This window comes from Neolamprologus multifasciatus, chromosome 20 (assembly GCF_963576455.1).
Source record: "Neolamprologus multifasciatus chromosome 20, fNeoMul1.2, whole genome shotgun sequence".
NCBI classification, from domain to species: Eukaryota; Metazoa; Chordata; class Actinopteri; order Cichliformes; family Cichlidae; genus Neolamprologus; species Neolamprologus multifasciatus.
This window is the reverse complement of record NC_140458.1, coordinates 20,915,769-21,058,867: the sequence shown is the minus strand read 5'-3', so window position 1 is coordinate 21,058,867 and position 143,099 is coordinate 20,915,769. Positions and strand designations below refer to the sequence as shown.

Genomic DNA, 143,099 nt, shown 5'->3' with positions numbered 1-143,099 from the left:
TTACAAATAAAAACATGTAATTGGCGGCAAATCAAAAATAAAAATAAAAAATTGAAAAATATCTCTTACTGCTCTGTTTATTTCCTTAAATGAACACTTGTACTCTTTGTCATAGAAGAATAAGAATATTAATATGAATATGAACACCAAGGCATTCCCAGGCCAGCCGAGAGATATAATCTCTCCAGCCTGTCTTGGGTCTGCCCCGGGGCCAAATGCCTGGTGGCACCCTTGCCTGCATGGGCACCTTAACTCATCACTTTTGGCGCAGAGAATGTATTTTATGAACTAATATTAGTAGGCTGAAGGCTTTTATTTCAGCTGTGATTGTTTTTGTTATTACTTGCAGTCCAGTGTTTTAACCGATGCATGAAGCTATACATTTTTAGACATAAGTTGTAACGGCCGCCGTTTTCTTTATCTTTATTACACGGCGTGCTGCGGAGAAAAGCCTGTTCTAACGTTTGAGTCTAAGGTTTATTTTTTAGCACCCGGCGGCTCTTTTTTGCTTCTCATCCCTAAAAAATCTGCATACTCTTTCACGTAATTCAGTTTATTTTGAAAAGGCTCAACAGGATCTTGAGCTTTATTGTGAAAGGCTTATGTGGAAAATAAACAAGCGGACACGCCATGTTGTTGCTAACAACAACATAAAAACAGTAGCCTATCCCTCCATAGTGTGGTAATATTAAATATAAGAGAAAGAGAGAACTTTAAGAAATTAATATAGCCACTACAGTGACCATCAAAACGATGAAAAAATATTGGCATAAACAGTTTATTTTGCGATAGCACGAAACAAACAATAGTGTAAAATGAAACAATAGATATTTTTATATCATCATCCAATATATATCATTATATCGAACAGCCCTAATATGAACTTATTTAGAATTTACCAGAATGAAAATGTCTGTAGCACAACAACAGATATCTGTGGATGGTAGAGAACTGGATATCAACTCATTTCACAGCTGCTATCCAGGCTAGATGCCTTCTTTTGGTAACAACCACTAAATAAGCTCCCTCACGTTGCTTTCAGGCTGGGAAAGAATAAAAAGAGAGCCAATTTTCAAGCTTATTCCCTTCCCGATCATGCGATCTAACATTAAAACCCACAACACAGCAAAGCGAACCATTGCTGATGCATTAGCTCCTTGAGCCCTTTGTTTGGCCAGCTAAAATGGCGCCCCGGCGGCCACGCCCCCTCCCGTGACATCACATTCCAAAGCCCTATAGACAATAACACCAAATTTTTAAAAAAAAAGAAGAAGAAAAAGAATGTTACTGTTACATTATGTTATGACATCATTATGATGTCATAATGATGTCATTATGACAGTGAATCCTTAAGTAGGGGTAAGAATCCCAAACTTTCAGTCAGTTTATTTGCAACACTCAAGATTGCAGCATTCAAAGGTAAACCTGAGAAACATTTTAAAACAGTTGAATCTTTAACACAGTCACTTCATCAACACTCTAACATGTCTCAGAGTAAACACGGCATAAGTCAACAAGCTTACGCTGGCTTTACTACAATGGACCTCCAAAATCCAGAGCCAAATTCTGAAGAAACACATTTCCAGCTTCCACTCAAGAGGAAGCGAGGCCCAGATTATGCTGCACAGAATTGCAGAAGTCCCGACAGCTGCTTTCCACCAAGGAAAAAGAGACGAATCTGTGAAGAAAAAACTGTGTTGAAAAGACGATACAGTCAGATTTCAAAAGGCAGCAAAAACAACTCTGAGAGCTACTCTCCAGAGAGAAAGAGGATGAGAATAGACACTGAGAAAAAAGAAACAGCAGTGACTCCGAGCATCCAAAAAGGTTCTTCTTCAAGGACTATCCAACTCCAAGTTCAGAAAAAGAACGATATGAACTTGAGTGATACCAAAACCTCTGAAAACACTCCAAAATACAACAAGAGGCCAGAACAAGCAGCAGTGACACAGAGCATCCAGAAAAGTTCTTCGTCAAGGACTATCCAACATGTAGTTGCGAAAATGGATGTTACGACCTCGAGTGATACCAAAACTTCTGAAAACACTCCAAAATACAACAAGAGGCCAGAACAAGCAGCAGTGACACAGAGCAGCCAAAAAAGTTGTTCGCCAAGGACTATCCGACTCCTAGTTAAGAAAATGAACAATATGACCTTGAGTGATACCAAAACCTCTGAAAACACACTGAAAGACAACAAGAGGCCAGAACAATCAGTAGTGACACAGAGCATCCAAAAATGTTTTCCGCCAAAGAATATCCAATACCTAGTTAAAACAATGAACGATATTACCTTGGGTGATACCAAAACCTGTGAAAACACACCAAAAGACAACAAGAGGCCAGAACAAGCAGTAGTGACACAGAGCATCCAAAAAAGTCCCTGGTCCAGGACTATCCAACTCCCAGGTCAGAAAACAAACAATACGGCCTTGAGCGATACCAACACCCGTGAAAACACACCGAAAAAGAAAGAGAGCCCAGAAGACCAGAGAGAAACAAACGTGTGGATCATTGGGTCCAGTTACATCAGACGAGCCAAGGGTGAAGCAAAAGAGATTTTTGGAGAAAATTTCGGACTTAATACCAAAGTCCAGTGGTTTGGCAAACGAGGAATGCGCTGGTCGGGAGTCCTTCCTTGTTTTTATAAGGAGCTATCCACACAGAGCCCACCTGACATACTGGTAATCCATGCTGGGGGCAATGATTTGGGACTCTTTTCTGCTTATGAACTTTCTTCTGTCATTGAGAAGGAATTGATGCAATTGCACACAGAGTTCCCCTCAATGACAATTGCATATTCATCCATCAACGAGCGTCAAGTGTGGATATATGGAAATCCAGGCGAAATCAATAAGGACAGGAAGACTGTGAATGCCAGCATTAGAAAGGCTGTCGACCGCTTCGATGGAGTGATTATTGAGCATCCGCACATCAGGTTTTTCGACAACTCGATTTTTTTACGCAACGGAGTTCGTTTCTCCAAGAAAGGAAATGAAGTGTTTCTGACAAGCATCCGCACGGCCATCCAGAAAAGTCTTCAGTCACGTCACTGAAAACTGACTTGAGACTTTTCTTTCACAGTCCAGAAAACCATACGTTGTTCATTTTAGGCAATGTGAGCAACATATAGCTAACATGTGCTCTCTTTTTTCTTTTCCTCTGCCTCTCACCCCCCAACCAGTCATGACAGATGGCTGCCCCTTTCTTAGCCTGGTTCTGTCAAAGGTTTCTCCCCTTTTATAAGGGAGTTTTTCCTTTCCACCGTTGCCCAGCGCTTGCTATTAAAGGAGATCATTCGATTGTTGGGGTTGATAGTTTAGAATCTAAACTAAACTAATAAACATAAAACATCAGGTGAGGGGTTCACATAGTAGGGAGCACTACAAAAATTACAAATAAAAACATGTAATTGGCGGCAAATCAAAAATAAAAATAAAAAATTGAAAAATATCTCTTACTGCTCTGTTTATTTCCTTAAATGAACACTTGTACTCTTTGTCATAGAAGAATAAGAATATTAATATGAATATGAACACCAAGGCATTCCCAGGCCAGCCGAGAGATATAATCTCTCCAGCCTGTCTTGGGTCTGCCCCGGGGCCAAATGCCTGGTGGCACCCTTGCCTGCATGGGCACCTTAACTCATCACTTTTGGCGCAGAGAATGTATTTTATGAACTAATATTAGTAGGCTGAAGGCTTTTATTTCAGCTGTGATTGTTTTTGTTATTACTTGCAGTCCAGTGTTTTAACCGATGCATGAAGCTATACATTTTTAGACATAAGTTGTAACGGCCGCCGTTTTCTTTATCTTTATTACACGGCGTGCTGCGGAGAAAAGCCTGTTCTAACGTTTGAGTCTAAGGTTTATTTTTTAGCACCCGGCGGCTCTTTTTTGCTTCTCATCCCTAAAAAATCTGCATACTCTTTCACGTAATTCAGTTTATTTTGAAAAGGCTCAACAGGATCTTGAGCTTTATTGTGAAAGGCTTATGTGGAAAATAAACAAGCGGACACGCCATGTTGTTGCTAACAACAACATAAAAACAGTAGCCTATCCCTCCATAGTGTGGTAATATTAAATATAAGAGAAAGAGAGAACTTTAAGAAATTAATATAGCCACTACAGTGACCATCAAAACGATGAAAAAATATTGGCATAAACAGTTTATTTTGCGATAGCACGAAACAAACAATAGTGTAAAATGAAACAATAGATATTTTTATATCATCATCCAATATATATCATTATATCGAACAGCCCTAATATGAACTTATTTAGAATTTACCAGAATGAAAATGTCTGTAGCACAACAACAGATATCTGTGGATGGTAGAGAACTGGATATCAACTCATTTCACAGCTGCTATCCAGGCTAGATGCCTTCTTTTGGTAACAACCACTAAATAAGCTCCCTCACGTTGCTTTCAGGCTGGGAAAGAATAAAAAGAGAGCCAATTTTCAAGCTTATTCCCTTCCCGATCATGCGATCTAACATTAAAACCCACAACACAGCAAAGCGAACCATTGCTGATGCATTAGCTCCTTGAGCCCTTTGTTTGGCCAGCTAAAATGGCGCCCCGGCGGCCACGCCCCCTCCCGTGACATCACATTCCAAAGCCCTATAGACAATAACACCAAATTTTTAAAAAAAAAGAAGAAGAAAAAGAATGTTACTGTTACATTATGTTATGACATCATTATGATGTCATAATGATGTCATTATGACAGTGAATCCTTAAGTAGGGGTAAGAATCCCAAACTTTCAGTCAGTTTATTTGCAACACTCAAGATTGCAGCATTCAAAGGTAAACCTGAGAAACATTTTAAAACAGTTGAATCTTTAACACAGTCACTTCATCAACACTCTAACATGTCTCAGAGTAAACACGGCATAAGTCAACAAGCTTACGCTGGCTTTACTACAATGGACCTCCAAAATCCAGAGCCAAATTCTGAAGAAACACATTTCCAGCTTCCACTCAAGAGGAAGCGAGGCCCAGATTATGCTGCACAGAATTGCAGAAGTCCCGACAGCTGCTTTCCACCAAGGAAAAAGAGACGAATCTGTGAAGAAAAAACTGTGTTGAAAAGACGATACAGTCAGATTTCAAAAGGCAGCAAAAACAACTCTGAGAGCTACTCTCCAGAGAGAAAGAGGATGAGAATAGACACTGAGAAAAAAGAAACAGCAGTGACTCCGAGCATCCAAAAAGGTTCTTCTTCAAGGACTATCCAACTCCAAGTTCAGAAAAAGAACGATATGAACTTGAGTGATACCAAAACCTCTGAAAACACTCCAAAATACAACAAGAGGCCAGAACAAGCAGCAGTGACACAGAGCATCCAGAAAAGTTCTTCGTCAAGGACTATCCAACATGTAGTTGCGAAAATGGATGTTACGACCTCGAGTGATACCAAAACCTCTGAAAACACTCCAAAATACAACAAGAGGCCAGAACAAGCAGCAGTGACACAGAGCAGCCAAAAAAGTTGTTCGCCAAGGACTATCCAACTCCTAGTTAAGAAAATGAACAATATGACCTTGAGTGATACCAAAACCTCTGAAAACACACTGAAAGACAACAAGAGGCCAGAACAATCAGTAGTGACACAGAGCATCCAAAAAAGTTTTCCGCCAAAGAATATCCAATACCTAGTTAAAACAATGAACGATATTACCTTGGGTGATACCAAAACCTGTGAAAACACACCAAAAGACAACAAGAGGCCAGAACAAGCAGTAGTGACACAGAGCATCCAAAAAAGTCCCTGGTCCAGGACTATCCAACTCCCAGGTCAGAAAACAAACAATACGGCCTTGAGCGATACCAACACCCGTGAAAACACACCGAAAAAGAAAGAGAGCCCAGAAGACCAGAGAGAAACAAACGTGTGGATCATTGGGTCCAGTTACATCAGACGAGCCAAGGGTGAAGCAAAAGAGATTTTTGGAGAAAATTTCGGACTTAATACCAAAGTCCAGTGGTTTGGCAAACGAGGAATGCGCTGGTCGGGAGTCCTTCCTTGTTTTTATAAGGAGCTATCCACACAGAGCCCACCTGACATACTGGTAATCCATGCTGGGGGCAATGATTTGGGACTCTTTTCTGCTTATGAACTTTCTTCTGTCATTGAGAAGGAATTGATGCAATTGCACACAGAGTTCCCCTCAATGACAATTGCATATTCATCCATCAACGAGCGTCAAGTGTGGATATATGGAAATCCAGGCGAAATCAATAAGGACAGGAAGACTGTGAATGCCAGCATTAGAAAGGCTGTCGACCGCTTCGATGGAGTGATTATTGAGCATCCGCACATCAGGTTTTTCGACAACTCGATTTTTTTACGCAACGGAGTTCGTTTCTCCAAGAAAGGAAATGAAGTGTTTCTGACAAGCATCCGCACAGCCATCCAGAAAAGTCTTCAGTCACGTCACTGAAAACTGACTTGAGACTTTTCTTTCACAGTCCAGAAAACCATACGTTGTTCATTTTAGGCAATGTGAGCAACATATAGCTAACATGTGCTCTCTTTTTTCTTTTCCTCTGCCTCTCACCCCCCAACCAGTCATGACAGATGGCTGCCCCTTTCTTAGCCTGGTTCTGTCAAAGGTTTCTCCCCTTTTATAAGGGAGTTTTTCCTTTCCACCGTTGCCCAGCGCTTGCTATTAAAGGAGATCATTCGATTGTTGGGGTTGATAGTTTAGAATCTAAACTAAACTAATAAACATAAAACATCAGGTGAGGGGTTCACATAGTAGGGAGCACTACAAAAATTACAAATAAAAACATGTAATTGGCGGCAAATCAAAAATAAAAATAAAAAATTGAAAAATATCTCTTACTGCTCTGTTTATTTCCTTAAATGAACACTTGTACTCTTTGTCATAGAAGAATAAGAATATTAATATGAATATGAACACCAAGGCATTCCCAGGCCAGCCGAGAGATATAATCTCTCCAGCCTGTCTTGGGTCTGCCCCGGGGCCAAATGCCTGGTGGCACCCTTGCCTGCATGGGCACCTTAACTCATCACTTTTGGCGCAGAGAATGTATTTTATGAACTAATATTAGTAGGCTGAAGGCTTTTATTTCAGCTGTGATTGTTTTTGTTATTAAGATACATATTAATATGCTTTTTTAAGGATCAAGATGTAGGTTTGTTTTTCCAGCTTCAATAACAGTTGTTTTTTCAGAGATCAGATGTCCCCACAGGACAACATATACAAAAATATGATTTTACAGAATATGATGCATTGGTGTGGATTAAACAGTGTAATATTTTGATATTTACCTTAAAGAGCAGTAACGTTAATCAATATTGCACAGATAGAGAAAATCAGCCAAATTATTGGCTTTAGTTTTGATATTTTGCCAGTAAAACAGTTTCATGTCTCCTGAGGTCTTTTCATTGTTTTATTGTTTCTTTTGCTAAAGAAAAAAATCCCTGCCATTCCTCATTGTTAGGTAATCATGAATCCATCACTGGATCACTCCCAATTGCCAGCACAATAATCATGTTTAAGGTTGTGAGCTGGTGTCTGATTTGTGTTTTCGTTAAATAAAAGACATCATCTGCACAAATGAACAACTTCATCAGAAAACAGAAAACTAAGTGTCTGATGCTAAAATACCACATATGTTCCCTCCTATAACAAAAATTAAAAACTAAGGATTATTTACAGTATTATATTTTTTATCAGATATGTTCTCATTAGTTTGTGTAAGGATTATTAAACTGCATAGTGACAACCAAAAGAACTGGTTCACTCACACCTTAGACCGATGTTGGACAACATGCCTTCCTAATGTTAAGTCAGTCTTTGCATTTTTTCCAGGTAACTCCCACAGGCATGACATGATGATTAAAGCTTGGATGTGTAATCTGTCGTGTGTATTATGTGGTCTCCAGCAAGATAAATTCATGTTTTTTATATAGTTTAACAAAACTGTTTGCAACACAGGATACAGAGGCCTGTTGATTCAAACTGGTTTGTTTAGATGCACCTTTTTGAGTGCATGTTTTGTATGATAAGTTTTAATCTAAATAAACAGTTTAATTAGTAGCTTTAAATAACAGTCATCATACCCTGCAGAATTAGAGACGGAGCAGCCGGGCTATGTAAAAAGCGTAAGGGGGCGTGTTCGCGGTCACGTCCAGAGGGTGTGTGGGCAGAGGCTGTGTCCCATTTCAGGGTCTGCACGCTTGAAGTACGCGCACTACGCGTACTACGTACGGTGCGTACTATAAGTACGAGCAGTGCGGAAGTGAGAGGCTTGTGAAATGGGACGGTATATGCTTCGTCGCGCTGTTCAGGTTGCCTAGCAACCATGATACTAACCGCGAGACACGTTACATACAGCTTTGTTTGACAGAAATGAAGGAGAAAATTGTTTTGTTGGTCATTCATTTTTGTCATGACATCACTTTGATTAGTTGAGTATCTGAGGCTGAGACCACAGGACTGTAAAACATGATTCAAGGGCTTCATTTCTGTACTGAACAGTTATTTAAGATTAGTTAGTAAATAATAATTAGTTAATGTTGTTCATGAGACTAAAGTCATCTCACTATGGTAATGTAAATATAATATGGCCAATACTATAGTATTGTCAGATTATTATTATGACATATATATATATATATATATATATATAATCTATATCACTGACTTTCAGCTTGTTGTGTTTGTGGATATATGACTGACTTTAATTATCCATAAAATCATCAGATTCTCTGTAAGATTAAGGTCGACAATATATATATTTAGAAGTAGAGGCTTTAAAACCAAGTTAATGCTGAAAGTACAAACATCACTAGTGTCACATAACTTTGCCGACATGTGGCCAACAGCAATGTTTTAATGTTCTTCATTATTAAACATTCGCACATGAATAAGTGACGTCATATTCAGTACTTACTTTTGACAGTTCACTTTTCGGCCGCTCCCTTCTGCCGTATTTTGCGGCAAAATTATCCACACCCACCGCCGTGCTATGAATTGTGGGATATATGGGACCACGAAGCGTGCACCGGACCACGCTTGATATTTGGGGAAATCGACGGCGCATTTGGAGTATGCATTTGAAGTACACTTCGAATTGGGACAGCCGTCGTCGCGTGGCGGTGACGTAACCGCACTTAAAATGCGTACTTCAAGCGTGCAGACCCTGAAATGGGACACAGCGAGAGACACTCCACCACGAGTTACTACTGAGCAGACTCTGGCTCCAAAAGTGGAACATGGCAGCGCCCACAAGCGGGATATTTTGGCTTCATTTTCGCACAATGGGAGGAAGTGCTGTCCCATCGTTCATCTTTTTATACAGTAATTGGTTAGGACCAATCAGCCAAACAGCAATCTTCTCCTTAGGAAATTTCAAAAATATACAAAACAATATATATAACTTCATAAGTTGACAAAAATAAAATACAGAAAAATCATGTCGCTTTTCAGATTCATGATTCTTTCGGTTGCATCATAAAGATGTTTCAAGTTCAAGTTTATACACTTAACCTTAAGTTGAGGTCTTTCATGTTTCTTTAACAAAAAAAATCCCTATTCAGAAATCTCTCTTGTATATGATGGTATGTGTGTGGAAATGTGTATGCGTGTCTGTGTGTGTACAACGGACCACACAGCAAGCATTAGTTTGGCCTGCTAATATGGCGCCTCGAGCAAAAATCCTGGCCACGCCCCATCCCTTAAGATCCCGGTCCAAAGTCCTGTTAATCTACGGAGCCTATTTCCAAAAGAAGTGGAGTGTGTTCCTTTAAGTACTATATTGTATATATTGTCAAAAACTAAAGTGTACACACACACACACACACACACACACACATACACACACATACCATCAAATGGAAGACAGATTTCTGAATGAGGATTTTGTTTTTGTTAAAGAGACATGAAAGACCCCAAGTGTACATAAACAGTTGTTGTATCTTGTTTATTGTATCACTGGCAGATAATTTCAAAGTAAAGTTAATGCTACATTATAGTGAGATATTTTGTAATGTGAAATACTGTAAGCAAATGAATAAACAACCTCATTCTTGCTAGACCTTTGACTCAGATGTACAAAGAACATTGTTATTTTTATTATTATTATTATTATTATTATTATTATTATTATTATTATTATTATTATTATTTCACTAAATATATTTTAAATAAATGATACTTTGATATACATTCTACTGTAAGGTTGTAAATGTATTTTCTTCACCCTAAAATATCTTTTGAAATGTATTTTGGTCTGAAACTAATAAAGATCACACTAAAGTGATGGTTCATCATAGAAAGGAAGGCCTTCTCTGAATGAGACAAACTCAGAATCCGTGTCTTTCTTTTCTGGTTTAGAGACTTCAGGAACTTATTTTTTTCCATATTTGATGATTATCATGATGAATGAATTATGATCACATGGAAAAGATACCGTTTGTATGTTTAATAACATGAAATATTATTTCACACAACTTCTTACTTCTATACGGTAAGTGTTTAAAGTCAGTGACAGGTACTCAGAGATATTGTGCTCTCTGCTGCCCTCTAGCCCCAACAGACTGTCAAAACAATTTATTTGTATCTAATTATCATGCAGTTATAAGCATAATCTATGTACTATGTAGAGTACAGATCAGAGTAACATGCAGTACTGTAAGTGAAAGGCACTCTTGAGTTAAGAACACAGTATGGTATTTATTCCTCCCTCAGCTCCTTCCTCTCAGCTTGGCACCTATTCAGACACTCCCTGCACAGGAAGCTTTCTTTGACTAAGTAAAAGCTCTCTGAAATACTGACTGGTTTCTCAGTGGGTATCTTCTCAGCAATAATTGGATTCCTGTCCATCTTGATACTCTCCAGCTATAAGTGGCAGCCGGGGAGGCGGCTGAATCTGTTATCAGAAAGGCCAATGTGGCGGAGCTCCTTAATATATCTTAAGTCTATATACTGCAGAAATATACTAACCCTAAAGCTATAAAAACTATTGTTGTATGTGAAAAAAAATGAAGATCCTTCAATCACTTCACTCTCTGGCTTAATTAGATAAACTCCCCCCCCTCTAGCGTATGTATTGTATGTTCTGGCTAATGCTTGTTTGTTTGTTTGTTTGTTTGTTTCTGGTACACAATTTCTGGAAGTACAAAACCTTTAATGCAATACTGTTTAATTTTACTTTGTATTGTACTAATCTTTAAATAAAGATCTTAAAAAACCTGCAGGAGATTAACGTTGCTTATAATAACGTTGTTTTTTGACATTTAGGTCCACACTCCACACCAGTTGGTGGCGGTAATGCACCATTTTGCTGTTTGCTAACCACCTATAAATAATATAAGGAAGAAGGAGTAGAAGCTCATCGTCGCCATGGCAAGCAGGAAAACTTCCCGGCCAAACCGAGACAGCGGGGACAAATACTCAGTACTATTACCCACCTACAACGAAAGAGAAAACCTGCCTTTAATAGTGTGGCTGCTTGTCAAGTATTTCGGGGAAAGGTGAGTTACTGGGAACTAGCAAAGGCTTTCCGCTTGTGCTAGCTAACGGTGGAAGTCAATGATGAGCTGTCACTAAACAAGTGTCAGCTGCTCGGCTTCAATGGGTCAGTGTAGGGTTTCAAGAATATAAGAGCTGTAAGGGTAATGTTAAGCTTACTTATTGCTGCCGTATTCTTATATTTCATTTGCCTTTTGTTTTTTGTTTTTTTGTCGTTTTTTACAGTGGTTTTAACTACGAGATTATTGTTATTGACGACGGAAGCCCAGATGGGACACTGGAGGTGGCAGAGCAGCTTCAGAAAGTCTATGGGGAGGACAAGATCGTAAGTATTAAAGCCGTAAAGATAGATATGTTACTTTAAGAAGTACCAACAGTACATCACGAAAGTTAGATACATTTATGAAATAAGAGCGCACTTTATATGTATGTTGTTTTGCTTGGGAACTATTTGCCATAGTCCATGCCAAAGGATTTACTTAAACTATTTTGTGTTTCAGCTGCTACGACCAAGAGCAAAAAAATTAGGCCTAGGTAAGTATTAAACTATATCAAAATGAGTGTGTAAGCTTTGTTATCTGCTCATAAGAATGCTTGTCTTGCTGCTTCCTTTCAAAGGCACTGCCTACATCCACGGCATGAAGCATGCTTCTGGGAACTTTATCATCATAATGGATGCAGATCTTTCCCATCATGTGAGTGGAGCATGTTTCAGTCATACTGTCTGTGTTCGTCTTTTAATTGCTTGACAACAGTAAGTGGTAAAATTCTACATGTGTAACTTACAGTCTCAATATCAACTCTTAAGGTTATCTTTCTGATTAAGAAGTTAATCGTATATCAGCAGTTACTTCTTTTAGATCGGCTGACAATTCGTTACTATTCCCTAAAGCAGGGGTCTCAAACTCGCAGCCCGGGAGCCACTTGCGTCCCACGTCACCCCTACTTGCGGCCCCATATATTGCAAGAAGAAATATAATGCCGTTTGGCCCTTGAAGTTACTGTTTGTTGTTGAGTGATAATATAATAAGTTTTTTAAAAAGCAAAAAACTATTGGGGCGATCGTGGTTCAAGAGTTGGGAGTTCGCCTTGTAAGGTTGCCGGTTCGAGTCCCGGCTTGGACAGTCTTGGTTGTTGTGTCCTTGGGCAAGACACTTCACTGTCAGTGCGCCCCAGGGTTGCTGTGGCTACAATGTAGCTTGCCATCACCAGTGTGTGAATGTGTGCGTGAATGGGTGGATGACTGGTTGTGTAAAGCTCTTTGGGACTAGTAAAGCGCTATACAAATACAGACCATTTACCATTTAATATGCAGACAACAAGAGCGAGTATAAACATGTTCAGGGATTGATTGACTGTGTTAGTTCAGTGAGAGAGTTATTTGTAAAGAAAACAGTTTTCACTAGCACTGAAGAATTAATGTGTGAACTTATGTCTGCTTATTTGGTAGGTCAATGTGTATTCACAATTGCAGTTTTGTCTTGTTACACAATATTTGAAATTTAAAAAACAAACAAACAAAACACTACATTTTCAGAAATATTTGTGGGTGTTTTCAGGTTTGTTTGTTATTGTACTACTTGAAGACTAAAGTGGCCTTCCAATGAAATGACCGTACCAGCAGTGGCCCACAGCTCATTTAAGTTTGAGACCTGCCCTAAACGTCAATTGTTCTCACCTACAACCAGCAAGATACCAGGTTACTGGTATACATTCTGCCATTTCTAATGTGCCTAAAATGTTATGTACAACATGTTCTCTGTCTGCTATTTCTTGTCAGCAATAATATTAATGTTTTTCTTTTCCATTTCAGCCCAAGTTTATCCCAGAGTTTATTCAGTAAGTGTCTCTGAATTCCCATTTCCTATATTTTTATTTCTGTAGAGCCAGACTTACCTGGCTGGATTTTAGGGACCAATGCCAGTGGTGATTTACAGGGAATAAAGAAAGAAAGAATCTACAGTTGGCAAACAGGGGGGGAAAGGCTGGGATATGGTGGACTGAAAATCAGTGGCGACAGAACTGCAAACACTGTGATGAAATATGAGGAAACTTGGAATTTTTTTTATTCTAATCATCATCAACATATGAGAAGTCAAGGTAGAGCTTGAGTGTCTACAGACACCGTTGAATCTGTGTGCATCGCTGCATGTTGTTGTTTTTTTTGTTTGTTTGTTTGTTTGTTTGTTTGTTTGTTTTTAGAATGCCAATGATTTTTAGGCTACATTTAAGGTGGTTACACCCAAATATTCACTTTTAAACTTTTCAGAATTGTGCAAATTATGTTTTGGCACAACTCCAATAGGCACCAACAACACAAGCATGATGGAGAGGTTCAGCTGAATAACTGAAATCATGTAGGTGTGATGTAGCAGTGAGCTGTGTGCTACAGCATTTTGAATTTCATCACAAAGCTGAAGTAACATGGGAGTCTGTGGTAACTGACTTGATCCTGAAGCCTCAGTGATTATTAGAGGAAGTGTAATGATTTGGCACTTCTGTATTCTGCTTTAGAGTAATGTGTGCTCTGCCTTTATGTGAAGCCAGTGCTCATCTACATTCTTTCTAATGGCCAGCAGGGGGCAGTTCTTTTGGATGCAAAAAGACTTGCTTTTGTACTGGGTCATAGGAAACCAAGCCACACTGTCTGCATGTTGTGTATGAAAAGAGTAAAGTGTTGGTTCAGGCAACATATGTTGATACATACAGCACAGTCACAGAATAGCAAACAAATGTTAATGTTAGACATAACCTGAGTAAATAAAAAATAAAAAAATTGTTTGATGATCTGACGGATGTAAAGAAAAAAACAAAAAGAAAAACTTTGCACAGCACTGTTTGTCTGTCATAGCTCAGTGTCAGCCAAATATTTCAGCTAACAAATACTAAATCAGCTCCAAGAGATTAATATTTGTTCAGTACCTCTGCCTCGGATGACAGTTTTTAGTGTCTTTCCTTTATTTCAAATACCTTTTTGTTTTTGTTATGTCAGGAAGCAGAAGGAAGGCAATTACGACCTAGTTTCTGGTACCCGATACCGAGGGAACGGAGGGGTTTACGGCTGGGACCTTCGCAGGAAACTCATCAGGTCACTACGGGTTAACACTTTGTAATCAGTTTCCACTCACCAAGTGGGCAGGAGGCTGAAGTTTTATATTTCTTCTTTTCTTTTTTTCTCCTCCCCTTCCTCCTCTTGTTCACAGTCGGGGGGCCAACTTTTTGGCTCAGGTGTTGTTGAGACCTGGTGCTTCAGATCTCACAGGCAGCTTCAGGTAATTGGTGTTACTGTTGTGATGATGTGAATTAAGTGCTACTGACTCTTACATTAGAGCTTTTTTTTTGTTTCACTACTGCTGTGTTTATTTTTTTTGTTATTGTTTATTTATTTATTTATTTTTTCCTCCACTGACTGACTTCAGACTATACAAGAAAAAGGTGCTGGAGAGTCTTGTTGAGCAGTGTGTGTCCAAAGGCTACGTCTTTCAGATGGAAATGATCATCCGAGCCAGACAACTCAACTACACAATCGGAGAGGTGAGGTTCTCTCTGTCTCTCTGTCTGTGTTTAATTTTCAGGTAGTTCAGTGTGAGAGAAATCATTTGTGTGTCATTTGTTCTCTTGATTTTTTTTTAAGTTGAGGATTAAAAATTGGGGATTAAAGAAAATGTGTTTTTTGTTTTGTTTTTTTTTGTCATTCATGTCTTTTGAGTGCTTTTTTTTTTCCTCTTGATTTTATGCTAATAGAAAAATGAAAAAGCAGGCCAAGAAAATAATTTGATTCTCAGGAGTAATAAGTATCTCTCTTTTTTTTTTTTTTTTTTTAAATGATTTACAGTTTTTGGCTTGCTATTAGGAGCTTTCAAACGGCATTCTGCTTCATTACTCACTTTTAGAAGTGCTGTAAAAAATTTAAAACCAGTTTTTAGGGCAATTTCACAGCTTTGTCTGTGTCCAGACCACATAGCTTCAAAACCAATATGCGTATATGGGTCATATACACACAGAAATAGACTTCATAGCATGTTTGAGACTTTTTTTTAAAATATAGGATAGAGGAGCAATTAAAAAAAAAAAACTGCATTAAATATCCTATTAGAGTAGGTGTAGCTTAAAAGCCACTACTCTTGCTAGAAGGTAAACAGTGACATTTACAGGTTAGTCAGATGACAGTCGCTCTTTTTCTCTGGCTCGATGATTGTGGTACTCATGCTGAAAACACTGTGTCCTCACTGAATTGTTTTACTTATAATATGCTTTAATTGTGATAGAAAGTCTCTCTTCATTTTATTTTTTTTAGTATGTGCTTTTGTTGTTAAGTACTTATGGCTATTTATTATTTCCCAAGGGATTTTCACAGTGGATAGAAGTTCATGAGTTCTACAGCAGAGGGGTATACTATGAAACAAGTTCAACACAGCCAGTTTTCATTGTGTTAACTAGTGTGAAAAAAATCTAAAACTGGTTTCAGCGTGCTCACATAAAACGAGGTGTTTGACACGTCATGTGACTCTTCTGCTTACAAAGATCCCTTTGAATAACATTATTAGACGATGATGATAAATTGGTAATTCAAAATCTATAAAGAACATAAAAGAGTGAAATGCAGCACTGTTGCAGATAATTAATGCTGTAGAAGTTATTAATCTTAGGATTTAGTGCACAGAGCAGTAAAATAAACATTTTAATTTAAGGGAATTATTTTAATGATGAGCGTGCCTTCGGTGTTGCTGTTTACTTCTGTTTTCTAGTAGCTGCAATTCCAGGAGTGTAAAATAGTTAGCAGTAGGTCAGAATCAAATATAAAAACATTTAACTCCAAATTAACACATGCATTAATTCATTCCCATAACATGCACATAGGAAATGTGTTCTATATCCATAATAACTACTCTCAGCTCCTCCAATGTCACAAAGAGTCACTGCAGCTTGTAGCTCCGCAATTTGTGATTCGTCAGTTTTCTTTCCTAACACAACGAGAGAGGGATTTGAGTCTTTTGTTCAACCTTTTTCCTGTTGAACAAGTGTGTTAACCGCTACACTGTGAAGCCACCCAAGCAGAGGATCTATATTGCACTTAAAACATGACGTGAATAATAGAATCTGAAAATTTCTGGCAGTTTTAAACCGAAACCCTGAACACAACCCGCTCCCAAGCAGGTTGTGTGTTCAGCATAAGTTACCATGGTGATTTAGCCAGGTAAAAAGAGATCCACTTTCACCCACAGAAACCTCAGACTTTAAGCTCCAGATAGCTCACTAAGCACTTGATCTTCCCTCGTATTACACCCCTCAAGAGTGCAGTAACTTGTGCCTCCTTCTGGTATCAAACCCATGATGTCCACACTATGGAGTCACTTCCTGTAGTTTAGGTAAAGTTAAATATTATCTCAGTGTTCATGTACCATAAATCCTGGACTACAGAGCGCACCTGATTAAAAGCTGCATGCTCTAATTTTAGAAAGAGAATCAATTTTGTACTTGTACAGGCCGCACCGGATTTTAAGCCGTATGCGTTTCACTTGTAATATGAGATATTTACACAGAAAGATTACACGTGAGGATTTTTAACGTTTAATTGAATCTGTAAGGTAACATAAACGTTATGGTAACATACAAAAATACATAGTGCAAATGCTTTTTTTTCCTCGAGCAGCGCCTATAACACGGCTACCTTTAAGTATACGTACGTATCGGTAACACGCAAATTACGTTGCTTATGAGGGTTTTTTTTTTACGGAACAGTGCACAAACAACATTACAACATTACAAAAATATATACCGTATATATACTACTTATCAGTTTTATTGGTCTACTGTTACCAGGCAAAATGTTTTTGGCCACATGAAAGGAAAAAAAAAAAAGGAAAAAAAAGTATTAGCCGCACGTCAGTATAAGCCGCAGTGTTCAGTGTGGGGGGGGGAAAGTAGCGGCTTATGACCCGAAAACTACGGTAATTTCTTTTCTGAAAGCTTCATTTTTATTTCAGTTAAGAATTATTATTATTATTTTTTTAAATGCTTTTAGTTTTTAGCTCCGTTTTAGCCATCTATATTTACCATGTGCAAAGACAATTTGACACAGTTTCACATTTGTGAAGTTATTATTTTGGTATATTAAACATGCAAAACAGGTCTAGGTCAAACCCACCTACAGACAGTTTTCTAGATATGAATAAAGTCTACTTTTAAGCTAAAGGAAGTGTTCAGAGTAAATTAAACTAATGTTAACTCTTCTCTTAACTAGTGAATCCTCTGATTTTTTTTTATTTTATTTTTTCTTGTAAAACAAATCTGCTGTTCTTCCAACAGGTACCCATTTCCTTTGTGGACAGAGTTTATGGAGAGTCCAAACTAGGAGGGAATGAGATCGTATCGTACGCAAAGGGACTGCTCATGCTTTTTGCCACAACATGATCAGTTTGTAAAATCCACAGGCCTGTAGTCTTCCTCTCACTGTGTTTAATATAGTTCTATCAGAATTGTAATGAGGAGGGGGGGAAAAAAACTCCACTTGCCTGTGGTCAGACAGCAACATGACAGCAAATACCAAGGGAGACGTCTCTCCCTGTTAGGTATAAATATAAAAGAAGTCCCTGTCAGTAGACCTTCAAGAATACAAAAGAAACATAGTGCTTTACATTCCCATCATCCTCTTTAATCAGTTTCTGGCAAAGTGTCTCATCATTCCCGGCCCAGACAGCTGACGGAACTCTGCATTAACAAGCTGTCACATGACTTAAAGTGCACACTGAAGTGCTCCACCTATGATTGATTGTATAGAATTAAACTGTTTTTTATCACTGGCCTTGAGATTTTTTTTCCTTTTGGGATGCAGGCAGCTTCTCTTACTGATGTTCTTTAAGGAGTTTAAAGCCTGAAATAAACATGATTGTCTATTAATATTTTGGACACAGAACATTGACCTCCAAGATCTTTCAGTAAATTGGCTTTTTCCTGATAGTTATTGTAGTAGTGACTCTATACGGCCCTTATGGAAGTTTAACTCTGTCATTCTCAACAAATAAATATTTTTCTTCCCATTTCTTCATTGCATATTAGGGGGAAAAAAGTTCCAGTTGTAGGTTCTTTACTGGTTTTCAGATTGCTGTAAATGCGTTTGATCACAACACCATTAACCTTTTGGATTCCACTGTTATCACGCGAGTGTACTGACAAGTCTGCGTGTATTAGCAGAATGTTACCATTTAAAGGACAAAATGAGCTTCAGTGTGAGAAAAAGTCAAGGACATAAGTTGTTTCATTATGGAGAATGTCGCCAGTGCCCCCTGCAGGGCCCCCGCTGAATTGCGACCAATTCCTGAACAATGGAGTTAACGGGAGGTGGAGTAACTACATCCAAACTTTTGGACCCCCCCCCTACAGTAACTGACCGTGTTCTGTTCAGAGGGTTAGGCTGATGAGGAGTTGATCAGTGATGGTGTTTGGCCACTGAGTAACCTTTTCCCTTGTGTTATTTAAATTTCAAGTAAAGGAATAATTTTGTTTTATTATTTTGTGTTGGTTTCTTTGTTTTACAAACATAACACTCATCATCCATATTTTCGTATACAGTTGGTCTTGTTAAAGAGGGACTATAAAAAAAACCTTTACCAAGTCTCTTCGAAAGCAGGCTTTTTTTTATTAGTTAAAAACTTGAGTTGGGTTTCACATGCATAAAATCAAGAACTGTGTACACTGATCACAGCTCTGTGAGTGGTTCAATACTGTTGATCGCACATGTGGCTTTATTTTGAATCCGATATATTAAGATAAGTAATTCTGGACCTCACTGATGTTTGAACCCCAGCTCTAAAACGACTTATTTAAACTGAAAACAGAAGCCAGATGTTGTGCCTCACCAGAGGCTTACCCAGACATATGGTAAGTAATAAGGTAATATGGTAAGGTTCGTTGCTGGCCTTGAAACAGGAGTTTGGGGCATTCAATTATATCTCATAGTTCTCCCCACTACGCTTTTACATACTGCTCCTGAGGCTTTAATGGTAAAGCCTGTACAGCTCTGCTACATGGTATAAATGTGCTTTAACTGGAAGAACACATTATTATTATTATTGCGTCTGCCCCTTGAAAACTAGCTCATAATGAACAACCCATTCCGCAGCCTCAGCCAGTCAGGAGACTGAACATCAACACTTGACATTAAATATCACATGCAAGGCTGGCAAGCAGCTGCTGTATTGCATTGCCCTCCACAGCAAACTTGAATACAATAGAGTGGCATGAGTGTGAGTGACAGCGATGATGGGGTGAAAAGGTAGGATGGGCAAAAATCCACCCGACCTGATGGAGAACTTTTGCCTCACTTTATCCATGTGAATGCAGTGACACTCTAGCCTGAGTGCTGATAACAGAACTATTCTTTGGAGCAGCCCTTCTCCTGGCACTGTACAGGAAAGTAGTCCCGGCCACTTCGGTAGGCTCGGGCAGCTATAGTACAGCGCCACCTAACGTTGCCTCAGTCGTTCATGGCACTCCAGCTGAGTGCTGAGGCACTGTGTTCATCCGTCCCTCCACAAGGGAGGGGATGGGGGTGGGGGACGCCAGATGTAGCCAGAACGCGCGTGCGCACTACTCCGGTGGAAACCTACTCCGGTAGGACGCCCGCTATCGGTGAGTTCCCGCAAATACTGTGTTGGGTTGTTTACCCCACAGAGTCAGACACCGACACCAAATGCCTGCCGCAGGGTCTGATAGACGACACGGGTTTTCCTTTGAACAGACATTTGCTTAATTGGTTAAATTGATTGACAGACCAATCAAGAGTTTCTAATGAGCCGGCCTCGCGAGGTTCTCACAATTTATGCTAATCAAGTCGATGTCACTTCCGCCCCTTTTATTTGCGCCATTTTGGATAGGGCAGTTTCTAGGCTGGATGTGTATTGTCTGTCAGAGAAGAGAATGGGCAAAGCGTTATCGGCTAACAGGCACTCGTAGGTGGAGTTAAATGCGATTTATTTGAACGAGTAGTTGTTCCTCAAAAACAAGGCATGTGCCCACCCTCACCACTCCAGGGAATGGAGCTTTTAATTGTCTAATGAGGCTGCAAGGCTTTTCGCTCCCGTTGGCCGACCGGAGGGAAGAGGATAGCCCTTGTCGGCGAGGGACAGTCGGGTTTGGAGGATAGACTCGCGTTCGGTCGACTCGTTCTTCTGGCGAAGCAAGCTGTCACCTTAAAGGATATTGGCGGAGATATCCGAGCAAGTGAAAGTGTCTCTACATCGCCTCAGCCATCCTGAGGTGACACATTTCACTGAGACGGGAGCGCTGGATGTGAACGCAGGTAAACTTGTCTGTCTTAGTGTTCGGCGTTACCCTGAGGGAGTGAGAGTTTGCTGTTAGCCCTAGCTACCTGCGCTGATGCGGTGGGTGGCGATGAACTACAGCTAAGGTAACTTGGCTGTCGATGTTCTGTTACTCCCTGTAAGGGACGCAAGCTCAAGTTGAATTACTTGTCCAGTAGGTTTGTTTATAGCAGCCAACAAAAACTAAATGCAGACAGGTGTTGTTTGTGGTTAAATAACGGCACAAAAGGCGGAACTATTATTATTATTGTTATTATTTCAGCCAGTGTTGTTAGTGCGAGTTTGGCTAGCCTAGCATGCTAACTTAGCGCGGTGTGTCCCCATTCTTTGTCAGTGACAGCATCTCCCTGCCAAATCTATCGATTTGGATTTTGCCAGATGTTTATCACTGACACCAGCGTGGACCCAGCGCACGATTTATTTGTCTCCGTCGCTCATGACGCCGGGCTTGCTGGTCTTTGATGCGAAGAAGGCTCCTGGTGTCGAAAGTGTAGCTGTATTACTGGACACAGAGTTGTCTTCAACCCGGTATAGGTTGTGCATTTTTCATGTCTACAGCCGTACCCGAGATCATGCGGGTTTGCATTTGAAGCCTCAGAGATGATTAGAGCTTGATCAGAGGTCAGCCAGGTGAGAAGAGGGTTGTGATGCACTAGAAACGCTGAGAGAATGTCTGTCACTTGACTGGGACAAGAGTCAGGTTATGATCAGGAAATATCAGCCTCATATACATCTGTAATAGCAAGTGCTGCAGGCAAGCATCAAGTTCAATGATACAACTGTGCATTGAAAGCTTGAAAGCATCTCAAACTTTTTCTGGTGTCAGAGTGGACATGGATGTCACCAGAAGCTTCTGCCCTCATCCCTACATTGAATATAGAAGTGTAAACAGCAGCTGGGAGACAGGTTTTTGTGTCCTGGTGAAGGACTGAGTGAGGAATTCTGTGGTTAAAGGCTTGAAGGCCTCCTGTTTTCTTCTTTTTTTACACCACCATGATTGGGTAGGGGGGCCTTTTTCTTCTCCCTGATCTGAGAAGAGCAGAGAGCTGCCTCCTATTGCCTTTCCTTCCTTTCCTCTTCCTTCTCTCCCTCCCTTCCCTCCTACTCAGCCTCTCCTGTTTCTTTTTTCCTCTTGCTCCTTTTCTTACCCCCTTCACTTCTATCCATCGCCCACTCTCTCACCCTCTTCCATTTTCTCTCTCCCCCTTCAGCCTCTTCCCCGCCTTTCCTCACCCTCCCCTCTGAGCCTGTCTGTCCAACCTTCCTGCCTCCCCATCCCTTCCCCCTCTCCACTTCCGTCGCTCACTCTGTCCTCTCTGCTTTCCTATCATCTCTCTCCTCACACTCCTTCTACCCTCACTCACTCCCCCACCCTGCCTCTCACTCTCCCTCCTCCTTCTCCCTGCTCCCTCACCCACCACCACCTCATCCTCTCACACTCGCCCTCCCCCTTCCCTGATTTCTCTCGCTCCTTCTGTCCCTCCCCTTTCTCCCTTCCTACCCCCCCCCCCCCCCACACACTCCCCTTCTCCCACTGCAGACATATTGTAGAGGCTGCTGCTGACTCAATAGGAGGCGCCATTCTGTGATGGTATTGCGAGGCAGGGAGGAGAAAAAAGGGGGCAGGCAGAATATAGGGAGGCTTACATAATGGAATTCCTCTCTAGCGCCATCTACAAGTAATGGGCGGAAGCAGGATAGAGACACATAGAGGGGAAGTGGGCAGGGGTGTGTGAGGTTTGCACTCCCTTTTGCTCAGTTTCCACTGTAAGACCAATGTGAGGCAAGTAGAACTGTGGGGCTGCTGGGCGGATTGACAGAAAGGTCTCCTCACTGGACCAACAGATGGTAGAATCCACAGCCCCACTCAACTTGCCTTTTCCAGAAGGGGAAATAAGCTGAGTGTCTGTGAAGGTTCTCAGTCATCCAGGTCATCGTAGTCAAAGGAGCTTGCAAAGAAAAGCGTCTGGACTTCTTCTGGAAATAAGCTGAGGTGTTCACAGGAATTGTTTGGGAATGTGCTGTTTATTGTCGCTGAGCTGCCTTCATGCCGTTGTACATCAGTGACCTTTGACCTCAGTAGTTTGGAGCTTTGATTTGAGTAGATGCATCAGACTGTTTGGTAAATACATTAACAACACTTGTGTCCTTTGACTGACTCACTTTATTGATAAGTGATATTGATAATAACAGCTGGGAGGATCCGTGTGCTTCTGTCTTTGCATTAGCAATGACACTTCTAACTCGTTGAGCTCTGGCTCGCCTGGTGGAAGTTGTATCCTGGCATCCATGTGCATTCTTGTGCAAATGAATGAGATAAAGCAGGAACCCTGTTATGAAAAATCCCACAACTCGATGTCATAAGCTCTGCAGGGTAACATTTACATTTTGTTATTCTGGGGTCTGAAAAGGTTTTCTGGAAACATGTTTGCATCACCCTATTAACCTCTGTGAGAGAATAAAAGCTTTGCTGCTAGCTATTTCTGACAGAACTTGGTGGCATGTGTCAACGTGGAGAAAGCCCAAGTGTGAGTTATGGGGGGAAAAAAATCATTACAGCCGAATTCCATTTACCTGCTCCAGTTGTGTGGTTCTTGTATTGTTTGCCCTGACCTACTGGGGCATTTTAATAAAGCAGAGCTATTGCTCAGAGTGTTGCTAACACCTCATGTGTTTTCTGCCCTGTCAAGATGAGTGTCCTCTGTGGAAACTGCCTTTGTAATTAAGACAGGGATTAGTCTTAACTGAGTGACGAACATGCAGAAATTCCACAGTAAAAGTGAATCTTTTTAAGGACGCAGTTTTAGTTGGGTCATTGAATTGTAGTGTCTTGCAGATGAGTCCATACAGTCACAATAAATCATATGAACATCTGCACAAAACTTTGCAGTCACAACTCGTTTCCATGTCTCAGTAAGGTGATAATAAAGTCAAAATACAAAAAAAGACATCACTTTAATAGTTGAAAGCTGTGTTCTTCGTGTCTGAAAAGAAGTTTTGAACCCACAATCTTTTTTAGGATTTATGAAAGGCTGTGCATTTCAGCTAACTGTTTATTCCCTGACCTTTTGGCTTCAGTTACCAGACACCTGTCCAAAATCTGCCCTGCACCTGTTGATAGCATGGATGTGTTTGTGTTTTCTGTTCAGGCAGGCAGAATGTTCCAGCTCCCCGTCAATAACCTGGGCAGTCTGCGGAAAGCAAGGAAAAATGTCAAAAAGGTCCTCGGAGACATTGGCCTGGAGTTCTGTAGAGATCACCTAGAGGTGAGTGTGCAGGCTTTGGTGTTTTTTACAGTTACGCATGCACCATCTATGTAGATAATTTCTTAAAGTATTAACTGGATTCTTAAAATAGTATTTGAAATATTATGATGGTAAGATTAGTTTACTCTTTTTTTCTTTTCTTTTTTTTTTGACATGTCATTTCATTTAGGAGAAAGATGATCCTCGTCATAAAAAAAAAAAAAACAGTGCAGTGGTCAGAAAAACATCTCAAACTCCACATGCCTCAATCAGTATGTTAAAGTTCATAACACTACAACTAGGAAAAGATTGAGAAAGCCATCAGACGGTCTCTTCTCTCTAAAGCAAATGCCTCACAACAGCTGTCTAGCACGGTGGTGGAGGGTTGATGATTTTGGCTTTTTTGCAACAATAGGATGTGGGCATCTTTCAGTCCCTTAGTCAGCCTTCAACTCCTCAATATACACCAACGTATTCTAGAGTCAAATCTGAGGCCTTCTGTCCAACTGTTAAAGCTAGGCAAAAACTGTGTCATGATTCCTAGCAGAGCAGGAAATCTACAGCAGAATGACTTAAAAATAATAGAATCAAGGTTCTGCAATGGCCCACTCAAAGTCTCGAACTTAACCCAGTTTGAAATGCAGCAGTGTGACTTTTAAGAGAGCTGTGCATAAATGAATACCCACTAACTTCAGTGAATTGAAGCAACAGTGTAAAGAAGGGTGGGCCAAAATTCTTCTACAAATATGTAAAGGACTGAAAAAGTCACAATGAAAACAATAAATAAAAGTGTGTGCAAACGATATCAAAAGCATCACCAACTGAGTTCTTTAGACACAGTTTGCAGTTACGTCACTAACTGCTGCATACAGCTTGTAAGTTTAGGTGTAGGAAGCATAAAAAACCTGCAAACTGTTGACCCTTGATTTTTTTTGTTTACTTTGTTTGTTAGTTCCCCCTCTAGCTACTGATGCAATGCTGAGCAAGCTTTTTTCAGTGTGTACTGGACTAATATTGGGTCCAAATATCTGATTGGTAGATGAGGATGAGAGACCTTAAAGTAAGTGTTTTTCAGATCACTGTAAAAGGGTGCAGTCACAGGTGTGAGTTACTTAAAATAAAATGGAAAACTCAAATCCTTCATCTAGTTAGTGTCTGATTGACATGCAAGAAGGCAAAAATAACTTCTCCATATATACGTATCTGTTTCATTCTTTGTCTTGTGACAGATTCAAGTATTGTTCTGCTGAGTGATTGAATCTTTTCACTTATTTATGTTAAATTCTTTGTTTGCTAGGACTATAAAGACTTCACTCCTCCTGAGGTGTATATAAAGCACACTAGCTGGGAGGATGTCTGTATGTGGGAACCATCGCATACCAAAGCCCAGGTGTGTGACATGTAATCACAACTTCTTTTGCACATATTGTAATATATTACTGCGATTTTTTTTTTCTCATTTTAAACACGTGTATAATATATAATTATAATGATTTGTTTAAATCACAAAAACAACCTTTTTTTTTTTTGTTGTTGTTGTTTTTGTCTCCTACAATCTCTCTCTCCAGGACTACCGCTCAAAACCTTTCTGCTGTTCTGGCTGCCTCTTCTCATCCAAGTACTTCTCTGCGTACAAAAGCCATTTTCGCAATGTACACAGCGAGGACTTTGAAAACAATATTCTGCTCAACTGCCCCTACTGCACTTACAATGGCAACAAAAAGACTCTTGAAACACACATTAAACTTTTCCACATGCCCAATAACACTGTGCGGCAGGGCCCCGGTGGTATGGCGGGAGCTGGTGGGATCATGATGAAGGACGGGCTGCTGAAGAGAAGCGGGGACAGCGTGGAACAGGCGGTGTACTACTGCAAAAAGTGCACCTACAGGGACCCTTTGTACAATGTAGTGCGAAAGCACATCTATCGGGAACACTTTCAGCAGGTGGCCCAGCCCTACATTGTGAAACCAGGAGACAAGGCTAATGCTCACAACGGTGGCACAGACGGTACTAACACGAACAACGTGAGCAGCAACCAGATTCACTGCAAGAAGTGTCTGTTTGTTCCACGGACCTATGAGGCACTGGTCCAACATGTCATTGAGGATCACGAGAGGATTGGTTACCAGGTCACTGCAATGATTGGACACACCAGCGTGATCGTCCCCCGTCCCAAACCCATCATCATGATGCCCCCAAAAACCCAAGGAGACAAAACCATCATTGGGATGGGCCCTAAAGGTGCAGTAATGGCTTCTACCAGGTCTCCTAGCTCACAGCAGCTGGGTCGACTTGTCATGGCATCAAAGACTGGTTTCAACTCTCAGAGTCTTCTGTCGGGATTGAAACACGATGCTATAGGATTAAAGGCTGGTACCACGCAGCCGTTCTCTATTGGCAGCCAGCAAGTTCGAGTTACTTTGCCCGGTAACGCCCAAGTTTCTGTGCCACAGCAGTCACACGCAGCAAAGCAGCTTATTTCTGGTGGCAGCCTACGGAGCCCAGTTATGCTCGGTGCTTCTTCCTCTCTTAAATCAAACCCTCTTGGTTCACGTGTTCAAGCAGCAGCTACTACTGTAGCCTCTGTTACGGCTAAGAAAGGTGGCTCATCTGTCCTTGGCACATCCTATACCCAGAAGTGGAAAATCTGCACCATCTGCAATGAGCTCTTCCCGGAAAATGTGTACAGTTCTCATTTTGAGAAGGAACACAAAGCAGAGAAGGTGCCTGCTGTGGCCAACTACATCATGAAAATTCACAATTTCACCAGCAAATGTCTCTACTGTAACCGCTATCTCCCCAGTGACACATTGTTAAACCACATGTTGATCCACGGTCTGTCTTGTCCACACTGCCGTGCAACCTTCAATGACGTTGAGAAGATGGTGGCCCACATGCGGCTGTCACACCCAGATGAGAGAGTTGGCCCACGCACAGACTCTCCTCTGACTTTTGACCTCACTTTGCAGCAGGGTAATCCCAAAAACGTTCAGTTGATTGTTACTACATACAACATGAGAGATGCCCCTGAGGAGTCAGTGGCATTTCATGCTCAAAATAGCTCCTCTGTATCATCAGCCTTGTCTGCTTCGCTAATATCAGGTAAGAGGTTAATGCCTCAGCACCCACCCAAAACACCTTCAGGGGCTGCTGACAGTGTACCAGCAAAGATTGCCCCACAGGCATCTGTTCCATACAAGAGGGATGTGGGCAAGACTTTATGTCCTCTTTGCTTCTCTATCCTTAAAGGCCCAATCTCAGACTCACTGGCCCACCATCTGAGAGAGAGGCATCAGGTCATACAAACAGTTCACCCAGTAGAAAAGAAACTGACTTACAAGTGTATTCACTGCTTGGGAGTTTATACAAGTAACATGACTGCCTCCACCATCACACTACATTTGGTGCACTGTCGAGGTGTAGGGAAGTCCCAGAATGGGCAAGATAGCCGGGTAGCCCATTCTTCTCGGGTCAGTCCGGCTCAGAGCAGTGCCCTCAAACGGGCCAGCTTTGATAGCTCTGAGGCTAGTGCACCAAAACGAAGGAGGCCAGGACCGCCTGGGGAAAGGGCCCACCCCAGGGATATCAATGGTCCGTCTGGATTTGTAGAAAACCCGGATGAACCTGTTGTCCTGGCACTTGACCCCAAAGGACACGAAAACCTGTCATACGAATCCAAGAAGGCATTTCTAACGCTGTATTTCAGTCGAGCACCATATCCTACACAAAGGGAGGTGGAGAAGCTGGCAGCCAGCCTGTGGCTGTGGAAGTCTGACATCGCCAGCCACTTTGTCAACACAAGGAGGAAGTGCGTACAGGAATGTGAAACCCAGGGCGCCAGCGTGTTGCTTGGGTTCAGTATGCATGAGCTCAGCAAAGTTAGCCACGAGCTGGCGTTCGGTCAGGATGGCGTGTGCGAGGGCAGACGTGGCAAACGGCGGACATCTAGGATGCATATGGGACTATCGGAGCAGGCTCTGCAGAGACACAGGGAGCTTATAGCTGCTAATGGTGGCATAGCTCCACTACCAAAAAGAAAGCCAGCTGCGAATGTGGAAGATACTAAAGCAAAGCCATCTGCCCCAAATCCCAACAGTGCCAGCAAAGACCAACCCAAGACAATCAACAGCACCTTACCACAGAAAATGCCTCTAGACCTCTCCGAACCTATAGCTATCGACTCTGACAGTGATGAGGAAGAGCAGCAGGAGGATAACAAGGAAGCAGAGGGAGAGGTACATCTCCATGGTAACCAGCAGCTTACTGGAGCTAAGGAAAGAATGGAGCCAAGGACAAGGGCCAAGATTGTTTCAGATCTAGATGATCTCTCAGACGACGACGATGATGACGACGATGAGGATGAGGACGACGACGATGAAGATGAAGGGGCGCACGTCGAGAATGGTTTTGGACCCACAGAGGGCTCAGGAAGACAGAGTGCTAAAGCAAGAGACACTCTACCCATCATCATTCCCAAGTTTGTCCCATCATCAGCAAGAAGCAGGAGAGACGCAGCCCAGCTGGGCAAGCAGCAGGTGTGACTGATAAAAAATCAAAAGACTCGCACACTCAAGAGAGGCACTTAAGATTTGATCGCCTCGCCTGAACTGAAGGACACTGCACAGCAACACTAGGCATCTGTGAAGGAGGGAGCGACGAGGGAACTCAAACACAAGCCATCCAATGACTTCTAAGGGCAGCAGCTAGGACTCATGTAAAGATTTGTGAACAAAGTTTAAATGTTGTTTTTTTTGTTTTGTTTTTCCCCCCAGAGCAGGGGAGGGAAGGTGTAAAGATACTGATGTTACACCAAACAAAGTTTTTTGCCTTCTATATACTTTAGTACATTGGGGTGGAATCCTAACGGTGATGTAGCCATTGAGCTTGGCTTAAAATACTGAGATGTTTTGAGGTCAGGCTTTGAAGCTGACCAACTAATCCATCATTTTTCATGTAGTTCTCCTCAGATAGGTAGTGTAAATTTGTACAGTCTTTTAGACATGTTTGGACACATGATGCTGTACATGTACTCTTAAATATTTGCTATTACCTGTGTGTAAGGTAGCCTCATATGTTCTACATTGGTATGCTTAACATACAATAGGTGTTGCTTTGGTGGCTGGTATTTTCTGGTATGTTTATTTTTTAACCAAAACTAGTTTCTTTGCAAAATAATATATCTATAAATAAACGAACAGTTTTTTTTGTTTGGATTTTAGATATTATTTTAATTTTTAATGAATTCTTTTGTGGAATGATAGTGGAAAGCAGCATTTCAGCCACTTTTTGCAGCCTCTTGCTCCTTATCCCTGACTGTACTGTACTTGCCTTCTATTTTCACAATTTTCACTCGATGTTTTGCTCCCCCTTCAAGACTGGACAGTAATCAGCAAACTGACATCCACAATAGTGAAAGCATTTTTTTTCCAAAAAAGATATTGTGTTTTATATGTGTTCTTTGAATTGTGTGTATTTGTTTTCATTTTCCACTTTAGCATTTATGAACAATAAAGTGCTGTAATTGTGCTTCTCAGACAGTCAAAGCGACACTGGTTTCTTTTTTCACATACTCAAGACTTTGAAGCTTTGAATGCATTTCTTCTTAAAAGGGATTTATTAAGCTTTATTTTCTGCCATATAATCTGACTGATGTAGAATTTTTAAGACCGATACCAGTATTTGTTACCAGTGGATATATCATTTTTCTTTAAGACAAATAATGTATCAAGTCTTACTGCATTGCATTTGTGTTATTTAGGAGTCCTTACCAAGGTACAAAATAATCTTGTGACAAGAAGGATTGTTGTGTTCCAAATATGTGTTACCAATGGAGAATTTGCAGAATGCCCTCTGCTGGACAAATTATACAGTCATGTAGCGGTCAAATCTTTGATTTAAAAAGGTGCTGTAGATGGACCATTCTCAATACTAGCTAAAGGTCTGATGGTTAATGATGGATAAAATACTGTTAATGGTGCATTGATGGCTGTTTAGAAAAGCTGCTATGGTTTTCCAGGTGGGAGCAGAACCCAGCTGGTTTAGCTGAGATCAATCTGAATGGCCACCGGATCATTAGAGATATAGAAAATTGTTCATTTTGTTTTCTTTTACCACTTCAGCCTGTCCATAAATGCAGTCTGGAAAAAAAATAGCTGCCAGTTCCCGCAGTAAAACTGTAAGCTGCCATAAGTATCACTCTATTCACTTGTACAGGCCACAAGCCACATATTACCCACTACTGAAATATATTGACCACACTGGACCAGGATTTAGGTCTCATTAAGAAATGTGAACTTGTGGTACATTTATAACACACCAACATTTATGTACATTGCTCTATTGCTCTTTGGGTCGCTGTAACTTAATCAGATTTTCAATTGATTTGATTATGTTGTTATAATTCAGTGTTCTTCAAGGAAACTCCGGGTCATGACCACCTACTTAAACGTGGTTGCAGACAAAGCATACCTACTCAGCAGGGCACTGTGCCCCAAAATGGTTCGGAGCCAGAAGCTCTGTGTCTATGCCTCAGTGGGCCTGAGCAGCTTTGGTGTGAACATGCTCAATAAATATACCAGTTTCCAGATGATTTTGGAGAAGCACACGTTCATATCACCTATGGTTGTGAGTTTCCTGATAAAGTAAGGTAACAGCAGACAATATATTCAGGCAGCTAAAGAAAAAAATTCCTTATTACACTAGCACAAAATATGACTGCCATGTTTTTATCCATTTCAAAATTTGTGGGTTACTGTCATGTGCTGACATCCTCTACATTAAGTTATCTAAAATAAAGTGTGCAAGCTCCAGTGATGACAGTGAGACATCTGTCCACATAAACTGGATCTTATTTCAAAACATTTATCCAGTAAATATTTCTTCAGTCAGATCTTAAATATCTTCGTATATCCATTATCTTAATGAAGTTTGCATTCTGCTGTAATTTGAGAAAACAGTGGGGGAATGTCATCCTAAAATAAAATCTTGTGGAAGAAACAGATTTATCCTCTGCTTAGCATAAAGGGTGAGCACCTTGAAGTTAAGACAGGCTTTTTTTCTGGTGTTTTGCCAGAAATAGTTCCAGGAATATCCAGCATTGCTTGGTAACCATAAAATAATAATACAAGAAAAAAAAATCACCAATTTCGCCTGACAGAACCAGAGCTTTTTCTCTGGTGTCGTAGGTGCAGTCAAACAATGATGTCATCAGTATGTTGTTGATTATAAAAACAAAACTGGAGCAGTTAGTGGTGTCATATCAAAGGATTTAACTGTGTTTTGATGGTAGGGTGACCCGGGGTGACGCCTCGTCACACAACTTAAGGGTTTTGAATGTTCACCACTGGAAGAAAAAGATGAAACACAGCTCTCCATGTGAGGTGTTTGACAGCTGCAATATACCTGTGTGCTCAGGCCGTACCAAGTGGATCCAGTCTGCATGCTACCATTAACTTGTTGTGGAAAAGCACTGGGAGCATTGCATTATTAACCCTCTGCACATTGGATGAGAGTTCTTCTGCCAAAGTAGGGATCAATCAGATGGGACTTAGTTAAATGTAGTGGGTCACAGTGCTCTACCAGTGCAGGCAAACTGAGGGAGATCAGATACATATATTCCCCCTCCCAAGTATTTCATTAAAATCCTATCCTTGCTGCCCTGGGATGAGGAATCTAAAATGGAGGGAAATTACCCCAGTGCAAGAGGGAGAGAGAGACAAGACTCTCCTTGGCTGGCTAGTCAGTGTTGCTATGCTGTTGTAAGGAGTGAGGGAGAGGGAGGGAAGGAGAGGTGGTGGTGGGTTGGGGGGGTCTGAAGGAGAGAGTAGAGAGAGAGGCCTGGCAGACTGTGGGGGAGGCGGAGGCCTCATCTGCAGTGCTGTGTGCAGAAGGAGCGTTTAACAGCCTTTCAGAGGGGGGAAGGGGAGGGGAAGGGAGGCGAGAGGGAGAAGAAGGGAATGGAAGGGGTGGGTGAAGGAGCTGGGGGGAGGGGATGTGAAGAAGAAAAAGAGAGTCACAGAGGGAGGAGAGGAAGGGCGAGGGTGGTGGAGAAGTGGGAAGTAGAAACAGGGTAGGAAGTACTGGGGGGGGGGGGGGGGGGGGTAGCAAGACAAGGTTATGCTGGTGGTGGTGGCGGTGTAGTGACTGGCGCCCCCTACAGCTAGAAGAGAAAGAGAGGGAGACCCTGTCTCTCTCCTCCAGCTGTCAGACACAAAGAGGTACTGGCTTCTGAGACAAAAAGAGCCCATCTACTTAACAGGAGGGAGGCTAATTGGCTGAACTGGCCACAGGTCAGTGGAACATTTTGCTCCTACCTGACCTGCTGCCCACATCCACCTGAGCGGCGAGAGCATGAGAGATAGGAGAGAGAAGGAGGGAAAGGTGGGACAGGTTAGAGGTGGTGAGGTGAGGAGCAGAGGAGAAGGAACACGTGGGCAGGTTGGACTATAATAATAACTGCGATGAAGTTGTTAATGGCGCACTCTGTGGGAAACCTGCAGGAGCCAGCATGAGATTCCTGACAATGTAAACAACATAGAAAAAGAAAAAGAGGTGGGCTGCTAAATAATAGCAAAATATGTGAATATGCCAGTGGAAGTGATGCTCGTGATGTCGTGGGTGCAAGGTTTCATTTCGTTCATCCTCTGAATATTGCATGTCGCTAGAGGTCATCTGGAGCAAGGTGCCACACAAACTGGGACAATAACACCAGCAGATACAGAAAGAGAGAGAGGAGGCGGTGGAGTTGTGTGGATGGGAGGGGGGGCAGGCTCAAGAAAGGCCTTGCAGACTGCGGGGGAGACAAGAGGCCTCTTCTGCAGTGCTGGGTGATGGAGGCAGGGATGCGGGTGGGGGCTGGGGGGAGGACTGTGGGGTGTGAGAGACACAGAGAGATGCTTGCAGACTTGGCCCACGACTAGCGCCTCCTGCAGTCAGAACAGTTGTGCTACACCCACAAACACACACACACACACACACACACACACGTGTACTGTAAGAGATTCAGGGAAAGAATACAGTGAAGTTATTGAGTAAGCAATAAGAAAACAAATCAGACGAAAGCTCCCTGTTAATGAGGGAGAGAGGTCATCTATGCTGAGGCTGAGATCCGGAGTGACACGGATACAGGTGGCAAAAGAACAGTGAGTCAGCTTATATCTCATCTTGTCTTCCACATTTTCTCTCTATAATAGCGTGCATCTACAGGAAAATATCAATGGTGCAATTAAAACAGATTATTTTGTGTCTTCTTCTCCCTCACAACACTTCTTCTGTAATCCTTCACGTGTTTCACCTCCATAGCTTTTCCATCATGTTAAAATCACTTCCGTTGTGTTTTGCATACTTTTGTGGTGTTTTTCTGTTTGCCAGTGTGTTTCATCCCAGTCACAGCTACAGTACTTTCCCCTGTTGCGTCCCCTTGTGTCTTGTCCCTTTAAATCAGATATGTCAAAAGCACTTCACATACAGCCCACTTTGATCTTAAATGTACTGAACCAGAGACACTTCCCTTTCTGTTAGTGGAAATACTTTTAACTACGCATTTAACACCAATTAATAAAGTAAAAATCCAACAGTACTTCTCAGTTTTTTCTACACAATAAAGAAATGTTGCTGTAGTAAATGAAAGAAATATTTTAGCAAAAATAAACGTTTAAAATCACGTTTCTCATTGCTCAAACTCCTGGAATATCAAAAGAGAACATTTTTGTTAATTCACAGTCTCTTTGTTTTTCTACTGTGGACACATTGTAAAAAACTGAAATTTATATAGTCCATCACGGTGTCGTATGAATGGCTGTGGGGAGGTCCTTACTGAAATCTATGCAGTCTTTCACATATGCCAAATCTATCAAGTGGGACATAATGGGGTCCTTCCCAGGCCAATTCTGGCCCATGGGCCTCATGTTTGACACCCCTGCTTCAAACAAACCTTTTGATAATAAAAGTTCACCATCATTTTTTCCCCCCATGGAGTTACTCTGTCTCCCTTTTGGGTTCTCTTTTAATCTTATGAATAGTACTTTACAAAGCCTGCACCACCGAAGGCCCAAGAATATTTAATCATTAGTTATGTATTACTTTAAGGATTTATAGAAGGCTGAAGAGGTGAAAAATCTATATCACATAAAAATGAGAAAACAGAAATCTTTTTTTCCTCATACCTTTAATCACCTGTAACAAACTGAAGTTGATGCTCTATGACATCACAGTTGTTTGTATAAAGAGAGTGAAGAAAAATGTGCAAAACAGTGATTGTTTTTTTCTTCATGATTTCACCTCTGCCCAATAATAATGGTTATCAACAGTCCACAGTGGGCATATCAGGATTTTACATGACTCATAGACACAAAGCAATCATAAATTCCATTCCCACTCAGAGTAAATGAATCCAAACTGTTCCTATATTAAGGAAGAAGGAATTTTCCTGGGGTGTTGGGCAGATTATTGCAGTGTATTGCAAACAGCCTCCAATTTGCCTGTCAAAACATGAATGAAACTTTGCAGGATGTTGCATGAATGCGGCTGCAGAAACTCAGCGGATGACATCATCATCTCCCCTGAGAGAGGGAGAGAGAATCACAGAAACCCAGCAGGCTGAGGGTCTACTGCTCTGCGGTGGCGTGTGCACTGAAGAGACTGAGAATGCCCTTGCTCGTCTGTGGGCCTCCTGCACAGTAAGACTTAAGTGGAGGAGCGGTGAGGAGCTTTTCTGCTCAGCGACAATGAGGCAGCTGCTGGCGCTGCTCGGCGGTGTAAAAAGGATGTTGGCTGCATCGCATGGCACATGTAGGTGCACGGGAGGGAGATGGTCTTTTGGGAGGTCTGACACAAAGATCTGTACACAGCTGGCAGGGGAGGAGAGGGGTGATAAATAGGGCAACAGTCTACTGCTGAGTGTCTAGGGATTGAATTTTCTTAGCAAATGGGCAAGAAAATGCCTCCTTTTTTAAACTGTAAAGATGACATTGATTTCTTTGTTTGGTAACCAACAGTAAAAAGGTCAGAGGTCACAGCTTCCGGTCCTTATAGCAAGCAGCAGCAGAGTACAAAAAAGGGACAGGGTTGGAAATCAGTAGGTCAGCTCAGGTTTGGAGAAAACGTTAAGATAGGAACATGAGCAGAAGATAGAAAGTGGTTATATGAAACAATAAAAGCTGAACATGGAGCTGCCAGGCATGAGGAGAAGAGGAAGAGCTCAGAATAAAGGAGGATATGGAGAGAATTGGTGTGACAGAGGATGACGCTAGGGGTCAGGGTGAGATGGAAACAAATAATCTGCTGTGGCAAACCCTAAAGAGATCGTCTGATCAAAGAAAAAAAAGAAGAAGTCTGTCAACGTTACTATTGGCTGTATGAATGTTTTTTAACATCTTTTTTCTACAACTACTCAGTAGTAGGCCAATCGCTTGGTAATTTGCCTTTGTATTTATGAACCTGTGGAACTAAAAACTAAAAAAAAAAAAAAAAGATTAATCATTAAATTACATTAAGAAAGGCCATTTAAAAATTAGGTTTAAATGAAAATTAAATTAAATGGAAAAGTTTGTTAAGAGTTTGGGCTAGACTGCAGAGATATACCACAGTTAACATACTGCCACAGCAGGCGAAGAGCTTGTTCCTAGCAGCAGGTTGTAATCCGTTGTTTGCATCCTTAAGAGCAATCCTGTGGTGCCTTTGAAGAGTCAGATCTTTTTTTGTTGATGGCATTATGTACTGTAGATGATAACATATTAAAAGTCTTCACAATTTTACATTGAGGAGCATTATTCTGAAACTGTTTCACAGTTTGTACAATTTTTGTTTGTTTGTTTGATGAACCAGTGCCCAGCTTCAATTTGAGTTGTTCTTTTCATTGATGTTAATGATAATGTTAATGATAAGCTAATAATGGCACATCTTTTTAGCTCAAGATTATATGTTTTCTGTTCTATTATGAATTAAATCTGAAATTATTACTGTAAATCAATGTGTTCTGTTTTATTTACATTTTTAACTATTAATTTTAACTAAACATTAACCAAATAAATAGCTCAATAAGGTAAAACGAATCCAAACCAAAACAAATACAATAAAATAAAAATAAGCCCAGTACTGTGCAAAAGTTCTGAGCCACCCCTCATTTCTCCACTTGTTTAGAAAGCCAGAAATAGCAGTATTGACTCTACTGAAGCGTCAAAACCTCACAAACAACTGTATGTGTCAAATATGATACTCTAGGCATCAAGATGAAATAACAGATTCTCTGTTATGGGTTGCAATGTAGAGAGTTATTGCACATGGTATAGAAATTTTCCTGTGTCTGTCCTTGTTGCAGTCAGTCAGTTAGAGAAAGTGCAGCACTAACTGTCCAGTAATAGGTGCAGAGGTTGGCCAGGATTGTCCATTATGGACAGTTTGTTCGCTGACTGCCTCTGCACCATACCTGTCCAGTTTGCAGAAATAAACAGTGGCTAAAATACGCGTTGATTTTTTTAATTTTTATTCTTTACAGTTAACAGTAAATTCTGAATTGCTTTTCTCTTTGTTTAGCAGTAATTTAACTGATCTCTTTTTGGTTTGACCCTTTTAGCAGGTCAGAGCTAAAACCATAACAGGGAGTGATTCCCTGGTTGCTCATTCCTCCTGATCTCCAACAATAAAGTCAATCAGCAGGTGTATGATGGATCAGGCGGTGAAACTCCTGCTGTCCTCCTCTCTGTCCCAACCATTGACTGTAGAAAACAGTCAATGGTCCCAACACGCACACGGGTTGTCCTGTCCTCTCCTAGCCTGCAGATGTCGCTGTTGAGACTAGTTTCCAAAAAACAGAGAAATATTATTTAATAAATTAAATATTTAGTATTCCTCTTGTCTCTTCAAAGATAGCAGAATAGTAACTTCCTGCACCTTGTTGCACCTTGTGTTACATCATTTACTGTTTATTGGCTAAAAAACAAGATATTTTGACCTAATAGCTATGCTAATATCAGCTAATATGATATGACAATATAACAGGTAAGAATGCTTTCTACTTCTTGTCAGTAATCTTGTTCTTACCAATAGCAACAACAACAACAAAAAAAGAAGGAAAGAAAAAAAGTACCTGACATCATATTTGTCTGTAGTAGTTGTATTTATGCAGGATTTTGATTGTCTTTAAAAATATGTTTTCACCTATAAGAGAAAATGTTTTGTGTGACTTTCAAAACAGTCATGATAATCAGGAGTGTAGCACAACCCTGGGCTCTGGTCTTCATAGGCCCTTTATTTTTATTCATATTCAGTCATGCATCTCTCTCTTTCTCTTTTTTAAACAAATAATTGAGCATGTACAACAATCTGTAATGGTCCTTAACATAGCCAGAAGTGAACTTTTTACTGCCATGAACTGCAGGACTGACAACCCACATACAGACATATAGAGGCAGACTGTAATAATTAAAGTAAGCCTTTGTTATGGCTGGTAAAATTCCACTGGGAAAATAAACTAACACAAAACACAGATGGGAGGTGAACAGACACACAAGGGCTGAGGAGAAGACAGCGGTGTTTATGTGCGAAACTTATGAAAGGGTAATCAGGGAATTGGAGCTGCAGGGTAGCAGGACACAGGTGAAAATAATCATAGACAATAAGATAGGGGGCAGGAAGTCAAATTAAACACAAAACACTAAAGTTTTGTGTTTAATTTGACTTAGCAACCAACCAAAAGCTCTGCATAAATAAAAATCGAGGAATAACCAATTTTTTTTTTAATTAATCAGTTATTTTTAGATGTTCATTCTTTGATTCTCAAAGTCCAAGAAAGCCAGGGACCGTGACATCTACAATATGCTCATAAGTGAGAAGACTTCTCTCCACATTTGTCATCAGATTGAAGTCTACAATAACTTTACTCTCCTCATTCTCCTCATCACCCTCAGGGTAACCTCCATTATGTTCTCTCTCTCTTTTCACTTCCATCATCCTCTATCACATCTTCTTGTTACACAGACAGACCCTCTACAAGAAGGAAGCACACAGGACTGTTATTAGTTTCGTAACCTGCTTATAGCTTCATCCTGTTTTCAATCTTTTTGGTGCTAAAACATCAGAAGTCAAACCAGGTCATCAGAACACATGGAGCCACACAGTACTTCAGTAATACAGTGTGACTCAGTGTCTAGGAATACATTTAAATAACCTAAATGGTCTCTTTGAGACCCAAGACACAGCACAGCACTATTTCAAGGTGGTAGGAAGGCGATAGGAACTTAAATATAACCACTTGTTACAACCAAAGTTTGCAGAAGAGCATCTATGAATGCACAACACATTGGACCTTTCTGGACTATTGCAGCAAAAGACAATAAACTCATGTCAGCTAAGAACAGGTAATGGAGGCTACAGTTTGCATGTTTTCATTGTTAAAAAACAAACATTATCTGGTCTAATGAACCATGATTTCTGGTGAAAGGTTCAGATGATAGGATCACAAATGTGGTGTAAATGACATGAAAGCATGGATCCATCGTGCTGTGGATCAGTGGTTCAGTCTGCTAACTGTAGTGGTGTAATAGTGTGTGGGCTTTTTTCTTGGTGCACTTTAGGGCCCTTAGCTCCAGCTGATCATTGTTTAAATACCACAGCCTCCCTGAGGGTTGTTGATGACCATCCCTTCACGACCACAGTGTACCCATCTTCTGATGACTGGTTCCAGAAGGATAGTGGTCCACATCACAAAGTTTAAGTCATGTCAAACTGGCTTGTTGAACCTGGCAGGGAGTTCACTGTACTCAAATGGCCTTGGCAGTCACCAGTTCCCAGTCCGTGGTCTATTGGACTGGGAACTGGTGACTGCCAAGGCCATTAAACTGGGATGTGCTGAGTTTAATGTGGACCAATATCTCTGAGGAATGTTTCTGGACCTTTTTGAACCAAAGACACAAAGAATTAAGGCAAAATGAGGCTGCAGCACTACTAACAAGATATACAGACAGTGTGGAAGTAAAACTTAGGTAGCTGCTCTCTGTTGTGTGGGAATATGTATATGGTTAAACCTATGATGGGTCCAATGAGGTTACAAGTGTGCAAAAGAAGAAAACCCATGTTTCAATAATTTTGATTTACAATTTTTTGTTGTTTTTAGTGGAACACCATCTGTACTGAAAAGCACATGACTGTATCAACATAAGCTACCCTGTATTTGCCTTCTGTTTTCCAGTCATGTGAAGAATCCTTTACCTGCATGAAGCAGGATATTATACAGAAGGAGGAACTCCAACTATTTCTTACACACATATAAGACTTGAAAAAAAATGTTGTGTTTTGTGTCTTTCGGAGGAAGATAAATCATTGCTGCTTTTTCCACTTAGTCAAATATGTGTATATTTCAGCTTCAAATCGAGACATTTGTAGTTTTTAAAACAAGGACATGCATCTCCCTTCGCAGTCTCTGTCTCCCTCTAGTGTCTACATGTAATATAGGAGCAAATGTCGAGATGCAAGTTTGTTATATGCTTAGTACAACTGTGCAAGTTATCATTTGTTTAATTTTCTGAACTAAAGTGAGTGCTTTTAGCTGAAAGCAGAGGAGCAGAGGGAGGCATTTTTTCTTGTTATTTGATCAAGTACATATGACTTCTACAGTTGTTGTTGCTTTTTTGTTTGTTTGTTTTTTTGAAAGAGAGAAGGATTTTGGGATTTTATTCATAGTCAAAATGTTACTCTGTAAAGTAACTTTAAAGGAATATTTTAGTCGTTTTCACTCACTGATAATAATCCTGCTAAGATTCCTTTTGCTGTATTCAGCTAAAATAGTTCTTTATCTGTTTATACAATAAATTCCAAAAGTTACAGAATGCCAGTTTCACTTTCAATTAAATAATTATTTCTAATACGTTTTTATGTCTTATGTAAAAAAGGGAGATGGCATTGCGTGATAATAGATGTCCTTCTCCAAAGATGAATGTTGTAAAATGTAAAAACTATGCTTTGTCTTGGAAACAATAATAAAGCATCACTAAGCCATGTAATAACGTCAGATGGGCTGTTTATACATTGTAAATTAATATGTCTACAACAACAAAACCTTGTAGACATTTATTATGATGGAATTCTTGGTCTGGGTCAAAACGGACCCGTAACATACCCGGCATCGAGTTTGAAAGGGTTAAGTATCTGCATTTACCGGGCAGGTAGCCAGCAGCTGCAGCAGGTACATATTGCTTTTGGCCATAAGATGTCACTATAAAATTAAAACAATCACAAGATGTAGCCAGTGGTAACAGTTTTTACCACCAAGCCGTACGACACCTCAACCACAACACTTAAACACACACAACACAGCACTCAGAAGCTACCCTGCAGCTTCACAAGTACTCTGTTTAATCTGCACTGGTCACTTCACTTTATTGTCATTGATATTTATATTTAAAGTGCAATACTGTAATTTTCTGCTGCTCATTCCTGTGCAATATCCCATCTACCCTCCCGTCATATTTCTTTTCAAGATTTTCTTATTTAATCACTAGTGTACATATATTTATATTTATAGATACATATATATATATAGTCATCTTTTCTCTTTTACCATGTCTCTCTAATATTTAGCTCCTTACTATTTTTATATTTTTATATTTTATTTTATTATATTTTATTATATTTTCTCCTACTGTATCATGCTGCTGAGTGACTGCTGCTCGTCAAACACATTTCATTGCAATGTTGACCCTGTGCTAACTTGCATATGACAAATAAAACTGAAAACTGAAACAGTGCAGGAACTACAGTTTATTTTTTGTACCCATACAAATTTTGCATACGCAGGTAACACTTCATTCAACTATCATAAAATCTCTGTTACACACTATCTATTAGTTTTTACCGGGTACAGTATAACTGTTTAAATGATTAATGCAAACGATTTTAATTTAGGGTTTTTAGAGATATGGTCATCATTACGTTAATAGAGTGAGAAAGTGCAACATCAGTGCTTCAGTTAACATGATGGCAAAAAAAAAAACACTTAAAATGGGTATTTTATTTATGAATGACATTAAAAACAAAAAATGAGGCATTACTGTTCATTATTGTCTGAGCTATTTGGAGCATGGTTGGCACACCGTGCCAGGACAGAGTGGGCTATTCCTGGTGAGGTGGAAGGTGCTCTTATTTTGAAGCCACAGAGTATTATAGAAACCATGCCTTTTATTTTGAAGTTCCGTATCTCCGGCTCTCCGGGCACGGGCAGGGAGAGAGAGTCGCAGGCAGAGGTAAGCCAGAGACGGTACGGTGTGGGGCTGTAGCTACGGTGTCAGCGGCAAGTATGAGAGGAGACAAGTTTACGAGCTGAAGCTGGCTGATTGGCAGCCTCTGTCGCATTTTGTGGAGGGACCACTCATACCGGCGGACGTCGAGAAGTCGCGGTGTAGCCTGTGCGACTAAAAAAACCCACAACTAAAACATTAAAAACAACTGGTGGACACGCGGGGTTTGTGGATAGACGTTGGCAGCGGCGGCGGCAGGAGCAGGGAGAGAGTGTGAGTGCTTTGGCGGCGTTCCCGCTGCTAGAGAAACATGAACAAAAACCACCGAGTGCCGAGCAGCCGTTCTCTGAATGCAGTGGAGGTGAAGAGCAAGGTGGGTACGGACACTTATTTGTCAGGTATCCTTCCAGTGTTTGTACTCCAGACAACCTTCGTCCTCATTAAATCCACTCTTGCTAATTTAGCCTGCTAAAGAGGCTTGATAGCGGGTTATTATGAAGCAAGGCTTATAAACTTTAAGAGGAGCTAACAGTTTTCGTTTTTTTCCACTGTGACCACCCGAGAATTTTGTTACAATTCTTAAAACTTTATTGGTAACCGTGGTGTAGTTTTTTGGTCGTTTTACGTCTAAAGGCTAGCTAGTTTGTGGCAAGGTGGAGGGTTTTTGTCAGCTGACTGCGCAGTGAGCCAGTGTCACCTGTCACAGCCTTCTCCGCCGTACTCTCCTGCTCGTTTACCGAGTACTGACTTCAAGTTTGACCCAACTCTTTAACTTAATCAAATCTGCGTGAAAAGTTTACTCAAATTACCAAAGGTTTATGTCAAATTACCTCGGTTAAAGGTGATAGTCGTTGCCTGTCGTGTTATTTTCCTGCGGTTACAGGTGTCACACTGCCTGCGTCAGGCTCGTGGCTCCATCCGCGCCCTGCTGAGGCTTGACCACACATAAGTGTAATGAATAATGACTATATTGTTCTAGAAGTTTTTACACGCGTCGACACAAGCTGTCAAATATTTTCAGCTACAGCACTAATTTTGCCTCCCTACAGTAGTGCAATAGCTATTGTTATTATTTACTCAGCTATCCCGGGTTATTTAAATTCTTTTGACTCTTCTGAGTTAAGATTGTCTTCTTTATGTCCCCAACCACTTATTAAATTAACTCTGCTTTGCACTGATGCATAAAATAACCGATTAAGCTGGGAGATCATCTTTTGTCAGCGCTGAGCAACAGTAACCACAACAGCTGGTACCTCTCACTAACGCTACCAATGAGGCATTGTGCTCTGTCTCAGCTACAGAGCTGCCTAAAGATTAGGCGTCCAGAGCCATTGATCCAGTCAGTCCACAGGCTTAAACGGGTAAACCAGCAACATGTTTGTGGGGATTGTACATATGCTGAAAGCACACTGTCTTTGTAATAGCTGCATGATAAATATTCTGTGAGGTAGCTTGATAAAAGCTTTATCTGCAAACCTAGAGATACACAAAACACGTGAATAATTTACCACACGTGGTGTGCTTTGGCTTACGCATCAGTACAAAGTAGGCTTATCAGGCACTGTTTCATACCCTGGTTTCGGCCATACGTCACACCTGTGTGTGTATTTCTGTGTTCATTTGCAATCACATGTGAACGGCTTTCTGCCCCATCCCAGTTTGGTGCAGAGTTTCGTCGGTTCTCTCTGGAACGGTCCAAGCCAGGCCGCTTCGATGAGTTCTACGGTCTCCTGCAGCACGTGCATCGCATCCCCAATGTGGAGCTGTTGGTGGGCTACGCTGACGTGCACGGTGACCTGCTGCCCATCAACAATGACGACAATTACCACAAGGCCATCTCCACAGCTAACCCTCTACTCAGGCTGTTCCTCCAGAGGAAAGGTATGCACAGAGGAAGTGTTTGGACAAAGTTTTCATTTGTTTGCTTGGTTACATCTGCTTTGCATTGGAAATGCAAATACAGTCATTAGCATTGAAAAGCACAGCTTAGAAATATGTGATAGGCTATTGACTATAGCTGTGACAGAGTTATAAAAACTTAAGTGTCACTTTACATTGTCAGTTTTTAGGCTACTTGTTGTATGTTGCCATGTTCAGCTAAACAAACTACTAAACCGCTGGCCTCTATTTTTTTCCTTATTGATTTATAGTTAACCAAGGTTAGGGGTCTTTTCAATTCAATTCAATTCAATTTTATTTATATAGCGCCAAATCACAACAAAAATCGAGTGGAAAAATGCACTTGAAATGAGGAGCTGAGCAAAACAACAAGAGTAGACGAATGGAGTTCACTTTGAGTTTGTCCAGTAGACTGTTCTGTATTGCAGCTTGGTAGCTGCATGGCAATTGTTTTTTTACGTGTCTGACTGTTTTGGAAATACGGGTTTCACGTATTTCGAGCAGTGTTTCTGTAAACACTGCTGCTGCAGTTTCTAACTTCCTTTGCTGGCTCTGGTGTAATCATTGCCAATATTTCTGCCATAATTGCTCTGCTTTTGCAGTTCCCCTTGTAGATAAGTTTTTTATCTTTTAGCTAATAAGGGAAGAAGTTGTGGTTGCTCTCGAGTATGGCTTACCTTTATTTCATGTGTATAGCAGGTCTTACTATATCAACTTTGGTGTCTGATATTGGCATATTGCCAATTAACATGGCATTTATTGATGTCAGTGGTCGACATTAATATGTTCTGTCTCCAAGATTTCACACAAGCTAAGTGATTGTGTTACAAAAAGCTGAAAGGGTCAGGGTTTTTTTTGTTATCATGGAGTAAATGAGGTATAAGCAAGAGCAAAAGTAAAGTAAATAGATTTGAAAACAAAATGCTGCTGTTGGCCCATAAATTCACAATCAGTGTATCCATAGTGATTACATAAACATGTTTCTGTCAGAGTATGTGTACAAAGGTTTAACCTCTCCTTTGATTTTGGAGTGTATTCCTAATCACTAAGTTGCTAAATGTGACCTGTTGAATGTGAGGAGGACCACAGGGTCTGCCTGTGCCTGTTGTGTTTAAGCCTGTGCCATATGACCCTATAGAAGCTAAGCCACTTTGTCAGAAGAAGATTAGTGGGGTCAGTGTGTATCGCTGCATGGGACTGTGTTTCAATTACATGCTCCAGACACTAGCCCCACACTGGGCTCACTGCTGCTCACATGAAAAACGCATGAAAACACCGCCTCGGCAGGCATCCCAGCCAGAACAAAAACAGAAGACAGACGCATTAATGCAGCCATAACCCCCTGCAGACCCCCTGACCTGAAACCCTGGTTTCCCTCCTGATTTGTCAGCAGGGAAACCCCCTTACTTTACCGTTAAGCACCAGTTGGTCTGAACATAAAAAGTCGTGCATTGTGTGGAAGCAGCAAATTCGCAGCTTATAGATAATTTATTAAATCATATATCTGCAGGCACTGGATCTCAACTCTGATGATGGCTCTATAACAGGTTAATGGCTTGTCCATGTTGGGGCCAATGCGGAAGCTTTTTAACACTCAGTGCTTGTTTATCTGGAAAGCTTCTTACATCTTTTAGAACCCCGATCTTTTTGAAATGAGATGTCTTGTGTTCCATTTTGGATAAATAGTACTACTGAACTTAAACTAATGATCTTGTTACCATATCTGCATGTGACCCAACAGCCAAATGAAAAATCTTCATATGAACAGGTAGTTATAAATAGCATAAGGATCATGAGGTCATGATCCCTACCACAGTGTTTAGTTGTGTTTGTGTTTAGTGTACCTCACTGCATCAGTTCAGAAGTTTAGCAATCCAGTCATCAGTTCAGTTCGAATGCTATTAGACTTCTGTGTCCTTTAAGACTGCAACTGAGTAATTATGTAAATGTCTCAGTCAGATGTGATGTGATTGGTCATTATTGCATAAGAGCAAGGCTTCAGACAAAGTAGCAGTGGGGGCCAAATTATGTTCCAACTAGGCTGGTGTGGAATAGTGCAGTGAAATCCTGCTGAACTTGGACTGAGAAAGAAAACTTGGAGCTAAAAAAACAAAAAACTGCCCACAAACTCCACATTCAATGATTTGGATGATTTGTGTGTTTATTTAAAAGTTTGTCTAGTCTGTGCACTGTAGAGCTCATGCGTATAATGAGGGTTATTTTTGGCACTGAATTTTATTTGTCTCAGAGACTAAATCTAGGCTGTGTATACCCTAGGCTGGGCGCTTTAGGTTTCATCCACTCGTCGGCGTGCAGATGGTTCGATGGATACTAGGCTGCAACTGTATGTTGTTGTCTGGTTGTTAAATAATGCCTACATTGTTGTTTTTCTGCCTCTGTGCTATTCAGCCATTAATGTCTTATTGTTCACTGCTGAGAAATGGCTGAAATGTTTGTGCCTCTGTTTTTGACTACTGGTCATTTTTGAAATCGCTTCGACGCACAACAAATACAACCCAGCAGCACTGGGTATTCCCTGACACCCTCCACCCCCACCCATCCATCTGTGAACAATGTGTTGATGACTGTTGGGCTGGCAGTGAGTTGTCCACTGTTTACTGGTTGTCATGGCACCCCTAAAGAGGCCTGCTCATAGGTGGATTAATGCTGCAAAGCATGCTGGGAGCATGATTGCTAGCATTTGCAAAGACTGTCTTTGTTGAGGTTTTTTGACAACTTCACTTGTTATTAATATATCTCATGCAATTGTAACTACTTAGAGGTGTGTCTCTCTCTCAGAGACTATGTATAAATGATAATGGGTAAAGTCGGGTTGAAGTGAGTGCGTTAGTGATTAATGCTATTAGTTGTTCTCATGTAAGCAATTTCTGTCTTGGTTGCTGACAAAGTGCAGCTTTTGGTTTCATTTAGGCTTTTTGTAGCATGTGCAGCCATGTAGGACGGTGCTCTGTTCTGCTGGAGGAGACAGCTGCCATCAAGGAGTGTCGCTGCTATAAACAGGTGTGCCTGGTATGCACAATAATTAGATGAGTTGTATGTGCGAAATTAACAGTTTTATGAATGCCAGATTTCCCGGCAGAAACATTACACTCCAACCAGATAATCAACAAGATAATCAGCCTGTTTCACGTCACCTCTTAGTGGTTTTAATTCAGTGTGTAGCCTAGCCTGTACTACATTATTAACCTAATACCACCACTCTTATAAAGTAGTTAAACAAATTGTGCACTGATGTAGGTGTATTCGCAGTAAGACCGTTTTAGCCAGTACATCTGCCTGGATGCCTCATTATTGTAGCTCTGTTTTACATTTTCAGAAGCCCCAGGATGTTTCAGTCTTGAACTGCTCCAGTTTATAGTTGGGTTGCAACTTGCTCAACAAAATGATGTGCTATTTCAGTGGTTTTGTTGGCCTGTGTATATTGAGTTAGCATTAATATTAAATACTTCTTTTCAGGGAAACAGGAAAATGAGACACACGTTCAGCCTTGTGTTTAATTGTCTTTAAACATGGCTGACAGAAGAAGTTCTCCCTCAGTTTGACAACGTGTTTGTCTGTATCAGTCATCCAGAACGCCCTTTGTGCTTGTATGCACACAACTTTCAGAGTGTCCAGGTCGTCATCCATGTAGCAGTAGCAGCTTTCAGGCAATCCCAGGGTGTGTGTTTGTTCAGTGATGTTGCTCACTGCTCTCACAGTTTCAGCTCCTAACTCTTATCCATTAACGTAAAGGGGAAAGGTATAGGGAGGGACAGAAACGACTGTATTTGTGTTTCCCAGCAGGGATTGCCTTTTAATTAGTAACCAGTGAATGAGTCACCCAGCCAGAGATGGAATATGTTCAGTGTGAAAGTACACCTAGCCTGCAAATCATGCAAAGTCTCTGAATATGATAAGAACTTGAACCTGAATCTGCTCAGCACTGACAGAGAGTGATAATGAAAGTGCACTGAGACAGACATGGAGTGGGAATGTGACATTCACAGAAGAAGAAGGGTGAGATAGACTAAGCATAGGATTTCAGATTAAGTAAGGACACCACAACTAAAGAGATGCACTTTTACTGTGTGTTTGAATAGAAAGGATATGCTGAAGAGAGATACGGTGGCAGGTGTGAAGGATGCCATTTCCCTGAGGAGCTCTTTCTGTAAAAATAACAGAAATTAGCCACCCTTTATCTGGATGTGAGGTTTTCTACAGTGCATGATGTATTCCCCAGGATGCTGTTTGTGATGAGTGAGGGGATGATGAATTTGTAGATCTTAAGGAAGAATGTGTGGAGGAGGAGCAGAACTTGAGCTTAATAAGAGATTGGAGGATGAAAGAGAGAGGGACAGTAAACAGTACTAAAGAGGGAGTAATGTAGGCTTTGTTTGGGCAATGCATGTAATTAGAGGTGTGGGGAGACGAGAGGGAGTAGAGTTAGTGTGATCGGAATGCAACAAGAGGTAGCAAGAGAGGGAATAAGTGAGTGAGGGAAGAGGATAGCGGGAATAATATTAGTGAGGGAGGAATGTAGAGTGAGGCCCACGCTGGGGAGGGTGGGCGAGAGAGAAAGAAATGGAAAGGAAGAAGGGAGGAAGATTGAACGGAGGGGGGTTTGGTGGAATGTGCCCAGCTTCTGATCACGTCTGCTGGCTAGATTAGACAGGACAGCAGGCCAGGCTGGACCTTCAGCTCCACAGCTCAGCTCAGTCAACAAGGTAGACAGAGGAAGAGCAGAGAAAGGATAAGGAGATCAAATAAAAGTAAGCAGGGACATGGAGGACAGAAATGAGAGAGGTGAGCCAGATCCCTGCTCGGTCTCTCCTTTGAAACCTGACTGAATGAGACTCTATGCAGGCTGCAAGCAGATGGAGGAAGAGCAGTGGTGACAGTGGGAGGCCAGGCTCTGTTATATAGAGGCTGTCAGAATTCTCAGCTTAGGGTTGGTTAAGGAAGATGAATGAATAAATGAATGGGTAGAAGGAGGGAAGGAAATGTGTTGACTGCATGAGAAATATGAAGAAGGGAGAAACCACACATTCAATTAGGAGAAGGAGTTGGATGACGGGGAGGGTGAGGGTTGGGCAGTTGGGAAAAGTGGACTGTTTACTGTTACAAACCACGAAGAGTAAACTGATATGGTGAGGTTATAACTGAACTGTACTAGTCGGAGAAAAGATCAGGGAGATACGCACACTGTGTTATGAGATGTGATTAAACTTTGTCGGCTTGGCACATTTTAGAAGTACGTGATGATATGTTGTAGTTGTTCTCATGAGTTGAAACAGAGAAACTTCGGACACGTGTGTTTGTTTCTGGGTTTCAAATAATTTACACAAAGAGAGAGCAGTTATTTTTGTTATAATGTGAATACCATGGATGTACTATGAAATGTTGTTTTCCACTCAGTGTCAAGATAATTTCCCGGATAATTTATGATCTTTAGACTTTAGAGTTTTCACTTGCAAGCAGAAAGATGTGCTTTCCCGATTTTTAATTAAGCCATGTGTCCCCCTGGGCTTGAAACTATAGAGATATTGATCTGAAGCGTGATAACCAATATGCTTATCTGTGATCATTATTATTATTATTTAAAATCTCACCACTGTAGCATATTTACCCTGGCTATGTTCTGACATGCAGCTCCCAAAAGCTGTTGCCTAACCACCTTCACTGTTTGTATTTTTTCTTTCTTTCTTTCTTTCTTGCTTTCTTGCTTTCTTGCTTTCTTGCTTTTTAACAGAGTTATATGGAAGTGTTGATATTATAGGATAGGTATGAGTCTATCCTAAAATAACACTTGAATGACCATAACATATATATAATGGAAGATTACATGTAATTTTTTCCCTGCACATGCTGACTGTAATCAGATCCCTTTGTAACATGATTCCAGCACAAACAATATTTCCCACAGATTGTCTTTGAAAGGAGGTAGACTCACTTTTTTAAATGAGTTGTGAAATCATTCCATTTTTAAGTTTCTCTTTTAAGTAAATAGTTGCTAGATAACACTTTGTGAAACAACGAGCAGTGCAATCATCTGCTTCTCCAGTGAGTCTCTGACAAGCAAATTCCAAATCTCCACGTTTTGTCCTTGAAATGGTTTGTACTTTGTCACGGCATAGATTTTTGGCTTGTCATAGTAGAGAAAGTCAAATGATGACTAAAATTATTTGTGATTGGTCCCTTATTTTCATTTGAGCCAGCATAAACAGTCCCCAGACTCACTTGTATTTTTCCTACAGTGAGATCTAAAACTGTCATCTGTAGAAAAAAGTCCAGTTTGAGGCCCTTATCTAATTTGATTCTAAGAATATATCCTGTTTATGTTTATATATCCGGAACAGTCCGGACCTCCTCCACCCCCACACCGTTGAGGAACGCCAGTGGGGGAGGCGGCAGTGTCGGCCAGGACCGTATCCCAGCTGCCAGCTTCTCGATATGACGCTCAGTCTGGTCCTGCTTTTCTTCCCGCGTGACACCACCGGTGACACCACCGCCTGCTCCTGTTGTGTGGCCGCGAGTTCAGCCACCATTTGGGCCAGCGCCCAAATGGTGGCCAGCACCTTCCCTGGCTGACCCAGTCCTGGGTCTGCTGTGCCCCCTTTCTATGTTTCGGCACCACTGTAACAATCACACGGCAGATATATCCATAGTTTCATGCTTTTCAGTGTCTTGCTTTTATTATCACTCACGGTTGCTTGTTTACACACTGGCTGTAGCTTTTTAGCTCACAACCACACACTCCAACAACAACAATAACCACACCTTTTATGCTGGCGAGGCACGTTTGCAGATGCTGTGCAGGTGTGTCCATCGCCCCTGCAGCAGCACCATGGCCTGCCACAGAGACAAAGAAGGACTCAAGCTGAGAGATGGGCCACAGTTACTAAGAGACATGTTGAGTGAGGGTAACAGGAATAACATCTGGAGGACAAGGTCAGGAGGTATTACAGTAAAGAGAGAGGCATCTGTGTCAGCACAAAATAAATTGATGGAATTGCTGAATGCTGCAGGGACAAGACCGAAGCACGCATACATGCATACTGAGAGTGTGTGAGCTGGCAAATAAAGTGTGTTAATTCTGCATTAAACCTATTAGCAAGCTGTAGTTGTTGTACAGGGTGGGCCATTTATATGGATACACCGTAATAACATGGGAATGGTTGGTGATATTAAAGTCCTGTTTGTGGCACATTAGTATATGTGAGGGGGCAAACTCCTCAAGATGGGTGGTGACCATGGTGGCCATTTAGAAGTCGGCCATTTAGGATACAACTTTTGTTTTTTCAATAGGAAGAAGGCCATGTGACACATCAAACTTATTGGTAATGTCACAAGACAAACAATTGTGTGCTTGGTTTCAACGTAAATTTATTCTTTCATGAGTTATTTACAAGTTTCTGACCACTTATAAAATGTGTTCAATGTGCTGCCCATTGTGTTGGATTGTCAATGCAACCCTCTTCTCCCACTCTTCACACACTGATAGCAACACCGCAGGAGAAATGCCAGCACAGGCATCCAGTATCCGTAGTTTCAGGTGCTGCACATCTCGTATCTTCACACCATAGACAATTGCCTTCAGATGACCCCAAAGATAAAAGTCTAAGGGGGTCAGATCGGGAGACCTTGGGGGCCATTCAACTGGCCCACGATGACCAATCCACTTTCCAGGAAACTGTTCATCTAGGAATGCTCGGACTGGTACCCATAATGTGGTGGTGCACCATCTTGCTGGAAAAATTCAGGGAACGTGCCAGCTTCAGTGCATAAATAGGGAAACACATCATCATGTAGCAATTTCAAATATCCAGTGGCCTTGAGGTTTCCATTGATGACGAATGGACCCACTATCGTTGTACCCCATATACCACACCAAACCATCACTTTTGTTGGTCCAACAGTCTTGGAGGGATCCATCCAATGTGGGTCAGTGTCAGACCAATAGCAGTGGTTTTGTTTGTTGACTTCACCATTCACATAGAAGTTTGCCTCATCACTGAACAAAATCTTCTGCGTGAACTGAGGGTCCTGTTCCAATTTTTGTTTTGCCCATTTTGCAAATTCTGTGTGCCGATCTGGGTCATCCTTGTTGAGATGCTGCAGTAGCTGGAGTTTGTAAAGGTGCCATTTGTGAGTAGCTAATATCCGCCGAAGGGATGTTTGACTAATGCCACTCTCCAGTGACATGCGGCGAGTGCTACGCTGTGGGCTCTTGCTTAATGAAGCTAGGACAGCCACTGATGCTTCTTCATTAGTGACAGTTTTCTCGCATCCACATTTTGGCAAATCCAACACTGAACCAGTTTCACGAAACTTAGCAAGCAGTTTGCTAACTGTAGCATGGGAGATGGGTGGTCTCGTAGGGTGTCTTGCATTGAAATCTGCTGCAATCACCCGGTTACTGCGTTCACCAGATATCAACACAAATTCGATCCGCTCCTCACGTGTTAACCTCTTCGACATGTCAATAGCTGTGAATAAAGAGAAACTTGTAAATAACTCATGAAAGAATAAAGTTACATTGAAACCAAGCACACAATTGTTTTTATTGTGCCATTACCAATAAGTTTGATGTGTCACATGGCCCTCTTCCTATTGAAAAAACAAAAGTTGTATCCAAGATGGCCGACTTCTAAATGGCCACCATGGTCACCACCCATCTTGAGGAGTTTGCCCCTCACATATACTAATGTGCCACAAACAGGACTTTAATATCACCAACCATTCCCATGTTATTACGGCGTATCCATATAAATGGCCCACCCTGTACATTGCTTCATTACAGCTGATTCCCCCTCCAGTTTTGGTCTTTTTGATAAATGGCTGCTGTCAAGACAGGGTAATAAAGCAGGGCTGATGTGTGTAATGGAGAATTCATGACAGATCGTATGAAAAGGCTTAGGAGCAGGCTAATGTTCATGACCGGAGTCTTTTAAATAATGGATCTAATAAGCAATTACTCAAATTGACAGCTCAATTCTACATGAAGACTTCCTTTGCTCAAGCTCGCCTCATACCTCTACAAGTCTGCACAGCCTCCCTCCTTCCATTTCTTTCTCCTTCCCTATCAGCAGAATTAAGGCACTTTTTATCTGAGCTGTGCCAGGAAGGTATGCTCACCACACCAGGAATAGCAACCCTCTGGGAATTTACTCCTTTGAAAGTATTTTTTTTATCACCTCCTGTCCTCTTTGTGTTTTTTCTTCTCTTTTTCTGCATTTTGTGTCTCTCCTTCCTGCTTCTTTTTTCTGTTTTTGGCACCATCCCTGTTTTTTCTCATCTGTCCAAGTTCACACTGACACACATATCACGTACTCCCCCTCTCCTCCCCCTCTCCTCCCCCTCTCCTCCCCCTCTCTTGTATCGTTCTGTGTCGGGAACAACACAGCACCAGCTGTGCGGTGAACATCCAGACTTGTCATCAACAAACCTGACTGTTTCCAGAACACCACAACCTTCATCTGCTCGTCTTTTTCTTTGCGCTGTTCTTACTCCTATCCTTGAGACATGCCATACGTTTTATATGGAGGGCTGGCTTGATGGACAGCACTTGTTAAACAGTTTTACTCTCATCTGAACCACTGATGAGTGCACAACTATCCTTTTAAAAGAATATAAACATAGAGCCAAAAGTGTTGGCTACAGTAACTGGACTGATGATGGCAGCTCTCGTAGCTCCTTCCTGATCTTGTTCTTCCACCAGAACATGGTATCAGGTTTCCCTGACGCTGCACCTGGGACAACTAATACAAGGAAGTAATGGATTTAATGTCACTGTTGTAGCAGGGAAAGCCTCTTGTCCTCCAATAATGCTGGATAATCATAAGTATAGTCACTACTGACCAGGTCAGCATCATTAGAATAAATGCAGTAATGCTTTGCTAAAGACAGAAGTACATTAATGTCCGTAGAAAAAGGTGCAGCTCAACAGATGCACCGATGCATAATTGTGTAATATAGCCTATTGTTTTTCATCTGTTAGAGTCTATAATAACAATAATAATAAAGCTGGAAATTCTGGTGTGAGCGGCTATGGCATGTTGTGATTGCCCACACATATCACTTCTTCTGTGCGAGTAATACGGTCAATTTGAGAGTACAAAGGTGGAGCATGATAGATCCAGGGCATTTAAAAGTAGAGTGCTGAAGGCAATGATGCATTTGACCTGTGCGTGCCATTTGAAATGAGTGACCTCCTCTCCTTAGGCAGAGATGTCATAGTTCTTTCAGTGTCAGGATGAAATGCATTCGTTATTCACCCTATGCGTGCTTGTGTGCGTTAGTTACATGCTACGGAGAGGGGTGACTGAGCATCACTGCATGTGTCCTCACTTGTGGCTATGTGCTGCTGGGTTGTCATTTTCTCCTCCACTGCTTCGCTTCCTTTGCTCCTCACTAACTCCATTCAGAGTGTGGGAAATCAAAGCAGCCACTGCATATTTGAAATACCTAACCTGTTCAGAGCCATGCCAAGTGTGGGGATAGTGATTATGCTTTCTATTCAGAGTTTGTGAATCATATCTCAAATATGAGCGCTGATACCAGTTAAACTTCATGATTACTGAGCAAGGAATAAAGCCAGGATAGCACCGGTTTGAAATTCTGGACTGAAACTTGCCATACATTTCTAGTTTTGAGCCAGGGGAAGCAAAGAAGCTAGTAAAGAGCTGTTTTCAAATCTTGAACTTGTCTATTTATTGTTTGTTTTTTTTTTTTAATTTATTTATTTATTTATTTTAAACCATGTGTGACGAACCCAACTGTTACCTTATGTTATGGAGAGAAGCAAAAGAGAAGCAAAAAGGACTTGGGAGAACATTAAAAGAAACATTTTGATAGCTTAGCGTTAGGGACTCAGTGATGACTTAACTGGAAGTCGACAAGCCTTCACAAAGCTTTGATCTGATATTTTTCATAATGGAACCATAAGCAGCTATAACTGACATCTTCCAAACATTTTCCCAGTATGGTTAGTGTTGGAGTCTGTCTGTGTAGTTCTTTGGCTGAGAATAGGAGGTTGTGGGAAACCAACCAGTGCAGAGGCTACAGAAGCCCATTTACACACAACATCTTCCAAAATCTAATGGTGCAGTTCAGTGGCCATAATGTTAAGTGGAATGCTGATTGGTTTAAATGGCTGGCTTGAACAGAAGGTGGAGTTTACCACAAAAATGAAGAGTTCACTTCACTGACTTGTGTCCTCTCTGCCTACTGGACCACCAAATCACAAACATCAGAGTAGCTCACATTACTGGTTGTTCCATGTATTTGTCACACGGCCACAGATGACAGCACAAAGCTGCGTATGTTGATGTGGGTCTGTATGGCTTTGTGTTGCACTATAATGCAAGGACCTCAACTTGATGCAAAAAAGAGTGTAGATCCTAGAATATCCTCGTAGTTGAAAGATCATTGAGTAAAAAGCTAATATTCCTAGAGCATGACTGATATCGAAGATTTTTAAGCTCCATTATGATATCTGACGATTTAAAAATCACCAAAATCCAATATGTCAGCCAATGTTTTTTTTCCCCTTCTTCTTTCAAACATACCACAAAATTCCAAAACAAATTTCACTAACATTTTTTGTGTTTACGTTTTTAAGCCATATTAAGATAATATGAGGAGTTGCAATAGAGGGTGGCTCAAGAGGTGGGCAGGTCTACTTATCCGTGGCTCCTCCAACATCCATGCTGAAATGTCTTTGGGCAAAGTACTGAACCCTGAGTTGTCCCTGATGAATCCGTCAGAGCATTTGAACGTTAAGTTAAAGGTGCTTAGTGTTGTATGAATGCGTGTGAATAGATGAAATTTGAAATCTAAGGCTCAAATCAAGAACCCAAATATTCAAAGTTTTGACTGCCAAATCATCTTTTCTCATCATTTTAAAAATACATACCTGTGGTATGTGAAGACTGAAAACTTGATCAACTTGGCAATGAATATACTAGCATGTGTTTCTCATTCCTGGCTGCACTGATTTATTGCCAATGTGTCCATAAATTTTAGGAGTTTAAACAGCAGCCTTGTGATAAATATCTTCAGAAATCTGAACATTATAAAATATTTCTGTTTCCTGCCCTTATAGTCCACCTCTAATGGTTTAATCATTAGCCAAATCAGTCACATACCTCTACGCACTGGACCACTGTCAAGCTCAAAGTGTTTACTGAGGACTGAGGGAATAAAAGTGATGTATGCTCAACATATGCAAACACACTCAACAGCAAACACAGAACTACCCTTCTGAATTTCTTAAACAAAGGAAGGAATGGAGAACTTTGGGATATGGGCGACAGACCCAAAATAGACCCAAACCCTTTGAAGCAGCTGTTCTAGATGTTGTCCTTCTTTAGGTATGCTCGGGTCCAGGTTGTCTGGCAATCAAGTCATTACTGGACTAAATATTTAACCATACACTAGTCCCAAGCTCTGTGGTGAGTTGTGCTGGGCTAGCCAGTTGTAATTGTCGCTCAAGCGAATTATTATTATTTAAATTATTTCAACAGACATAAATATGATAACGCATTCGATTTTGAGTTTTAATATACACCATATAACCCACATAATATATGTATATACATAACATAATTTATTTTTTCAAAAAGTGTGGACATTTTGTAAAAAATGATTATTATGTTGACGTTATATCGGTATCTATGAGCTTATTTCCGAAGAATGCTCATTACCAGCTTTTTTTTCTTGAGCTCACAGTTCAAAACTATTCTTATATTTCTTATATGAGGGGAGTTATTATTTCATGTCAGTGCGAGCCTTAAAACATCAAACCCATCTGAGCCTAAACAGTAACACAGGAAATCACACACAGTATTTTTTTTTAATACTATTTAATAGTATTTTTTAATACTAATATCTGTACTTCTACTTAAGTACAGAATCTCTGTACTTTTGCCACCTCCGGTGACCTGATAATTTTAAAACTTGGCCATGTTTATTATAAACATCCACCTAATTGCTCGATTGAACAGTCTAAAACATGTTTTACCAAATCCTGATTTCTTATTTTTTTCCATATTTGTCACAAGGTTCTGATCATGAAACTTTCATGAAACTTTTTTTTATATTAGATAGAGAACCTAAATAATACAAAATATGTTTTTTAAATGATGATTTCATTTTCATTTAAGTCCACAGGTTCTGTTTAAGTGATTTCTTGATACAGCAGGTCTGGCAGTAATCAGGCCTGGATCTGGCTAGTGAAATTGGAGGATAAGCTTTCCAAAAATATAGTTAATGACAGGTAATTCATCATTTAATAAAAGGGCTGAAATTACTTCTTTCAAACAGGGCCATGTAGGTTTGGATAAAAACAAAATAGGACCTCCTTTTACCCCCCATTACCTTATATATTATTGGTTTAGCAATACTCTATTGAAATTTCATGTGGGATCAGGAAGTTTGTTCTTTTCAGTATTAAATTAGACTAATCTGGGAGTTTTACTCTAAAAATAAAAAGAACAATAGAAGATCATTTCCATAAACTTGAAATGCTGTGTAGTATATTGTCTTGCCTGTGGTGCCTGCTTGTGTTTTTGCAGATTCTTGCATATGTTGCATACTGGTGATCTCAGAAAGCGGTATGAGTGTTCACCATTTGATACCAAAATAGCGTTTCTAAGTTGTTCTGAGGGCCTGTGAGTGGCCCCGAGGGACCGCCATATTCTTTTTACTCAAATATAACTCTATTGTCAGGTCTGGTCCTTTCATATGGTGCAGATGGAGAGATGGTTTAGATGAAAAGAAGTCTAGAAAGAGTGAAATGAGATGTGGAGCTGCGCATGACTGCACTGCAAGAACAACCTCTGTGTCGGCTGTGCAGGGACGTGCATGTATGCGCATGTGCAAGTGTTTCAAAACATTCATCTGTGCACTATTTGCATATTGCTCGTTGGAACAACAACCTAGCACGCATGATGAAATGTGTTTTAGCATTTACCTAGTTCTTAGAAGAAAGCTGTATTTCTTCTTCATGTGGAAATGAGCCATAAGATCAAGCCTGGCAAAGATATAGTAAAAGTGTATACACTAACTCTTGCCTCATGGGAACTGAAACATAAGACAGCCACTCTTTCTCGGGACAGTCGATCCTTTGTTTTGGCTTTCGGGATGGAGAGGGGAGTGGTGGGGTGTGTACCTGTCAGAACCTGAGAAGCTGAATCCTTATCAGACACCCGAGTGGATTTTTTCCCAGATTACTCAAATACATGCTCAGAGGGAGAAACAAACTGTGAGGGGAGAGGTATTCAGTGTAAGACTGACAGTTTTTTTTCCTTTTTTTTCTTTTCTTTTATCAATAGCGCTCTTTTATCTAAAAGCAGAGTTTACAAAGTGCTGTCAAAACAGGAAAAAAATATTAATTTGGAAAAGGTGGGCAAGTTAAAGACTCATTCAAAATAGAGATGATAAAAATATCACCAGAAACAGACAAAAATAGGGACTGGAGAAGAGGCAAAAGAAGAGTATGAAAGATGTTAATGTTTAGCTTCTTGTATACTGGTTAACTATTAGAGAGCCAAGGGTCATATTTTTCCCTCCGTTACCTTGGCCAGCCTTGGGCCTTGTTGTAATGCCACCCATGTCGGGACTTTTACGAAAAGGCAAGCATAAATAGTGCCATTAATGTTATTGTTTGTATTGTTTTTATTTAAAAAAATAAAGCCTAAAATATTTTTTTGCCATCTTTTGCTCCCCACGGCATTCAAAATGGTACTGAATATTTTACTGGTTATCAAGTTTGAAATTATAGTATTGTTAAAAAAAAAACCTACTCCACAGATGCCAAACTCATTTTACATAGAGGGTCACATACAACCCACTTTGATCTTAAGTGGGCCAGACCAAAGAAATTCTCCTTTTAGTCTGTCACAAAGTTTAACCATGCATTTAACTACCCATTGTAAAAAACAAAAACAAAACAACTAACAACAACAAAAAAACAACCCTGAAATTTCTATTTCTTAATTGTTTTCTGTTATATAATATATTATTTACTTTTTAATTACTTTGGTGATTCTGGCCCCTGGGTCTTGTATTTAGCATCCCTGCCCTACTCATTCCTGGTTGTGAAATTTAAGTGATAACTTACCAAATTGTATCAAAAGAGAAAACTATTTAATCTAGAGCTTGTCTAACATGCTAGTCTCCCATCAATGTCCTTTCATAATTCCTAAATATGCAACCTAACAAAAATTTGCCTACTTGTACTTTTAAAGTTCGCTAATTAAGATGTAATATTTTTTACATTTATTTTTTGAACTTTGGTATGGATTGGATGGAGTCCAGGAAGTCACCACAGCAAGTAATCCATAGTGTAGCACCCCATACAAATGTGTACTACAACTTTAAGTCCCCAGCCTTTGTTCTAAACTCACTGTGCATCATTTAGGGCCTAGCCTACTGCAGTGCACTGACAGGGTCATGGCTGCTATGACTCCTAAAGCATCTTTATCATAGCAGGGGTGTGTGCATAATGAAATGAATGCATCCATTAATATTATAATTATAATTTAGAATTGCATATTCTCTTTGCAAATTAATACAATAATTATTACATTACTATGAAAATTAAATTTCTTCCCTCCAGTGGTGATAACAGCATAACTGAATGTAATGCTTTGTTGTATGCCTGTACTCTTCTTTGCCCATTTTAATAAGGGCACTCTATTTATTTATTTTCAATGAAGATGCATATCCAAGGCTGAGAAAACAGATGCATGTTGAAGATCTGATACCAAGAATATGCCGATTAAAATCTTGTGTATAATATATTTTATCTACTCAGTTTATGAGATTGTATGCAGCATAAGTAAGCACATTTGTGGGTGGCTGTGTGTCAGAGAGAGCTGATGGGAGTTGACTTGAGGTAGCTGGTGTGCCATTTTGCATCAGTACAACCTGAGGTGAGCTATAGGGATCAGTGTCTTGTGTATGTTTAGTACAGACGCCCTGCAGGTATGCCTCAGGCTGAGAGCAAATCATTATTCATTCTTCTAAACTGCATGATGCAACACTGTGTCAGCTTGAATAACAATTTGATGTGTAATGAGCCTAGTGTGGTATTACTGAAAAAATTAACCAGCTTTTATTAACATCCTCTTTGTTTCTCTGTTCCTCTTCTATTTCTCTACTTCCTGTCTTCTACTTAACAGAGGAAGCTGATCATGGAACATTTGGTACCGATTCCCTGACCAGGAAGAAGAACACTGTGCTTTCTGCGGTTCTTCTGCGGCCTGATCACAACAAGAAAAAACCTCCAGTGATCATCAGCCTCCCTAAAGACTTCCGGCCTGTATCGTCCATCATCGACGTCGACATCCTCCCGGAGACGCACCGACGTGTTCGTCTGTACAAGCACGGCCAGGAAAAACCACTGGGTTTCTACATCCGCGATGGTTCCAGTGTACGGGTCACCGCACAGGGCTTGGAGAAAGTCCCAGGAATATTCATCTCTCGCTTGGTGCCAGGCGGGCTTGCGGAGAGCACCGGCCTACTGGCGGTTAATGACGAAGTGCTGGAAGTGAATGGTATCGAGGTTGCTGGGAAGTCGCTGGATCAGGTGACAGACATGATGATCGCCAACAGCCACAACCTCATCATCACCGTAAAGCCTGCCAACCAGCGGAACAATATTGTTCGTAGTGGAGTAGGTGGAGGAGGGGGTGCAGCATCTGGTAGTTCAGGACGCTCATCAGACAGCGGCGCCAGCTACTACGGCTACTCGTCACACAGTGCTGCAGCCTCCGTACCACCACACATCATCCAGAACTTCCCCGTCGGGGAGTTGGAGAGCGATGAAGATGAAGAGGACTTGGTAATCGAGGCAGAAGGCAAGGCTGAGCCAATCAGACATGTGGCCTCCAACCACAGCATGAGCTCACTGCCTCGTTACGAACCACACCTCAACCTCCGCACCGCCACCACTTCCACCTTCTCCATTAACACCAATGGAACCCTGCCCACCAGCGGCAGCAGTAGTTCCCTAAGCAACATCAAGGCTACAACGCCGTCCCCAGACAGAGCCATGGAGAGGGGGAGTTTGGAGGAGGACGGTACTGTTATAACGCTGTAGACTGGACATTCTGGACATTTTACACACTACACACTGGAGACCAGAGAAATAAACACGCTTGTACTTTAACACACATGGAGGGTTGATGGAGAAATCAAAGAAAACCCAGGAACGTACAGTTCCATCTCACAGTGACTAAACTTGAGAAGCACAAACATACGTCTGCGTATTACATCTCGACCTACTAAATTTGTCCTTTCACATCAAACACTTCACCCCTATACTTTGCTCTTCTGAATGCCAATGACCACATATTTGTGCCATAGCAGTGACAGCCCCCATTCCTGGTTCTGCAGCCACAAAAACAACAACAGAAAAAACCCCTGAAAGTGTCCACTGTTTCTGTTTTTTCTTTTTGTCTTGTCACTCTGCAGCATGCTATGATCGCCTGCCTTCTCCCAGGTAACCACAGCATTAGTGCAGAATTTTCCCTCACAAGGCACAGCAAAGAACTAGATGCTGAGCTCTGGAAAATAAATAAATAAATAAATATATATATATATATATATATTTTTTTTTTGGGAGGAGAATCCCATATAGAAGAAGTATTTTTTTTCTTTGTGCCGGCTCAGATGGCATTAAACACTGCTGTCTATACTTGATGTGACAATGACTGATAATGAAAGATTGGCAATTTTGATAAATATTTGCACATCTTGTCCTTGGGCTTTTCCTATCCTGTCTTTATTATTATTAATAATACTATTATTAATACTTGGATCCCGCATGTGACAGTGCTGTTTTTTATTTGACCAGTTGGAAGTTGTTGGACTAGGAAATCCTCTAGTTAATTTCCCTGTTGTATTTCATTCATATTGAACTTTTCCTTATCACGACAAGGGCTATTTCCCCTGCTGCATGTATACAGAGGAAACAATGTGAATGGGATTTTTAATTTAGTTTGCAATAGTGTTCCCCTCTTCCTTCTTTTTGGACCATAACTCAGTACATCTAATCTCAGTGCCGTCTCATTGCAACATGTCTTGCTTTTCATTGTATTATTATTGAATTCAGTTAATCACTTCAGATAATGTAACTTAACAACTGTATTTACAGTGGCCACTAAATATTGACTTTTGGCCTAAATGGGACCAGAATATGTCGACTGTAACATGGTAAATGGCCTGTATTTTGTATAGCGCTTTTCTTGTCCCTAAGGACCCCAAAGCGCTTTACACAACCAGTCATCCACCCATTCACACACACATTCACACACTGGTGATGGCAAGCTACATTGTAGCCACAGCCGCCCTGGGGCGCACTGACAGAGGCTGACATGAAGGAGTGGGTTAAAATGAATGGCTCACATAGTCAGAAGTGAAAAACTTCCTTGTTCCAAAGTACTCCCTGGTAGGACTGAGTCACGGTGAAACAAACACACCCGCAAGGCAAAAGCTGATTCACTCTCTGTATTTGATAAAGGTGAGGCAGGGCTGGCTTGTGTACGGAATATCTTGGCCCTGACCTGCATTTTTGTGGTTTCAGTAGGATGATTTCTTGTCTGTAATGAACGTCCGTTTACTTTGATTTTTTTCTACCATTCAGTTTCAAGAAGTAACTCTCACAGTTCCTGTTCATAAAGCAGATCCACAACATTTATTGAAAGCACACTATAGATCCACCATTACCATTACAAGCTGCTGCCTCCCTGAAGTGAGAGCAGATGGTCTATTATTTCTTTCATTGATTTTTTTTTCCTGTTAAAAGTTTTAACCCTGACTTTAGCATGGATTTTATCTCACCCACAATATCATGGCTGGCACACACTGCACTTCCAGTGAAACACCACTGCACTAATGTTTATCATTTATAGCTCTGTTTATTGTTTATTACACAGTGAATCATTGACTAGAAACCTTCACACAGGTTGTGTATAACCACCCACTTGTTTATTGTAACTTATATGTGTAAGGTACTGTGTTTTGGGCCTTTTTATGGTACAGCACATGCTGGTGGGACTTGTCTTCTTTCATTCCCGATCTTAAAGCACAGCGATGAGTCGTACTTTGGATGGAAAGCTTTTAGAAGTCACTGTTAATTTATTTCCTCTACTTTTACCACAGGACACTGGGATTGTAACCACAGCAACATTTTTATTTATTCTCTAATCAGATGTTGGCATATTTTTCTTTCTTTGTACACATTTTATGACTTTATTTTTATAACTGATATATTGTTTATCTGTGATTGTTGTTTTTGGTCATAAATCTCACGGTACAGTAGATTTTTATTGTCCATTAGAGATGATTTCAGTAGGTGATTTTACGGTTCTGGCTGAAGCAACAGGAGAGTCTGTGCAAGACATGACACCATTATTGTTTTTTTTTTTTTTCATACTGTGAATTATGATTTCTGTGGAAGTAAAACATGTATTAAAGCAACCTTGAAACAGGCTAAATGTTTTACTCTGTCAGAAATTTTTTTAAGTGATCGAGCAATGATTGTTGCTTGCCAGATAAATTCTATGTTTTAGACTTGTAATGAAGATTATCTGTCAGTATTTTCATATTGATGCTTTTATTTATCTATATATATACCTGTAACTGCTGATTGGAGGAACTGGATAAAATATAAAATAAACTAATATGTAGCAATAGTCAGTGGTTGGATTTTGTTGCGGCCTAAATCATGGTTATGGAAGCTGGGGGTCTGTCTACAAATAAAAACTGTTACAACTGACTAGTTTTTAACCAATTTGCAAGCAGGACTTATTAAAAATTCAGTTGCTGTTACATCCTGCTTGGTTCTTGTTCCCTCCCGTGCCGCTCCAATTAAAAAAAAAAAAAAAAAATCCTGGAGATGCCACTGACCTGCTTTCTGTATGTGCGGTAGATGAACTGAGTAGCATTCATATAAATACTTTGTAGAGTTTGGGCGCCATCTGCAGGATATTCCAGGACGTGAGCGAGCTTAATATTCAACATGAAAATGAGTATTTTAACTTAAGTTACAGAACTCGACGTCTTTGAAAACGGAATGTTTATAATTTATTATGTCGGATTCGAACAATATACAGTTTTTTTTTTCCATTGGTATAACTCTATTTAACTAGGTTTGAGCGATTACCTGATGTGCTGTTGTCAAAATCCACACAGCTGAGAATCACGTGATGTGACGTGACGTGTACCCAGCATGGCGGCGCTGAGTTGAGGTAGCAGCTCTACTGGACGGACTGTGATAGCCTGGTTTTCGTTAGCTTTTCCTTGTCACCTGCTAATTCGCAGGACCAGGCCGAAGATGACGGCCTGAGAGAGGAGCGGCAACAAGATCGAGAGATGCAACAACACCGGCCACCGCAGCAGCAGCAGCAGTACTCGCAGTCGAAGGCAGAAAACAGCAAAACCAAGAGCATGTTTCTGTCCAGGGCGCTGGAGAAAATCCTCTCGGATAAGGAGGTGAAGAGGAGCCAGCACAGCCAGCTGCGTAAAGCCTGTCAGGTGGCGCTCGGTAAGCGGGTTTGTTATGAACATTGGCTCGCTGAGCCTTATGTTTCTGTCGCGTTTCATTGAAACATTTCGCTCTGAGGTCTGCCTTTATGGTAGAGATACCCAGTTAGCTAGCGTTAGCAACTGAATGGCCTTTATCGCCAGTTTGGTTCCCCGTTGATGTTTACAGGCAGATAATTATGTGTTGACACCATTCTCACTCTCAATTATAACCTTTGTTATGTTGATATCTGGCCACAGCCGCATTCTAAACGGACATCGGCAGGGTAACATGCTAACGTAGCTAACTGACGTTAGCTAGTTGTAGCTAGGTTAGCTAGTTAAACAGACCAATCCCTGTGTTGTACGTAGCACTGTCAACTAGCCAGACAGCCTGGTCCGGCTCTACACGCACACACGCTACCTAACTCCAGGATATTCTGACGTTCGTTCTTTTCCATTCAACCCAGTCACAGATAGTGTTGCACACGCCGAGCTGTTTACTTCATTACAGCATTGCTGTGTGTATTTCAGCTCAGACTGCTCTGCCTGTTTGTGTGACAGTCAGCGAGCAGTGTCGTATTGGACTTAAAGACATTAAAAGCTGCCCGGAGTGTGGTGTTGCTTTCTAAGGTGCTTGTCTCTGTCGGGTTTTTTTGTTAGGTCATTGAGAAATTGGGGAAACAACTTGTGCCACAATATTAGGGTGCAGGCAGTTTAAGGACGTGTTTGAGTGGTGGTGGGTGAGGCGGGGCTGCTCCGTGGGCTCTCTGTCTGTGTTTGACTCTCATATGTGACACTGAACACAACACGTGTTCCCTCAACGCCTCACGGCAGTGTTTAGTGAGTTCCCGATATTCAGTCAATGTGGCCTTAGGCAAGTCTCATGAATACCTCAGTTTTTTTCCCCTCACTGCCACAAATACCTTGTTCAGAAAGCTAAGCTGTCTTGCATTAGTTTATACAGTACTGTGCAAAAGTCTCGAGCCACCCCTCATTTCTTTATGTTTTGCATGGGATAAGGGTGCAGCAATTTATTTAAACGTAAACAAACATAAATAAAAACTACAGGATATAAGGTGGAAACAGTTTGTGCAACTCTCATGAGCTTAAAAGTAACTATTTGCTGTGACCATCTTTTTTTTTTCCACGCTCTCAACTCTCTTAGACGAGCTTTCTTGGCATTTCTCTAAGCAGTCTTTGGGAATAGTTGTCCAGGTTTCATGAAGCGTATTCCTAAGCTCTTCTTTGGATGTTGGCTGCCTTTTGATTTCTTCTCTGTCAAGATCATCCCACATTCCAAAAATAATGTTGAGGTCGGGTTTTGTGGAGGCCAGTCTGTGACTGATAGTGTTCCATTGTTTGTTTTTCTGTCCCGATATGGGTAATTTGGCAGCCTTTTCGACTTAAACCAATTCTAATGAGGCTTCAGCAAACAGTAGGCGGATTAACTGAAGGGCTGGGGTCAGGTGTATCTCTCAGGTCTTGTGTCAGGCCTGTGCTGCAATTTCTCATTTTCTTAAGGACATTATTGTCAGATACTGTTTGTTTTTTAGCCCTCCCACTTCTTCTTTTGTCCTCTACTTGTCAACTTTCCTCAAATCCTTTAAGGACACAATGCACAACATGGTGAAATATGCAAAGTTTTTGGGTTATAGTTCTGTGGGAATTCCATTGTTGGTGCACTAATTCTTTGTTATGTCTGTCAAACTGTGGTATCATTGGCATTTTTCATAGATTCCCCTAAAGAAATGAAAACAAATTGTGTTTTTGGTCCAATTTAAAACCAGTTCTTTGCTAAGTTGTCATGTGTAGACAAAAAGCTTCATCCCTTGAGTTAGGTGCCTTCTGATGCTTGAATAAGTCACTGGTCAGTGTTAAGTGTCTTAACAAACAAAGGGTTCAGTGGTGGCTCAAAACTTTTGCACATTACTGTATTTAATGATGAACTAGGTATGCTGAAAGAGACGATCGTTGTCAGCGGCAGCCATGTGACTAAAAAAGCGTGTGAGTATTATTCATACCTTTTTATATATTTATGTGTAGGACTAATTTATACACTTTGGAGGAATGAACAGACCTCACATCACATTCTTACTGTGTGAAAAGGAAGGAGAATCATATGTTTTTGTCACCATTTAAAGTATATTAGTCTAGAATAGTGATTATGACATGTGTAGTGAGTGTTGCACATACTAATTTCCTGTGTGTAGCATATAATGCTGCTACTACAATTTATGCTCAACTTAGTAACCCCTGGATCAAGAGTCACACTTATGTGCTGTGGCACGCAGCAGTGTGGCCGGTGTGCTGCAGAGCGTCCAGACCTCAGTAACATTTAATCTCCTGTGCTTTCCTCTAACAGATGAAATCAAGGAAGAATTGGAGAAACAAAAGTGAGTATTCCTAAATACAAAGCTTTCTTTTTCTCTGAAAGTTTTTTTCCTTCTTCTTGGTATTTTGGGTAAGAACTTGAAGTAAGGATTGCTTGTGAATTTCATTGTGATTTGACTGCAATAGTAGGACTGCTTGTAAACAATGTATTTAAAATATCTATTCCTTATGGTAAAATGGCAACATATCAAATGTTAAAAGATGACATTTTATTGAAAGAAATATGGGAAGTGACCAGTTGTTTTCCAGTTTTTGCTTGGTACAGACTTTCAGCTCCTCAGTTGTTCAGGATTAATCCAACTGCAATCCATAATTTTGAAAAATAACCTCCACATTTGATTGATCAGATCACAGGATGGTTTATTACTTTGTCCTGTTTGTCTCAAAGTAGCTCAGCCAACATTTCTGTTTTACTTTCTGGAAAAGCCTGCAGCCGTGTTCATTTTCAAAAAGAGTCCATGTTGTGATTTCCACTGCAGGATTTCTGACCTACAAGGTCACAGCAATTTAATATTGTTGCTAACAGACTTTTTTGGATTCTTTGAATCTGTTGTTAATATTTTGCACTGTAGACGAGAAAATCCATAAAGACACGTTTACTTTAATTTAGCAGTAAATACGGTGAGCATTGGATCTCCCTCTGTATTTACTTTTAAATGAATCAGCCTTTGTGGGATCCTGTCTTTATACCTAATCAGTTTACTTATTGCAATTAACACAATCACTCCATCAGGGAAGTTTTTTTTCTAAAGATCTGTGGAACTTGTCCAGTCTTTTAATGGCTCCGTCTCAGTTTATTGAAACATATTGCTGACATGAAATTCAGAGCAAGGGTGTGTTGGGACAACAAATAAAATCCTTGTTGTGTGTTTGATATGATGTCTTTTTGCAGCTTTTTTAAATATAGAGTTTGAATGATTTAGAAATTATTGCATTCTGTTTTTATTTAGATTATGGGATAGTGTTTGCAATGCAATGTGCCTTCTGCCGTAGACGAGCCGCCTGTTTGACTGAATGTCGTTGTGCTGTGAGAGTTCTGGACTATGATAATAGGACTGCAGAATAAGAATAAGAATTGCGTGTATAGAAATCTGCTCTTGATGCAGCTTTGCCAGTTCTCTCAGCTGTTTGCTTTCCTTTCCTTCCTCCAGGGATGGTACCGTGGTCCCGCCCAGAGCCAACTACATCGAGGCTGATAAATATGTGCTGCCTTTTGAGTTGGCGTGTCAGTCTAAGTCCCCCCGGATAGTTAGTACCTCTTTGGATTGTCTGCAGGTTAAAGTTCACTCTCTCTCGCACACTCACACACACAAACACCTGTCACTCTCACTCTTCTTGTGCTTATGCATGCAGTAAGTAAAACACAGCAAGTTTTTTTTTTTTAATGATTATATAACCCAACTGGAGGTTGCAAGGTAAAATCTTGAAACAGCTGTCTGACATTTACGCAGAACAATGGCTCTGCATTCCACGCACACATGCCATTCCTGTGCATGTGTGCGGAGATGGTATGGTAAATGCCTGTATTTGTATAGCGCTTTTATTAGTCCCTAAGGACCCCAAAGCACTTTACACAACTAGTCATCCACTGGTGATTGCAAGCTACACTGGGGGGCACTGACAGAGGCGAGGCTGCCGGACACTGGCGCCACCGGGCCCTCTGACCACCACCACCAGTAGGCAACGGGTGAAGTGTCTCGCCCAAGGACACAACGACCGAGACTGTCCGAGCCGGGGATTGAACCGGCAACAAGGCGAACTCCCAACTCTTGAGCCACAATCGAAGATGGAGATTTTCATAGTAGCTACACTTGTATTGTTGTGCCAGCTGTAACCTGTGAAGTACGTTTACTCCGCTTTTGTGGAACAAAGGTACTGACTTACAACAGCCTAAGCAAGCAAACACAGACTTCCTTTCTTTTCTTTTTTTTAAACTTGTTATGTGCTCTGAGTTATTGAGGTGCTAACATCATGTGAGTTATTTGGGCTCATGGCTGTGTCCAAAATATGACCCTTCACTCGTACACTGCCCGTACATACTGAGGTTTACTGCTTAGTGATCAGTAAAGAACACCTGTTTGTTTGTTACACAGATTCTTAATTGCAACATTCAAATTAAATTGTGGACAGTAACGTGTAGATATAGAACTACTTAATGAACACAGACAGATTTTGAGAGAGAAAAGCATTTTGCTAGATAAACTGGTACTTTATTGATCCCAGGGGAAATTCCAGATTCTCCACAGCTCACATTTGACACAGGATCTCTGATCTATATTTATATATAGTTTAGAGCTCAAAGTGTGTGTAGATCTCTTTCAGTTGTAAACATTCATAGCTTCAGTCATTTTCAAATGTATTTGGAGTGTTACTGAGGAAAGGATAAACAGACCTGGGTTGGTGTCTGTTCATCCGTCCATATACCAGTGGTTTGTATAAAGAGGTGGCTACATAAAGGTCCATATAGGGATCGAACTGTTCAATTCATGATAAATTAATGGTTAAATGAGAGATGGATAGATGGATATGTCTGCATTACAGAGCCACATGCTATATCTACCTATTGGCAACCCAATTGATGGGGTAACGTTGTAGTTTTGGTGTTTTTGGTATTTAGAAAAAAAAGACAGTGAGGAGGAAAAAAGTAGATTTTGAAAACAAGTAATTATCATTTCTAGCACAACTGCACTTGCTGCTTGCATAATAAATGATTCAATCAGTTTGTGAATATTTTAATCATTTAGCAAAAGAAAAACTACATTCGTTTGTGCCCCGCTCTCAGGATAACTCAAGTCTGAATATTTTTAAATTCCAAAATTTTCTTTTTTTTTTAATTGTCAGTCACTGAATTTTGTTCAGTTTTGGTCAAAAGTCCCAAATATAACTTTTCACTTATATTTGCATACTATTTCAATGAGTCCTTGCACCCATTTCCCAATGAGGGGTGGCTCAAGACTTTTGGACAACACTGTATCCAAAATTGGAATAACACTACCTCTAGCATTCCACACCCTGCCGCCCTGACCCACACACTCTCTCTCACCACTGCAGAAGCTGATTGCTTACGGCCACATCACAGGCAACGCTCCGGACAGCAGAACTCCTGGGAAGAGGCTGATCGACCGACTGGTGGAAACCATCTGCAACTGCTTCCAGGGACCACAAACTGATGAGGGAGTCCAGCTACAGATCATCAAGGTATACCCAGTGCTTCACCTCACATCTGGCAGCCTTCAGATCATCCAGCTGTCGTTGTTGTTGTTTACTAACATGTCAGAGCCCAGACCGCCAAGCTCAAAGGCTTCTTTCTCTATGCTGTGTCTCTAATGTGAGTTAGGAGTAAGAGAGGATTGGTTATTGAGGTAAAACTGCAGACACATTTGTGTCTTCATCATTTCAGGATCAAAGAAAAGGCAAAGATGAGTAGAATATCTGCTGTTCAAGTTTCCCCTAGCTTATTTAAACACTGTCAGATGTCTATCATTATATTTTTTAAACTTGTGTATTAGGACCGTTGTTATAGGAAAGATGATGTCAGCTCACCCGTGATATGTCACACATCATTTTATATTTTCTTATCTTTCTTAATATTTGCGTTTTAGATGGTAGGTTATCATTGCTGCTGCTTGTTGAGGTTCTGCCTAGCTCCTGAAATAAACATCCTGGTTGGTCATAAAGGACAAAGTCTACTGTAAGAAAGAATCTGTTTTCACTGTTGACAAAAGGTTTATAGGACAGATTATAAGCATCTGTTTGATTGCATAAACTGTAGAAGCAGCCTTGACCGTCATTACAGCCCATTTACACTGACCAAGTGAAACTGCCTTTAAAGATTTTAATTCTCCACCAAATATGGAGGAGAAGAGTAGAGAAGCTGTAGTAGGGAAGTCCAGCGATGATTCAGCAGCATGGTCTGAATAAGACATCCTGTGTGATAAGTCTCAACTTCCTCTTCTGTCTGTGCAGGCCCTGCTGACAACGGTCACCTCCCCGCACATCGAGATCCACGAGGGCACAGTCCTCCTCACCGTCAGGACCTGCTACAACATCTACCTGGCCAGCCGCAACCTCATCAACCAGACCACGGCCAAGGCCACCCTCACCCAGATGCTCAACGTTATCTTCACCCGCATGGAAAACCAGGCTGTCAGTCTAACACTGTTACAAAGCACTGCTGCTGCTCATCTGCTCATAAAACAGTTGCAGCCCGAATTTCTAATCTTATTGTTCAAAAAGTAAAGTCTCTGTTAAACAGTGTAGGGCACTGTGTGCTCGCTTAAAGGATCACTGTACTGATTAGTGTTGGATTCACTGAAAATAATAAGTCATCATCACAGTTTTAATTATAGAAGCCTCAGCCTTACCTGCAGCAGTAACCAGAGTCCGTACAGTTAAGCCATGTGTACCTAATGAGCTGTAAACAGCTGTAACCTTGGCCTGTCTCAGGCAGGAACAGTAATTAGTCTGTTATAATTAGCTTCCCATTAGCTGCTCAATGGACAGGAAATTATATAGCACTTTTCTGGCCTTATTGACCACTCAAAGCACTTCAGACTACAAGCCACAGTGTAGAGTATTTTATTTATCCACTTTAACTACCTCAGATCCATTAAACTGCAGTCACAGGGAGAACATGAAAACTGAGCGCAGCCAGGAGATTTGAACATGGTAGCTGTGAGGTGATGGTGCAAACCGCTACAGCACTGTACTGGCCAGAAAAACACGACCAAGACTTATACCATTATCCAAGCATTCATTTGTCCTACTTGTGGCAGACAGACAAAATAAACAATAAATATGAATATTAAATATATATATAAATAAATAATATGTCACATCTACTTTGATAACACTACATTCAATGCATTTAGACTCGACCACCTGAGACTGTTGCAACAGTTACTCTGTCATTGTTCATTATGTAGAAGTGTACTAAAGAACTGGCTCTCCGTATTATTCTTGGACTCTAAAAGAGGAGCTTTGATTTATTAAATGTTACATAATCCTTACTTATCATAATCAGAGCTGAAGCCCCTCACTTCATCGTCTGTCTGAAATGAGCTTGTTTTAGTTCCTTTAAAGCCACTCTTGTTCTGATTGGCTGTCGCTTGTAAACAGAAGATTTGAACAGTAGGTAGGCGGGACATCAGTGCTCATATTCATACATACGCACTAATGCATATTCAGTGTGTGATATTTTGGATATGCCACCTTTTTTGACTTCATACACATCCAATAAAGGAAAAAACGTAAGCAGTGGGTTTCAGATCTTAAGGTGGATCTCTTGGAGAGTCGGAGCTAGTCACCTTTATGTCTGCTGTTTACTCTTCCATAACCTCATCATGGGTCCCTTTCACATCTACTGCCATTTGATGGTGGGGGGGTGTCAAAATTTCTAAATGTCTTAGCTTATCCAACCCGAGGATTGATAACCTTGTGTCACTATAGGGAGTCCCTTCATCTTCTCCCTCCTCCACAGGCTTTGGAGGCTCAGGAGCAGGAGAAGGAGCGCCTACGTTTGCCCCAGCAAAATCCATCCCCTGTCCCAAGCAGCCGGAGGTCTGGCTCCCCCCGGTCTGACCATACGTCAACTCCTGAGCCACAGAACTCCCCATCCCCGGCAGCGAGTACTCCAGATCTCACTACCAATACCAGCAGCTCCACACACCCATCTCCAGCCCCTGATCTGGACCAGGACCAAGAGCCAGACACACCGTCAGTCAATGGGGAAGTCGAGAGTGAAAATACTCCACCTAATGGAGAAGCAGAGCAGGTCACACCATCAACAGGTTTGTGTAATAAAAGTCAAATCTAAGAAGCACTTCAAGAAAATCCTCAATGATTCAAACAGATTAGCTTCTTGAACCTTTGAATCTATAAATTCAGTTATCTCTTTATGTCAGATTCAGTGTTTGAGGAGGAGGGTGCTGAGACTTCTCCCACAGCAGCTCAGCAAGGTGACGAAGGGGACAACCCAGAGAGCAACTCGAACCCAGCAGAGAAGGGAGAGCAACAGCCAACACAGACCCACGTTAGAGCAGGTGGGATACTCCTCTAATATTCCTATTCTCTTTTTAGTGTATTCTGGATCTTCCGTTCTTCACAGTCTGCTCAGTTGTCATTGCAATGACCTGAAAACGTCTGTTCTGGCTTCTTCTCCAGGATGCGAGCACCCACCGCACCCTGCCACCGAGCAGACAGAGGTGGCTCCCCCCAGAGTCAGAACAGAAGGTCAGCAGATGAATGGTATCATCGAGGACCGGTCTTCACTGTCCTCCACAGACATGCTGGTGAGCAGTGTCAGTGTCATCAGATGTTCATTAGTAGTGTGCAGTCTCGCTTAAAATCCGAGTAAATAGCATATTTCTTAATTCAGGAAAAAAAGTTAAGCAGTGTGACTGAAACAAACTAAATCTGAACCTCCATGTGTGCATTTACATCTTCTTAAAGCTTCTTGGGCCCTTTTCTCGACTTTGGGATTTTATTATGTTTCAGTTCGATTCTGCTTTTGGAGCTTTGTTTTAAAGTTGTTCCCTAAATGAAGCTATCATTTAAAACATTAATGTAGCATCTTGTGCTCTGCTTTGAGCCTCTTTTAGTATATAAAGGCTTGAGGCTAGACCAATTAGAGATTTTGTTGCCTTTAAGATATGGTATAGAGTGTGATTAACTCTCTTCATCTGTCTCAGGATGCTGAGGCCCTGCAGGGACCCCACAACGCTGCTCGCTTCTCTCACATCCTGCAAAAAGATGCATTTCTGGTGTTCCGCTCTCTGTGTAAGCTTTCCATGAAGCCCCTTGCTGATGGCCCTCCAGACCCAAAGTGAGTCATTTTTATGACTTGACTGACATTGTCACATTATATTTTAACTTAACCTGGATGCTTGATTATGAATTTTAAGTTTATGTAATCCCCATGAATCCCCTGCCCTGACACTTTATTTAGCATCTACTTGCCACACTGTAGTTTGCCCAGAAAAATATCACCGCCTCTGGCTTCTGCAGAGTGAACTTACCCTTTTCCATCCTGCTTTGACCCTGTCTTCTCTAATTACTGTAACATTAGTTGCTGGGCCAGTCAGTGTGAATAGGGCAGAGTAAAATGAGCCCAGGTAGATTAAAGAGAAGGCGTCCTAGCCTTTATCAAATACCAGGTTGAAATGAACCCCTAAACTATACATTGTTTACGTGTATGAACTTGTGTCTTTACCCTTCCTCTAATCTGCAGGTCTCATGAGTTGCGGTCCAAGATTGTCTCCTTGCAGCTGCTGCTCTCTGTGCTGCAGGGCGCCGGGCCAGTGTTTCGCACCCACGAGATGTTTGTGAATGCCATCAAGCAGTATCTGTGTGTGGCACTGTCCAAAAATGGCGTCTCCTCTGTACCTGAGGTCTTCGAACTCTCATTGGCCATCTTCCTCACCCTGCTTTCCCACTTCAAAGTCCACTTGAAGATGCAGATTGAGGTAAAACACTTGGATAGTAATATGCACTGTCTCCTGGATTGAGTCGATTGGCACAAAAAATTTTCATTTAAAAGTTAATTTAATCACCTTGAAGGACATTTGTCTACAGCAGGTGCTATATCTTTAAAGCCTGAGTATCTCATTCTCCTCGATTCAGGTGTTTTTCCGAGAGATCTTTTTGACCATCCTGGAGACGTCGACCAGCTCCTTTGAGCACAAGTGGATGGTTATCCAGACGCTAACACGCATCTGTGCAGGTACAGGTCCACTGATACAAGTTCATTATAATAAGATGTAGTTGAAAGTCGCTTATTAACAAGAGCACAGGCTTGACATTTCTGTAACTGCAGAGAGCAATAGGAAGTGGTAGCAGAAATGCAAGTCTCAAAATAGCCTTGATAAATGATGATTTGCCATTCTCTGGGTTTTTGTTACCTTTTCATCAAATGCAGAAATTTAGCTGCTATTTCAGTTGGCACTAATGAATTTAGCACAGCATTAGTTTAAGCATTTTATTGTAGCGAGGGGCTGCTCAAGGCAGTCCAGACTTTTTCAAGACATATGACATAAAAACCTTTTTGAAATGTTTTTCTTAATTCGTTTTGCCTTTCTCCCAGATGCTCAGTGTGTTGTTGACATATATGTAAACTACGACTGTGACCTGAATGCCGCCAACATTTTTGAGCGTCTTGTCAATGATCTGTCCAAGATCGCTCAGGGCAGGAGTGGTCAGGAGCTCGGGATGACACCCCTGCAGGTATGTGTGCACTGTGATGCATTTCATTAGGATAATCTGTGCCAAAGTAGGGTCTCTCTGCTTAGCAACACCTGAGTGTTTCAGAGTTATGTTTAACAGCCTAGTTATTAAAAATTGTAAGCACCTAGTTGTAAGGAGGCAGAGCCATAGTATTATTAGAGAAGAAGGATGTAGGCCATAGATGGCACCCATGGCGATGTAATGGATCAAGTGAAAAGTAGGGTCATTTTCTCAAAGACTGTATTCATAGCTTGATTTGTCCCCTGCTGGCCATTAGTAAAATTGCAGGTATTTCAGACCCCTTTCAGACCCAGAGGCTTTATCCTCTGGACTTGGGTGTGTCCGGTCTATAGGATTTAGCTATAGCATTGCAGGCCATATTATATGAGCGTGTGACCATAAACATGAGATTGTATTATTCCACAGGAGCTGAGTCTACGTAAAAAGGGTTTGGAGTGTCTGGTGTCCATCCTCAAATGTATGGTGGAGTGGAGCAAAGACATGTATGTCAATCCAAACCTTCAAGCTAACTTGGGTAAGTGATTTTTCCAAAGTGAATGTCGTAATAATGAAAATCAGAGTAGGTAGTTTAAATGCATTTATTCTTGTGCGTTGGGTTTGCAGGTCAGGAGCATCCGTCTGATAGCGAGGGGGCCGAGCTGAAGCTCCCAGAGCAGCTGGCGGGACGTCGGGACAGCATCAGCTCGCTGGATTCTGCCATCTCTTCCAGTGTTGCTGTATCCCAGGCAGACCACCCAGAGCAGTACGAGGTCATAAAACAGCAGAAGGACATCATTGAGCACGGCATTGAACTGTGAGCTCTTTTTCTCAGCCTGCTTGTGGTTTAACATGCGAATGGACCTGCGTGCAATGTTTGCACTTCCCCTTTGTCTTGTCCACTCAAAAGTTTTGTTGATTTTTATTTTATTTTCCTGCAGCTTCAACAAAAAGCCAAAGCGTGGTATCCAGTACCTGCAGGATCAGGGCATGCTGGGTCCTAAAGCTGAGGATATCGCCCAGTTCCTCCACCAGGAAGACAGACTGGACACAGTGAGGGTTACACAGATTTACAGACTTGCACACTTATTGCTGCATTCTTAATTCAAGTTAGTAAGTCCCCATCGTCTGTGCATCCACAGACACAGGTAGGCGAGTTCCTGGGAGAGAACATCAAGTTCAACAAAGAAGTGATGTACTGCTACGTGGACCAGCTGGATTTCTGTGGCCGGGACTTTGTCTCTGCACTTAGGATGTTCTTGGAAGGCTTCAGGCTGCCAGGGGAGGCCCAGAAGATCGACAGACTGATGGAGAAATTTGCTGCTCGGTACCTGGAGTGTAACCAGGGGTAAGAGCCACTGTTTCCTACTACTGTCACGGGTTGCTGTCAATATATTTGTGCTTGAAAGATTTACTTCTGTTTATTTCTGGAGTTTGCATTTAAATAGAACAGAGCAACCACTAAATGTTGGTATGTGTCCTCCTTTGCAGACAAACTTTGTTTGCCAGTGCCGACACTGCGTACGTACTGGCATACTCAATCATTATGCTCACCACAGACCTGCATAGTCCTCAGGTGAGAACTGTTGATTCTTTTTGTGTCCTTGCACTCATATTGTCACTAGTCATTGTCACACAGTCAATTTAACTGCTTGTGGTAAATGTTCATTAAGGACTTGGATCCCTTCTGTAGGCACTGAAGAGTCAGAGACAGTTTTGTGTTGTTGTTTATTGAAGGACAGCAAGGTTATCTGTGGAGAAAATGGAAGAAAAGAAGCATTCCTCAACATTTTTAACATGTTATCAGGATTCAAAGCACAGAGGATCATGACCAGATTCTAAAACTCAAGCAAGCTGTCACTGTGAGCTGTCCCATCAAGCAGAGCCCAATCCTTTAGCTCGCAGAGCTCCGTTGTGTCATTGTAGTAGCATCATTCAAATGAATGTGGGTGCTGCGCCAGGCAGTGTCTGGCTTAATGCTGCCTTCATTAAATAGCTACTGCCCCAAATTATTGCTGGTGACAGACCGCTGTAACAGAGGAAACTAGGTTTGAAATTTAAACTCTGAGAGTAGCGGGCGAGAAATACGGTGTGCAGTGATGCATGCAGACTGAAGACTCTCAGTCTTCAGTCTGCATGCATCACTGCACACTGTAATACAGAGACTGTAATACAGCATCAGACAAAGAAAACAAAGATGTATTGTGTTTCCTGCAGAATCTGCTATAACTTACTTTTTTTTTTAAAATACCCTAATTGCAGACGAAAAAGTTATTTTTTTTAACTTCAGCCATAAGCAGTCCGCCACAGTGTAATCACTAAAACGTAATATTGTTTAAAATATACAATAAGGTTCTATTATTTCAAGTTTCAAGTTTTTCAGTCACTCTGTTGATCTGACATTGTGACTATTTAATGTTTTCTTATAGATATTCTCTAACTGGATGATCATTCTTAAAAGTATCTTTTGCACTAATATTCAAACTGAATCTTTAGAAACCACTTCCTCTAAGGTCACTGCTTCCAGATATGTGATGAAATATATGATGAAACTTGTTCATTTACATGAAAATTATTTTTGATGTTACATTTTAGTAACCGCTGACAGGCTTTGCAAATGTTCCCTGAAAAGTAGAAATAGTCTATGTTCTTGTTAAGTTCTGTGTATATGCAATTAGATGTTCTTTTTAATGAACCCCTTCCTACTGTCTGCCCTGATCTTCTTTGTTTACATAGGTGAAGAACAAAATGACAAAAGAGCAGTACATTAAGATGAACCGAGGTATTAATGACAGTAAGGACCTGCCAGAGGAGTATCTGTCCTCCATATATGATGAAATTGCAGGCAAGAAGATAGCCATGAAGGAGAGCAAAGAGTTTTCAATCACTCCAAAGTCCACCAAGCAGAGTAAGTACTCCAGGATTACTCACCAAAATAGCAGAAACAGTAGAGACGCTTTATTGTTGCCCATTTTTAATCAGTCAGAAACATTAAAGTCGTCCTTCCATCAGGTGTGGCCAGTGAGAAGCAGCGTCGTTTGCTCTACAACATGGAGATGGAACAGATGGCGAAGACCGCTAAAGCTCTAATGGAGGCAGTCAGCCATGCTCAGGCGCCCTTCTTCAGTGCTACACACCTGGAGCACGTCAGGCCCATGTTTAAGGTATTTCTAATTGATTCCTCATTTGCATAACCAAGGAAAAGTTGTCGTATTGTTCTTGCTCAAAGGGAATATTCATTCAAACATTCACATGGTGAATGCTGACTTAGGAAATGAAATGTGGAACAGTTTACAAAGCCAATCTAATCAATAAAGAATGAAGTTCCATGATTGCACTGAAAGTGTGCACACAGCGAAGGTAGCACCGGTGGTACAATGCAAAATGCTCAGTGAGGTGAAAGGCCTAGTTAACAAAAATGAAGCTTTAATGAAAACATCAGTCATCTGGACTGAGAATGTTCAATAAAGACAAAAAAATTGTTTGTTGAAGCGCATTGTCATTACTGTGACCTAACAGAAAACCAGATTTCAACCATCTTTCCGTGCTGATTCTTGCCAGATTTATATTTAACACCTTAAATTATATCAGACGATGCCCTGGAGCATTGGCACTAATATTGCAACTAGGATAAGGACTGTGAAATTAATAACAAGTAAGAAACTGATATAACTTGTAAAATGAGATGATACTTTGTGTGTGTTCCAGCTGGCATGGACCCCACTGCTGGCTGCATTCAGCGTGGGCCTGCAGGACTGCGACGACCCTGAGGTAGCATCACTGTGTCTGGAGGGCATTCGGTGTGCCATCAGGATTGCATGCATCTTCAGTATGCAGGTCGGCTCATGTTTACACACAGTTTGTAGAAAACTGTTCCAACTGGTTATATTTCACGTATGATCATATCTCTAATATTTCCTTTGGAAGCAATTCAGTGCAGGCAGCGTGAAAACACGAGTATGTGTTCACTCCCTTTCTGTCTGCAGTTGGAGCGAGATGCGTACGTTCAGGCTTTGGCCAGATTCACCCTTCTGACAGCCAGTTCCAGCATCACAGAGATGAAGCAGAAGAACATTGACACTATTAAGACTCTGATCACTGTGGCCCACACTGATGGAAACTACCTGGGCAACTCCTGGCATGAGGTGCGAATTAAAATTTCTTAACAAGCGACAGATGTAATTTAATGTCTGCATGTAGGCTGTTTCTTCGTAAATGTCTCTATAATGGTGTATTTTTATTGTTTTAATGCCTGTTTTGTAGATCTTGAGGTGTATTAGTCAGCTGGAGCTCGCCCAGTTGATTGGGACAGGGGTGAAGACGCGCTACATCTCAGGGGTGGTCCGGGACAGGGAAGGTGGCATCAAAGGCTTACCCTCCGGCACAGAGGAGTTCATGCCCCTGGGCCTGGGTAGGATACAATGGATTACGTAGAACATATGCTGCATTCAAACTGGGTCTTTAAAACATATTTTGGTGTGTCTCTGGGCTGCCTGTGCGTATGTGTGTGTATATATAAGTATGTGTTAAATGTCTTTGTTGTTGCAGGTAACTTGGTGGGAAGTCAAGATAAGAGACAGATGGCTCATATTCAGGAGTCAGTAGGAGAGACCAGCTCTCAGAGTGTGGTGGTAGCTGTAGACAGGTGAGTCAGAGTCCTCAGACACGGCACACACACATCATTTGTCCATTATAACGATTGAATGTTAAAACTACTTTGATGTTTGCAGGATCTTTACTGGTTCCACCAGATTAGATGGAAATGCCATCGGTGAGTGTGTCTTACTTTGCTGTGTAAATGATCCCCGTTTGGTTTTTCATGTTTGATGTAAAGAAAATAATTCAAAGCACCTTCCCATTTAATTGTTTGCAGTGGACTTTGTGCGGTGGCTGTGTGCGGTGTCCATGGACGAGCTGGCCTCGGCACACCAGCCAAGGATGTTCAGCCTGCAGAAGATTGTGGAAATCTCCTACTACAACATGAACCGCATCAGGCTGCAGTGGTCCAGAATTTGGCAGGTCATAGGCGACCACTTCAACAAGGTCAGTGTCGCAAAGCATCCACAGAGCTTGAATTTCAAAATGTTTATCAAGTACAGAGCCTTAAGGCTTGTCTTGAAGTGTCCTTTGGGTGGTGCTGCCATCATTCTGTGCACCACCTTTTGTCCTGTATTGAACCCTTGATGACACAAATTTATTACCGCCACAGTTCTTGTTGTTTGCTTGCAAATTTTGTGTATCTACATAATGTGCCGACAATGACGTTGTCCTTCGGTAGGACGGTTTTCAAGACTGACATTTGTCATTAATGACCCTATGCACTGATATTACCCCCTTATCTCAGTCATTATATTAAGATCTGTTGCTTCAGGATTGCACTTACAGCCACTTTATTAGGTACACCTGTTCAGTTGCTCATTAATGCAAATATCTAGGCAATCTCATGGCAGCAACTCAGTGGATTTAGATGACCCACCGACATTCACAGCATCAGAATGGGAAGAAAGGTGATTTTAAGTGGCTTTCAGCAGGGCATTGTTGATGATGCCAGACAGCGTAGTCTCTAGGGTTTACGCTGAAAAAGAGGAAAATGTCCAGTGAGCGGTAGTTCTCTGGGTAAAAATGCCTTGATGATAATGTCAACGGTCAGAAAATGACCAGAGTAACTCAAAAGTAACCACTTGCTACAACCGAGGTTTGCAGCAGAGCATCTCTAAATGCTCAACACATGAGACCTTGAAGTAGGTGGGTTCAGCAGCAGGTGCCAGTCCTGTCGTGTTTGCCACCATCAGTATTTTTGTAAAACAGAACTGAACTGATAGCTATCTATGGTGTGTCCTTGTAGGTGGGCTGTAACCCTAATGAGGATGTTGCCATCTTTGCTGTGGACTCACTAAGACAGCTGTCCATGAAGTTCTTGGAGAAGGGAGAGCTGGCTAACTTCCGTTTCCAGAAAGATTTCCTGAGGCCTTTTGAGCACATCATGAAGAAAAACAGGTAGCGAATGCTTCTATGGGGTCATGTGAAACTGTACTTTCTCGTTTTGATAAAAGGTTATTGAAGTAAGAAGGGTTCAGAGTGGTTTACATGAACCTCTTATATTCATCAGATGTTATGGATAAAAGAGGAGTAGCAGTTTGCTTACTTGCTGTGAGGCTAACAGCTCTAATCCCCCCTCAGGTCCCCCACTATCAGAGACATGGTGATCAGGTGTGTGGCTCAGATGGTAAACTCCCAGGCGGCAAACATCCGTTCAGGCTGGAAGAACATCTTCTCAGTGTTTCATCAGGCAGCGTCGGACCATGATGAGACTATAGTGGAGTTGGCCTTCCAGACCACTGGCCACATTGTCTGTGAGTATGTTTACTCAATAATAATAACAAGGTAGCAGGATGTTAACCATTCAAGTGCTCTTCTGACAGAGACATGAGCTGTAAGTGCTGCTTTGACTTTAGTTTGAGAAGAGGGATTTCAGATCAGGACCTTATCATTCTTACTTTGCATGCTTTTGTCTCTTTTATCAGTGAACACCTTCCGGGAGCACTTTGCAGCTGCTATCGACTCCTTCCAGGATGCAGTGAAGTGCCTGTCAGAGTTTGTGTGCAATGCGGCTTTTCCTGACACCAGCATGGAGGCCATCAGACTCATCCGACACTGTGCTAAATATGTCTCTGACAGACCACAGGTGCTCACCGCCCAAGCTGGGAAAACACCAGTTTTGGTTCTTGAATCTTTTTTTTTTTTTTTTTTTGTCGTTTTATTTTTCCTTTTCCCCCCCTCATTCCTTGACTTCCTGCTGTGTCCATGTGCAGGCCCTGAGGGAATACACAAGTGACGACATGAATGTTGCCCCTGGCGACCGGGTTTGGGTTCGCGGCTGGTTTCCTATCCTGTTTGAACTTTCTTGCATCATCAACCGCTGCAAGCTGGATGTCCGCACCAGGTCGTAGATTTTTGACCCAACTATAAAACGCACCCATAAATCTGTGCAGAGATCATGAAGATAAAATGCTCACTTTAACTCGACACCGAGCCCAGTCATACAAAAATGAAAAAGAAAAAATTAATATAGCTGGCTGTTTTTCAGTGGTTACAATGCAATACTCTGTGTGCTAGTTGCTAAGGAAACAAGGCTTTTCACAGTCATACATTTTCCAAATGGTAAACAAATATAGACTAAAAATACAGTGCTCAGGGTGTAACGCACAGCTAACAGATCCACCCCAAACCTCCAGGAGTCAGAGCTGATTACTCGCTCTTTGGGCTTACAAGTCTATCGGGTACTTTCTTTCTTTTTTAAATAACCAAATAAACAAAGAGCCTCATTCCACCAGTAACTTTTATTCTTTCGATAACTTCAGCCTACCAGTGAACAATACCCACACAGTTTTCAAGTAATGTGATCAAACATGAAGGAACACATGTGACTGTCAGACTGTCCATCAGATGGAGGTCATATATTTGCAAAGTACTTTAGATGTATAAATAAATGCTAAATGGAACAAACCAAGCCACGTATTATTATTTCTGTCACACTGCAGACCTTTACATAAAGACTCACAATGTTGGATCAGCTGTTTTAATGCATCTTTTGCACTTTATAGACAGTAACAGTTCTGTTCTGGTTGCTCCATGATGCAGTAAAACTGACGTTTACCGTTTCTCCCGACAGAGGTCTCACAGTCATGTTTGAGATTATGAAGAGTTACGGTCACACCTTCGAGAAGCACTGGTGGCACGACCTTTTCCGAATTGTCTTTCGCATCTTCGACAACATGAAGCTCCCCGAACAGCAGACAGAGGTCAGTGCTGTGTGTGATTTCAGCTGTTCAACTATTTATGTACAGAGGAATTAAAGTAATAAAAAAAGTAAAAAAACAAAAAGAAAAACCCCTGCTCCTCTTTTGTTTGCTTCCAGAAAACTGAGTGGATGACGACAACGTGTAACCATGCCCTGTATGCCATCTGTGACGTGTTCACACAGTTTTATGAGCCTCTCAGTGAAATCCTACTGGCTGACATTTTCACCCAACTCCAGTGGTGTGTCAGGCAAGGTAGGTGTTCATCATAGTCATCGCTCATTACACGCCTCTGTCCTGACAAACAACCTTTAAAGCTCATGAGGCAGAGCGCTAACACCTGTTCTATTTTAGGTGTACAGGCTGGTGTCCTGATGATATATCTCATATGTAGGAAGAATACTAAGCAGTCAGAACATCTCTGCCCTCTGAAACAACATTATTTATTTTCTTTGGATTATTTTATTGATGAGGAAAAAAACTCTCCTAAAGCATCCAAATACCAATCCATCTTCCAAGTTTTATCAACCATTTAAGAGTCACAAGGGGGCTGCAGCTTATCCCAGCTGTCATAGAGCGGCAGGGGGAACATTAATGAGTTGAACCTGTTTGGTTTGTCAGTATTATCCCCACCCTAAACTCCAACTAACTGAGAGTTCTGGGACTACACCCATAAAAATATAAAATCTTCAAGCTCTTCTACTCATGTACCTTTGCAAACATTTCCAATAAGCTACCATCTCTGTCCACTTGATAGTTAGTAAACATCATCTGTTTCTGACCTGACCTTCAGGTCAACAGTGGTTACTTGTGATCAGAGCCGGGTCCAGCTACAACCAGTAATGAGTTCTACTGTTAAAGTTCTGAGTTCTTTCTCCTATTTTGGCCACACCAACACAATCTCCATTCACTATGTGCCACTTGTTCATCAGATTAGGTTCCCTGTCTCTGTTCTCTTCCCCATGATTAAAATTTAGCTTGAAGGGATTGCTGCTTTTTGGGAAATAGTGTTGGGATAGTGGTTAGCACTGTGGACACATAACAAAGTCAGTGGTTCAAGTCAGGGCAGTGGAGTTTGCATGTTCTCCCTGTGTCTCCGTGGGGGGTTCAGTGACATGCAGTTAGCGGGGACTGTCAAGGGTGTAGCCTGCTTCTCACCCTACAGCAGCTGGGATGGACTCTCCAGCACTCCCGAGACCCAGAATTGGATAAGTGGAAGAGGATGGCTAGCGGTTTCAACTTAACAGGGATACAGTAGACTTTACAAAGGCATAAAGTGTAAAGGGTCAGAGCGGGACTTGCAGAAAGATGTCTGAAAACTAGCAGAGCTGCTGAAAGGCATCCATAGGTGCCAAAGAGAGTCTGCAAATCACATGGTTTTGAATTAATATAGTTTTGCGTTTTTTCTCTAATAGACAGAGACTCAGAATTTTATGTTCACAGCCCAGAGTTAGAGCAGGTGATATTTCAGATATGTGTATGAACATGAATAAATGCAATGAAATAAAAGTGAGTCTTCTTTTTTGTATTTTGGGATTTTTTTTTATTTTTTATTTTATTTTATTTTTTAGAAAACTCATAAAAATGGTGGCACATAAAGAGGTGAGATGCAAACAAAGCTCCCCAGCCAGGCTCAAACTACAGTTGTCAACCTCTTAGGCCGCACAAGTTCACCTTGGAGCGGGCAGAATTTTCTCCTCAGTTTTTACTTCATGCACAGCTTTAAGGTTTTGACAGGCAGCGCACCCGTGTGTGTGAGGCACATGTGTTCTGAAGTTGTTCTGTCTTTTCTGCAGACAACGAGCAGCTGGCTCGGTCCGGGACAAACTGCCTGGAGAACCTGGTGATCCTGAATGGGGAGAAGTTCAGCCCCGAGGTGTGGGACATCACATGCTCCTGTATGCTGGAGATCTTCCAAAACACCAGCCCTCAAGCGTGAGTGCTGGTCCTCTATACTCAAGTTCAGTTGAAGTGTCAAAGATGGCATCACTGAGTTAATGGGGATTCAAAACTTGGTGTATGTAAAAGTTACTCTTGTGTTTATGCTGTCACATGATTGTGGTTTTTTTTGCTTTCCAAACCAGTTTGTTGACTTGGCGACCGGCTGGACAGGATGAGGAAGCAGCTGACGCGAAACACTTTGTAAGAGGAAACAAAAAACCTCACCAAGTTCACCCTGTGACTAAATGATGACTATGCACAGCAGCAGCTCTGCACATGCTTCATACAGTTTACTTTTAACCAATGAAAAGAACTCTCCTTTACACACAGTTTCCACTATATCAGACACTAACCTGTGTCTGTGTTCATGGTGTATTTTGTCGCTCCTGTACATTTCCAGGATGCTGATTTCGACACTCAGTCACAGAGCAGCTACGACCGAGCGCTCTCCGAGAGAGGACACAGCCAGATGTCCAGTGACGACACCTGGAAAGGCAGAAGCAATGCCAGTGAGCACACGAGCGCATGCTTAATTATTCAATCTGTAAAATGAATAATCGCAGCATGAATTCCAGTGCTCATATCTCCACACCTTTATACTTTTCTCCGCTGCAGGAGTTTCAGACCAGAGGCTGTTTGCAGGCCTGCTGATCAAATGCGTCGTGCAGCTTGAATTAATACAGACCGTCGACAACATTGTCTTCTACCCAGCCACCAGCAAGAAGGAGGATGCTGATAATATGGCTGCTGCGCAGGTAAAGCTTGGCACCTCACCCACTCTGTCAGTGTGTCACTTTTATGCATAATCACAAAATCATAACCCCGAATGAGCTGAAGAGGTGAACCAAAGAAAAGAGAGTGAAAATGTATTCCTGCTCTTCACCTTTACAATTTTAATATAAGGTGGAGCAGATAAAATGTGGGAGCAGCCACAGAAAAATGTTTCAGGAAAAAAATTGTTCTGTTAAAAATTTGTAGTTGGCTCGAGTTCATCCAATTAAGTGTCTACGTAGTCCCAGATGGTTTCTGTAGGCCACCAGTGGCCTAGGGACAAGAAATGACCAGTGTCCCCTTGTGCAGCCTTATTTTTAAAACTATTATAAAATCATATATGCTAAAGTCTTTTCCTCCTGCCAGCGGGATGCTCTGGAGGAGTCGGAGGCTGAGGGACGTGAGTTGGGTCCAGATCAGGGCATGTACAGACACATGACGTCCGCACACCTCTTCAAGCTGCTGGACTGCCTGCTGGAGTCACACACCTTTGCCAAGGACTTCAACTCCAATAACGAACAGAGGACGGCACTCTGGAGGGCAGGTAAAAACCAAGGGAAAGCCCCCAGGATTCTCTGTCCTGTGCACGTTAGAGTTCAGAAGGTTCTTTGTTTATAGCTTTACATTAAATAGAGGAGAACTATCAGTAAATTGTGGGAAGAGTAATGTTATATCCAGCCCAGTGTTATTTTCACTTCCTTTGTTTTTTTTGATACACAATAGATATACAGAAAGGAAAGGCAGTGTGGAGAACACCGTGATATGCAGCAAAATGGGTCTTAACTACAAGCCTCTGTTACTGCTTTAACAGCTGTCATCTCTCTGGTGACCTTTCAGGGTTTAAAGGGAAATCTAAGCCCAACTTACTGAAGCAGGAGACCAGCAGTCTAGCCTGCAGCCTCAGGATCTTGTTCAGGATGTACTCGGACCCTCAGCTGCAGGACTCGTGGCCCGACATCCAGACACGCCTGCTGCTGTGAGTGAAGCACTCTCCTGCACTTTCTCACAGTGTTTCCTGTGTGTCATCACCGGTTAAATGTTAAACCTTGGATAAATAAGCACCGAGTGTGTCACTGGCAGAAAGGGCAGCGCTGCTGTTTGTTCCTGTGTTTTGACACACAGCTCATACCTCATTATAAATTTATGAATGTACTCTGCGTACGCATTTTGTGTAATATATTGGCACGCTAAAGCCGGGCACATATCACCTCGTCGTGTTTGTCGCTGTAAGCGATGACTCATGTATTGCATCAAGAACACACATGTGAGACGTTTATCATCATGATATCGCTGCTTCTATGATAAAGATGATGCAGATTGATAATCAGTTTTGTGTAGCAACGCTGATACCGACAGCTTTGTGTTTGTCATAATCGTGTATGTGCGTCTGTGTTGTGTCATCTCTCTCAGGGTGTGTAATGAAGCTCTGGGCTACTTCATCAGTCTGACCTCAGAGAGCCACAGAGAGGCTTGGAACAGCCTGCTGATGCTGCTGCTCACCAGGACTCTGCGGCTGCCCGATGACAAGGCAGGAACGCACACACAGAGTACACCTCCAAATACACAATAGTAACAACTTGGGGAAAGAGTATTAGTAGTAGTGTAGTGTTAGATAAAGTATTTGTTCAGTAAAGCTTTACCTGTGCTACACTCTCCAACTCACGCTGCGTCCTCCCCACTGAATTGAATAACAATAAAAGTACAAAAAAAAGATCAGTTCTTCCCAAGCAAAAATATGTTATTAGTTCAATCCTTTTGAATTCATGTCATTTTTTTGAGTACATATACATTATGTATTTAGAGAATGTGCACAATGATTCATGGCAACGCATGACTTGAGGTGCCTTTCCAGGTCATTTTAGACTAAAACCAGAACCGTGCAGCCACAAGTAGTAGGAAATGTTGGCGCCGTGCAGCCAGCCAACAAACCACTGCATCAACAAAAACTAGACCAGTATTGTTACAGTGGATTGGCTGGCACCGCTTTCTTATGCAATCCCTACTTTGCGTTTTGGGAAAGTTTCATAATTCCGTGACATTGTTGTTAAAGGCAGGAAAAAACCAGCAACAAACATGCATCACTGTCGACATATTAATTAAACACCCTGCTGTGAACGTAGTGGTCAGCAACCACCCCTCCTTTTGTATATTTTTCCAAATACACTTTTTTTTTGGTTGTTTTTTTTAATGTCTGAGTCTTTAGTTAAATGTTCTCCTGTTTGTTCCAGTTCAAGCCTCATGCTTCCTGCTACTACCCCCACCTGTGTGAGATGATGCAGTTTGACCTGATCCCTGAGCTGCGGGCCGTCCTCAGGCGCTTCTTCCTGCGCATCGGCTCAGTCTTCCACATCGCTGCTGCTCATCCAGAGGGCGCGCCCGCCCGGACTCCCGCATCCTAAGAAGGCAGATGAACAGGGAAACGGCGAGTGCTGGTGAGAAGGTGGACACAATTTCCGAGAGACTCTATACCTCTGATTGGATCGGATCACAGATGGCTGATAAAGACAAGCTTTCCTGCTGGAACTCTGCATTGAGTTTTCGGCTGTGCTCGGCAGCCAGAAACGCCTTCGCCTGGACCCCTGGCCGTCCTCTTTATCTCGGAGATGAACAGCACTGTGACCGGCACTCTCTGCTGACTGTAGTCATTTATCATCCCCCTGACTCTCATCTCGAAAAAACTGTAAACAAATAATTTATTGATATTATTGCAAACCCTTTCACAGATTTTGAGTGTTTTCTTTTCCCGCTTAATTTTTTAAATACTTTAAAACAAAAAGAAAAATGTCTATATGCTGAAAGGAAATGAAAAATCTCATTGAATTTGACTTCCTTGCATTTGTTCTAGTAAAACATGAAATCTGGCCACCTGTGCCTGTTTGGGGAAAAAAAAAAGAAAAAAAGGTGATCTAATCAAAATAAGTTCCTTGTGTTAATGTCAATCCTGAAGCATTATTGAACTTTTATATTTGTGTTAATATCAAGGAGGTTGTTGAAAAGGCTGAACCTCACAGCTGCAGGAGAAACCAATCTGCGCCTCTTACAACACTATCTGCGATCTTTAATTGGGAGATCTGTGTGACACGGCCATCCCGTCACGTTTGTCACCTCTTGCCTATCAATGAGATTTTACGTATTTATTTGGCTCACTTTCTTTAGTTATTGTTTGGATAATTGCTGGTTTACAGTGTACGGATGGTTGATATACTGGCTGCTTCCCTCTGCTGTGCATTCCCGCGTGTGTTGACCCAGTCAGCCTTACACTGGGGTCGACTTCTCCTGGCTTTACAGTGGACTCATAAAACCTCCACACATCCATCAGTTAGACTAGAATACTACAGTTGTCCATATCTTTATTTTTTACAGTGTGTTCAGGTATTAACATGACACAGTGTAACGACTTACACTGGATGCCTAGAACTCCCTTTAGTGTTGACCCTCTTCCACATTAGTTTGACAGAGCAAAACCAAAACTTGCATCCACAGAGGCTCCAGCATCTCTGCATCCTGGATCATTTCGAGTTTGTTCCATGCCTTGTTTTTTAAAAGAAGGATGTATGTAATTATTTAAAGTGCATTTACATATTTTTTGAAAAGCATTCCTTCCCTCGCAACTATGGATGTCTACTTCCCTAAATCTAGGGAATATATAAATATATATAAATATATACAGTAAATGAAAAAAATACAGACTGTAAAGTTTTCAATGTAAGATACATAGAAATGAAAGTGATCTACGGTTCTATACATAATATTGTGATGTAATCTTCTAAGCATTTGGTGACGTAATCAATAAACCTGAGTTCTGATCTACTCCAGTGTCTGTTGCTGCAGTTTTAAAGCTGTTTAGAGGGTGACCAGCACAGGTGGCACCACCTAACATTAAGCGCTGAGTTTGCTGACCTCCAGTTCTAATGGTAAGGGAGGCTGGTAATGCGGTGTGGAATGGAGCCGTCATTAAATTTGCTGTTATTGCACGTGCATTTTATGACATGACCAAATAAAGTCAATTTAAACACTAAATGTTTTAAAACGTAGAAGTGTGTGGGTATATCAAGATGTCCACAGGGTGGCACTGCAATCAAACTGGTAGTCACCTTGAAACCTGCTAGGCTTTGGGGTAACAAAGGTTACTATGGAGACCTCTCACGTCTTTTGTTATCTAAAGTGTAAAGATGCCAAACAGCTGCTACATGGGCCCTTTTATGAAAAACAAAGTAAAAAGAAATAAACCTTAAAGTTAATATGTAAACAATGAAATGTGTGATAGTTGCCATAAACGGTCGACTCAAATAATTTATGTCTGTGTGTCAGATGTGAAGCTTCAGCAATACAACTGGCGCAGTTTTAGCAAGTTAGCGCTAATATTAGCCGGCTAGCGTTAGCTGAGGCTTCCTACAAGCTAGCCTTGACTAGCTCGTAGTTCACGCTGGGAAGCAACTCGAAAATCTCAGCGACACTGGCACAGCTCTGTTAATGCATTTGTGGCGGAGTGTTGACGTTAGAAAAAAGCAATGATCCCGCTAGTTGTAGTGAGGCTTGACTGGCACCGGTTACGTAGAAAGCGTAGCTGTGGGCGGATCTGCGGTAACCAGTAGCTGAGCTGGACCTCCTCCGCAAGACGGGCCAGCAATGACGGATAGGGTTGATCCAGCCGGGGTTTGGATTCTGAGCCACCAGACATGATTTTATGAAGACCACCCTACAAGTAAGAGTTCCTGCTCGATGTACAAGTGTAATTCTGATCCCTCTGCTGATGGCGTCGGTGAAATAACGTGAGGAGGAATGGCAGAGGGTGGATTTTCCTATCTGAATCCTGCGAAAGGAAAGAGGTCGACAGATTAGGGGAAAAACGCGCTGCGATACTTTCGTTCCCTCCACAAAGCTTTCGGGGTCAAATGTAATTCTGCTTTGTGCAAACTATACGTGTTCATTGTAGTAAAAAGGTTTGCCTCGGAAAATATATGTTTTTCAATCTTGCAGTCTGCGAATGTGCGACTACATGTATATGACAGTGACAGCCATGTTCACAAGCTGGCTACAGCCGCGTTAGTACAGGCGGAGCAGTCTCTGTCATAATGGCTTACTTAGGAATTTTAGTGTTGCAATGCTAATTGCGGGGGTGGTGTCGCCTATATAAAGCAGGGTGTTGTCGCAAAGTGGCATTTTTCTAACGAGACGCGATTAAAGGTCTTGGAATGGAATTGTGTTGCGTTCACGGGATCCCCTACAGTTTTCATTAGAAATATCAAAATGTATGCGGAATACAGAGACAGAGTGGAGTTTATTTAAACTACGGTCAAAACCGGTACTTCAGGTTTGTTATTTATATGTAATTTATTGTGTTAAATGCGTTAAGGCAGATATATTATGAACAACTAGTGACAGTGCAAAGAAACGTCCCTTTCAATTGAATCGAATTGAAAAATGTAATAAATTGCATCGATCATTCTAACGTGTTGTTAGCTGTTAGAATTTAAAATATCTAACGCCTGAATTATCTCTAAGAGGTTACTGGAGCGAGTAATAGCATATGTATACTGTTTTTAAGTCGTGCACGTACGAGAATTTTCGACACGATCGTTAACAGGCATCCATAAAAGCGTCGGTGTTACGCAATCGGGGGAGGGCTGTCCATGCAAAGAGAGGAGGGGGACGTAGGAGGATACGCGCAAATACAGTCCTGAGCACAAAGTACCTATCTTGTGTTCTGACAGCTTTTGTACACGTAAAGCGACAGACGGGGTTGTCTGACAGATTCGGGACGTTTTCACCGAGAGGATCCGTGTACGGAGAAGAGCACTCCCCCCGGGTTTGATATCAAGAGTTGCTGGTAAGACGCTCGGGAATGATCTTTAATTCTTATATTTACATCTTTGACGGTGTCAAAACGCCACTTAATAATAAAAATGTAAATAATAATCAATATCCTGACGGTGGGGGAACTGACACAAGCTTTAAGTGCGCCACCAGAGGGAGTAGCATGTTTCAACACTGCTCTGACTGGTTAATGTGTAAAAGGACAGTTTAAATTCCACCGTAAAAACATCAACAGAGACTCCAGTTTAACTGAACCAAGTTAATGTTTGAGTTAATGTCGCGTTCAGGCGCTACATTTGGTCACGACTCGCTGGTATTCCTTGAGGAGCTGTGTGGTGTTTACATCAGTGCTGGCCCATTAAAACCCGAGCCACGTGTAGGTAGCTGGGGACCATGTGGCCATTGTAAACACTGCTGCCTTGTGGGTCTTTATGTGCTGTAACGGGCTCTTTCTGTTACTTTTACCACCCAAATGCGGACTAAGTAGTCAGCTGGGTGTATTTCAGTGAGTTTCTTTGTGTATATATATATATATGTGTGTGTGTGTGTGTGTGTGTGTGTGTGTGGTGGGGGGGGGGGGGGCAGTTTCTGCCATAGCTCGGAGCCAGCTGACACTGTATCGTGCTTCTATTGTGCTGTTAGGAGTATATTGTATTATGTAATGACACCAGCGCTATTTGCATGGAACTCCTTCCCAGCGGTCGGCCACCCTGATTATTAGGTTCCGCCACGTATCAACATAAATGTCAGTATTGCTACAGGAAAGGTCAGGCTCCCTCACGATAAGCAGACAGTTTGGGATCACCGGCGGGTCACGTCCCTCCCACGTCTTTTTGTGTGTACCAGTGAGTATGGTACGGTGACAGCAGAATACAGAAGTGGCTGGCCAGTCAACTGCTCTCAGAGTCTTTGTTTCAGGGACCTAAACTCAATTTAGAGGCTTCAGGACGGGAACGGAAATAATTAATAAAGCAGTTTGTATTACTGAACATCGCTAATGTTATTAGGCTGCTGTCAGGGATGTGAAAGTAATAACTGAGGCTGCAGGAGTTTTTCTCCACAGACTTACTTGTTCACATATGAATTGTGATTTATTTATTTATTTCTGTTAATGTAACCTGACAAAAAAGCTGATATATCCTTGCCAGGCTGTATTTTCCACAACCCAAATTACATGTTTTTATTTGGAACAACTCCAGATATATTCAAATTTCTGTTATACATGTGAATAATAAAACATTTCATTCCTTACATTATTGTTGCTGGAAACATAAAAAAAAATCAGTTTTGCCTAAAATGTTAACTAGAAAAGATTTGTTTTCATAGAAACGGATGTTCATTTCATCCTAACTTGGATATATTTCTAATCATACTAAGCTGCTTGTTCTTTTTTTTTGGGGGGGGGGGGGGGGGGGGGCTGTCACTCTTTATTATGGCTGATACTAATGTTTGAAATAAAATTTTGACTGATAGCTAATACAAATATTTTGTTGTTGTTATTGTAATTTTTTGTTTGCATTTTGTTCCAGAAACACAAATTAATTTATCTTAATTTTTAAACTTAATGTTAACATAAAAAAACAACAACAACAAAACGCATGTTTTAAGGTTTGTCAGCTAAAGATAAGTATCGATATTGATATCTGTGAACTGATATGAGTCAACAAGGCCAATTCAAATATGAAGCTGATCTGTGGGTGCGTACCTGTCGGTATGCTGACCTTTCTCCTCGGTGGTAGTTCACATGTTTTGAAAATTCCTTCGCTGACAAAGTAACCAAACATGTGTTTGATCTGTGCATGACCTATCTGAGCAGAATGTTTTAAGTAAGAGCAGTCTGATACATCACTGCTTAAAAGACCCGAATTACTGAGGTTATTGCTGCATGTGTTTGCTAATAGATTCCCAGAATTTAAGTTCAGAGGAAGTTTATGACATTTTGTATATTTAACAACACTCAGGCTGTTTTTAATCAGCCACTGAAACATAAATGTAAGTTAACTTGATGAGAACAAACCTGCCGGCGGAGAGTGGCAGCACGGCATCTCCCATACAGTTTTTATTACCACATTTTATTTTGCAGTTCAACCCTGTCACCACACATTCATGCTAAAGCTGTCAGAAGGGCCCATAATGCAAGCTCATATATATGCGTCGTTAATGCTTTCTGCAACCTCCAATGCCAGTAACGAGGAGGAGGCTGGAAATATGACAGAGTCAGTTTTGTGTGAAGATTTAAGGGCATGTGCGTGAGCGAGAGGATAACGGAGTACTTGGAGATGGGATAAACAAGATGTGTGAAAGCTTCCCTCAGAGGTCAGAGGTCACTGATTAGGATGTCTATGTGGAGCTTCAAGCCAGACTGTCGTTCTGATCTCACTTCACCTTCCTCACACCTCCTTTAACTTTGTCTCTCTCTTTCTCTCTCTGACACACACACACACACACACACACACACACACACACACACACACACACACACACACACACACGTGTGTACACACACATTCTCTCTGCTGTCGTCTCATTAATATCATCGCCATCTGCTTCATATGTAACAGCCCAATTAGAGAGACGCACTTTGACCCTACCTGTCCAAATTTAATTTGAAGGTTCACAGTCGTCCCTACGCTCTCCACTCTCCTTATACAGTCTCACACACACACACACACACACGCACACGTAATCCTGGATATAAGTAATCCAGACTTTGACCTTTCATCGTTGTGTCTCTGCAGGGCCTGAGCTGTGCAGCCTTGTATAGGTTTGGTTTTCACCCCCCCAAGTGTCCCGTGGATATCAGCTGACCATGGTGGTCTGAGCAGAGAAAACGGGAGGAAAAAAAAAAGCCTGGCGCAGTGTGTGTACACTCTAACACAGCGAGGCTTGACCACAAGCGGAGCAGAGAGAAGAGCCGGAGCAAAGAGGAGGGGAAAACAAAAAAAGCACATTTAAATACAAAATGTCTCAAAACAGAGAACTTGTGCTTTTCTACATAAGGTATAAACTCTCCCAGAGAAACTATCCTCTCAACCACATAGTACTCAACGAGCCTTCGAACAGGACTGATGGGGGGGCAGCGGGGTTGGATGAGGAAGAGCGAATAGACACACACGCCAATGGGACTTTTAATGGCACGAGTCCCGGGACCCCACCGGCATCCCCGCAGCGGCGGCAGCAGCAGCCGCCATCAACGACGGACCTCGACGCAGTGAAGGAGGCGCTCCGGGACACGGCCAATGAGTTCGAGCTGCGATACGCTCGTGCCTTCAGCGACCTTCACAGCCAGCTGCACATCACGCCGGCCACAGCCTACCAAAGCTTCGAGAACGTGATGGACGAGGTGTTCCGGGACGGCGTTAACTGGGGCCGCATCGTAGGGCTTTTCGCGTTCGGCGGGGCACTGTGTGTCGAGTGTGTCGAGAAGGAGATGAGCCCCTTGGTGGGCAGGATCGTAGAGTGGATGACGGTCTACCTAGACAACCACATTCAGCCCTGGATCCATAGCCAAGGAGGATGGGTGAGTCACACACACAGAAGCGCACATGCCATTTGCTTGTATAGCCTCTTTCATAAAAGGGCTCTTTAACATTGCGGCCTTTAATTACACAGGCAAGGTAAGCTCAGGTCGCCAGCATGGAAAATTTCCTTGCTGCCACTTTTACTATGCAGTCAGGTGGAAAATAAGGTTAAAACCTGCCCTTACTTTTCCCATCTACTTCTGGAAGTGCGCCTGCTTTTGTTGCTATAGTGATAGCGGTGTTTTTGATCATATGTGCCGTTTCCCTGTCAAGAGCAGATTTGCTCCATTGTGTTAGTTGTGAGGCTTTCCTGCCTGCGTGGCTTGACCTCTAGAGGATCGTTTTTTTGTGTCTTGGTAATCTAACAAGTCGACATGAGACAGTGGCTGGCTCCATAACCTGCCAAGAAGAGACTTGAGATTGGATCTGATGAAGATGGAAATTGGAACACACGTGGCTTCAAGAAACATCTGTCTTTAAACGCAGTAAAAACAAGAGTGCCTGTGTGGTCAGCAGCTAGTGCAGCTGTTTTCTAATTGATCAGCATCACGCTGCTCAATGAGCTGAATCGAAGTGGGAGCTTAACAGCCTAAATCAGGGTTCTGGGAGTCTCCTGCTGCCTGCCTGGGGATCGAAGTTCTGTCATCACAGGGCAGGATAAAGTCCAAGGCTTTTACAGATAGCCCTTTGTTTTTCTCTGGTCAGTTGATCGGCTCTGTGCTTTGTTTTTTTTTTTTTTGTTTTCTTTTTCGTTCTTCCACTCTCTGATCATTTTATCTGTGCAATTTTTTTTTCTTCAGTTGTCTTTCACCAAGGCAGCTGCATACAGATGAAAGCTCAGGTTTTTCCCCCCCTCCTCCTCGGGTTAGTTTTAAAGTCAGCCACACTGGTACGGACAGTACCAGTGTGTGTTTGTGTGTGCTCGTGCACACTTTGAGGACAGATAAGGTCAGCTCTTTCCCTTTGTCTCAGCTATTTGATGGTATGTAATAGAGCGGGAGAAGAGGGGCTAAATAAAACCAACATCGCTGTGGCTGAAAAGCTTCCAAAAAAACAACATGAAAGATCATTGCTCTGCTGTTTATACTGTAGACGTTAAAATATGCATTTCTTTCACCACCTTACCAAGTGGTGTCAGGTTATGGAAACGACTGACAAGAATCTGATTTGTAAGAGCTTTGCTGCTTTTAAATGCTAATAATGCAATTATTTGACTATCTGCTGAGAGATCCAATGACAAAGCACCTGTAGGTCCGAGCTCAAAATGACACCTTTTTTTGTTTTGTTTTGTTTTTTGTTTGTAGCCACGTGGTGTGGCACAATATCTCATTAGCGTCTTTATTGACTGCTATGAAGTTTTCCGCACTCACTTCTTGCTCCCTGTCAAACTGCAATAATGTCGCAATATCCAATTTTATTTGACAGTTATAGCCAAACTCAGTCATGGAAACATTATTGTTTTTGTATCTATAGCTGAATGACACAGTGACCACTTGGATATTAGTTAATGACTACTGTCTCCTAAACGTATACAACCTCTAAGTGCAATCACTATTAATAACTGTTTTTCTCCAAATATGTAATCAAGTGTTAGTGGCTACTTGGTACGTGTTAGACGTTTATGGTGACGATAGATGAGCCGAGAGCTTACAGGTTAATCTGATGCTTCATCTGATTTTCACATCCTGACCGCAAATGGATGTTTTCAGTGTTGTCATCACAGTCTTATCAACACATATGTCATGATCTCCATGATCTCATAGTTGAAATGATCCAGGCACCCCACGCTCACACTCTCAAACACAAAGGCATTTTGCTTAGCAACAAGTTAGACTAATTAGTTAAGATGCTGAAGATAGAAGCTTGCGGTTAGTGGCCTGCGTGTCAGTGTAACCTAGACTCGGAGATATGAATGACTTCATCTGAAATGTTCAATGGATGTCGTCTGCCAGCACGGTTTCACTTCTGCCTGATGTTGAGCACATGATGCCACTTCCTTCTGTCTGTTCCCCCTTCTCTTCCATTTCTATAAGTCACTTTGATAATGGTGCTCCACTGGCTCGTTTAAGGGGGAAAAGAGCTGCTTTTGACATGTGTCCTGTGTAAGTTGCTTGTGAGCTGACACACTTTGAGTCGAGGTATTCATACTAAAACAAACTTCAGGAGGTGGTTTACCACTGCAGTTCTATCTTTTGTGCCTCCCCCCTCCCTTTGTCACAGTGTCATTGCCTTCTTTTGTGGGTTTGTCTGTTCAAAGACAGCCTACACTTTCCCTGAAACACACCAGAGTCTCTGAGTAAAACCCACACGAGACTTTGTTGTTGTTCTTTTTTTTTTTCTTTTTTTTTGGTCTTTCATTTCCCTCTTTTCTTCCTTTCCTCCCCTGACGCCTCCTCACAGGGATGAAGCACAAAACCGTTGGCAGATGTGGGTATAGCTGTGAGGCAGGTGTGCCCTTAGTGTTAGCTGATGAAATATTAGTCCGCCCTAAGCAGCAGCAAGGTCACTGTTTCTGTTTCACTCAGCAATCACTCTTTCTCATCATCTTATTATCGCACGTTTTTACTGTTTGGGAAGAACCAAACGGCTCAGGGTAGTTTCCCAAAAGTTGGGAATTTACAGCAGGTTTTAAAGCTTCAGAAACCGTCTCGCATTTATAAGACTGAACACTTATTATCAAAGCAGCTTGTTTTCCAGTAGTACTGTGCAGAAATGCAGCACAGTTTTATGGATGGTCTATGATTTACACAGATTGTTTCAGTTTTTTTCCAAGAAAAATACTCAGTGACTTAAATATCAGTAGGGCTACTACAAAGAAAGTTCAGTATAGCCTGTCTCTTATCAGAGATAAGGTTTTTTTTTTTTTTATCACCCAGGATTTCTTTATCAGGCGACGTGTGCACTCCCATGAAAGGGGATTTCTGATCAGTAGTTTGACTCTTCTGTATAAAATACATTAAAAGCCAGCTAATTCAGACAGGTGACAGAGAGCTGTTAAGCAGGGTTTTTACTGCATATAAAAATTTAGTGACAACAAACCCAGGAGTGTTTGTTGTCAACACAATTCAAGTATTGTGAATTTCAAGTTGAATTTTAGTCACTCAAGCTTTAATGCATTTTTTAAAAATCCATCTATGTAATGTCCAGTTTTGTGCTACGTTAGGTAACAGAAGTTATGTGCAGACTAATCCTGGCTATGACCACAGTCACCGTGTCGAGCCCATTTTGAGCCGGACAAACCAAGTTGGTGTGCAAACCAGGATTGCTCTCAGAAAATTGTAAAACCACAAGTTAATATATAAACCTGACACATTTTGAAATAAACGAGATGTCACGCGTGTCACACTGAGTGAAAATTAAACGCTCCACCATCATTAGAGAGAAATCATAGCAATAATTGTTCTTTTTGCTTAAAAAAGTGAATAAATAAAATAATATCTTCAGCTTTGGTTCTGTGAAATAAGACTTAGTAATTTTATAGACTGAAATGTGAGAGTTGGAATCTGAATCGCTGCTTTTTAAAACATTGATGCGAAGAAAACGTGTGACATTGTTTTGACCTGGTGGAATCAGCCGAGGTGCCAGTTTAAATATTGTAAAGTGAACGGTGTTTTGATCAAGTGTCGCTGTCATAAAAGCTGATAAAGCCTCAGCCTAAATGATCCCGCCGGAGCTTATTTTGGAGCCTCCTCTGTCCAGGACGCCGCGATATTTAATGGTAGCTCGGTGTGCGAGATAAATCCGTTCAGCCACAGCTTGTGGTTTTTAAAGAACAACAGGAGCAGAGCCATATATTGTCTGATAATAAACCTCCTTGGCAGACAGCAGCAGTAGAGACAGTGCTATCGACCTAATAATGCTGTTTCCAGCAGAGCAGGCAGTGGCAGTGATTACTCAGTGGAGATTGAGCCGCCTCAGGGTGGGGGTACAGGGTTATTACCAATTATAGATGAATAATATCTCAACCTGCTACTGGGGGAAACAATGTTTTTTTGTTTTTTTTTTCTTTCTTTTTTTTCCCCTCCCTGACAGACTAATAAAGCCTAAACTCATTTAGAAGAACCATGTTGCCACAGTCTGGGGATGCTTGGCTGGAGCTGGATGGGTCGAGTGGGGGTGTATGCAGAGAAACTAAGGAAACAGAAAAAAAAGAGCCCATTAGTCCAGTTGTTGTGCTTTGTACTTTAGACGTTTTCGCTAAGGTGAAGGAAAAGTTAACTACAAGAAAAATGAGCAGTGAAGTCCTTACTTCAGCTTTGCTTTTTCTTTTTTTAATCAGCCACTTATGGCTGTGCACACTATATGCCACGTTTTTCACTCGCACTTAAATGAAAGTCTGGCTTTTCTTATTGTGAACAAACCTCATCAGATCCTACTAACAAGAACCTAGTTTGTATCTACAGCCTGATGTAACCTCAGTGTTGTAAAGCTCTGTAATTGGACAAAAACAGTTATACACTGTTACAATTCTTACAGCTACTGTAGAAGTTCTTTGCCACAAATGTGTAGTATTACACTCAGTATATTACTCCCTCCACAATGAGCTTATGGTAAGTGACTTTTGTTAGAAACGTCAGCACCCATTTGTTTTAGAAATTTTTCTGGCAGCTATATATTTACTTATTTTAAGCAGCACAGAGACAGCAAAAAAAGCAGAACATAAAATGTAATAAAAGTCGACCTTTGGAAGCAAAGGACAGATAATAAACTGCATATTTTATGACAAAAAACTATTCTGAACTATCTCTTTTCTCAATTTTCTGTCAGAGCTGCCCGAAATATTCAGAAAAGGTCCTCAAGTAATTTCAGTCGGCTTTTCTTTGTCCTGAAGTGTTTATGTAATTATTTCAAGTTGTAGGGTTAGAATTCTTTTTCTTTTAATTAAAAAAAAAATGCTATTAGATTTTTGGCACTAAAACAAACAAACTGACTTTCTTACAGTTTGTTTCTTTGTTATTATAAAAGTGGCCTTCTGAATACAAAAGCAGAAATAGCAGGGAGTTACAAGAAGGATATTCCTGTGCAGAAGTTCCTCTGTACGTGGTGGGATTGTCCCGAAACCTACAGACAGTCAAGACGTCGTTGTGTTTTTCTTTATTTTTCAGCCTCTTGATGAGAGATTGTTAATCACACACACACACAGCGTTGATGTATGTGATTATGAATGTAGGCTGTTGTAGAGTGGTTAGACACCGAGGCTGTAATTAAGGGTCCACAGAAGGTAAGCGCATTGACTTGTTTTGACTAGGGAAACACCTGAGTTGCCTTTGTGCTGCTCTCTCCTCTGCAGACTTATTTAACCCTCGGTCTCTCTCTCTGTAATTAACATGCACATAGGATACGCAGTTAGATCCACAGAGTCGTCTGTCAGACTGTCCTAATGTAGTGGAGCAGGAAATCGCACCCTTGGGACCTAAGCTGGCTGCTTCAAAAAACCCCAACCCCTCATCCACCCCCACCGCCACCCCCCTTCCAACCTTGAGTATCTATACCCTCCCTCTGTTTCCCTCCTGTGTCCTTCGTTCTCCTTTAAATGCACAGCTCCTTACGACAATTGAAAATTTTTTTTGTCCCATATTTTTCCATCTGTGTCCTTCCTCCCCTTTTTGTCCTCCTTTTCACTCCTTTCCCTCCTCCTCGGCACCCAGCTACGTCCAGTCCACAGACCACAGCAACTAAACGTGTTCCAGCTCGCACATTGCCGCAAACCTCGTCAATCTCGCCATTAACCCTGTGCACCCGTGTTCCCGTGCTCGTCCTCCACATCACCCATAACATCATCATCAACACTATCGATTCCCTCCCACTTGATCCCGACTCACTCCTACCCCCTCCCACGCAGCTGCCACCATCCCTTCATCTTCCTTCTTCTTTAACATCTCCCTCCACATCATCCTCCTCCTCCTCTCCGCTTTATCACTAATAGCTCACATGCGGCCAATTAAGAGACACGTTTTTATATTTTCGTGGCGCTTTCTTTGTTTTTTTGCATTAAGGATTGCGTTCTGCTCACGAAGCAAAGTTTCCAGGGACTGATGGGGTGTTTGTTTGTAAGCACGTGTGTAGCGTGGGTGGTTGTTGTCTCATATATCGTATCGTTTTTATTGTATGGTGGCGCACTGCAGAGGGGAGGGGACGGCGCCAAGTCAGACTGGTCATGTGACTACCTCAGACAAAGAACCTGTGGCCACATAGACACAAACACAGAGGAAAATGGGCTTTACTGGCTTTTTAGTTGCGCCCACAGGTACGGCGTTGCATCGCAGACAAAGCCTTCGCTGATATGAAAGCAACTTTGTCATTGTCACATTCTTTGACTTGTGACACACACTGACACCCCCCCTCCCTTTTTTTTTTTGGGATCAATGGCGGGCACTTTTGTTGGACCGGCATCAATAACTGGCTTTTTGCAGTGGGCGGCTTTATGCAGATTGATCTCTGAATGTAGCTGCTCACCCGTGGACATGTCTCTATTGTTTCTGTGTGCATACGTTAAAGCTCGCGCATTAGTTTTTCATGATCTGTGACACTGGACGTGTGTGTTAGCGCGCGTGCTCGTAGTCAATGGTGGGTGTCAGAATCACAGCTTGAAGATGGCAGCAAACAGATTGTATGATTCAGGCGCCACCAGCTCCATGACAGGAACATCAGACAGGGACCAGTTGTGTGTTTTTTTTTTGTTTTGTTTTTTTTTAAAGTTGTCTGGCGCTTATGTTCGTGTGTGTGTGAAGTGGGGGGTTCTACTTGAAGAAAAAGGACATGGAGGAGCTATTCTTGTGTTGTTGTAGTAGCCATGTCTGGAAAGGGGGGGGGGGGGGGGGGCTGACTAAAAGCAGAATTATTTTGGTCAGTAATTGGGATCTGGATGATTTTATATCTAATCTTACATCTTAGAGCACAATGGGGGAGCCGAAGCCAACAATCAGCCAACCCCTCAGTGAGGCAGTAAAAAACCCTCCCCGGGTTCAACTATGGAAAGACTTTTACTTCTTCTAGAAGGTTCTTGTTGACCAAAAGCTCTTTTTTTTTCATCAGCTTAAAATGTGAGATTCACAAAAAGAACTTCATACGAGCAATAAATAATTCAAAAAGTCATCTTTTATGGACGTTTTCTTGCTTTGTTGTTGTTGTTGAAATCCAAACCTGGGCTGTACCGTTGCTAATGCTTTTTGTGTTAGTATTGATGGATATTTACCTCAGTTTGTGGAAGAGTGATAATTTCAGGCTTTCTACTTTCTCATTGTCTAACTAACTATCGTCTTTGATTATTTTTATATAAACACACAGTGGCTATTTCATTAGCTACTCCTTGCTAGTACTAAGCTTTCAGAACTGCTTTAATCCTTCATGCAGAGATTCAACAAGGTACTGAAAACATTGCTCAGATATTTTGCTCAATGTTGTCGTGATAGTGCCACAGAGTTGCTGCAGATAGGTCAGCTGCACATCTTCGATTCCACCACATCCGAGAGGTGCTCAGTAAAGCCTAGAGACGGTTGAGTGGAAAAATCCTAGTAGATCGGGAGTTTCTAAAAAGCTCAGAGCAGCCTGCTTTGAGCTTCAGTAGATTCTCTTTACTCTACATCACAGCCCTCAAATTTCCAGAGTCACATTAACAATCTGCTACCACTGCAGTGGTTGTTTATTTATTTATTCATTTATTTTGCTGGGGAAAAAAATCAAAATAGAACAGAAAACCTAGTCAACGGCCACCAATCAAGGATTCTGGTTTAGATTCTTAAAAGCTATGTGATTGGTGGTTTAAGTATTTGCTTTAACAAGCAGTTGAACAGATATACCGAATGAAATGGCTTTATAATAGCTGAAAGAGCTAGTCTTTAAGTGTGTGTGTGCGCGTGTGTGTGTAACATCGGTTGGTCATGTGAGAGACGAGACCTGTGGCCCCGAAGCGTCACAAACACACACACAGGAAAACACAGCAGTGAGATATCAATACAGGCTCCTAATGAATACACGTGCTGCATCTAGACTGCGTCTGATTCTCTTTATCAGCGTCTTCTCTCTCTGATTTCCAAACCCAGACTGGTGTCACAGCAGCGAGGCATCTGTGCGTTCCATATCCAGACGCTGTTTATGTACACAGGACGGATATCCAGCTGTGTAATAGACGTGTGTGTGCGTGCGTCTATACTGCCAGCACTCTGTGGCACGCCGGGCTGTTAGAGCGGTTTTGCCAGACTGGTAGACATCGGACTGCCACTGTAGTGTGTCTCCAACGACCCACGCACCCCCCACTCACCCAAAACGCTGGCAGAATGAAGTAGCATGGACTTCTAGAGAGGCAAATGCAGACAGAGAGAGGAACATGAGGCTTGTGACTCAGCAAGACAAGGATGCGCATGAGATGCATGTAGGTCAGTAAGTTAAACGGGCTATGTCGTGCAGTCTGTGTGCACCGTGATGTTTCTACACATGCACTTTGAGTGCATACGAGCAGAACAGCTGGATGTTTGCAGCGCTCGGTGGAGATGCTACATTCAGTTGCTCTACGTGCTGCTCCACTTCTGAGTGGCTTAGTGGGGAAATCAGGTCACAAGCAAACCCCCCTTCTCCCTACATCTTTCTCTCCAGTCTCCCCTCTCCTGCTGTCTGCTTGCCCCCTCAATTTGCCACTCTTCGTCTTATGTCAAACATATGTATATGAGAGAGAGAGAGACAGAGAGAGATGCATGGATGTATCTTATGTCTTTACATAGATCTAGTATCTGCCTGCCTCTCTTCTCTGATTGCATTTCATCCCTCAACACCCTCCTCTCTTACTGCCTTTTTCCCCATTTCTCCCTCTCTCCGCTCATATCTGTGATGAGATTATGAGGCATATCATGGGATTAGCGAGACTCGTGGCATGTATTAAAGTGGGAGAGCTGAGGGACAGATAGCGAGGGTTGATGACTATTTCATGGTAATGTGGCACCCAATCTCATATAAGGCTAAATGATGATAAAGAGCATCAAGGCCATCGTCATTGTATTCATCACAGGTTTGTTTGAATGGCTTCAGGGGCTTAAAGCAATAGAGACGAAACCGTATCTGCATCAGCTCCGAAATATTAAAGAAAAAGGAGGAAAAAAAATAAGAGGGAACAAAAACTTGGAGGCTTGGAGATATTCATCTCCAGGTTTCTTTCATGTAGGCAAACTTTCTGAAAGTGAACAGTAAGTGATAGGAAGTGTGGTTTAAAGGAAAGCTGCCCCTGCCGCCACTTTCTCCTCTCTCCACATTCTTTTCTCATCATGGGTTTCCCATTTTTCTGTTTCCAGTCATTTTCATCAGCCTTTTTTTTCCCCCTGCAGCCTGCTTCACCCTTGTTCGTGTGTTCTACTTTCCTTTTCTCTTATTTAGTTCTCTCCCACCCCCTGACTCCCTTTTTTGTCTTTTTGTTCCGTCTCAGTCTGTTACCTCCCTCGATTTCTGTCTCTTCCAGCTCTTCCGGACAGATGGCAGGTCTCAGGGTTACGGTGTGTTGTCTGGGTGGGGTGACGGCCTACAGGGCAGTGGGTTATATCAGCGAAGATATCCTGCCACGCCGTCTTTGCTTCCCTTACATCCTCCATCTCTGCCTTTACACTCTGCCAACCTTGCGTTCTCTCTGTCAGACGTACACACAAACGTTCTCGAGTCCTTGGCCTTCCTGTCGGGTCTCAGCGGTGTATACGTACAGTACGTGTATGCGTCTGCTGACAGAATGAGGTTTTGTGGAGAGAGACGGCCCCCAGAGTGGGGCAGGGAACAGATTGGAGTCTGAGCCTGCATGTCCTGACTCATTAATCTCTTCTTTAATTCATGGTCTCACCGCCGGCTCAACATGTGCGCACACATTTACAGACACGCACACACAGTGTCAGCTCCAAGGACCAAAAGGAGAAGGAAAAGTACATACAAGCACACTGGAGCTGGCACAACACCAGCGAGTGTCACGGCTAAAGGGTGCTTTAATGATTTAATTTCCTCATTTTTCTTGCTTGCTTCCTTTTTTGCTTGGAAATAATCCAGTACATCAACCCCCCCCCCCCCCCCCCCAATTTAAACACTGCCACTGATGTCACATTGCAGCCAAGAACCTGAAGTTCAGTGGCTGAATCACTTCAGGAAGCTAAACATCCGTGCAGGTTACTCTCACTCTGGGACTGCTTTGTGTAAGCTGAGCATCAGTTTTCCGTAAGGCAGTGAAGAAAGAGTTTCTCTGTTAAACCTGACTTGCTTCAGAGCCTCGACAGTCAGTTCCTGTCAGGCCATTGTTAAAAATGTTTCATTGCCTCAGAAAACAGAGTAGAGGGGAAACCACATCCAGAGCTGCTTAAGAAATCAAGAACAGCTCCAGCCATATGAAACATCACGATTCGAATGAATGCGCCATTCCTCAGGAATCAGCAAGTGCAGCATATATTTTTCATATTTTCCTCTCACAGTGGCTCCATTTTCACGGTCTTGACTGTTAGCTCGAGAGGTCTGTCTTTTTGGATTAAAATTGATTCCCTATTTCCTTGAATTATTCCTGTACTTTTTAGTATTATCCAGCTTCCTTGCTTGTCAAAACTGTGAGCTTCTGGCACCAGGCGTGAACTAAATTCCTAAGATCTAAATGCGTTTGGCTCTACAATAAAGCTTCCTGGTCATGTGGAATTTTTGGCAGCTGACCTGACTTTCTTATTCCTTGAAATGCCTTAGCAACTGTGATAAGGATGAAAATGGGAACGGAAGGCCTTGAGGAGGAGCAGGAACCCATCGTGAGATGATGAAGACATTGATAAGGAGAAAGGAACAAGCAGTCACATTGTTGACTTTTTTTCCCTTAACTGGACACTCATTGCTGAGTATAAAGGTTCAAACTGACGGGATAAAAGTAGTATTCGCAATAATAAATGAACAGTCTAATCATATGATGATGATGACGACAGATTAGGATCAAAGTTGGGATGTTATGCTGAGTTTTAACTGCGAGATAATTTTTTATTTTGATAATACTGATAATTAATCAAATTGTAGATTTGTTGGAAGTGACGTAAGCACTGTGTGAAAAAGGACAGCACCCTCACTCTTTTCAATGGGCCACTGTGCTGATAGGGAGGGGTCATAAAGGCAGCAGCCTACGAGAAAGAGGGAGATTTTCTGTTTGAGCACTACGCTTCCTTTCGCAGTACAAAATTGTAGCCAACAGGCTGTGAAAATCGGTGCTTTCAGTCATTCATGGTGAAATCATTTGCAAAACACTGTGTTATGGGTCCGCTTCCTGATAGGCTCAAAATGTCAGCACACAAAGTGCACACGCCTTGAACGTCAGAGATTTGCCAATACAGAGTACTGATCCAATAACAAGGGTTATTCTGTATTTGTAACTCAGAGGAATAAAAAGTCAACTCTGTTCAGTTTTGTTCATATGACTCCAAATCACAACAATATTTGGCTCAAGGTGCTTTTTATTGTAAGGCAAAGACCCTACAATAATAGGGAGAAAAAAACCCAATAATCAGATGACCCCCTATGAGCAGGCACTTGGCGACAGTGGGAAGGAAAACCTCCCTTTTAACAGGAAGAAAACTCCAGCAGAACCAGGCTCAGGGAGGGGCAGCCATCTGCCATGACTAATTACGGGGTGAGGGGAGGGAGATGGAACAAAAGACACATTGTGGAAGAGAGCTAGAGATGATCAATAACTACTGATTTATTGCTTAGAGTGTATACACACAGAGAGTGAACAGAGGTAAGTGAGGAAGCATAACTAAGAGGAGGTTCAGGTCACCTGATCCAGTTCTGAGTAGATGCTTTATCAAAAAGGAAAGTTTGAAACCTAATCTTAAAAATAGAGAGATTGTCTTTCTACTGAATCCAAACTGGGAGGTGGTTCCACAGAAGAGTGTCCTGAAATCTGAAGACTCTGCCTCCCATTCTACTTTTAGAAACTCTAGGAACAGCAAGTAAGATACCATTGTGAGAGCCAAGGGCTCTATTGGGGTGATACAATACTACAAGGTCTTTAGGATAAGATGGGGCCTGGTTAGCAGGATTTTAAGTTTCATTCTGAGTTTAACAGGGAGCCAATGAAAAGAGGCCAATATGGGCAAAATCCATTCTCGCTTTCTGCAGTGGAGCTTTTCAGTCATGTCACACTTGGCATCATTATGCTTAACTTTTGCAAACATACAAAGAAAAGTTGTTAGCATCACAGCTGTGGAATCCCTCCAAACAGCTGACCCTTTCCTGTTAGTCTTTTGCATGTAAGCTGTGGTTGTAACAGTCCGTGGACTAGTGCGACACCCAGCAAAGCGAGCACAGCACAGAGCTGAGAACTGAATTGTTAAGCTAGTTGTCCCTGTAGTATAGTTAGCTAAATCCATTTACTGGATTGGTGCATCCCTTTTTTAAACATCATTTGAAATGAGGACCTGGCAGAGATCCTGATACTATATCTTTAACCTTTGGTCTGGTCACTGCTGCACAAACTGTGGTGAGCAGCTTCGAACACTTCATTTCTGAGAATTTGTATTGTTCATCTTTTCAGTGGTTAAAAGAGCCAGCGTGTCACACTGTAGTCCAGCACTTTTTCACTTAATAATTCGAACACAAAAATGTTCCATCTTAAGTTAGCTCAGTTCCAAAATGTTTTTTAGGCTTTCCTTAATAGAGCCATTCAGAGCAAAGTCACTCCAGTATTATCTTACCTGTATGCTTAAGCATGCGTTTTTCGCATGTGCTACGTAGATGATGAGCAGTTGGTGTAAATTTCTCTTACCCTACACCTTTTAATCAAGAATATTGGGAATGGGCACTGCTTGTGTCATGTTCTTCCAACTCAGAGGACTGTTTAAAATCTTTTTGCACATAGGTTTTTCTAGGAGAATGTCCTGGCAAAGGCCCCTTCCTAGCTGCTCTCTGAGCCTTTGCCCTGTGATGAAACGGACGTTTCAAAGGCTTGCCAGAATAATTGACTGTGCTCTGGCAAACATTCACAGCTTAGAAGTACATTGAATTCAAGTACATTTAGATGGAGAGGCCTACAGAGAAATGGGGATAGATGTTTTTTTTTTTTTTTTTCTAAAAAGCATTTACCACAAGTGGACTCCAAATAACTCAATCTGGATATTTGTTGGATATATGCATATCAAGGGTTTTAAATACTCTCCCACATCAATATATTCTGTAGAATGTTTCTAATTTAAGATTGGAATTATCAGCATAACATTTTCAGTTTTCACATTGTGGAGCTCAGGAGGTTTATCTGGCTCTTAGTTAATCTAGTGCTCTTTTTGATCTTGCCCTGTCTATGGTGATTCTCTGATCCGCTCTGGGATGGTTTGTTACTAAGGCAGAGGTCCACATTCACTTCCTGTACGTCAATCTGATGTAAACAATGTTAATGACATCATTCTGTTTCATCAGTAGGAACAGCATGTCACATTTTAGTTGCCCTGTAAACAGCATTTCATCAGTCAGATCCATCCAACAGTGACTTTACTCAATAAACAAAAACACATGAAACAATGTGTTGCTGTACTCTGAGCCCAGAGAAATTGCGCTCAAGGCCACACATTCGCGTGTCCACATTCCAACTTTTGCAACTTACAGGATGTGTTGCTCAGCTACAGCCAAGACCAGATGACTTCTTAAAGAGCATTAAGAGGCAGCTCTGCCTGTCTGTGACTCAGAGAGATCACCAGTCTGTTGCTCTTGTAAACTCTAAACAGTAATCCGGCTTTTGTTTTTCCCTTTTCAATGTATTCCGTCACCACTCACTTGTCACTTTTACATTTCTCAGCCTTTTCTGTTTTATGAATCACGTGATTCACTCATTAATGTTTCACGTGGAAACACGCCTCTTAAAGATGTGTCAGCCTTTGATTTAATGCAGCCTTTAAAAAAAAGAACTGGTCTCTGTTTCCTTAACTTTCAATCTGCCTATTCATGTAAAGACTTTTGTTGATGTGCCCAGGAAGTAGGGCTGTGCGATATGACCAAAATCTCATATCCCGATATAAGAATTCTATCGTCCTGATAACGATATAAATCACAAAAATGTAACATTTTCTGTAAATTCTGTTCAAATTCACGTGATTCAGTTTATTTTGAAAAGTCTCAACAGGATCTTGAGCTTTATTGTGAAAGGTTTATGTGGAACATAAACAAGCGGACACGCGATGCTGTTACCGTCGTTGTTGCTAACCACAACGCATAAAAACAGCCGCTTGTCCGTCCGTAGTGTGGTTATATAAAATATAAGAGAAAGAGAGAACTTTAAGAAATTAATATAGACACTACAGCGACCATCAAAACGATGAAAAAATATTGCCGTAAACAGTTTATTTTGCGACACCACGAAAACAACGATAGCGTAAAATGAAACGATAAACGTTTTTACATCGTCATCAGGTATATATCGTTATATCGAACAGCCCTACCAGGAAGCACTCGTCACTTTTATTCTCACACTGACAAGCCTTTCAAAACACATGCTTGAAGAATTCTAAACATGCTCAGAGCAGTGCATAGTTATGTCTGTATGTATATCAGATATGTTTCTCAGGGTTTTGTTTTGAAGATGAGACTTGAATCCCAAATATTTTACTTGAGGATTCTTAACAAACAAAACCAAAAAAAAATTAAATTAAAAATCTACCCACATGTTCAGTCTCAAAAATATTGCTGCGACAGGTTTTTCATCGTCTCTTTTGCTACGATGCCCGGTTCCCCACAGAGTATGACCTTCTACAGATGCTGTAACTTTCCACTTTGGCTTATGTGCTTGTTTGTTCCCTCTCTCTGACTAAGCTGGCTAATCTGAACTGTTTTTGTCCACTCATTGCTTTCACAAACACTGCAACAGCACCTATTTGTGTTTATGTCTTTGTCAGCTTTCTGTCATAATACAGAATTTTCCAGCTTGGCAAAGTGCACTCCGTGGATTCCTCTATGCACGTGAATTGCACCTTCAGTCTTTTCTAGCGTCAGCACACTTTCGTCACAGTGGCGCTCTGTGTGTGCGTCAACTAGTTGTGGTCAGTGTGGCGTGGATATCATGTGCTCTGTAGGTTACTAGAAAGTGCACCTTGCCAGATGAGTGAGGTTTAATCCACACTCACAGATGACCTGCTTGTTGTATTGAGACTTGAACACATGGAGTTACAGGGTTATATTTATAAAACCAATAGTAGTATATAGTAATTAGGATAGTGATTTATAAAGTGTCAAAGAAGGTTCAGAATAGCATCACAGCAGTAATTTCCATGACATAGCAACATTGCACAATGGGTTCTCTGCATTTCCACTTCCAAACCATTAAAGCTTCATATATCCCAACACTTTCTACTGGGATTCATCTTCTTTTACTTCCTGAATCTGATAAAGTAACCGCACTCAGAAATAATTAATCTTTTTGGCTGTATCGCTATTCATTAACAGCCCTATTCTTTAAAAGCAGATTGCAGTTAACCGAATTCTGTTTTCTTACTCCTCCTGATTCAAGTGCGTAATCCTAGCTACCATGGCCACTGTAAGACAAACAACTTTGGGTGCCATTGATCTGTAGTGAGTGTAGGCTGTCAGTCCATTCTTTACCCCAGCTGTCAATATGTGTCCACATCTATTTAGTCTGAAGGAGGCTGTAAAACTTTGCGATAGGAGTCCAATATGAGTCAATGAGTCTGTGAAGCTCACTTCTATTTGATGATAGTGACACTGAGGAGAGAGAGTGGTGGAGGAGAGGAGGTAAAATGAGAATGAGATGATAAAAATATACATGTGATAACGTTAGATGATCATATATGGCTTGAAAGAGCTAATTTATGATCTTTAGGTTAAAAGTAACTTATAAGACATACTATGCACGTGGTCGGTTTCTAGCCACAAATATAAAACGCTGATGGGCAAAACAGCAATGTCCATCTTGGCCACTGTATCAAGATGCTGGGGCAACATGGGGGCTTCCACAAACCAGCGCCCACTCTGTGTATTTTGAATGCATTAATCCTAAATTCATGCAAATTAGTTTGTTAAAAGACATAATTACATACCAATCAATGTATATAGTTATTAATACATAATCTTTTTTGCTATTAAATAATCTAAAAAAAATACTTACTGTACCTATAAATTAGGATCTCTTATTATATTTTGAATAGCACAAGATTTTCTTTTGGTGACTGGACTGCACTTTGTATTGGGAAATATCAGAAAAAGTTTGAGAACCACTGCTTTCAAGCAGCTTTCTTATGATTGGTCACCCCTTGCAAACAGAAGTCAACAAGTCAGTGGGGCTGCAGTTCTTCCCTGTGCTTGAGTTAACATGTAAGAGAATCTGCTTCTTATGACCTCATTAAGATATCTTTTCCTGTAGTTTAAGCATTTATAAATACCATCTATTACTGTAAATAGTTGAGGTTTTAACACTTTCTGATAATATAACATGGATATGGATATGAATGTATCACACAGTGATGCTATCGGCATTCAGTGTGACAGAATGATTAAACACAGGTCTGCTGATATTAAAACTGGATTTTTTTGTCCAGTCCCCCCCAAGTTATTGTATTTCCATCCGTCTTCCGCCCTATTTTGTATAAAAAGGAAGTGAGGTGTTAATGTGCATCTGGTGTGTGTATGTTTATGCATGTGTGTCATGGTCAGGGGGTTTCGCCATCAGGGGATTTGAGCGTTGCAACTTGTTATGGTGCAACATCAGAGCAACCGACAAGTCAGAGCTGATGAATGGGAAGCTACTGCTAATGATCGGTAAAATGCTCCTTTCTCCACATGTAGTATTGGACCATTTATCAACCACAGAAGTGGACCTGCAGGTCCAGACACACTCACATATCACACACACTAATCAGCTGCTTCCCAGTAGCCTTGGTAACCAACTGCAGAATCTCTCTCTCCCTGTGATTCTTCACTTTGCCCTCCTTTTCTCTCTCTTATATCCAACCTTTTTTTTTTTGCTTTCATGAGCTAATCCCCCCCCCCCCCCATCCTTTCTTCCCAGCTAACGAAGAAAGGCAAAGTTAAAGGCACAGGAAAAAGAAAGGGGGGGGGGGAACAGACGAGGCCTGAAAGTACTCTGCAGGCTGCTGCCTAGCACCTGATTTCCTCCGGGAGCCACACAGAGATAAAGAAATAAAGGCGTGACCGTGTGAAAGGGAAAAAGGGGAGAGCAGATAAAGACAGGGTTTACCTGCCAGGTGGGACTTTAGGAGATTGAGCGTATCAAACCAGCAGTCCTGTCTTGACATGTGCACAGTAAATTGCATGATAATATCTGGTATAGAAATAAATCTGGACCCCCTCAGGCATTCAGTTGATGGCGTTTTAAAAGTAAAACGAGGATCTGCTCGTAGATGGAGCTAACGGAAAAGTCATGCTTTGAATTATGTGTTTGAATGCAAAGGTGTAGAGCAGCAGCTATAGCTGCAGGTGATTTATATTTGAATTGTGTGACCGCAGCATCCAGGTCCCTCTGATACCACTGCCACCTGTAGTAAGGCTGTGTTGTTGCTTGTGATTTATAGCATCACAGTCACTGTCTACAGTGGTTAGCCCGTACCCAGTGGTCCAGTGTCAGAGCACTAGTAGCTTGTTTTTTGTGTCAGTGTCAATGTATAAAAAAGGCATGTTTGGACCCGCTTTTAAGAGTTTTTACAGGTACAGCAAGGATCACAAATCCTGAATTTACACTGCTACAGTAGAAAAATAAGAAGGTTCGGTGTTTGTGTCTTTTTCAGTTTTTGCGTGTCTGTCCGTGTCCTTGTTTATCACTTCTGAATCACTGATGACCAACCTGTCACCATCACTTAGAGAACACGTAAAGGTTTTTTTCTGGAAATGCAAATTACAGCTAAAGATCATCTGTACCACTTGATCTGACTCTTTTCCCAAGCCTGTAAGCACATCTCCCTGCATGCTGAACACGGTAGATTCAATTAGAGCCACCCCCGCGCTTGTTTTCCTCCGCTATTGTGCTACGTCTGGTTATGATCTACATTTCTTTTATTGTCAGCAACTTCCATAAAAAGCGAACAACTGGCAATGAAATGATCTTGCTCCTCTGTCCCACAGGGGCCCATTGTTGTCCAAAAACTATAAAAATCATATCAGTCAATGACACACTGTTGTACTGGCTGACATGTTCCTTCATTACTATGAACACACACATTGTGTTTTATTTTGGGTGAGTTTCACATGTGCAGCACATAACTTCTCAACTGAAAATAGTCCCCAACAATTGTGCTATTTTATTTTAAAAATAGCCAATTGCTTTTAGTACTGTTGCTGTATGTTTGCAGCAACAGTACCCATGCATTTTGGATTTTTAAATCCATGCCATTGCATTGTGTAGTCTTTAAACCAAGAGTTTTGTATGACATCCAGATATTGGCAACTTATGTTAGTGAAGACAAAGAGACAAAGGGAGGAGTTTAAATTTCTAGAGATGTGAAGATGGGTTTCGTTTCAGCATAGAAAAGAAAATGTACTTCATGATTGGGACGAATATTTCCAAGTGATATGAGATGTATTATTAAAAAGTGGTCCAAAGACTGAGGTGTGGCACATATGATTGGAGTTGGCCATGCGGTTGTCTGTCATGGGGTGGCTGTGGTTCAGGAGATCCAGGGTGTCATCTGGTACTGAAAGGTTGTTGGTTTGAGTTTGTTTTTTTTAAATATTGAACATCAATGTCAGACTGGAGTGAAACAGCTGCAGTAGAACAATCAACCATAACTGAAGAAAAAACTGTAAATGTACTAATGCTGAGTAATACTGAGAGAAACTACACAATCAGTCCAGGTTATTTCATCAGGCACTCCCTGCACCGTGACTTGCATGTCTTGATGTCAGCTGTCATCAAAAGGTGCAGCATTGTTCTCTACACCCACATTCTTTTCATTGTTCTGAGAGGCTTGACAGGAAGGGATGTGAAATGGCCAGACTGACCCATTCTTAAGAATGAATGAAAAGGCTCCAATAAAACTCTTGCACATATTACATGATGTATCCCACTGTAATTACACGACGTCATTATTGACCCAAGTAGCATATATCACTCCCTCGTGGCCACTTTGCTTTACTTTTAAAGTAGCTCAGAGTGCTGAAGATCAACTTTGCTCCAGTGCACATTTTAGCCCAGCCCCTTGTATCTGTCCATGCTGTTATCTGTGGTTTGCGTTCTTGCTAACAGAAGGTCAGTTTTTTGTTTTTAATCTTTTCTAAAAATGGCCTATCAAGGCCTGTAGGAAGTCCTGGGTGAGGTCAGAAACAAGTATTTCATTCTTCTTGGCATGTTTTTCCGTCCCTAAAGAAGGTAGAGAGGGTGATACTGTTGGTATGCAGAGCTGTTTCAGTTGGTAACACATGACGAATGAGGCAGGTAGGATTCCAGTGAGCCTTTTAAACCTGCTTCTATTACAAATAGTTACACTTTATTTTTCAAATTCCACACATCATAGATCATTGTAACTGTGGTTCTATGCTGTGTGTTTATTTAGAGCAAAAGTATCAATGAAAATAGCTAACGTGAGCTGGGAATCGCACTCTCAGAGACCACAAATCATAGTGGTCCCATGTAAATAAATAGAGTTAGCACTGGTTACTTTCTGTACTTTTCAGATTTGTAACCAAAACAAAAAGTTTGTTTAGAATGTTTAAATTTGTGGAATAATTTTGTTGTTTATCTGGTCAGTTTAAGCAGTTAGCCTGCACAGCGTCATACTCCACCATATTGTACTCTGACTAATTCGGGAGTTTAATCTAGTCCGACTTGCTCTCTGAAAACCTTTTTTTTTTTAATGGTATCTGGCCTGCTTTACTTCACATTTTGTTATTGTTAACAAATCCTATCTAAAAGAGCAAAACAAACAATGTGTTAGTAGGTAATGCTTTGAGTCTTTGTCATGCTTTCTGGCTTCTCCTTCAAGCCTGTTTAATGAATAGACTTTAAGTACTTCACACCCAGATATACAATGATGAGTAATTTATCGTGAAAACTGCCCTGCAGGGTTTTTTTTTCTTTTTTTTTTAGCAAATATTGAGAAACATATCTTTTTTACTGGACTCGCTTTTTAAATTGTTATTTGTAGCAGACTTGTTTACATGTGCTTTTGATGTTATATACAACCTGTAGAAATCTACCAGTTATGCACACTTTTCCTAAGGGATCAGTTTCAGGTCCACTAGTTTATTATACATCTCCTTTCCCTTGGACATATTGTCCATCTTTTTTGAGAATACACTTTGATTGCTAATGATGATGATGCCAAACATTTACATTTTTAGACAGATTTGATTTCATCCACTTGTACTCCAACAATATCTGGACAAAGGCTTTCCAAAGATCTTGTAAATCCCAAACATTTCAAATAAAGCATTCACTTTGTAGCATCCAGCCTCAGGATACTCAGCTATGATCAACTGCCACTTCAACACAGTTGATCACTGTTTATAGAATTTATATCACTGGCTGATCGAAAGTGATGCTGTCCCTTTCAATGAATGTGTTAAGGTAGAGTAGTTAAAATGAAGTGTCTCAATTATGAAGTTTACATAAGGTTTGGAGCCAAAATGGAGAAAGCACTTAATACTTGTCAATAGTAAAACATATAAATATTATCTATTGTCACACTGCATACTGTTGGAAATGGTTTCCTCCTGGAAACCTAACCTTCTGTTACATTTGTAGCAGACAGGACAAAGTCCCCGCTCCAGTGAATGACTTCATCGTAGAAACATTTGGGCTATTTCAATAATGTGATTTCCTTGTTAATGTTACTTAAAACTTTTGGACCTCTGAGTTCCTTTTTTTGTTTGTTTGTAATGGTTCATCAGTGATGCATCATACATCAGGCAGCAGTCCACGGGGCTCGCGATCAAACAGAATAGAAACTCAATGAATGACTCAGGATCTCTTCCTTCCCCTCCACTGCTCTCCATCCCTCTCTACATTAGCCCATCCCGTCCTGGTTTCACTCTGATCCATATGATCTCTGATCCAGAAAGTGAAAGGGCTTCAGGGCATCAGCCTTAAAGGATTAAGGAGCTTTCAGACATGCATCTTCATTACCTTTATTGATCCAGTTGATATCAGATTTAATGAATTAACTTTGGTAGAGAGAGCTCTAAATCCCAGCTGATATCAACTCACTGCCCGAGAATAGTCTTTACTACTATCTGTTCAGTGAATCGCCACTTCAAATAATGATCTGTTCGTTCACATTCAAACATCACGAATTGAGATTAAAATACAACTTTTTGCCATCTAACATAACATATAACCTTCTTCTGTTCTTGTTTAGATTTGTTGTTTCTATTTGGGGGTTTTTTTTGTGGTGGTTTAGTAGTGCTACACCAGGACATGCCATTTTACTGAAAGGTTTACTGAAGATGAATAATAAATGGCTCAATGCTCAGCTTTATACACATAACCGCACTGTTAATCATTGTGTAGTGATCTCATATAGTGTAATCAGTGCACTGATATAATGGTCCTGTCATAGATGCATTATAGTGGAGATTAAATGAAAATACCTTTGCTTTGAGCACGCCCAGTGTGGCTATGTTGCCTCTTAAAAACAGAAGGCACAAACAAAAGCTGTAGTAAATGTAAAGCAGGTGGTTTTAATATTGGCTTGAGCATTAAGCAGTTCTTTTTACAGCATTAGTCTTAGTCTAAATTACAGACAAAATGTCACTAAGTAGCAAAGAAACAATTGTCCAACAAGCAGCCTGACTCTATGAATATCCAATTTACTGTTAACTACTTTGATTGCTGCTTTTCTTTTATAATTATCTGCAATCAGATATGATCATTAAATGCTGTCCAGCTAAAAGTTATTCTATAAACAGAGTGAATCAAATCTGGTGAATGATGCAGGTTTTTTTTTTTTTTTTTTTTAATCTTAAAGTTACAAAGGGGAACTTTTGTGTTGGCACTTTTTTGTTGTATCAGTTCCACCAAATATCTTTAGGGTGACATGTACAATACTAATAATAAATAAATAAATGAATGAATAAATAAAAATATACATATATAATCAAAGATACAATTTTGTTTTTGTAGGTTTTAAATTACTTTGATGCATTTCTCCATGCATATGTGCAGTTTATGCACATAAATTAGGCCATGTATAAGTCAAGGACTTTTATTATGAAAGGAAGTAACAGGAAGAAGTCCTTTCCAAGAATGTGTGGAGCAAATCAGGTTTCCGGTACAGCTCAGGCAACGATGGGCATCTCATCGATCAGCCTGGAAAATGTTTGGCTTTAGAGCAGTCTGGCTCTGCAAGCTTCACTTTTTATCCTTCTTGGATTTGTTTGTACTGGTATGTATGTAGTACTGCCACCTCCTGGAAGTAGTGGTGGGTTACATCAAGTCAGGCACTGATAAATAAGAGAGAAACTATATATTTTATAGCCTCTTAAATCCTGCATTCTTAGGTGTAAACTCATCTCGTCACTCCCTCTGAGGATTCCGTTTGTTTTAAAGATTTGTAAATTTGTAAAGATTTGTTTGCCACCGTGTGCCTGGCGTGTTCAGAAATTCAGAGAGTTGCTCTTTCAGTATGGTACAAAAACACCCTCCGTTTCCAGCGACAACACAAACTCTCTTATTTCACCTTAACAGTCTTTCTGTGTCACTGACTACATACAGAGTTTCCAGTAACAGCACCCCACACGCCACCCACCCAACCAACCACTCACTGAATAGAGACCCCGTGTGCTGCCTTTCGTATTTACCTCTGACTAAGAATCAGACATCTGAATGAGTCATTTTCACTTTTTCTCATTGAGTGCTCGCAATTTGGTCTTTGGCCTCTCATATCGTGCTTATTGAGGTGAAACACTGATACTTCTGAACTGTGAACAACATGTAGCATCATCACCAATGAGTCAGCTGAGAGGGATGAGGAATACTGATGGCTGTTATGGTTTGGATTAGAGCCTGACTGGCGCCTCCCTGTGGCAAGAAACCAGAAATTGTATGCTCCAGAGCAGCTCAATTCCAGGAAATGATTTCAGTGGGCGGCAATGTAGGCATGGCAGTCTGAGGACAACGGTGGGAAAGAATGTCAGTAACAACAACAGTGGTTCTGAGGGGATGCCAGAAAAGAGTGGACGACTTTGGGGGGAGGGGGGTGGTGGTTTATTTCCCCTTTTTTTTTTTTTTTTTTTTTTTTTTTTAAATGTGGCATTACAGGTGTCTTTTAGGGGTTTTTTCTGTTGACCTACCTGTATGGAAATTTCCACATATGAGCGTGTGGTGATAGTCATAGCCAGCATTGGATGTCTCTGCAGCTTTTTGCTTTTTTGAGGTTGAGGGACCTTTATCAAAGGGAATTCACCTGATAGTGTAGGGTTTTGTTTTTTTTTAAATGGGGCATTTTTAGGAAGTGTGCATACTTGTCGGTTTTTCCACATTTGAATGCATGTCACAGAGTGCATCAGATGCCCTGCCATTAACACTCCGTCTTTGTCTCTCTTTCCAGGAGCACTTCGCTGAAATCTTTGGGCAGGATGCGGCGGCTGAAAGCCGGAGGTCTCAGGAGAGTTTCAAGAAGTGGCTGCTGGTGGGGATGACGGTGGTGACAGGTGTCGTGGCGGGTGCGCTTATCGCGCAAAAACGCCTGTGAGCCCTCTCGCTCTCCAGTCGTCTCCTTCACAACCCTCAACATTTAGATGAAGGTCCAGTTCGTCTGATCATAGCTGCTGACGATGTTTACTCCCCTAACCCCTACCATCCTGCATCCCTCCCCCCCATCTGCTCCCACAGTGGACTAAGAATCCTCAAATGTTGAGAAGAAGAAAGAAGACAGATATTGAAAGACGTTTCGTTTTCCATTCTCCGAAACCAGTTGTTCCTTTCATTCCATTCTTCACTCGTTCCTACACCTTGTTTATATGTAATAGTTTTAACAAATTTGTTTCTCCATTTTCATCAACAGAACAAGCTGAAACCGATTCTAGTCTTACAGTTTAACCCAGACTTATCTAATGGCTCCAGATGTGTTGCTGTTGAAGCTTGTTTTTCCTACAGACTCCACAATCACAGCTCTGTAAAGCTCTGTATGTGCCATATGGAGAGCAAAGTCAGGGGAAAGTTTACTGTAAGTCTTTTGTAGTTTCCTGCAAGCCATCCTGATCACTGTCACATACAGCAACATAACCCATCACTTCAGACATTGGGTTTTTTGGGGGGGTTTTCCCCCTTACCCTATCTTTCATGCCGGTTGGCTTGTGTATGAGCGCTAGATTAAACTGACTCATGCAGATTAGCGTCCACTAGTTTGTTGATGCGTGGTTTTTTGTTTTTGTGTGTTTGTTTGTTTTGTTTTTTTCTTTATTTCTCAACTATTAAAATCCCACCCCGACTGGTCTGTGCTTTATGGTCATAGTTGGCCTCAGTTCGACCATCGCGTGTGGCAGGTTGTCAGAATCAGTTCAACCACAGTTCATAGGAGCAGGGTGCCGTGGCTCAGACGCTCGATGTTCACCATACAGTAGCTGAAGTATGCAGCCTTTACTGTAGCAATTCATGCAATAGCTAGAGCTTCATTGTTTCCAGGCATGCTTTGGCTACACTGAAAGAAGTGTCTTTAATCTTAAAGGGGACCTATCATGCATATGTCCTGTGGTGGTGCTCATATTAAACGGGGCTTCAAATTTAAGTGTGCAGAGTTTCAGAACATTTCGTCATCAGCTGACGCGATCAACATCTGTGCTCCTCCCACCATGAAAAATCAAAACACCAACATCTTTGCTATGATAGTGAAGTGCCCGACACCGCACAGTGAAAATGTTTCGAAACTCTTTCTCTCTGACGCATGTAAACACATGATTGGCTAATAATTCTCCAATTTCAGCTGCTGATTGGCTTTTTGGCGAGAGAGCCAGGGAAACAACATTAGCGTCTCAGAATTCTCCCACAGATTTTTATCTGGGAATCTTTGAGTGCCATATCTCCTCCTCCATATAATGTTGCTGCTATTAGCACAGCAGCCACTCACATTCGCTGTTTAAACTTTGTGTTTACAAGAGGCAGCCAATCATAAAACTTCCCTGAAAGGAAGTGTAAGGGGGCTAAAATGGCATCAAAGCCCAGTATACGATCTAAGGACTGTGAGTCATGCCCTTAATAGGTCCACTTCAAGATTGTCATTGGGTGATATGTTTGGTACAACTTTGTTTGAACACCCCCTCCTCTATAAACAGTATGAAAAAACATCATATATTCTAACACTGCTGCAGTGTAATTCCTATGAGGCATCAGTAACAGGTGTATGAATCAGTAACTGACAATGTAACAGCTCACATGAACAAATCATGTATGAATGAGTGCGACTGGCCTCATTCATACATGATCAAGATCCACTTACAAGGTTTCAACTACACTTTATGGCCTTCATCACATAGAGCAAAGATGGATTCGGCAGTTCAAAAATAATCATGTGGTAAGAGCTTAAATAACAAAAGTGTTGATATAAATGACCAAATGCTCTGTATTTGACTTTATGACCCCTGCACTACACTGGAGGTATACCAGAATTGTTGATGCAGTTATCAGCGTGGCTCTAATAGCAGTCTTCTATTGCCTGTTCATACTCCAGGTGCAGATGCTTCACAGGATTTACAGTTACTTTATATTACTATAAAGCTGCAATTATGAATCAATTAAGGTGCAACTGGTTTGATGATTGTTACTGATCTAAAAGTCATTGGGTCCAACTTCTATAATGCTGCTTTTAATTAACTGACAATGAAAACAGCCCCTAGATGCAGCCATAACTGCTTAAATAGACAATTTGTTTAAGATTTCTTTTTTGGGGGGTGTAGATGAAAGTGTTTGAGTCATTTTCACAGATTATTTTGCAATAAAATCCTAATCATGAGCTGCACTGTTCAAACACACAGCTGTTTATGTTTTTTTTCCTCCCTATAGTTTATTTTCCCCACTGTGTCCTAATCAATTTTTATTTTTGAGCCTTTAGTCACATCTGATACTGATCAGTGACACACTTCATGCTTCGTGTTATCGTCACCGGAGCAAGCAGATTTATGTAGCAAACTGATGAAGCGGCTGTCCTTCAGGAGACGATGCGGTTCTGCTTCGCGTCGTCTGCGAGCTAAAGAAATGTGTCACCTCGTGTCTGTGTACCATCTTGAGCAAATCAGCAGCTGTCAGCGGCTGTAGGAGCATGAAACTCAAAATCTAAACATTCATATCTCATCTCGCTCAATTCCAGTTATCCACAAACCCCTCCCACCCCTCTTTTTCCACCTCCTTTGTCCTCCCCAGACGCTTCAGAGCTGTCAAACCGCCATCCGTCTCTTCTCCTCTTCCCCTCGCCATCCAGCTCCACCTCTTCCTCCCGTGGTCCCCCAGCTGTCACTGCACTTAGTCACGTGTGTCAGTCACAGCTGGCCCACCTGCTGCTTCGCAGACACATGCACGCACGTGCCAATCAGAGCCGGTCCACGGGAGATGGAGGAAGGGAAAGAGACACCTATCCATCTTTAATTTGAAGCTGAAGTCAAAGAGTGTTTGTCGCCTGGCGTGTTGTGCACTAACAACTGCTCGATTAATTTACTGGGAAGGATGGGGTTGGGGTGGTGGAGAAGGGAGTACACTCATTCCCGTTCCCAGAATCTTCCCACTGCTTCCAAATTTGATCTTATTCCAAACAGCGTCTCTCCCTCTCTCTGCTGAACAGTATGTCCTACAGCACAATAAAGCACTGTGGAGCTTTACAGGCGAGTGCTGTTTTCTCATCGAGGCACTACACTCAGCCACACCTAGTAAACATTAAAGGAACAGAGTGTAATGCAAACGAGAGAAAAAAAGGATTTGTGGTTGAGACATCCATCATGGTGTCCAGCTACCAGCTTTGACTCCATGTTCAAAACAAGGACTCATCACTCATGTCAGATATTGGCTCCTTTATGTTACCGTCCACATATTTTTCCTGTTAATGCCCTGATTTTTGACCTGGTTATGAAAATTTCACCAAAATCACACAAAATGCATAGCCTGAATAATCAGTATCATTTGGTTTGCTCGTGTTCTCCTCACCGCCTTGTTAGCCAGGGTATGTTCTCAAACATTCCAGTACAGTATATATCTATTTTTTTAGCCCCATCAAAAGCTCCTCACAGGCTTGTCCCTGCTGTCCGGGCCCCTGACTCTAACGAGCTCTTTTCTTACCCATTTATAGATGTGTGCGTGTGTGTGCGTGTGTGCGGGAGCATGTGTGTGAATTTCTTTCTGGCAGAAGGGAGGCACAAATGAAGGAAGTGTGACAGCATTGGCACGACCCCCCCACATATATATGCTAGTTATTTAAGCTGATTAGAATAGTATTAGCTTAGTGAAATATTTAAAACAGACCTGATGGCTTTCAACTTTATTTATATTTGGTGTCAAAAAATAGAAAAAGGAAAAAAAAAGCATAACTGTGCTCCTTCAAATGGCCTTAAATTCCATCGTTGCATCCATGTGCACTGTCAGTCGTGGGTTTTTTTTCTTTTCTTTAGGACTGTTGGACTGCTAGTAGATGCAAACAAATCAAGAAAACGTTTTCAAAAAAAGTTATCCGGTGTGTTCCTGTTGGGTCTAAATTAAAGTTTGCTGTCATGTCCAATGGTCACTTTGTATGTCTTTAGAATGCCAATGTAAAATTTGAAATGACACTGAACCTAATAAAGCCTGTTGTTGGAAGATATGCTGAGTCTCTTTTTCTGATGTCTTGGATAGTGGAGGGGAGTGTTGGAGCAGAGATGCATGAAGAGTTAGCCCGTGAACATATGCTGTTAAATATTCAGGGTATTTGCCAGAAGCTGAAATCAGCCAGAAGAAAGTTAATTTTATGCCACAGAAGACTGCTTAGTGGATGGGAGGAAATGGGAGTTGCGAAAATAAAGGTCAACCATGATGTAATGAGGCAATGGAGATTTCAGTCAGCTTTTAGATCAACAGTGCTAAACTTCTAATATTAACTTTATTCATTAGCTAAATAGAAAGCTAGGGTTTCAAATGAGTCATTGCAGTAGAAGAGTATAATAATATATATGTGTAGTCATCAGAGGGGCTGATGGCGTGATATGGCAGCCTCGCTTCTGTCAGTCTGCCCCAGGGGAGCTGTGGCTACAACTGTAGCTTGCCTCCACCAGTGTGTGAATGTGACAGTGAATTGTAAAGCATTTTGAGGGTCTCGAAAAGCGCTATATAAATGTAATCCATTATTATTATTATTATTATCAGTTGAGTTAAATAGTAAAACTTGGTATTTTGCCTGTGGACACTGACATGAGTCACGTTGTTCTCTCAGAGCCTGCAGGTGGATGCTGGGGTGGTGAAGGGGCTGACACAGCAGGCAGTGATAATATCTCAGATAAGAGATGCAAAATTCTGCTGCATAAATAGACAGCCGAGTCAGGGGAGTGCGTTGGTTATCTAATAAAACGAATATTACTGTGTGTTAACTCAGATACGGTTAACCCCAAAGTTGTGAAACTCCTGTGTTACAGGTGCCAAAACATTAACCCTGTAATGCCATGTGTATCATATTCGCTACATGAGTTTCTGAGACTTCTGTCTCATCAACATGATACTTGCCTTAAAAACCTTAAAAACCCTTTTGTCTAAAATTAACACTGTTGTTAACAAAAAGTTGCCAACAAAAACAAAACACCCAATGTATCAAATGCGATACAAAAAATATATCATACATAACATAATATAGCAAAAAAAGAGGATTTTGTTACAAGGGTTAATAAACATTTCAGTTCCAAAACAAAACAAAAAATAGAATTTTCTTGCTATGTTTTGATGGGTTGGGTCTTAGAGGGGTAAAGACAATCTGTAATAGAGTATAGTTCAATAAAATACATTGCGAAATAGTTCAACAAAATCACATAAACTACAAATGTTAAAAGGGAAAAATATAAAAGAGTTTAGTAAGCCTGCTTGAACAAGGACGAACACGAACAGACAGAGCGTGATTAACACAGGTGAGAACAATCAGGGAATCAGGGGAAAACAGACAGACAGGAAGTAAAACTAATACCGGACGTGAAAAAAAAGTAACCTTTCATAACAGGCACCATCAGAAAGAGCAGACAGAGGGAGGAAGAAACAGAACAAACTGAAGGAACTAAAAGTACTAAAAATCAAAAGACAGAATTGCAAAACTGAACTCATCACTAGAATAACCGTACAGCAAAATCAGGCATGATGACTCATTCATAAACTAAAACTCACCACAGGGAAATGATCTGAAAGTCAAACACGAGAAACCAAATTTCAAACAGCAGAACAGCAATGAGTGCACACACACACACACACCTATCCAATAATTCAAACATGAACCACACAAAACCAGAGGACTCTGACAAGTCTGCTGCTGTCAGGCAAAGCACATTTTGTTATTTCCTTAGCATCATGCCCTATATCCATGTATGCTTCAAGTATTGTTTTTGTTATGCAGAATCTCCATAGAAGAACTTACTAAAAGTACTTTTACCATATTTTAAACTGATGTGCAGTCTACATGTGTGAACGCAGCCTTCTAGAGCATTTTCTTAGCCAGCCTGACTGCCTGCATCTTTACAAGTTAGACAAAAGGCTCTCAAATACTGAGAATTTAGGCTTTTTCTTTTCATATTTGTCAAAATAAGTGAGTCTGCCAGTAGTCTTACCTTAGAACAATAAAAACAATCCTTTAGAACAATTACTGGACCCAGATTAACTTAAAGTCATTTCCTTTTAAAATGATTTCCACTGCTGGCAAAAACTGAAATCAGTCCATACCTTTAAGAATCTATTCATATCCCATAACCTCCTTGGTGGAGGTAAATATTCTCAAAGTTCTGATAAATGTTAATGGCACAGTTACACAGGACTCCATAATATACACACCTGACACATGACAGACAAAAGCCAAACTTTATTTTGTTACATCAGGACGGACAGAGTTATCCCTGTGACTGAAGGCTAAAGTGGCGTTAGAGGAAGATACTGTTTGGAAAGCTAGAGGTAACAGAGTACAATTCCCTAGAGAGGCTCCATCTTTCTAGTGGTTGACAGTCGTAACAGCATTCAAAAACAATAGCAGCTTCCTATAGTCGAACTGAGCCACACTCTCAGGTAAAAGGTCCAGACTGTGCTACCTCAGCCCCCTGCCTAGCCCCTCTTTATTTCCACTGGCCTTTTTCATAGTCCCACTTGGCAGAGATGCCCTGGATGGGGTTGATCTTCATGTCCAACATCCTCTTCAGCTGCTGGGACTTCCATTCGTCATCAAAGGTCCTGGGACGTGGAGGGTAGACTACAAGGACAAAAGAATGCAACTCACATGATGCTCACACTCCAGTACCACCTGTAATTAACTTGCCAAACACTAATAAACAGTTGCATTATTAAAGCCTGATGTTCATCTAGCTGTACCAGGCTCTGTTCAGGTCCTTTCTGGCCCAGCTGGTTTGACTCACTGGGAGATTAGAAAAGAGCCAGAGCAATCTTTAATGCTATTAGTTATTTCCTTAATGAAAGTCTGCTGAGAAAAAAAAAAAAATGGCACTGAAGTGTGTGATGTTGACAAGAAAGGTTTGGTGTTCTCAGCCACAGGCATTGCTTGTGTTAAGTTGCGAGAGAGACTGGTTTAACTTTTTTTCAGACCGCAAAAGTCAGATTTTACCGTAGACACTCTGCCACCAGATCACTATGCCTGTGAAGCCCAGGAAGAAGAAAATGCCCCCAATGACCGTTTTCCACTCTGCTGTCTGCTGCTTCATCTCTGGGTAGGTCTTGCAGAACGTCAGCCGATACACTGCAGGAGGGGAGGAGGGGGGTAAGATGAGTGCATCAATAACACAGCCCCCCCCCCCCCTTTCTACTGAGCATAATGAGCTAAACTAAAGAACCTACAGGCAATCTTTTCTTCTTTAGTCAGCTGACCCCAGGGTCCTTTCTCCTTCTGCTTCAGGCTCTTGTCAGCATCAGTCAGGACATCTTTGTAGGGTTTGTCAGGCAGTGGGATGTCCACACGGTCCCAGTACATTGGCTGAGACATGTCCACTGACTCGGACACCTCTGGAGGCACAGATACAAAGATATTCAGCAGTGTACATTTGTCCCCCCTCACAACCCACTCTATCATTGATAAGCCCAGGTACCATCTTGTCTATATGAGTGTGTAGTTATGAAAGCACATAAGCGCCATCTGCTGTTTAACTCAGTATACTGCATGATGGGAAACCCCTCCACTAACAAATCACATTACTTGACTTAAATCCATAATTCCTTTTGATCACGTCTTTTCTATGGTGACGATCTTCGTCAGTTTCGGCCATTACTAATATTAACAATATAAACTGCAGCCATTTTAGCATGAAATTGTTGGTAAACACTTCAGTTTTTATCAATAACTTTAAGCCTTAATTTACACCTGTGTTTGCCTACTTTTCAAATTCCACATCGCTGCTGTGATAGAAACTTCATATCTCCATGTTAGCTTAACATATGTCTGAAAATGTCTTTTTTAAGTTTATGCTCTGAAAATTTAAGGTCTTGTCAGTATTTACCCTTTTTTGTGAGACAGAAAAAAACTTTAGAGATGCCATTTTACTTATACTATTAAATAAAAGTAAGATTAAAATATTTATAGTGGACCTATAAATCCCATGTCGGCCATGAGCTAAATCCCCTTTGTGAGCTTTTTCAGAGGTTTTCAATCTTCACCTTTGCTCGCCATCCTCGTGCTGCTGGTAGTCACGGCAGCTATCGCGCGCCTGGCCAGGAGGCTTCCCACGCGCCCAGTAGTCAAACGCAGCATCTAGAAACAGGTAAATGTACATTATCATCATTATGACTTTACTGGCATATAGTCATAGACACCTTAGAGACAAACCTCGGCGGTATAACTTGAGCTTCAGGTCAGTGACGGTTAAACACTGGAGTCTTTAGAGAGAAGAAAACACTCAGCAGCAGCAGGAGCCGTACAAACGCTGCTGGCAGGGTGAACACGGGTGTAATTGATAAATACAATTACGCGCTGCACTGTGTAGTGTCACCGTCACTGCAGTGAGCCAGGATGCACAGCACTAATACAATAAGGCCATAATTAGTGTTCTTAATTATGTTTACTCTGCAATGTCGCATTCACATCACTGCTATAAAACCTGGAAAAGAAAGAGTTTCATCTCTCTTTCCGACACAATATTTTTAACATTCGAGGGTACTAGTTAGCCTTACCCCCCAGCACCTGTCTAAACTAACCTATCTACCTACATAAAAACGTTTTTCTTAGAAGACATAATAACAATAAATATTTTTAAAGTGCTTTTGTGGATATTTTGTTGAGTCCATTTACATATAGGGGATTTTCACATACTTCACTGAGTTGACTCACTTGCCCCCCTGCCCCCCCCCCCCCCCCCCAAATGTAAAACTTTCTAGATCTGATACTAGAGTAATAGTAAGAAGCAGTATTAATTGTCATATAAGATAAGATAGCCTTTATTAGTCCCAGAGATGGGAAATTCACATTGTTACAGCAGCAGTACTGGACGTGGCAGGAATAGATAAATAGATGCAGTATACCTAAGAACAACAATACTATGCAAACATAGAAGAAACTATACATTATACAAGGCAGAAAAAATATAATTTAGATATAAATAAATGTATTTATATGTATATATGATACAATAGTACAGTATGCTAATAGCAGCAGAACAGAATGTTTCACAGTGCGGTGGTTGGATGTCAGTGGCAGCAGGTATTGAATATTGCACACTAAAATCCAGGTAACTTCAAGGTTAACTCAAGGTTTTCACTACTACCAGGGTGGCTCTCTTGGGAATATCACTATAGTAACGTAGGGTGCAAATCCAACTTACTCCAGAGCATGTTAGGTTCTAGATCAGAGATTGGCAGATAAGAAATCACTGTCTACTGACGAATCACTTCCCTTGCCATGGATGATCCCTCTGACCTACAGTGGGGCAAAAAAGTATTTAGTCAGCCACCGATTGTGCAAGTTCCCCCACTTAAAATGATGACAGAGGTCAGTAATTTGCACCAGAGGTACACTTCAACTGTGAGAGACAGAATGTGAAGAAAAAAAAAATCCATGAATTCACATGGTAGGATTTGTAAAGAATTTATTCGTAAATCAGGGTGGAAAATAAGTATTTGGTCAATAACAAAAATACAACTCAATACTTTGTAACATAACCTTTGTTGGCAATAACAGAGGTCAAACGTTTACTATAGGTCTTTACCAGGTTTGCACACACAGTAGCTGGTATTTTGGCCCATTCCTCCATGCAGATCTTCTCAAGAGCAGTGATGTTTTGGGGCTGTCGCCGAGCAACACGGACTTTCAACTCCCGCCACAGATTTTCTATGGGGTTGAGGTCTGGAGACTGGCTAGGCCACTCCAGGACTTTCAAATGCTTCTTACGGAGCAACTCCTTTGTTGCCCGGGCGGTGTGTTTTGGATCATTGTCATGTTGGAAGACCCAGCCTCGTTTCATCTTCAAAGTTCTCACTGATGGAAGGAGGTTTTGGCTCAAAATCTCACGATACTTGGCCCCATTCATTCTGTCCTTAACACGGATCAGTCGTCCTGTCCCCTTGGCAGAAAAACAGCCCCATAGCATGATGTTTCCACCCCCATGCTTCACAGTAGGTATGGTGTTCTTGGGATGCAACTCAGTATTCTTCTTCCTCCAAACACGACGAGTTGAGTTTATACCAAAAAGTTCTACTTTGGTTTCATCTGACCACATGACATTCTCCCAATCCTCTGCTGTATCATCCATGTGCTCTCTGGCAAACTTCAGACGGGCCTGGACATGCACTGGCTTCAGCAGCGGAACACGTCTGGCACTGCGGGATTTGATTCCCTGCCGTTGTAGTGTGTTACTGATGGTGACCTTTGTTACTTTGGTCCCAGCTCTCTGCAGGTCATTCACCAGGTCCCCCCGTGTGGTTCTGGGATCTTTGCTCACCGTTCTCATGATCATTTTGACCCCACGGGATGAGATCTTGCGTGGAGCCCCAGATCGAGGGAGATTATCAGTGGTCTTGTATGTCTTCCATTTTCTGATGATTGCTCCCACAGTTGATTTTTTCACACCAAGCTGCTTGCCTATTGTAGATTCACTCTTCCCAGTCTGGTGCAGGTCTACAATTCTTTTCCTGGTGTCCTTCGAAAGCTCTTTGGTCTTGGCCATGGCGGAGTTTGGAGTCTGACTGGTTGAGGCTGTGGACAGGTGTCTTTTATACAGATGATGAGGTCAAACAGGTGCCATTCATACAGGTAACAAGTGGGGGACAGAAAAGCTTCTTACAGAAGACGTTACAGGTCTGTGAGAGCCAGGGATTTTCCTTGTTTGAGGTGACCAAATACTTATTTTCCACCCTGATTTACGAATAAATTCTTTACAAATCCTACCATGTGAATTCATGGATTTTTTTTTCACATTCTGTCTCTCACAGTTGAAGTGTACCTCTGGTGCAAATTACTGACCTCTGTCATCATTTTAAGTGGGGGAACTTGCACAATCGGTGGCTGACTAAATACTTTTTTGCCCCACTGTATGTGCAGTGATGATAGGAGAGTTTAAGCTTTTCAAGAGCATGTAAAATCTTTGTGCATGCCTGATGAACAATGGTATTGTAGATTATTAGATGCAGCTTTATTCCTTTATCTTGGCTGCATCAAACAATTTTACATCAGTTTTATTGTTCTGTCAGTATTTATGCATGATTCTGCATGACCGTTATTCAATAAAGACAGTGAAAAAACACCCTGACAGTCGATACACCTGGACATATGAACAGCAATATCTAAATTGAATACAGACTGCTGCTGCCCATTGATAGGTAACATTATTTTCACTTGCTGTTACCTGGCACTAGAGCTGTACCATAAACAAATAATGAAGCCCAATTTTCCAGAACAGGGACAGAACTTTTAACTAACTAAAATAATAAAGTACATCCAACTTAGCTAATAATCTGTAGTGATCTAGCCTACATTAGCTAATGTTTCTGACACTGTTTAGAAAGCAAAAATACACAGACACAGCAATGTCCCCACATTATCAGAACACTTTGAAATGTTTGCTGTATTTCATGTAAAGTGTGTTTTAAATCTGCACCAGGGATTTGGGTCATGAAATTACCTCTTCATCTTTTTGCCACTGCAACAAAAGTCTTATTTATTAATGACAAGCCACACTGTTAAGCAACAACGCCTGTGTGACTGTACTGTAACATCATAACAAGAACACGGAAGGGTTCAATCTGTTTTCATTCTATCCTGTACCATCTCTAGGAATGCAAAATGTCATAAAATATCAAAATAACACTATTGTTAGTACTTTTACTATATCCCAAAAGGTTGATTTTTTTCATCTGGATGTAGCATTTTCAGTGGGAGAAACATTTCGTCACTCGTTCACCTGCAGGTTGGGGAAGCCTGCAGTCAGCTGAGACTGAAGAAGTCACTTGGATGAGTGGCGAAACGTTTCTCCCACTGAAAACGCTACGTCCAGATGAACAGAATCAGCCTTTTGGGATTTACTTAACTGGATGTTTAAGCATGCATCAGTGCTTTTTATTATGGTTTATTATCTGGCTACTCTAAAGCAAAAGATAATGAGGTGGCCAGACTACCGAAAAGAGGATTTGGCACTCTTCCAAGCCACCTTTATAAAGCACTTAATGAGATTCACCCGATTCGTCTGATTCCCTGTTGCACATAACAAAGCAGAGACGGTATTTCTAGCTAGCTTTTAAATAACAATCTGTACATCAAACATTATGTAGCAGTAGCCTGATCAATAGATATTTGAGATTCCTTAAATGTAATGAAAGTGTCTGCTTAAAATAGGTTAAAATTGGGCTAATAGAGTTTTTATATTGCCCAGATGAACAGGTTGTAATCCTTAATTACTTGTCAATAGATCTGCTATAACAGATTATCTGAAAGAAGTTAACTGGATGCATTCATGAAATTCTGGGTTGTTTATTAAACTAAGATGTTATAAGGTCAAGTCCTGTGAAACACTGGCAACATGTCCAGGGTGCACCCCACCTCTCTGCCCCCATTACCCTGAATTGGATAAGCAGGAAAAAAAAATGAATGGATGGATATAAGGTCAACAAGTACAAATAGGTGTCTTATTTTAGGTACTTGATGATTATGTGGACTTGCTCTACTGCATGTGGTTAAGAGAATGAAGTCATGTTTATGTTTGTCCATTTATCTGCTTTTCATCTGCTAAACCCAAACAGGGATTCTTAGGGAAGTGATTCTCAAAGTTATTAGCTGGAAGCTCGGCATGGTGTGCAGCATGTCCTTTAAAAGATTTGAGGAAACTGGACAAGTTGAGGACAGAAGTAGAATTAGCAGCCCTAAGCCCAGTTAAACAATATCTGATGAACAGTATCTGAAGTATTCTACTTAAGAAATGGAAAAGATAAAAAACCTGAAAAAAACAGACGAGGACCTGAAATATAGCTTTTACCCTTAAGCTGAACCACTAACTTTTTACTGAAGCCTTGCCAGAAATGGTCACAGTGGAAGGGTATTTGACAAGAAGCCATCATTAAGGATGGGAAATGGGGAGAAAAGGCTGAGGTATGGAGTGATAAACCTAAATTTGATATTTTTGACTCAAATCATGTGAGTAAAGTCAGGACAGACGTGCAGCAGTAAGTGTCTACATCCATCTGAGAAACATGGTGGAGGCTCTGTTATAGTCTGGGCCTGCATTTCAGCCATTGGTGTTGGGGATTCTGTCAAAATGATGAAATTATGAACACAGGAATATAACATCAGATTTTGATCCACGCTCAGTGTAATTTGGGAAGTTTCTGATTGGCAATGGCTTCATTTTTCCAGCACAAATTAAATCATGCCAAAAACACTTCTAATGCAGTTTTTTAAAATATTATTTACTGTGTTTCCATGTGTTTTTGGATGTTTCAAAAATCGTTACATCTACTTCCTGTTTTGCTAACAAAATATATAGAAATGAGTTGTGGCTCAAGACTTCTGCACAGTGCTTTAACAGAAAGGCACTAAGACAGAAATTAAGTCTGATCCTTGATAGTTAAAGTTTACCTAAACAAACTATTACCTGGTATTATTTGCAGGGTCCATACCAGTGGCCTAGTTCATTTCAGATAATAACTACCTTTTAGAAGTACCTGTCCAATGAATTACATGTTTCTAAAATCCCTGTTAGGTGGCAAAGTCCCTACAAAGTATGTACCAAGTATGTCTGCACAGCATACACCCTCAATTTGCACATTTATCTTTTTGAGGATTTTCACAGAGGAAATTCATTCCATAGCCCCTTATCATAACCATCACAATTACATCCCTACCCCTTACCCCAGCCTTTTCTCATTTCTAAACTGAACTCTAAACCAAATTGTAACACTCAAATAATGCATTGAAAGTCTGTGCCAAAGTGAGGTCGTGCCTCACTTTCCTAAAAACGCCCTCACTCTAATGGTATATAATTTAAACTGGTCCTCACTCATATTGGCAAACCACTACTCAACACCCACCCCCATACACAGCAAGTGAAAATGGTGGAAATTGGCCATGAGTCAGTTGAAGTGTCTGAGCTGACCTTCTGCAAGGGCAGAGGTAAATGGAAACATTTAAACTGTGTTACAAACACATATTTGAAAAGAAATAAGAGACTCGGTTTGTGCCTTTACAACACCTTTTCTTTCTGCAGAATAAAACTGACTCAAAGACCCACTGGCAAACAAAAAATTATACAGAGTTGCATCAACAAATCTTGAAGTTCAGTTTTTATTCTGCAAAAATAACCAGTAGCTATGATTTACTTTAATTTGCATTAAAAGTGTGGGTTTTTTAGGCTGCTCATTTTGACACACTTCTAGAAATCTCTCAGCTCAATCTATGTTGCTTCTCTGCACGTCCGCCTCCTCTCCCTTGCTGTTTGGGGTTGTGTGAGCAAGGAGACTGGTCTATTATTTCATCTATTTCCTAAAGTGTTCCTTGCCAAACAACACTACAGCCTGTTTATTGGATCGGGCAAAGAAAGATACTCACAGTAGCAGAATTAAAACTGCAGCAGCAAAAAGCCAAATCTTGAGAGAAAAGGTCTCTTTAGAGCTTTCTTTCCCGTTTCGTCTCTGCCCTTATCGCCACATAACACTAAGCAGGAATCAACTGGTGGGTGGGTGAGAGAGGCTGGATGGAAAGAAGAGTGTAGAGAGAAAGAGAGGGAGGGAGCTTAGACTGAGAGTGACCAAACTAGTGCAAGTAAACAAGCGAGCAAAGCATGTGATAGGACTAGCAAAGAAGGGAGCGAGGCAGAGTTTAGACTGCAGAACAAAGGCAATACAAGGGCACATTACTTCTCTTACTGACCCATCTCCATGTGCTTTCTTCACTGCTTACATTCAGACAGAGCGGAGACTTTGGGCTCACATTTGTTGTGGTTACATTAGGACACACAGTGGGCTATCTTTTACAGTACAAAATGAGAGATGAGTGCTTGTATATGAACAGTCAGACAGAGATTTCAGGAAATAAAGGGTAAAGTTTCCATGATTTACCCCTAATGCATGTACAAGTGCACGCTGGCACCAGGTCCTCATTAATCTCATAGCTGTGACCAACTGCTACTGGGTTATATGTGGTGCACAAGCTGGTCAACAGTCTCCTATGTGCAGGCAGGAGGATAGGGGTCAAATAAGGACAGACTTTTTCATAGTAACCTCACACTGCTCAGTTGTGTGAGTCTGCCAAAATACCTAGAACCCAAAATGCAGTTAAGGTGGCATTAACCTTTTACACATTTCTTCATGAGGGGGTGGGGACATAAAAAGCACTTTTCAGTTAAACTCGACTTAAAAAAAGGAAAATAAAGCAGACATGTTGTTATTAAAAAGCAAGGGAGCTAGTCGGGAATGTTTCTTTCACTCATGTTGTTTTATATAACCCTAAGATTATACGCTTTGGTTCACTGACACTATCTGAGTTTATAGTCTGGGAAATGCAGGAAAAGCTGGCTGATAATGTAAGCCAGCCAGCACGGGTCAAAGTACAGCTAGAGTTATTTGTTAAGAAAGGAAATCTTGTCATTCATCTGTTATTATCCCATCTTTGTTTAGTGTTCCATCTAAGTAGATAAAGAATTTTAAATGCACTTTCCAGAGCAAAATCAAAAAGACAAACAAAGAAAAAAAGTGCCATTTTTCTCCTAAGTTTTGGAATTCAGCCAGGTGGTAGTGTGAGGCAGGAACGCAGAGTTGGGGGAACTTCCTGCCCATGCTGCTTCCTTCCCTACCATCTGTAGTCATAATCAAAGTACACTCTCTGTCAGTTCTAGAGTTTTGCATATCTGGACACAATAAAAAAGATCTAGTCGTTATCAAGTCTTAAAATTAGATAAATACAACATGAGATGAACAACAGCACATGACACATTACACTGTGTCATTACTTAACAATAACTGAGCCAAAATGACAAAGCAGTGTGTGGAAAACCTGAGCACACTTAGTACAATAACTTTTAGAACAATAATTTGATGTAATTGTCTTTTGTATGACACTATCAGTCACTCAATTGAGTTAACCGAGTTATGCTCCGCTTTCTTTAAGCCTCGCCACAATCAATGGACTTTCACTTGGCCACTGCAAGAATATATATATAAATAAAACACCCAGCACGCCCCTGGGTTTAACCGCCACGCGGTCAAGCTCGGGTCCTCTACCAGAGGCCTGGGAGCTTGAGGGTCCTGCGCAGTATCTTAGCTGTTCCCAGGACTGCGCTCTTCTGGACAGAGATCTCCGATGTTATCTGCTGGAGCCACTCGCCTAGCTTGGGAGTCACCGCACCTAGTGCTCCGATTACCACGGAGACCACCGTTACCTTCACCCTCCACATCCTCTCGAGCTCTTCTCTGAGCCCTTGGTATTTCTCCAGCTTCTCGTGTTCCTTCTTCCTGATATTGCTGTCATTCGGAACCGCTACATCGATCACTACGGCCGTCTTCTTCTGTTTGTCTACCACCACTATGTCCGGTTGGTTAGCCACCACCATTTTGTCCGTCTGTATCTGGAAGTCCCACAGGATCTTAGCTCGGTCATTCTCCACCACCCTTGGGGGCATTTCCCATTTTGACCTCGGGACTTCCAGGTTATACTCGTCACAGATGTTCCTGTACACTATGCCGGCCACTTGGTTATGGCGTTCCATGTATGCCTTGCCTGCTAGCATCTTGCACCCTGCTGTTATGTGCTGGATTGTCTCTGGGGCATCTTTACACAGACTTATATATATATATATATATATATATATATATATATATATATATATACACCTACTGTCAACTGTCCTACTGCTACATTTTCTACTGCTACCTTTTCAGTAGCAGTAGTTGCCTTCACAAGCAAATTTCAACACACACTGTGGTTCCTAACATTTATCAACAAAACAGTTTAAAACATAAATAGAAAAGTCATATATTATTAAAGTGGGTGGCATTGTGGTTAGCACTGTTCTTTACAGAAAGAAGATCCTGAGTTAAATTCCACCATCAGGCCGGGCTCTTTCTGTGTGGAGTTTGCATGTTCTCCCCGTGTTTGTGTGGGTTCTGTTGGGGTACTCCGGCTTCCTCCCACAGTTCAAAGATATGCAGTTAGTTTAACTGGAAATCTAAATTGTCCTTAGGTGGGAATGTGAGTGTGAGTGGTTGTCTGTGTCTATATGTTAGCCCAGTGACAGACTGGCAACCTGTCCAGGATGTAGTCTAAGGAGCTTGGAAAGAAAAGCCTCTGGACTTCTTTAAGTTGCTTGAAGACGTTTTACCTCTCATCCGAGAAGTTTCTTCAGTTCTGGGGTCAAATGGTGGAGAGTCCCAGATTTAAGCCCTGTGGGAGTGTCCCCCCAGAGGGACAGTGGACCCCTTAAGACTTAGACTCCTTAGACTACGGTGACCTGGATGACTGAGAACCTTCACAGACATACTGTCCAGGGTGTACCCTGCCTTTCACCCCAAGACATTTGGGATAGGCTCCCACCCGCGACCCTGAAAAAGGATAAGCGGCAGAGAATGGATAGATGGATATTATTAAAGTAATGAGTATAGAACCCTAAAAACAAGAAGAGACTTTAAGGGGTTTTATTCTTTAAAAAAATATATAATAATGGTAAATAAAAAACTGTAGTTGCAAATGATGGACTAACCTTTTAACCTTTTACCCTTTTGGGGTAATACCAGATACACCCACTAGACAGCAGCACCACACAAACATCCTTGGACTAGCGAACTGATCTCTTTATTTGTAACCATAGGTGAGTTTGAGCACCCATAAAAAGAGTCTAAACACCTCTACGTTTCTTCATAGCACCACTAAAATAGAATAATCATAATAATGCAATGTAGTATTTTTATGCCATTGTTTTTAATGGATTCATTATTGAATAAGACTTTTGTTGCTGTTGTTGTTTGCTATGTTTCATCAACTGAAACATAGCAAAAGTGCAAACTGTTCTGACAATGTGGAGGTATTGTTGTGACTTATAAAGTGTCTACTTATTTATATTTGACTTTAGCTAGATCACTAGACATTAGTAGCATATTCTGTTTCATTGTTACATTAAACTTTTGGGTGGCAACACAAAGACTGAGAGGAGGATAGAGAGGGAGCAAAAAGAAACGAATGCACATGTCACATTCAAGAAATTATGTTTGTCCACATTCATGTGACAGACTACAATCTATTCTCCACTCTTGACATTTTGAATACACAATGCTCTGTGTTGAGTCTGGACAATACAGGTTTGTATGAATTACAAAACATTTGTGTAAAACCGACTCTGTTACCAGTTTGCTCCTTGTCCAGCTGTGTGGAGAGTCAGGGTGATTTCCCACTGTCTTTACTGAATAATGGTGCTGTAAGTGCTTAATGATTTGGTGGTCTGCCTCTGCTGTATGTGGTTAAGAGACTGAAACAATGCTGTGTATGTTTGTCTTCTTTCCTGCTTTGCCACAACTTGTTCTTTAACTTACTTACTAAATCTAGTGAATAATATTGATTACTTACTATGAATTATTCTAAGACACTACAGTAGACCATCCAGCTAACTGGGTTGCTTCTAAATTTCGTATTTTGGGGCTTCGCCTTAAAATATAAAGTGCAACTGTTGTTGTAATATCAATCTATATAAATAAAATTGAATGGAGTTGAAGCCAACAATGTAATCTGTATGCAACTGAATCGAGATCTAAAGAGATTTGCAAACATAGTCTGTTAATATTAAGTTCAAAGCACTGTATGTGCAACATTATGGTTGATCCTAGAATCGCCCCTGCTTGCATCATAATTAGAAAATGAAAGCATTAAAAAAAAAAAGGCACATTAGTCAGTTAGAGTTGAAACAAAGCCAAGTATTTATCTTGCTGGAACTCATCCAGGCCGTATTTCACTGGTGTATAAGTTCCTTTTCAACCATTTAAAGCATTCAGCATTTGAGAATTCAGTCACAGCATTTCGAGTTTCTGATTTAGCTGAATAAAAACAGGAATACTATTTTTAGACCTGGATGTGACAGAGATGAAGATGTTGACTGAAACATTTATGCCTGTAGCATAACTACAAGAAGAACCATCTGCACAGTCGTTCAGAACACCACATATGTAACCAGTTAAGCTCTCTTAAAGTGACTTTTGAATGCGTGACAAAACCTTTATTTTATGGTTTCATAATTCATGAACTCCAACGCAGCTTAAAAATACTGCTTATTTCCCTGAAGCTCATTGCCTGTCCTGTTTTTCTACATCAATGTAATAGCTAACGCAGATGCGCCTGTGAGCGTTCAAGCTTCTCGTGTTGTCTGTCAGTGTCATTAAGCAGCCACATGCTGCCTGACCAGTAGGTTTCAGCTTTCAGTTCTCGAGAAGTATTTGAATCAAAGAAACGCATAAGTTTTAGATTTTCCATTTTTCAGCCAAAGCAACCTCACGGATGATAAAACTCTCGAAAATCAAGCTTGTGAGATGCATTTATCTCAGCAGACACAAAGCAGCTCTCTCAGTGACATTTAGCGAGGGTGCTGCGTCTGTCAAACGAAAGCAGCAGCTGCCAGTACAACACAAACACAGTAGGGCACGCGTCCCTGATTTAGTTATGGAAATGAGATGAGGACCGTGACGGGGCAGATATCCCCAAGCCTACCCCTTCGTTCCTACTCAAACACTTGCGCTTTATTTCCTGTGGGGTTTCAACCTGTTTTGACCCCCCAACCCCACCCAGCCACCCTCTGCTGTCCCATTAGAATTGGAGATGTTGCTCCATCTCTCGTGAGAAGCATTTGTCATCAGTCATTTCTTCTCTCTCCTTTGTCCACCACTAAGCCATCATGCCTTTTTAGAACAATAAAGCAGCAGAAATGAGGGCTGAAGGGAGGGAATCAGCTTGGAGTCAATCTGGCACATTAACACACACAGACATCAACACGCCTCCTTAAAAACAGGCCTAACGGCAGATCTCTCAGCTGCCTACTCAAACATGTTTCCCATCTGATGTCCTGACAAAAGCCACACTCAGCACACTGATCTCAGACGGTAGCACTGACGCTCTTTGGAATTGATGGCAAGTGCTTTGTCATCAGTTATCATCTCCGTTTGTCAAGATGAGGGCTTCATCACAGCTTTTTAATCAACTGAGTTTGCCCTGCAGGAAAGTGATTCTGAGAGTCACTCGCACCCTGTGATTCCTGCACTCTGTAAAAAATTTTGTTATTTTGACTTTTTTCTTTCATTTCCTCATGTGCTATTGATCATATGTTATTGTGGTACAGCTTACTCAGCTGTAGGGGAGCCGCAGGGCAGAGACCCACAAGGATCGAGGACTGAGTGTCTGCTCGTCAGTCACGAGCCACAAATGCGTCTACAACAAACTCTTAATTCCTTTAACACGGTGTATGTAGGTCACAGAAAGCAAGAACTCATTCTGATTCCGTGTGGCCTCAGATCTTTCTGCTGCTGCCTGCCCTCGTGCTCTGTGTGTGTGTGAAAGCCTCAGACTCGTGCCTGGCTCCGTCTGTCACAGCTTACCCTCAGCATGTCTCAACGTGTTTTATTTGGCCTTGTTCTTCCTGTATAACTTGTCTGGACCTTGGCAGAATATGACAGCATGCGTTTGCACGTGAGTCTGCACGACTGTCCCCTCCACTTCTGCCCTTGCAACATTGTACATAACTGGGGCATACTCCCAATTGCCCCCACACTAGCAATATTGCTCGTGCTCGCTTCCACTTCCCAGTCCCTTTTGTAATATTGAGCCTCGCTGCTTTGGGTTGTATCGGTGAGCAGTGTGCCATCGCCCCCTCGTTGGCATCCCCTCAAAGAGAACACCAAAGCATGACTAAGGATGAAAGGGACTGGGATCAAGTGCTCGTTCTGCATGCATAATCCACATTAGTAGCCAAACATATGACCTACATTTGATTTTTGGATCATTTACTGCAGTGTGTGCTGAGCTTAATTCTATATATTGCATCTGTTCATTTGCTACTCTTTAGTTGGGTTGGAGTAAGCAAAATGGCCCTTTAGTCCTTCTCTCTCGCCGGATGTCTCAGCTCAGCCCTGCGGGAATGCAGATGTTTCCAGACTAAACGGGGTATATAATCCCTCCACATTCTGGGTGTTGGACATGCTTAGAATATATCTATACATTAGGCATCCAGCCGGCATGCCCGAACCACCTCAACTGACCCCTTTCAACACAAAGAAATAGACCCATTCTGAGTTACCTTATGACATGAGCTCCTCACACTCACATCTCTCCTGGTAAATAGGATGCAGCATCATGGAAATCTGTTATTATGACCTATATTTATATTTTGGAGTTAAATCAGCTCTAGCAGCAGTATGAATAATTGCAGGCAAAACTCTGTGAAATACATTTGACTGCTTGATTGATTATCTGTCCCCATCAGTCACTTGTCAGCTATATATGCATTAATTAGCTAGCAATGGATACAGACTTTGGCTATAGGAAAAGGTCATATATTTAGCTTAGTCTAAGAAGCTTGACATATTTAGTTTAGCCTCACTGAGCTCAGAACTCAAGAAGAATTCTAGTCTTTCAGTTTCTACACTTCTCTCTGTGCTTTTATAAGGCAGATTCACATAAAACCTGCCTTTTCACTGACCTTGTACACAATTGTGCCTCCTCTAAAGTTTGGTCTTTTGTTGCCTGAAACTTTGTAAATCCTCTCAGGGAAACTAGACTCCTTCTGTGTGTATTCTATCCTCTCGGCCTTGTCATAACGTTAGATGAACATGTACACTGACAAATATCTTTGCTTCAGGGTCAGATTCCTCCTCAGGGCCATAGATTCGGAGGCCCCTGACCTCATCTCTTCTGCTTCCCAATGAACTGCAAAGCTTCACATTGGAAACAGCAGCAACATCTGAAAATAAAATGATCCTGAGGTCACTTTGCTCTCCACGTATACATTTCATACTTTGGTTGTATTCTTCAGTCCATGAAGAACAGACTTGACTTCCAGCTCAATGTCACCACATTCCCTGCTTACACTTTATCTCCTAAAATACATTGGCGACATGATCATGAGTCGTCTTACAGCCCGTACAGCACGATGACCCAGGACAGATTCTACATTTGACCCTAAGAGTTTCTTGTCCCTCTAAGTCCTAGGGAGGAGTTTCATTTTAACATCCAGCATGTTTTAGTTTGAAATGAAAAAGATAATTTGATTCGTTTTAACTTAGAAATCAAACTCATCAGTAGATAGTTCAGTAATGTGCTCCTCTCAGTTCGCTCCCAAATTTCTAAAGTTAGTTCTGGTGTAGTGTGATAACATTGTTTCTGCAGGCTTTGTGCTGTCTTGATTTCATTGGGCAAGATCTCTCACCCACATTATGTGGTTTGGCTATTTTCTCTCATCCAGGAAAGCTGATCCAGATTTGCTGTTTGTTTGTCCAAAAGGAAATCACACTGAGAGAATTCAAGTTACAGGAGCACATTCAAGTCGCCTTGAAATATATTTAAGTTACTACAAAACTCATCAAATGGAGGTGTTCAGTGAGAAGAAACGCCCTCCCCAAGATATTACTGCCTCATGATAATTAATTTAATTAAACATGCTCATTGTGATTAGTTCAAATGCAACCGAAGCAACAGGGTTGCTTGCTTGCAATGCTTTAAACTCATAAGCATAGATTCATTCTTCTTTATAGGAAGTTTCTTAGAAGACTTTTATAAGAAGTACAGGTATGGAAAAATGGCAAATCTTCCCATAAGTATTTATACTTGTAGTGAGGCATACTCAATGTGCTGCAGTCCTCTGGTAGTCCCAGCTCAGAAAAAAATTACATTTGGAACATGAATACAAACCAAAACAGGAAACAAAGCAATTGCTGAGGTTTTTCCCATTTTTTTGCAAAACCAACCGAGGCAGCAGTCTCCCTCGCTCAGCAGTCATGACCTCATGTTAGCATGTATGTGCAAGGACGATCGTATGAACTGGTGTTTAAGTCTGGCCAAACAAGCAACCTTGCTCTCTTAACTTTCTTTGTGTGTGATACATAAAGGGTTGTCTGCACCCAAGACACTCATTCATCATGCATCTCTGATGGTTGGTTGTTAGCAGACATTTTGGTATGAAGTTGCCTACAATGTAATATTTATCACCTTGCCAAAAGGCTGATTCTGTTCATCTGGGCATAGCGTTTTCAGTGGAAAAATTCTTCAGTCTCAGCCGACTGCACAGTGACTGAAACTAGCAGCACTGGGCTTTGATCGGTAGTTTTGATCGGAGAATTTGCATATTAATGATCAAGGAACTGACCTCACAGCCCATTGTTCAGTCAGTGGTGCTAGTTTACTTACCTGGATGACTGAGCATGCATCAAGACATTTATGACCATGCTATAAGTCAGTGACCGTTATCCTTTGGTCTCAAATTAGTAGTTGCTTCAATCTCTTTCCTCAGAGTTGATTAAGTTTAACTCAGGACCTGACCACTTTGTCGCCACTTGTTGTTTCTCCTGTCGCTGCTTGAAGTCGTGGAATTGCTTTCCTTACTCGATTAGGTAATCCAAATTGGCATTATTTTAATTTATGTTACTATATTACTATCTGATAGTTTAGCATGACTGATAGATCATACCACTAGAACATTTGATTAATTAGCTAAGAGTCACGCTGTGTTGAGCAGTTTTTTAAAAATACTGGCGGTGGCCAGGAGCACCCCTCAGCCTCCTAGTAGATTTATACCTGCGGTATAAATGTCACAATCCTACATGGCTTTGTTCTCAAGTTATCGCATTCACAAACTCGGATGTTCAAGTAAGCCGATACCTCATCAGCCTTTTACGATTGAGAGGTAAAAACCCATGATGTGAACTTTCCTTAACTCTTTACCCCAACAAAGCCAGTGAATCAACTGACCTACACATGTAACACATGTACGTCAACGAGAGGCGAAAACATTGGACCTGCCAGGTCTGGAAGCTGTTGCTGGTCCTCAGTGAAACTTTCCCCAAACTGCAGCCTCCGGCCTAGCTCACAGCTTTGCTATAAATAAGTTTGCCATTTACTTTTTTGTGTTGGAGTCTTTGCTGATGAAATGACTGGAAAATTTGACCTAATTCCCATCATGATATCAGGAATTGTAATCAAATAGAAATGTATCAATAGTGTTTCTCTTAGAAATCTGAATCCTGTCACAATTAATACATCTAAACAGCATCACTGTTATTTACTGCTGACTAATGTGCTATGAAGTAAAACTTGTGCATAGCCTTTTGATGTAAGTGGGTCACACAAACAAAATAATGACTAGTGGAGTCTGGTTAGATGTTGTTAAGACTCTGAACTAGTTGGTTTTCATGGCTTTACTCTGTTAATATGCTTGTGGGGTTGTTGTGTGGCTTGGTTACCGTGGCACTGGTGGCCCGGTTTTTGTCTATGTCCTGAAAGCTGAAAGCCTCTATGTCAGGAAACCTTTGGTTCCCATGATTGATCACCTGTGGACATAATACCAGGGTCCTGACCCAATGGGGTTCCTATCTACGCAGTAATTAACTTAATACCAATTAATCTACAGACTCTGCTGTCTTCTGTCAACTCTGGCTATTTTGTGAAGGGGCTTTTGTGAAGGATTTTCTTTTACAGACGGACAAGAAAAAAAGCTTGGGACTGAACCTATGCAACCCATTCACCTGTTAGTTTCTCTGATGCAGAGCTACTAGATGAGGTTAAAGTATCAAAGAATATGAGATGATATTTAACGTTAAATCATGATCATCTGTTTATTTAAAAGATAATTATTCATGTGTCCTGCTGCTGTTTTTGTGATGAAATATTGCTCAAATGAAAGAGAGGGTGGCATTTACGGTAACATGTGCCGGGCTTACTGTCGCCAAGTAACAAAATGAGAACCAGACTAAATGAACTGGCTTCATAATATGTCATCTGTCTTCAACCTCAGATGTTAAATCACAGTTTCAGCAGTGAAACAAGTCCACTGTTGACACTTTATTAGGGTTCTGCTGATGGATGATGATCTTGGGGGATAGCGTGATCATCACTTATTAAAATTGAAGATTCCTCGTTTATGGTTTCACTTGCACTTAGAATAGCGGCATGTGGGCGTGCACACTCATGCACATACACACTGCCACTGCTCACAACTGTGCACTCTTTAACTTTTGACTCCTTAGCTTCACTGCTCCATCATCATCACAAAAAAACGTAGTTTATCCCCTCAGCTCCTGGTTTCCTCGTGTGCGTGTGTTTGTCAGTAAAACATGTGTGTGTGTGTGTGTGTCGTGTGGTGTGAGCTGGGAGAGGAGGAATGGCAGGCCATTAG

At 41.4% G+C, this 143,099-nt stretch overlaps 9 protein-coding genes across 11 annotated transcripts in view; 8 read left to right on the top strand and 1 right to left on the bottom strand.

Moving 5' to 3' along the window:
* Nucleotides 1-61, top strand: part of LOC146494888 (uncharacterized) — a 2,522-nt gene extending 2,461 nt beyond the window's left edge. Inside the window, exon 1 of the mRNA XM_085146714.1 lies at nt 1-61. This exon is cut by the window's left edge and continues 2,461 nt beyond it. The gene's annotated coding sequence lies outside the window, so the exon portion shown is untranslated.
* A 1,258-nt stretch (nt 62-1,319) lies between these two features.
* On the top strand, nt 1,320-3,453 carry LOC146494887 (uncharacterized). The gene has a single exon (XM_085146715.1). The coding sequence runs from the start codon at nt 1,485-1,487 to the stop codon at nt 3,054-3,056; it is 1,572 nt and encodes a 523-aa protein (XP_085002841.1). The 5' UTR covers nt 1,320-1,484; the 3' UTR covers nt 3,057-3,453.
* A 1,258-nt stretch (nt 3,454-4,711) lies between these two features.
* Nucleotides 4,712-6,845, top strand: LOC146494886 (uncharacterized). Its single transcript, XM_085146716.1, has one exon. The coding sequence runs from the start codon at nt 4,877-4,879 to the stop codon at nt 6,446-6,448; it is 1,572 nt and encodes a 523-aa protein (XP_085002842.1). The 5' UTR covers nt 4,712-4,876; the 3' UTR covers nt 6,449-6,845.
* A 4,491-nt stretch (nt 6,846-11,336) lies between these two features.
* dpm1 (dolichyl-phosphate mannosyltransferase subunit 1, catalytic) lies at nt 11,337-18,651 on the top strand. Its single transcript, XM_085146394.1, has 9 exons — nt 11,337-11,511; nt 11,735-11,834; nt 12,010-12,043; nt 12,128-12,204; nt 13,323-13,348; nt 14,502-14,597; nt 14,713-14,781; nt 14,929-15,043; nt 17,819-18,651. The coding sequence occupies exons 1-9, from the start codon at nt 11,381-11,383 to the stop codon at nt 17,921-17,923; spliced, it is 753 nt and encodes a 250-aa protein (XP_085002520.1). The 5' UTR covers nt 11,337-11,380; the 3' UTR covers nt 17,924-18,651.
* A 1,411-nt stretch (nt 18,652-20,062) lies between these two features.
* Nucleotides 20,063-29,615, top strand: adnpb (activity-dependent neuroprotector homeobox b). 2 transcript variants are annotated; one of them, XM_085146393.1, is made up of 4 exons: nt 20,063-20,140; nt 23,982-24,098; nt 25,375-25,467; nt 25,646-29,615. In XM_085146393.1, exons 2-4 carry the CDS (start codon nt 23,991-23,993, stop codon nt 28,619-28,621), a joined length of 3,177 nt encoding a protein of 1,058 aa, XP_085002519.1. In that variant the 5' UTR covers nt 20,063-20,140; nt 23,982-23,990; the 3' UTR covers nt 28,622-29,615. The 2 variants fall into 2 exon arrangements, with proteins under 2 accessions (XP_085002519.1, XP_085002518.1); XM_085146392.1 differs by lacking the exon at nt 20,063-20,140 and adding an exon at nt 20,221-20,810.
* Nucleotides 29,616-41,287: 11,672 nt separating this feature from the next.
* pard6b (par-6 partitioning defective 6 homolog beta (C. elegans)) lies at nt 41,288-62,847 on the top strand. Its single transcript, XM_085145558.1, has 3 exons — nt 41,288-41,681; nt 42,967-43,189; nt 59,392-62,847. The coding sequence occupies exons 1-3, from the start codon at nt 41,619-41,621 to the stop codon at nt 60,309-60,311; spliced, it is 1,206 nt and encodes a 401-aa protein (XP_085001684.1). The 5' UTR covers nt 41,288-41,618; the 3' UTR covers nt 60,312-62,847.
* Nucleotides 62,848-63,373: 526 nt separating this feature from the next.
* Nucleotides 63,374-88,668, top strand: arfgef2 (ADP-ribosylation factor guanine nucleotide-exchange factor 2 (brefeldin A-inhibited)). The gene is made up of 39 exons (XM_085145544.1): nt 63,374-63,758; nt 66,102-66,132; nt 67,282-67,405; nt 69,182-69,328; nt 70,097-70,276; nt 71,610-71,919; nt 72,034-72,171; nt 72,293-72,420; nt 72,820-72,953; nt 73,359-73,593; nt 73,751-73,850; nt 74,211-74,350; nt 74,777-74,885; nt 74,975-75,164; nt 75,289-75,400; nt 75,490-75,695; nt 75,839-75,923; nt 77,084-77,255; nt 77,360-77,511; nt 78,056-78,184; nt 78,334-78,492; nt 78,611-78,758; nt 78,896-78,992; nt 79,078-79,118; nt 79,221-79,390; nt 80,193-80,344; nt 80,528-80,700; nt 80,872-81,032; nt 81,160-81,290; nt 82,020-82,149; nt 82,266-82,401; nt 83,943-84,081; nt 84,231-84,288; nt 84,488-84,596; nt 84,703-84,842; nt 85,225-85,402; nt 85,696-85,834; nt 86,269-86,386; nt 87,087-88,668. The coding sequence occupies exons 1-39, from the start codon at nt 63,587-63,589 to the stop codon at nt 87,255-87,257; spliced, it is 5,544 nt and encodes a 1,847-aa protein (XP_085001670.1). The 5' UTR covers nt 63,374-63,586; the 3' UTR covers nt 87,258-88,668.
* A 901-nt stretch (nt 88,669-89,569) lies between these two features.
* bcl2l1 (BCL2 like 1) lies at nt 89,570-121,909 on the top strand. 2 transcript variants are annotated; one of them, XM_085145568.1, is made up of 3 exons: nt 89,570-90,172; nt 93,414-94,195; nt 117,680-121,909. In XM_085145568.1, exons 2-3 carry the CDS (start codon nt 93,638-93,640, stop codon nt 117,821-117,823), a joined length of 702 nt encoding a protein of 233 aa, XP_085001694.1. In that variant the 5' UTR covers nt 89,570-90,172; nt 93,414-93,637; the 3' UTR covers nt 117,824-121,909. The 2 variants fall into 2 exon arrangements, with proteins under 2 accessions (XP_085001694.1, XP_085001693.1); XM_085145567.1 differs by having other exon boundaries at nt 89,570-90,688.
* Nucleotides 121,910-124,112: 2,203 nt separating this feature from the next.
* cox4i2 (cytochrome c oxidase subunit 4I2) lies at nt 124,113-132,428 on the bottom strand. The gene is made up of 5 exons (XM_085145569.1): nt 132,296-132,428; nt 125,926-126,019; nt 125,113-125,277; nt 124,883-125,014; nt 124,113-124,513 (listed from the first exon to the last, which is right to left on the bottom strand). Exons 2-5 carry the CDS (start codon nt 126,017-126,019, stop codon nt 124,380-124,382), a joined length of 525 nt encoding a protein of 174 aa, XP_085001695.1. The 5' UTR covers nt 132,296-132,428; the 3' UTR covers nt 124,113-124,379.
* Between the last annotated feature and the right edge of the window lie 10,671 nt (nt 132,429-143,099).

Bases quoted from the DNA above. Each gene is read 5' to 3' on its own strand.
- arfgef2 (XM_085145544.1), top strand. From the start codon at position 63,587: ATGCAACAACACCGGCCACCGCAGCAGCAGCAGCAGTACTCGCAGTCG. The intron at 66,133-67,281 runs GTGAGTATTCCT...TCCTTCCTCCAG, and splicing joins GAAGAATTGGAGAAACAAAA to GGATGGTACCGTGGTCCCGC. The intron at 84,082-84,230 runs GTGAGTGCTGGT...TTTCCAAACCAG, and splicing joins CAAAACACCAGCCCTCAAGC to TTTGTTGACTTGGCGACCGG.
- LOC146494887 (XM_085146715.1), top strand. From the start codon at position 1,485: ATGTCTCAGAGTAAACACGGCATAAGTCAACAAGCTTACGCTGGCTTT.
- pard6b (XM_085145558.1), top strand. From the start codon at position 41,619: ATGAACAAAAACCACCGAGTGCCGAGCAGCCGTTCTCTGAATGCAGTG. The intron at 41,682-42,966 runs GTGGGTACGGAC...GCCCCATCCCAG, and splicing joins CAGTGGAGGTGAAGAGCAAG to TTTGGTGCAGAGTTTCGTCG. The intron at 43,190-59,391 runs GTATGCACAGAG...TCTACTTAACAG, and splicing joins GCTGTTCCTCCAGAGGAAAG to AGGAAGCTGATCATGGAACA.
- bcl2l1 (XM_085145568.1), top strand. From the start codon at position 93,638: ATGTCTCAAAACAGAGAACTTGTGCTTTTCTACATAAGGTATAAACTC. The intron at 94,196-117,679 runs GTGAGTCACACA...CTCTCTTTCCAG, and splicing joins TCCATAGCCAAGGAGGATGG to GAGCACTTCGCTGAAATCTT.
- LOC146494886 (XM_085146716.1), top strand. From the start codon at position 4,877: ATGTCTCAGAGTAAACACGGCATAAGTCAACAAGCTTACGCTGGCTTT.
- adnpb (XM_085146393.1), top strand. From the start codon at position 23,991: ATGTTCCAGCTCCCCGTCAATAACCTGGGCAGTCTGCGGAAAGCAAGG. The intron at 24,099-25,374 runs GTGAGTGTGCAG...TTTGTTTGCTAG, and splicing joins TCTGTAGAGATCACCTAGAG to GACTATAAAGACTTCACTCC. The intron at 25,468-25,645 runs GTGTGTGACATG...CTCTCTCTCCAG, and splicing joins CATCGCATACCAAAGCCCAG to GACTACCGCTCAAAACCTTT.
- cox4i2 (XM_085145569.1), bottom strand. From the start codon at position 126,019: ATGCTGCGTTTGACTACTGGGCGCGTGGGAAGCCTCCTGGCCAGGCGC. The intron at 125,278-125,925 runs GTGAAGATTGAA...CTGTGCCTCCAG, and splicing joins CACGAGGATGGCGAGCAAAG to AGGTGTCCGAGTCAGTGGAC. The intron at 124,514-124,882 runs GTAAAATCTGAC...TTGTCCTTGTAG, and splicing joins CTGGTGGCAGAGTGTCTACG to TCTACCCTCCACGTCCCAGG.
- dpm1 (XM_085146394.1), top strand. From the start codon at position 11,381: ATGGCAAGCAGGAAAACTTCCCGGCCAAACCGAGACAGCGGGGACAAA. The intron at 11,835-12,009 runs GTAAGTATTAAA...TTTGTGTTTCAG, and splicing joins TCTATGGGGAGGACAAGATC to CTGCTACGACCAAGAGCAAA. The intron at 12,205-13,322 runs GTGAGTGGAGCA...TTTCCATTTCAG, and splicing joins ATGCAGATCTTTCCCATCAT to CCCAAGTTTATCCCAGAGTT.